Source organism: Cyprinodon tularosa, unplaced genomic scaffold, assembly GCF_016077235.1.
Source record: "Cyprinodon tularosa strain WSP-4 unplaced genomic scaffold, ASM1607723v1 ctg1, whole genome shotgun sequence".
In the NCBI taxonomy this organism is placed as follows: domain Eukaryota; kingdom Metazoa; phylum Chordata; class Actinopteri; order Cyprinodontiformes; family Cyprinodontidae; genus Cyprinodon; species Cyprinodon tularosa.
In genome coordinates this window covers 370,252-514,430 of record NW_024037781.1, presented here as the reverse complement: position 1 = coordinate 514,430, position 144,179 = coordinate 370,252, and the positions used below count along the sequence as shown (strand labels likewise).

Genomic DNA, 144,179 nt, shown 5'->3' with positions numbered 1-144,179 from the left:
CAGCTAACACTAACCTAAAGCTATGTGTAACATTTCCCTTCATATTAACCTTTTAAAGTATCTGAAACCTTTTGAGTCCCGTTTCATGGCCGGGTTGGATTTGGTGCCACATATTTTCAGGCAGAATTGTTTGCACAGCAGAAGAAAGGAAAACTGATTACAACAAGTTTTAATTAGTACATTTTCTTTCCTATTAGCATCAGTTCTCTGCATTGTTTAGTGCTGGAGGACATATCTGTTCCTTATTTTCTTCTGGACAGAGGGTTAGAAGCGACATCCCTTTCATAACTGCAACTCGCCCCATTATCTGAGAGGCACTAGAAGAGAGAAATGAGAACAAAATTAGAGACACTGACAACTTTTGCCTTGCTGCTTTGCCAATATTGTTCTGAACTGTCATGCAAATTAGGAGCAGCAGACTGAAAACACAGAGAGGAATAGGAAAAGATAGTAAGAGAATATTACAGCTATATTTGACATTCATATGGTGGAACTGTTAAAAAAAAAAAGCTATATGGATCTAGAGTACACTTTTTTGACTACTAGGTTAAGACTCCACATCCACACCCCAAGATTAGGGTTTCTCTACACTTCTTGGCTTAAATAACGACTTTTAAATCTGAGGTTTTTATAGCAGTCACCTCATACTTTCCTTAGCAACATCATTTTGAGCTTGAACGATTCAAATATTTGAACCATTGCTCTAAATCTGATACCAGATATAAGCTTTTTAAAATAGTTGTCATGGGTTGAAGCTGAAGTGACAGCATCTACTTTAGATTATCCTCAGGATGCTCAAACTTCCATCCGTCTCTTTAACACGAATTTTAGTTTGGGAAGTCATCCTTCCAAGCGCCTCTGTCCAGCTTGGAAGGATGAGGAATCCTAAAGTACATAAAAAAGAGGAACATTTACTTCCTTATCCTAGCATCCCTTATTAGCATGACACCGAGATATTTTAACAGCTCTACTTCATGCAAAGATGGTTCCTCAACGCACAGGGATCCATCTACCTTTGTCCTGTTCACACAGGAGGTAAACCACAGTGCACAAAGATTGTTGTCTGTATACAAACAAAGCAAAGATGATCCTAGGATTCCCAAACCAGACACTAGGGGTGTAAATCCCCATCTTTATAAAATACAATGACATATCGATTTGTTCAGATGACCATACAAGGTAATTTTAATTCATAGGTGTGCGAATGATATGATGGGATATAATCTGCCAGTAAAACCCAGTTATTCACATTAATATCAGCTCACAAAAAATGGTTTGATCTTTTTATTTCTCAAGCAGAGACATAAATAAAAAACTGCATTCTTTTAATTATAGAAAATAATAAAAATAGGTCTGCTAAGTATAATCTAGTGCAGTGTTTCCTAACCGGGGGTATGAGTACCCTTAGTGGTTCGCAAGTGCATTGCAAGGGGTACTTGAAAACATTTTATATCTTAGGTAGTAAAATAAAATAGGGCTAGGCTCTGTTTTGCTTTGTGAGGAACCAATTAAAAAAATTCTACAAGCTTTTATCGACCAAAAAGTAAGCTATTTTTATATGTTTGAGTTCACCTTTAGCTGTGACACACATCTGAACCAAGCAGAGGAACAGACTGGATGTAGAGAAGAGCCTGGGATCAGTTGTTTTTCACACTGAGCTATAGGAGCTCATCAAAGCAGCTCAGGTGTCTTGATGAAAACAAGGTAAAACTAATTAAGTCAGTCCGACTATTATTTTTTTTACTGTATTTTATTCCCAACTCTTTTATTCCCAACTTGAATGTGTTTATAAGGGAATACAAATTATGAATATAAGCCAATGGTCTAGTGCATTGTAAATTTCAAAATAAAGGCTTTTTCATTGATTTAATAAGACACTTAATAATTCTATCAATGTGGATGGATTTACTGTTACAGCCTTCCAAGAATAAACCATCACCTATTCTTCTAAAAGTTAGATTTTTTACCCAAAATGGTCATAATTCTTTCTCCAGATCCCAAAACACACACGACCAAAATCCCATAAATTTCTCAGGATGATGGAATTTTTTCCACAATCAGGATAAAACTGCAAAAAGAATTTACAAAATGGTCAAAGATAAGTAAACAGATAATTTTTACTTACTTATTCGAGCAAATGAAGAAACACATCAAGAACCTTTTATTTAAAGCTTTGCAGTCTAGCTTTTTTGCTTTGCACATATCTGGTTTACATCTGAACCCATAAGCAATGCTAATCATTATATTTAATTCCAGATTTTGAACAATGTTTTCAAAAATAAGCAACAAATTTCACTTGATAAGTCAAAAAACATGTTCATGCAGGGAAACAACAGCTCCTACATCAAGAAAAGCAATATCGACTCTCTGAAAGTGCATCACTAAATGTGCCAGGGTTTGCATGTCTTTCATTCTTCCATCACTGCCCCTTTCCTGTCTGAAAACTGAATAAAAGGCCCCTAGTATGACAAAATCCCAGGAAACGATTAAGCAAGAAATTGAGAAGCAATCTCCATACTTCTTCTTTCTAGTTCTGGCAAGAAAAAAAAACATGTAAACAGCCCCCGTCTGCAGACCACCATATGAGCAGCACACATTTTTACAGAGATTACTACTGCCAGACGAACTGGAGGAAGAAATCCTACATAAAAGCATTTTTTTTCCTAAGAGAAAAAAAAAGCTGCTGCAGCCTGAGTGGAAGCATTTTTACTGAGTTGAGGTTAGCAACCTCCAGCTGTTGCTTACTTCTCTCCTCTCATTCTGTAATATCTTAAATATCTCGTTTGTCTCCATGTCTGCTTGAGATATGCTATGAATCATTGCACCTTCTGCTGGAAATATGACTCAAATGCAAATCGGCGCTGAAAGGTGTGACACATCTGATGGAGGCATGTTAGGAATTAAGTGTATTATTCATGGCTAATACAGCTGTGTGATGTCGGCGCACATGCCATTAAATCCCAGTAAGGATGTTGCTGAGTGTTTTTGTATTTTTAAGCCGCTCCCTGAAGCATGAGAGAATAAACTAGCTTTGTAATTCTCTCATTGTTTGGATGATAATAATTGGAAGTTGGGGATTGTTATAAGGCCGTAAAGGGCACCTTTGCATGCATGATATCAAAGTTAGAAAGAAGCATTTAATACCAGAAATCATAAATATTCCTTCAAAAGACACAATTTTAAAACAGCATTTATAATTTCATCTATTGTGGAGTTCTTAAATCAGTTTTTACCTCTCAAATAATAAGCTAAACTTTTAGATTTGGAGCTTAAAATCTGAGTTAATAACACCTGCAACACGTAGGTGTTCACTGATAAATTATTGATTTATCCAGCACCTACAGTTGCATTTCATTTCTTGAAGTTTATGTATATTTGAGCATGATACAAAGTCAACACTTATGGAAGGCTGGGGTACAGCAAAGCCATTCCAGGGGTGAGAAACACTATGTGATATCTCAACTGACATCTAAAACAAATTTCATTAAAAAAAAAACATACCCAGCAGTATGTTCCCACTATGGGACAAGATAAGCGCAGTAGTGTGTATTTTTTCCTTTTTTTAGTAACCTTTACTAATCCCCCCCACCATAAGCCTTAGACCTTTGGTGGGTAAATATCACCAGGGTTGCTGGGAGACCTGCAGAGAGGCCAATGCTATTGAAAACATGGCTTTAATTGTTGCAGGATGCAGACAATTCAACCAGCAGGTCAGGTTAAGACCAAGGGTTGTCTGGAATCATTGATAGAGTCAAGGCATCCAAGTGCTCCTGTTTTTGGGTTATTTCTTTATATATTGATGGATTAAGCATATAGACAGATTTCACAACCTGTTTAAGTTCATTTATGTCTAATGCATAATTTTATATTCTTTGCAGAACTGCAAGAAGTTTTGGTTTGTCACTAAAATGATTTTTTTTTTACTTTAGAGAATTAAAAGATTTACACATTTCTCATTTTCAAAAATAACTATAAGAAGCATGTGATAGGAAATTTGTAAACTGGAACTAATTTAGTAGCTATCTTACAGTAAAATTCAGAAACCTGTGGTTGCATTTGTGTAAACTCTCCTTCTATATATACAAGCCTATCACCTTACATGTTAATGCTTAAATATAGTAGATATTGTTTACTATTGATAAATACTATGGGGATTTTCCATCTAAGCTAATCGCAGGAAAGTTGTGATTTCCTCAACAGATCATTTTAGCTACCATGAGCAAATATGAAGCTCTAGCGGAAGTTCAATTGAAGAAACTCTGACTTACCCCCATCCAATCAGAAGCTGATCCGTCTCCGAAGCGAGCCATTCAGCTTCGAACTACTCCACCACGAAGCCCAATCAGCGCCCTGCTCTCACTTTATAAACGCTTCAAATCTTCATCCCAGCCGCTATCCTGCAATCGCAATGTCGGATTTTGATTCAGACGACAATTCACCCAACTCCATCCCCTTCCCCGCCATCGCAGCTGAATCGTCCTCCATGACACGACTTCACCTCAACCTCATCAGAGAGTATTAATCCCAGTTGTCACCATCCCTCGTCTCATCGCATTGGTCCGGCAGAAGACCACCATGTTGAGCCCGGTTCTGCCAGAGGTTTCTTCCCAAGGGGGAGTTTTTCCTCTCCACTGTCGCTTCATGCTTGCTCATCATGGACAGTTCCCGAGTCTCTGAGTGAAGCCTGGCGTCAGCTCCCTCAGTCTTCTAGTCCCACAATTCTGCTTAGCAGATCACCTTGTCAACCAGCTCCGATTAAACCACCACCAGTTTCAGGCCGGGGGGAACATCCCTATTCTCACTCATCTACTCATGCATGTTAAAGCATAATTCAGCATGAATGTTCCTGCCGAGGTCTGAGCGCCAAAGACTATACTTTCTATCAATAAATTCTTCTAATTATCTTTTCTCTCTGTGTGAGTTTTTCAGATTGAAATGCTATAAGTAATTTGCGAACATATTCCAATGTGAGCTTAATAACTAAAATTATGAATATTAAATGTTTCTTGTTGGTTGGTTGGTACATTTTTTATTTTTTTTTTTACAATTAAGGATCAGATTTCTAACAAGGATCTGTTCATAAGTGAGAAGAGAATACGAGAATGGAGGATAGACAGATTGATGCAGACGCTGCACCGTTTGGGTGTGGTGAAGAAACTTTTCCTTTTAACACTTTATTTACCAAATCAAAACAATATAATAAGTTATTTATATAAAACAAGTGTAAGTTAAGAATCTCTATTAATGGAAAAACAGGTATCAGTTAAAAATAACTTAAATGAGGAGCTTGTTATATTGTAGTTCTCCAGCATCTGAACCAGGACATAAAATTTTGTTAAAACCCCACAACTGCATAACATCCTCCATGTTCTGTGTTGTTCTGTGGATATGAAACTCCAGCCTTATTCTGGCTTTAACGGTGCACTTCCACAGAGCCACCACATGAAGGTGAGTTCCTTCCTGCACTCTGTCTCTGCAGGACAAGTAAATGGCCATATTTGCTTCACTGAATAAAAAATTTAAAAGTCGGACCTTTTGTTCTGGCAAACTCCTCTTTTAAATAGAGAATTTGTAAAAAAAAAAAAAAAAGTCCCAAAAAGACTAAAAACACTTACGGTATTAAAAGGCTAAAAATTGTCTTTAGTATTGTGCATTCCATAAAAACGTGGAATGCATTTTCACGTGGTGAAGAGAGACAGCTGAAAAGCGAAGCAAAAAAGGGAAAGATCTTGATACCTGTCTGTCTATGTTCCTACTGTCACCTATGGTCATAAAATCTGGCTCATGAAATCAATAATGATATCTTCAATACAAGCGGCACTAATTAGATTCAAGTGTGTTGGAAAAGAATGCATCTAAAAGTTGGAGGATGGTAGCTCTCAAGAATGGGACTTGGCACCCCTGTTCTGGACAATATGGCAAAGAGGCAGCTTTGATTCATGTATCCTATATATTTCAACTCTATGGAAAAGTGACAAGAAGAAAGCAATATTATGTCCTATTTAGAGTATATCTCACTATGTAGCATTCACAGGGTGACAAATTTGCTACGGTCATAACTAGACCAAACTTGAAAATTTTTGTCTGAACACCAAAACACTGGTATTTAGAACAGACACAAAAGGTTTGCATGTATAATATCAAATGTAAACTTTTTAACCAGGTGTAAATAGAGGTTTGTATCTCTACAATGAGCAGAATAGGAGAAACAAACACATAGCTTGTTTGCATTCATAAATATGCTGATCATCAGATCAGACAAAACTCTGTGAGGAAGATACGCAAATGTTATTACGGATCAACTGCAAGTTCCTTTATTGATACTGTTCTTCAGAAGAAACTATTCCTGTTGGTCAGACCTCATGGGGAGATGGCTGGAACTTACACACAGGTGGATACTGAAAGAAAGACCTTAGATCAGAGCATAAATTCAACTTTAAAAAGATAAGCAATTTAAGGGAGTGTGTTGCTTATGAATACAGTAAGGCAGTGATGATCATCAGCACCTTAAACTGCAGTCAGTAGTTATGACTAAAAGCAGCAAACAGTATAAGATTTTACCATATGTGGAGGGACATCATTGAAATAATGTTAGCTGTAGTCTTGTTATTTAGTAGCCTGACGTAGTCCTACTCAATTCTAGTCAGAATATGAGTCTGATACTGCTCCATAGAGCTGTGATTATGGGGCGTGTTTCGAACGAACCAGGAAAAAAAATGCCTCTGCACTCAATTGGATAGACCTACAACCAATAAGAGCAACGGAGTGCGTGACGTATGTTAAGCGATGCACAGTTGTTGTCAACAAAAATCAAAGCGTGCAGTTGCACGCCTAGAATAAGAAGATGAGACTTGATCGCGTTTCTCTGTTCCTCTTTTTAAATTAATTTGCTGTCAATATCTTCTAGAACAGACCTAATAGCAGAATCTACACACCTAAACTCTCCAGCGGCAGCCATTGTTGTTGTCACCCAAGCGCACTTTGGTCACATGGTTGATTACGTTCCTGTTGATCATCTGTCCATCATCATAAAAAGCCCGCCCTGACAATTTGATTGGCCCGCCAGATATAGTGCAAGCATACTCGCGCTACTGTTGAGCAATGCCAGACTGAACTTCCCGACCTCAAACGTTGTGGACGGGACTAAGTTCGGAATGGCACCCAGGCTTGTTATCGAGGGGGAGAAGAACAGAAAAACAGTTTTAAGTTACTTTCCGTTTCTATCCGTATCTTCAGGTAACACAGAGTACATGTCAGACTTAATAATATTACTTTAGCGATAGTTTCAAGGAGTTGCTTTATTGTATGTCTCATACCATGTCTTTCGGTTGTGCTGTTCTTTTTTCATCTCGTTACAGGTGATGAAGCAGACTGAAAATGTTTTGTCATTGTCTCCTTTCTATCTCTTCTTTCTTTCATCTTTTCTCTTTTCTTTTTTCCTTTTCTTCTTCTGTTTTTCTGCTCTATTTACATTGCAGTGTCCATATAAACTGTAAAACTCCCTGCATAATTATAATAAAGCAATTTGCATGTATGAAACAAGTGGAGCTATATGGCAATTGCCATACTGCTACACTTGTGAAAGTAAAATCTGTTGGGCTCTTTTTGGCATCAAGACAATTATTCTTATTGCCACATTACCCACTGTTAAAAAAAGCTGCTGCAGAGGTCAGGTGATTATTTATGCAGCTTCATGGTTTTAGAGCGAGGGAGGGAGAGAGAGAGAGAGTATTTCCTTTGGAGATGTCTGAGAATAGGGGGCTTTATTTTTGTCTACCTCTATGTGCAGAATGGGGAAAAATGGACTGGAGCAGAGACCGAAGACAGCCAGACAAACAGAGAGATCAATGCCTGACTGCAGCAAAACACAAAGTATAAGAAAGTGTTTTTTTTTTCTGTGGTGAGGTGACCTTGGAATCTACAAATGGACTAAAGCATCTTTTGGGATAAGTATGCTAGGGAGAGGTAAAAAAATATATTTAAATCTTTACTTATATTTTGAGACTGATGACTCAGTTGCAGACAGTAAATCCCAAATTGAAACTTTTTCAGTCTTTAGTCACAGTACTGTAGTCATTCACAGCAGAAAATGTTGCTTGTTTTGTTGCTCATGTTAACATTTTACAGCCTCTCAGATGACTTGTGACCTGTAGTTATAAACACAGACAGCTATTTCATACAACAATAAGCTTTCACACCACTGAAATCGGCCAAGTCATGTGCCAACTGAATAGAAACCCCCTCCTGTTCCTCCACAAGGTATTTAACTGACATCAAAAGAAATAAAATAACAATAAAGGTTGTGAATAATAGTCACTATTCATGATTTTCAATACTGATGCTTGCATAATCAAAACTCCAGGAAATTGCCATACTGTTAGCTACATACTGAAACAATTAAAGCTTTATAAGAGAAGCAATTTTCTGTGTAAACATACAAAATATAGGGCAATACATGCAGGATGGCCATATTTTTTATAACTATAAGAGCAGCATTTTTTTTCCCCTCAAACCGATTGAATTAATGCACAAAGATTAAGGAGCAACACGACAGAAGGAAAACACTGCGACATGGTGTCTCAAGCTGATTACCCTAATTTTAACTCTATCAATCTTCCTGTCAACCCCTAACTACCTGCTAAAAGAAGGCATCTGCACAGAATGATGCTACCAACACCATTTTTCAATGCGATTGTATGTTTGTTGAAACAGATTTGCATCACACATAGTGGCGCCGCCAGAAATGTTTCATAGGGATGACTAGATAGAGCCACTAAAATTTGGGGGGTTGCACATTGAAACTAAAAGCCATAATTTCAGGGTTTGAATCTACTTTTTGGTAAACCTGCCATTAGAAATTATAAAGACTTAAGTAAAAACCTACTCATATCTTGGTTTATTGTATGACTTTTAAAGTAATGACGCTGGCTGTGCATAATGGGATAAATGCTAAACTGATGGTACTAGAATTTACACTGGCAATTGGTGGCACCACTGATCACACAGTATTTGGATGTAGTTGATCAGTTTCATCTGGTTTTACTTATTTGTTGTGTCGCCGACATGGCTTTTGGCAAACTCTTAATCATTTGCCTAAGTACAAATAAATTAAATGACCTAACTAAACTGAATGATTGATTTTTACTCTGAGAACGCCAGGTGGGGATTTTTTATTTCTTAGAACTGTGATAAGATGCGTTGGAGGAGTTGGGGAATAATAATAAAACATGAAGCAGCATTTCCGTCAGAAAATTGCAAGACGGCCAAGCATAAACAAATAAACCCACCTGTTTCCTCCCACAGCCCTCTGCCTGGCGATCTGGCTCTCCGTGAATTTTTGCTGTCTGTCAGTAAAAGAGACGGTGGCATTTCCAGCCTGCAGACAGCTTATCCCGTCAGGCCTCATGACTGATGGGAGAAGTTCTGTGCATGCGAATGAATACGAGGGTGGGAATAAACGATTCTCTGCCCGTCCTTTAACATGTCCATCAATCCGTCTGACCATCCAGCCTGAATAAATATCTTTAAAGCTTGAGTCGCCTAAAGCCATGTCTGCTGTCGAGATTTTGATCTGTTACTTAACTCAGTAAGTATGTCCATTAGTATGTCTGTATTGGGACCCTCAAAAGAATCTAAGTGAATCTTTTTCTTTTGCCAGCGTAGCTTAAACGCTTTTTAAAATCATTAACATTCACTCATACCTTTAAATTTTTTTAGACTATAGATTTTTTATGGCATGCAATGATTATATTGAATAATTTAAAGTAAATAAAGTTTACACTGGATTGTTTTGCTGTATTGTTTTCCGTTCTCAAATTGATGTCCGGCCATAGAATTCAAAATTGGAGTTAAACCGTTTCTTTAAACTCTTAATAGAAACCAAGTAAATTGGATCACTAACGAACATTTACAGTGATATTTAGTTTTCCATATTTTATAGGAAAACATCTCTCTAAGTGTATCATTAGTGAAATTCAAATACATTTCTTATTCTAAATAATCTTGAAAAATATTTTACCTTTGCAATTTTATATATATTTATTTTATCTTTTAATACACAGCCTACATATAGAAATTCAGATCATTTTCTGAACAATAAAAGCACATACCTAATTTAGGCTAAACCTAAAAGGTCTTAAAGGAATAGTACACCCAAAACATGATTAGCCTTCATTTTCTACTCACCTCCATGCTGAACAACACTCTGGAGTACTTTTTTGATATCTCAAATGCATCTGGAGATCTGGGAGGCTTCTTGCTGTCTGCTGACATTCAAATAATGGAGGTCCATGGCGCCCGAGACAGAAAGGTCCATAAAAGTCCACAAAAACGTGTCAATATTCCTCCATACTGCTCGTCCAATGTAATCCAAGTGTCCTGAGTGGGTAGCATCCAGAATTTACTCGAAACGAAGTCATTTAGAATGTTTTTAGAGCATAAACAGTAGTGTATAGGATTTCCTAATAGCGCCCCCATGCGCGCTCACGATTCTACGGAAGCCGGCAGACCAAACCGGAAGGAAGTGCGCATTCAGCGTCTGGTCTGCCGATAATGCAAGCGTAGAAGAAGAAATGTGCTGTTTACCTGTGCAAAGAAAGAAACAACGAAAGAAAAATGTCTGAGGACTTCAGTGTTGAGGAAGAGCATGAGTTCTTTGCCGAGCTGAATGCGCTGGTTTGGTCTGCCGGCTTCCGTAGAATCGTGAGCGCGCATGGGGGCGCTATTAGGAAATCCTATACACTACTGTTTAGGCTCTAAAACGTTCTAAATGACTTCGTTTCGAGTAAATTCTGGATGCTACCCACTCAGGACACTTGGATTACATTGGACGAGCAGTATGGAGGAATATTGACAAGTTTTTGTGGACTTTTGTGGACCTTTCTGTCTCGGGCGCCATAGACCTCCATTATTTGAATGTCAGCAGACAGCAAGAAGTCTCCCAGATCTCCAGATGCATTTGAGATATCAAAAAAGTACTCCAGAGTGTTGTTCAGCATGGAGGTGAGTAGAAAATGAAGGCTAATCATGTTTTGGGTGTACTATTCCTTTAATAGTGAAATTTTTAGCGACATTTAGATCAACTTCACCCTCAACAATGCATATGACATAAAACATAACCTTTAAACAGAGTCAGACAGATGCATACTTTTTTTCTCAGCTTGCTTATGTGGGAGATTTAAGATGCAAGCAAGGCATGCAATATGTTACTATATTCATGTCTTGGCTGATATTGGATTGATTTCCAATGTCATTTGCAGATTGGGTCATAACTAGTGACCAGTACAGCCTATAAGAATGACAAAAAAACACTTTGATGTACAAACAGAACCATAAAACCATGTTACTCAGATACACGGTGAGTCAGGGGTAACAATTGTGAACATAGGAAGCACGGATCAATAAAGATTTTTTCAAAATTATTCTTATCTCCGGATTTATACTTATTTATTATAAACGCTACTCAAAAAATTAAAGGAACACTTTGTAATCAGAGTATAGCATCAAGTTAATTAAACCTCTGGGTTTTTGATTTGGTCAGGTAAGTAGCAGAGGGGGTTGTTAATCAGTTTCAGCTGGTTTGGTGTTAATGAAATTAGGTGCACTAGAGGGGCAAAAACGAGACGACCATCAAAACAGTAATGGTTTTACAGGTTAAGGCCAGTGACATTTTTCCCCCTCCTCATCTTTTCTGACTCTTTTTTACCAGTTTTGCATTTGGCTAGGGTCACTGTCACCACTGTTAGCATGAGGCGCTACCTGGACCCTACAGAGGTTGCACAGGCAGTCCAACTCCTTCAGGATGGGACATCAATACATACCATTGCCAGAACAATCCTAAGAGCATGGAGGATATTCCAGGAGACAGGCAGTTACTCCAGTAGAGCTGGACAGGACCGTAGAAGGTCTACAACCCATCAGCAGGACCGGTATCTGCTCCTTTGTGAAACAGAGGAGCACTGCCAGAGCCCTACGAAATGACCTCCAGCAGGCCACTGGTGTAAATGTCTCTGACCAAACAATCAGAAACAGACTTCACGAGGGTGACCTGAGGGCCCGACGTCCTCTAGTGAGCCCTGTGCTCACTGCCCGGCACCGAGGAGCTCGATTGGCATTTGCCACAGAACACCAGAATTGGCAAGTCTGCCACTGGCACCCTGTGCTTTTCACAGATGAGAGCAGGTGCACCTGGAGCTAGAGTCCTGCAACGGGTCGGGTACCCACAGGTCCCCGACGGGTCACCCGCTAAAATGCTCTTTTGCGGGTGAAAAATACATAAATAAAAATAAACAGGTCGGGGGTCGGGCGGATATTTTTTAGTGCGGGCGGGTAGTTGGTGATTTTTTTTTATGCGTGTGTGTTGTTATGGACATCAGAAATTTTATATTAATCAGGCACTGGGGTCACCCTTGTTGTAGCTTAAAGTCCTGCCGGCAGTGTGGGCTTCCCTCCAAAAAGGCCACAGTCAGTGCATACACGTCTGCTGCAGTGTTAATGGCGCTGTTCTGCAGCGCAGCGTACTATAGCCTATTACTTGATGTGTTAACGGGTCGGGTTGCGGGTTAAATATCAACGGGTCGGGTCGGGTTTGGATTTGAATTGAAGATATCCGCGGGTGACGGGTCAGGTTCGGTAGTCATCCTAACGGGTTCGGGCGGGTGCGGGTTGGTAAAACTCGACCCGTGCAGGACTCTACCTGGAGCACATGTGATATACGTGACTCAATGAATTTTCACCAAAATGGACTAGCATCATTTTTTCACTGTAATTTTTGGGGTGTCTTTGAATTCAGCCCTCTGTAGGCTGATAATTTTCATTTCCATCAAATGATGTGTTTTTTTAGCAGTGTATATATATATATATATATAAATATTTTATAAAATGAAGACAGAGCAGAATACAAAGCTCATGTAAGCTCCTTAATCGTCCCGGCTTTTAGAAGCACTTGTGGGCCTCTGAGAGAAATCTGTCAAAGCTGTGAAAAGTGGGACAAAGGAGTGTCAGTCACAAAGGAAACTGTTTACACCCCACATTTGTCAGGCCTGACTTAAACTAACGATGGGTGAGATTCTTGAGCAGATCCTCCCTGTGGCAGAAGTGTAGACTGTAAGTCTCTGTAGCCTTGAACAGAGAGTCTTGTGGGTGTGAGCCCAGTCTGGCAGCTTCCAGCCAAGCCTGCATAGTCATGTCTCTCTGCAGAGTGTTGACGAGCAGCCCTGCTGTCATGCCAACTCTTTTTACAACTGAAAGTACTTTGATCAGAGGGCGATGGCAGCTCAGCTGGAACTGTCTGAAAGACCCCCTGCTCCACTCGTCTATCTGCTTGGTTGACCACCCTGAGATGTGTCCTGAAACACAATTCATTCCAAAATAACATTCTGTAAAGGATACTCAACTTTTCTTTCTCTTGCTTCCTCCCAATACTGCAGGTGAACACAACACAGTGATGGTACGTATAAACACTGCTTTATCTGACTGACAGAGGCTGAGGCAGATGATAGATGACACACACAAGCCAAGGCTGAATTGTATGGGAACGAGGCTTGCTTAAAATTTAAAATGTGAAACATCAGAGCAAAGCTGTCAAACAATGTGGAGGAGTCAGATAATACAGAGGCGAGGTAGAAAAGATAGAAACACAAAGGAATCCTGGTGACTTGAAGTAAGCCCACCTGCCTGAGCTTTTGAGAACATAAAGCGACTGAGATGAGAAAGAGAGGAAAGATGAAGATGCAAGCTTAGTTTCTAATGTTCTTGGTTTTTTCCTTCTGTTTTCACATCATGTATTTTTACTTGGTGGCTTCTTTTTGCTATTTTACATTTACATCATCCAAATTACTTCTATGTTCTAACCAGTGATTAATTTACTCCAAATATAGACAGCTGTTGTTGCTTGCGTACTTGAATTGGCTACCTAGACTTGTCTGTAAAATAAATCAAACTCTTTTGATATAGTTCCTAAGGATAGACATCAACAAGCACACGTCTCGGTTGGCATCACATAAAAGGGCAGAACTACAAACTTTGGACCCAGAATTTCAGGCAGACAGACTGACTAAATTTAGAAAGGTATTTATTGACAACACAGTGAATCCACTCAGCAGCTAGGACGAAAAAGGTGAGAACCTCTGTACAGGGGAAAACTCTGGTTAGTGACAATGTAAATCTGACTGAGGATGATTACAAGGGTGTGAGTCACTAACCTGGATTTAAAGTTCAGTCTGTGCCCAGAAGAAGGAGTGGAATCTAGCCAGATAACTTCCTGCAACACACAGCGAACACCGCCCTGAGAGTTCCAGGACCCGAAGCTAAGAAGGCTGCGGAACTTGCTGACGAGCGAGCAGAAGCAAGCAGACAAGGTAAAAAAGGAGTTTCCAGAAGGCGAAGCAAAAGTCAGTGTCAATGAGGTGAACAGGAGTACAGGCCAGAAGATCAGAGTTTAGAAGAGGTACCGAAGGGAAATTCAATTCAGGGTCAGGAGACATATCCAGGGTCGTAAGCAGGAAGAATCCAGCAAGAGAACAAGGACAGGTCAGGCAAACAGATCAGAACGGGAACAAGCAGGCTCTGAGGTCCAAAGGCAGAAACTAGTCAGGATCGGAAATTTAGTGCCAATGGATAAATTGGCACTAAAGTGACTTAGCAACAACACTGTCAAGGAATGCTATGGACAGCGGAAACATGCAAGAGGAGGAGAGTTTTGTGTCGGAAGTCGTGGATGAGTCTCCTTCGTCATACATTTTTTTATTCAGAGGAGGAAAGTGGGATGAAGTTGTTGTGGAAGAGGACGCCAGGGTGGCAGAAGCTTGATTTGGTGTAGAAGGCTTACAGCCATAAATGTTTGAGCCCTTGCCTCGCAACACTGCCAGTTCTGTTAGCTCTACGCCTGCCGAAGACACAGACGTCCATCCCCGTGAACACTGGGACGGAACTCAATGGGAAAGTAATTTTTTCTTATTTCTTATTTCAACCGTTGCATATATTAGCTGCAACATATGATCCCAATGCTATGACATAAAAAACTGGATTGACAGATGACCGTTGATATATATATATATATATATATATATATAGCAAACTGGCATACATGACATAAAGAAAAAAACCCACAGATTTTAAGACATGATTTTTTTTTTTTTTGGAAATATTCTAAATTTTGGGTCAATATGGTCTGATAAAGATTACATTTATATACATGTTTAAGCCAGAATGAGTTGACATTTAAATATGACTTCCCTGACTTTAAAGATCTTCAGCAGCTAATAGGTAGAAATGCCACATGAGTGTCAGTTAAATAAATAACAATTTCAAATCCACCAATATAAAGCCGAGGATTCCAGAATATCTTTTAGTTTATTGGGTATTTATGACAATGTGCATATGAACTAACACTTACATTTAAAATATGTAAAAAAAAAAACTTTAAGGTTGAAACCTCTAATTCCGATGACAGATCATCTTATTTCCCTGTTCAGATTAGGGAGAAATACACACATTTTTACAAATTTTCAGGTCATTTTTTTGCAGTCCAAGATAAACACAGAAATTGAAAATGCAACTTAATCAATACGCCCCACTTTAACTTAATAGAACTTTATTAAAGTTAATTTTAAGAATTGTGATCATTTGGCCTTTAGTTTGCTTTTACATTAAATGTTTCACAGACAAAAGGTAACTTTTGTGCTGTAGTTGTCATAAAAAAAACAAAAGTAGATGTCACCAGGGAGTCACTGACAGGGACCATTTACAGCAAATCAATATTACATCTATGAGATGCTTTAGGGTACATTTATATCCTGAGGCTATTAAAGATGTTATGCTTTGAACTAACCGGTTGAGAAGGAGGTAAATATACTTTTTTATACTTTTTTAGGTACCTAGAAAGTTAGCTGGCCCTTCACCAGGGCAAGGCTCTGTTAAGGTGGTGCTTTAAGTCCTGTGGAGTAAAATTACAAAAATAGAGCTTTTAAATTCATAAATAGTATTTTTGTCCAAAGAGTAAAAAAAGACTAAAAACCATTTCAGGAGGGCCCTTTTTTGTGCGGAGGGGAAAAGGGCAGGTGCTCTATCACCACCCAGTGTATATCTGTGAATGTCCCTGTTGTGGGGGATTATCTGCTAGAAAGGAACATTGATGGCATTTGAAGGTTCTAAAGAAGTAGAGCAGCCTCAGACTGAAACCCCATTACAATTTCTGATATTTCTTTTGGTTGCTTTCCAAATGCTGTGGAAGTGATTGTCCTCCTTTATTCAGACATCTAAATCTCATCTCCAATCAACCCCTCTCAGACACACACAAACAATCACGTAAACATCCCTGCTGACAATCAAATATGGCACACGCTTCATTTCCATGTAGGCCTACACATTTTTCTTTCAATTCTCCCAAGAATATATATATATATATATATTCCTTTTTTTTTTACAATATAAAGGGTGTTCAATATTTAGATCTACCTCTAAGATTAAAAAAAAATATATATATATATTGAGGTTATTTTCTTGTCCTTCTATAAAGCATATGTACTTATACTGCACTTTCTACAGTCAAAGGACTCCAAAGGGTTTTATTCAGTCAATCACCTGCTGATAAGCTACACTGTAGCCATATAGGACTACAAATAGCAGGAAAGGTGCTTTCTTACCCAAGGTCACAATGACTTTGGCAGAAGGAGCTGGGGTTCGAACCCTCAACCTAACATTACAGAATGAACCTCAGCCGCCTGAGATACCACCCCCCCACTGTCATATTTTTATAATTTCTGTCTGTTTCCTACAATCTCTTAAGTAAAGAATACTCTTGGTTCTTGATTCTGACTCCGTTTAAAGATGTTTACACACATTTGTGTAACAATTACGGTGTTTTCCATAATATCGAAAGTCATATGTTTTTCATCTGTTTTCATATTAGTACAAAGATTGACAGCATATGTCATATTTGATGTATTTTGTAGTCTAATTCATGTTGCTATTTTCACTCTGTTAAAGTTTGTCTGATGACCAAATTTAATTTAGGATAGGCATAAAAAGCCAGAACTAACAAAATCTGTAAGCAAATAGTGTATCTTTAACAGTATAAAGCTGGACTTTAACATCCATGCCCTGCTATTTATCCTGCAAAGGTATCAGACTTAATTACAGTCTTCTGCTCCAATTAGCCTCATTAAAATTCAACAAATGTAAAAGCTTTTTTATCCTGCAGGTTTATCCTCCAGACTCCTTTTAAAGCAAACTGCAAACAAGGGAGGTGAAGGTCTTGAACAATGTGAGACATTTTCCAAACAGCGTCCTTCGCTGAGCTGAAATTAAATGTTTAATACGGCACGTTATGTTGTGTGGATGTGTGTTGTAGTAATAATGTTTTACATCAAACCGAGGGTCCAGCTGGCAGCGATCAGAAACAATAGCAATGACAAGCAGCGACAAGAATTCATCCTTTTGATAAGATTCTCTCAAACACACCTTCTGCCGGAAATGCCAGTAAATGTCATCTGTCTGTCTTATGCTTGACGCACACAGTGAGACATTCTTTGCTTTTCTTTTTTCGTGTTTCACCTTAAAACCCAGCTGGAAGGTCGAAAAACAGAAAATAAGTTTGGACGAGTCACAGAAAACTGAACCAGCTGCGTCTTTCAAAGTGAATAAAATTGGAAACAGTAAAAGGCTGTTGTGCTATTCTTAATCCTTCAGTCATGCACCTTTGCAGCAACACCAGAGGAAAAGTCAATGTCACATTGTCACTTTCTCTCTTCATGTCAATCATTGTTATTTTTGCTGTAGAAACATTTTGAGCCTATTAATACGGTGGCTAAGGGGTACAAATGTGCTGCAAATACATAACTGTGAAGCAAATTTTATAAAATGGACCAACATACTAAAAACGTGCAAAAGTTAACAAAATAGATCCGCAAAAGGAAGTGCTCTAGACTACCAGGGGAAGATAATCATAAACAAATATAGAACCATACCCTTAGTAACAACATAAATGGCAGGCTCCACCCAGAGGAATTTTAGGGGAACCCTTTTTTCATATTCTCTCTTTGCATCCTGATTATTTCTTTTACTTAGGATCTGGTCCCATATAACTTCGCCATTGCCTCGCCTCATTGGTTTACCATTATGTGGTGTTGGTTTGCAGCTTTTTAACATTCAGTTGCTTTTGCTACATGTGTGCATGTGTTTTGTATGGTAGCATAATTTATGAGTTTGCAGCCGGTTTTGTATTTACCGTTCATAGGTGCTGTGCTGCTTCCTGTTTTATGTTGTTGCAACATTAATCATTTGCTTTTTCCCTTTGTGTGTGTTAGTGTCATTTTTGTGTTTGTTGGCCTAATGTTCTGCTTGCTTGTTTCATTTTTGTGTTTAAAAGCTTGATTGTTGCATTAGAAGAACTTCTTGAATTTGCTTCACATTTATGTATTAGCATTAGGGTGTTTGCATCCCTCGACCACCATATATTATTGATAAAAAATTTACTAAAAAGAACACTAAATCATATTGTTTACTCAGAAATAAACAGGATTGATCTTTACTGAAAAATATTCTAACATTTAGTTTTGTATTTTTTTTAACTTAATTTAAAAAATAGGTTACATCTGATTTCTGCTTAATTCATTTACTAACAGGGCAGAACTGGTCAAATTATTGAGGGATTTGTAAACGTTGGCTTAGCAGGAATTAGCATAGTAAGCTTAGGGTGACCAGACATACTCTTTTTCCAGGACATGTCCTAATTTTTGAAACCAAGAAAAAAAATGTCCAGGGGAATTTCAAAATCATCCCAGACTTTGGTTGACTGCTTCAAACAGATTACATAGCCTACAGCAGGGCTGCTAAAGTCCAGTACTCAAGAGCTACATGTATCATCCTGTAACTTTCTATAAGAAACCTGAATCAAAAGGCTCAATCCCCTCATTTAGCCCAGCAAAGGCATGGTAACGAGCCACTCATCTGATTCAGGTGTGTTAAAAATGGGGTGCATCAAAAGGTTGCAGCATAGTAGCTCATGAGGAGTGGACTTTAGCACCCCTGGCCTACAGCGCATTGTGATTAGATTGGCACTCCGGTCCACCACTCCATTCCAGGTTTCTCTGTGTTGCAAATTAGTCACGCCCTTCTCCCCAAATCCAATCACTTTACATTATGTGTGTGGGAAAAATAAAAAGAGTTAGCTTGTTTCTAACCTACCCCTGAGTTTGACAGGCAATAGCACATGTGTGTCCGCCGGTTTTACGGCAATGCCTAAACGAAAGTGTACATTTACACAGGTGTTTAAGAAAAAATTCCTGTGCTTTCGTCAGGGTCGTGATCCATATGAGGTGTTTGACATGTAAGGCAGGTAAGTAACAAGACACAACATTTGTCGTTCATTGCAAAAGTCTGTGGAAGTATCAAGTGTTTTACAGCAAAAAGGCCCTGAGCTTTTTGCTGTCCTTTAGAGTGCAATGTCACACTATGAGTCTGATAGCTGAAATTTGATCCAAACTGGATTCTCTATAAAATAACTTGATAAAAAACAGCAGAACAAATCTATAAAAGCATATCTGAGGAGATACAAGGTTTTGCAATAAAAAAACACTTAACATCCTGTGGTGAGACATCAGCAGAGATTATCTGAACCTAATGGCTAATCTAATAGATAATAGCCATGTGGAAACTGTTGGCTTGTACCCAAGTTGGATTTAGTGTGTTGCAATGTGTAAAATTAAAGTGTGCTCCATTACTCTATCTTCTTACAAAAAGGGGGCCTAGTATAAAATAATGTCTATTTTAACATATGTCACTTCACACAAGACCAATTATAAGATAAGTACAGTTAGTGATGGTATGGTCAAGAGTGTTGCTGTACAATATGCAACACGATACTTGGGTCAGGATTATGGCGATTTTGCGTTATTGTGTTATACTATAGCGGCGGTGTGTAAGTACCACAATTTCCCCCTCCATTGTTCTGGGGGGAAAATCTTTCTTTTAAAAAAATCAATATTAGGAGCAGAAAGATCAATATATTATGTCGGGCAGCCAAAAAGTTTTTCTACCACAGCCCTAATTACAATCCGAATGATAATTAATCACTACCTGAATAATTCTAATGCTTTAAATAGACATAACCACAAATGTTACAAATTTTTTTAGTTCTGATTTTTACAGGAAATCAGAGTTCAGTCCTTTTTCTCCTCTCATACTCCTAATTAAAATCCAGTGCAACTCGTTACCTTCATGGACACTGAATTTTAGTTCCCTTTGTGTACAACTTAATCTGATCTGTAAATGCTCAGATTACCTCAGGGTAGAGAATATTACAGAAAAAGCAGCTTTTTGAAGATCAAGCAGACAGATCAGAGAGGAAGCAATATCCCAAGATTTATATATCTCCCAGCACTGTTTAACAACACTCTTTGTACAAAATGGAAAGAGCATCGCAAAACTACATAGAGATGCCCATGTGCAGGTTGGGAAAAAAGACATAACTCTACACACAGAGCCAGGATTAAATAGGAATAATCTGGACTAGAAAATTTAAATTAGACTAACTGTACACTTAGAGAAATTTAGTGCAACATGTAACAGAAATCCTGCACTCTTTTGTTATTTTCCATTTTAAAATGCCAGCTAAAGAAGACTCCCCTCTGAGGAAAGCAACACATACATCTTTTCCAATTCTGTGAACTGTTGCAAGAGCACCCATCCTAGGAAGTAAAAATCTCTGAGGACCACTAACATGATGGAAATAGACTAATACCAGGTCGTTCTTCCACGCAGGTCTCGGTTGATATAAAGGTCAGCAGTGCAAAGCTACTTTTATAAGGAGAAAAAAAAACCTCACACCCAGGGCTTTGGGAATACTAGGATAAAATGTCTGGAGAGATCAGAAACCATTTCGTTGTCACTGACCGATGCACTCACACCTCTATACTCTCAGATATATCACATCAGACACAAAGAGATGGAGGAGAGTGCAGAAGGAAGAAAAATGCTGTTCCAGTTCAGCAGTCAAGCCTCATAGCGCCTCGCTGCTCCAGCTTCCTAAATTGACACTTTTTTCAAACTGTTATCTAGAAAGATGAGGGATTCTTCTTTATATTCACCTAAAGAATCAGCTCCTTGGACAAATAAACAGGCTTTTTGTAACACATAAAATACACACCCTCTCACTAGTACAAGATAAGCCAAAGTCTATATGTTTTTTAAGACATATTTCATAAAATAAATGTATAGAAGAAATGTATATGAAGATCAGTTTTATTTTTTATCTTTATCACTGCTAATAGCCACTAGATAATTTGTAATGTGCAAAACTAGCTACAGAAAACCAGGAATCAAAAAGCACAGGCAGAAGGAAGTTGATCAAGGGAGAGATGAATCAAAAGAAAGAGTATTGCTCCCTCTAGTGCTTCTTTGTTCAATGTTCACTACAAAAAAGTCAAATGCATTTGTTAATTCTCATTGTATACAGGGAAAAACAAGCATTTAATATGCAATAAAATTCTTTCTATTGGAATTATTGACTTGGAATTGACACAGTAATCCAAAGGTGGAAAGTACAAAAAAAATTCCCAAGGCTAATTTCAATTGTTACTAAAGAGCCAAAGAGAATGTGGAATAACTGGTGTCTGGTATAGGACTATTGTATGCAGTGCCTATGACCAGTGGCAGTTGTGGTTGAAAAATTTAGATTTCTCTTGTCTCATATATTTAGTTATGCTATTTATCCAGTGAAAAATGTATTTACTCAGTTTTTTTAACGACAAGCCAAATTGTTTCTCAACGTTTGTTAAAGTGTGTGTAATTTATTTTTTCATCAACATAAGTAAGGGAGACAAACTCTGTCTAGTCAGAACAGGGCTGATTACTGTGCCATAAGGCCTGTATGATGAACTGTTCTCTCGTTGCAAAGATAAGAAAATAAAATGCGGACTGAGTGAAATTCATCTATATCTGTTTATTTAACTAGGATGAATAGTTGAGTACTATTATCCCACCACACGGTTCTAGACCAAATTTACCAAGGGCCGAAAGATGGGACCAGGGTTTTTCATGCGGGCCCAGACAAAAGAATAAAACAAAAAGAAGGTTAATTGGTTCATCGTTTGAGATATTAAGTGAATCAAAAGGCAATTTGCAACTCTGATCATATCTCAATATAACTTGAGCTAAAAGTGTAACAACTTAGAGGTATAGTGGAGGATTTTTTGCACATTTTTGAAAAGACCCACCCTCTCCACGTTAAAAATGCACATGCACAACAAAAGAAGATTTGCAATATTATTTGGAAAATTTCAACTATGTCAGTAAAAATGGGGATGAGCACGTAGGACGGCCTTACGCAAACATATCACCAAAATGATTGACAGTTAGGTGGACCACTTATTTAGATGATCCAGGCTGCGCCTTCCATCTACTCACACTCGTCTGGATGTGTTGCACAAAAAGAACATCCTCCACGATACCTTTGATTTTTCCCTCATTATTAAAACAGAATCATAAAAAAATAAACTGGTCAAATAGACCTATCATTGTCAGTTTGTGTGCCAGCACATATCATTATTTTTTCATCATATATAATTTTTTATTATTATTTTGCTATATGTCTGCACTACTTTATTGTTATGTAATAGATAGATAGATAGATAGATAGATAGATAGATAGATAGATAGATAGATAGATAGATAGATAGATAGATAGAAAGAATGCTCAAATACATTTAATAAATTTTTTCAACTTGCAGTCTTACTTTGTTTTGCTTAGACATTTGATGGGAGCTGTAAAGGCAGTCAAAATAAAAGGGTGGAGTTACTTATTGCCACCAGGTGTTTAATTAAGGTCTGGTTGCGCTATATTTCCTGAACGCTAGGTGGCGCATGCGTCAGTACCGCAGTCAAGCCGTGGCGCGCCACAGGTGCGCTTTTTCCAGTGTAGAGGTATGTCCTCTTTCTTTAATATAAAAACTGTGCTTTTTAACTGCTTTTTTTTTTTTTTTTTTTACTTGGTAGGGTTTACCTAAATTGAAATTAAGAAAAAGTGTCTAGCATATGGAGCACGTTTTATTTTGAAAATCTTTCCATATCCAATCTTTTTCAGCTGCGTAGGCTATTTAAAGTCAGCTCGCTCCTGAGGAAGTTGTCGGTATGGTTATTTTTTATTAAAACTATAGTAGAATTTCACTCTTCCCATTCCCATCTTATTAAATGACAGAGAATAATGTTGTTTATTATCTGTCAGGAGAAAAAAAAAACTAGTTGTTATGCAACTACTTTATATATTCTGTAGATATATCTTATATTAAACCAGGGGAGTCCTGTAATTAAACATTGCCAGGGGCGGAGCTAGATGGGGGGGGCAATATTACTGCTGCCACCATCTGTATAAGAGGGTAAAAAATGGTAGGGGTGGCCATGGACACCCTTAGCTAATCATTGGCCACCCTACAATTTTTTACCCTCTAATACAGATGGTGGCAGCAGTAATACTCTCAAGTGGAATATGCAAAACATTTTAATTTTTCACATACTAACAATTACTTGACAACAGAAACACTGTGGTTAATTATACACATCAATATACTAACATTAAGATGATAATTCATGCTCTTTTCAGAACTAGGTTTTGTGTTATAAGGGATAAAGAGAAAATGATGTGTCTCTGAAAGTCATCTAGTCTTCAGTGAAATCATAGATAAATAACTATTTAATAAAAACTTAATAATGAATTTATGTATATATTACTACTTGTAAATATCAATTTTATGCAGAATTGTTGATAAAAGTAGGTAAGTAATGACAAATTAAGAGACGTTTGCCCCAGAACTCAAACCTGAAAGAATTGTATCCATTATACCTTATCTAGAAAGCATGGATGTTTAAATACATGTCTATTTTTTAGCAAAGGCTTTAGGAAAGTATATTTAGAAAATATGGATGTTGTGCTTGTTAATTTTCCTCTTGCAATAGTATAGATTGACCCAGAGGTTCTGGTTCTGGTGCCTATCCACTTTGCCTGGCCACCCTTAAAAAAAATTTTTCTGGCTACGCCTCTGAACGTTGCAGCAGCTGGCATGTCTCTTAGGTCTGTGTGGCAGATTTAAATGCATTTTGGTTCTATTACAATCAAATATCTTCCTCTAGTTTTCTGTAAATTATATCCATAAATAGAAGCTATGAGAATTACCTTTACATTAAACTGACATGGCAGCAAGAGAAGTGAATTTGGGCTCATCGACAGATCTATTTGTAGTAGATGTCATGTATTTAGATAGTTTTTAAGGATTCTGTTTTAGAATGCCAGCAAATATGTTATTAATCTCACCTCCCAGAGGGTAATATTTTCAAGCTATATTCAACCAACTCTGATTGAATGTTTTATGTGATGATGAAACTTTGCTGCTGAACCTTTTTTTTCTTCTACTGTTCAGTTAGAGCATTAGAGAGTGTAAAACCTTGAATGCGGTTGTTGGTTCATAGGTTGTTATATCTTAACTGGTGCACAAATGAAACCTATTTTGTTTTCAGGGTAGATCATGTGTTTGAGGGCCTCTAACACTGTGTAGTGACAAATTTTATACACAAAAACACACAATTTAATTTTATCACCCATTCCTGAGTCTGCAATCTTACCTGTAATTATGTAAACCATAAGTTCTCTAAACTAAAAATACTTTTCAACCCATCTATAATTTTTTGTTTTTGAAAAGTTAAATGTTAGCTTTTTTTTTTTTTAGCTTTAAGCCCTAATTTACATGGTTTTATAAATGAAGGGGTAGAAAACCCTCTGATTCTTCTCCCTTATTGTCTGATTCTTCTCCCTTATTGCCAGTAGGTGGCAATATACTCAAATCTAATCCCAAAATACTGCTACAAAAAACGGGCATAAAAAAAGTATGCATAGACATCTTTTATGTTAAGAAAAAATACATTTTATTAAAGAACATTTACATTATGAGATAACCAAGGAAGAGGCTACACAGGATCAGATGGCGCACAAGTCCTGACCCAGGTTCAGTCCTGAATCAATGTCTGCACCTGAACAAGGCCCTCCTGCTCTGATGGAAGGAAAAAAAAAATAAGTTTAATCAAAACCTCAAAGTTTTTTCCAGCAGCAGAAGTAAAAGATTTGCCACTGAACAGCAGCGTTCCAAAAAAAAAAAAAAAACAGAACAAAAAACACACTTTGTACGTTTTTGCACCAGTTGAACTACTTTTCAAACAGATGCTGAAGGGAAACCGGAGCCTTTAAACCATCCCTGATGTTGGATCGCAGCTCTGTCTCTTTGCGATCTACATTCAAGAATGATATGAGTTAGTCTACATTTAGGAAACCTCACTTTAATACACTTTTTATATATTTATATATCAGCTGATTTACTTATGAGAAAATAAACTTTCCAAGTAAACATTTCTGACAGGTGATTATTCAGATATGGATATTTATGTTGAAATATGTACACTTTTAAAATGAAACAGTTCCTGTAGTTCGTTTTGAAAAAAAGTGAGGTTTTTGTTGTTTTGATGGTCATATTTTATTTTAACCCATAAATAAAGGAAATATACTGTTATAAGTTAAAAGCAAAATCAAGTAAACGTCAACAATAAGCCTTATTTCATCAAAGAATATTAACTATTGTTATTAAAATGAAGTGGGATATTTGGATGGAGTAATTGTACCCTAAGTAAAACTGAGGGTGATTCAAGTGGCTGTATGATTATTAATAATGGCATTAAAATAAACTCTAATTATGGTTTAGCTCATACACCCATAATAGCTTATTTCAAGGGCCAAATTTAAGGGTGACAGCCAAGAATTTTGCTCAGTATTACAAACTTGGAGATTAATGCGATAAATAATGTCAGACAGCGGTAGTGATGGCTAAATCTGCAGCATATTTTTGACCAATTGTTAAGAATTTAAAAGCACTCTGTGCAGAGAGTGCTTTTATCTATAAAGGTGACAAACTAAACCTATTCTTAACCCTCATAGTGCTGGTTTTTCAGCTCATCAATTTCTCCACAACTGTATTGGTAATGGAGCAGCACATGGCTGTCAAACATTATCTGAGAACACCATCCGTCATGCCATTAGATTATCTGTCTGTCCTCAGGTAGTTCAACTCACAATATGTGTGATACATAACCAAGGACCTTAATTTGCTTCAAGACAACGCTAGAAATGGCTCATTCTATCGATTTGGTTCAGATAAAATATTTTTTAGCACAAAAAAAAACTCACAAAACACTACAATCAGGAGGATCGGAGGGAGTTATAACCCATTTAACACAATCTGCAACCATTAGCAGATGTTTGAGCTCAAAGGCAACAGCTTTAATGTCTCATGGTCTGGCTGTTGACTTCGTGGCTTAAGCTTTCTTTCCTAGCTGAAGCCTATACAGCTGTGTCCTCCTTCCCCAGCTTTCGGTTCCTTTAACTTGTCATGAAATCAAGATTTAAACATTTGCATAACCCTTGGTGGGTTGGGGGGATATTTGTCCTTTGTGGTGTTAAAAATGCCACATACAGAATTCCTGTTTTTGTCTATGACTAAAAAGGCGTTTTGGGTCAGAAAAGTGCATTCTTAAAGGATTAAAAAATACAACAGAACGTTTAATTGGGACTTCTGTGTCAAATGTTTTTTGTTTTGTTATTAGACTAAAAATAAAAATTTCCCTTTAAAAACGCTGTTCGACAAAGTTGTGGATCCTGAATGCAAATATTAAATATTTTCACTTTGTTCCTTTAGCGTCTGCCTAACGGACAGATATTATCAAAAAAAAAAAAAGACCTAGCTACTGAACAACAGAACTAACAGATAATAGAACGTATTATTTTATCAACTTCTATTAAAAACAAAATGGAAAAGAAATGCATCTCTGATTCATACTGATCGCCCTCTAGTGGGAAGACAGAAAGCCACATGTTGATGTGCAGAGAAGTTTCAACACATACATTTTTGCATACACTATGTACAAATGAATTGGGACGGAACTCTGCGACCACGCTGAGAGATCTTCCCCTCCTTAATAAGGCATGCCGTGTAAGATGACCTGGAGAGCTCAGTCTGATGGCTGCACCATCCATCTCCTCACACTCTTCTGGATATGTCGCAGTTCTCGATTCTGTTTGTTTTTTTTCTCCTCATGTCACACAAAGATCCTTTTATTCCTGGACGCTATTATTTCATGGAATACAAGCGGAGCAGGCTTCTCCGAGGCGTGTCGGCTCGACGCTGTAAGGTGGCACTTAGTGCGTCGTCTGCCTGGGCTGCCTCAGTCATGTCAGATGTTTGACACACGTCGCCCTCTGGTGGTTCCCAGCGAAGCTCGCAGCCTTGGCTCTCTGGCCCTGTTAGAAATGTAATACCATTTTTAAAAGCAGATTAGGAGCCAAAAAACATTGAAATAAAAACACACAACTCTTTAACATAATTTATAACCTTATCAACCAATTTACTATTTTTATTTGGTCTGTTTAGGGGGTTGTATTTTCTCCAAAGGAAACAAAATCTACCTAAAGTGTCCTGCTTTTGCTCTATGAGCCCTTCACGCTCACCTGACTCCTGGTTCCTCTGTTGGTTGGTAAAAAAAAAAGAAAAAAAACAAACAGTTGAAATTAAAAAAATATGGTGTTAAACAAATTTCCCATACTCCTTGCTCCCTAGGGTGTTGTGCAACTTTATCTCAAATAACTGCTTTCCAAAAACGATGAGAAGTTTAAAAGAAAAATGTTTTATCCGCAAACAGAATGCAAAAAAAGATGAATAGTTTTGGGAGAGAAACCTGTAGTGCTCGTTGAAGTCCAGTCTGAAACTGAGGAAGCGGAGACTCTCATCCGGACTTGTCATCAGCAACACGAGGAACTGCTGGACGATGCTCTGAGAGAAGGAGCGGTGAAGGTGGAAGCAGGAGAAACGTGTCAGCCTCCGATTGAACCGAGCGAGTGATCAAATCTGCGAAGGGAATAACAGGAGGCTACCTGGTAGAAGTGGGTAAGGATTCGAAGCTCGGATTGCATCTTTGGTATGGTTTCCTGGAATTCCTGAATCCTCCTTTTTTCGGCTGCCTCCTGCTCTGCGGTTACTCCCCACTCACCCTGAATCAGGAGACAAATGGACACTGGTTCTGACAGGATACTGTCATGCAACAAAAAAGTTTTTTTATACCCTTGAAACAAAAATCTGTGTTTGCAGTGTAGCTTTTTTTGGGGAAAAAATGCCTAGACTGACTAGGCCATTCTAAGGCTGCATATTGAGGATGCTTTTGTGACCTTTATGATGCCTATGTGAATAAATTGACGCTTATATGTATTATTCAGTATTTATTTTATGAGTTTTTCTAAGTAAAACAACAACCTGTCCAGGGATTGCAGGTGGAAATTAGCATTTTTGCTATAACATGGCATCTTCACATGGCACATCTTGGCACATCTTTCTTAGACTAATGTGATTTTGTGCATTGTCCCTAATCAAATAAAGAAATAAAAAACTGCACATCAGTGTTTCTTTATTTTATATTTACCTCCTCTTCCCTCTGCTGCTTCTTTTCCTCAAACTGTAGCCGCAGGGCGAGCTCCTCCAGAGCTGAACGGTAAAGAGAGTCCTGGGCATTTTGAAACTCGATAATTTGGTCAAATATGGCCCTCAGTTGGTTCAAAAGGGACTAGACGGAGAGATAAAAGCAGAACTGAGTCAAGAGAGTCAAAGGGAAGGCGGGACTATATCAAACAAGAATAGAAGATGCTGTGTCACCCTGCTGTTATTGTCCAGCAGGCATCTGGAGATGATGGTGTCCAGGAAGACGTCGTGGGCGGCGATGATGTGGTCGAGGTCCTGGGCCTGCTGCAGTTTGTTCCACAGCTCGTCCCACAGGCACTCCAGCACCTACGCACACAGACAAAGATCAGTAGTTGCTTCTGGGAGTAGTATTGGACAATCAAACATTTTAGTGGTGCTTGTATGAGACACAATGGATGCTTCTATTAATCCTTCTACATGCAGACTCGGTATTAAGTTATGAACTTATAAGGAATACAAACTTAATAGAATGTTGGAACTAAAAAAAATCACAAGTAATTTTAAAACATAATCCCGGCTATTATTAATCATACTAAGCTATTACTGGTAAAAAAAAAAAAAAAAGAGAACACTATATTTAGTCTGTAATTGCTGTTTTGCTGTCTTCCAGCCCTGATAATGGTCTAACCTCGAAGGTGATGTAGTACTGCATTTGGTGGATGAAGTGAACCATTTCAGAGGCCAGGATGTGACATTGGTGCAGCACACCAGATAGCTCTGCAAGGCAAGGAGAATGGGGTACGTAAATATTACAAAACTAAAAACAACATTACAAGAAGTTGAAACAAGGGTAATATGTGTACAGGTTTAGAAAAGTTACATAAAAACCACCTCTAAACAAAAAGCTGTATCAAACTGTATGCAGATGACTTCGTTTTCTTTATTCGTTTACTCAATTATCATAGGATGACATTTTTTTAATTAATTTTCAGATTAGCTTTAAACTTACCAGCCTCTATTGGGTAAAACTTTTCTTTTTTTTTTAACAAAATAGTGAATCAGAACTATTTTGTTTTACTTAAAGAAAAACATGTCATTTTGTAGGTCCATCATGTCTTATTTAAACACTTTTACCTCCACCAAGGTGGTTATGTTTTTCCGTTTGTCTCTCCATCTACATATAGGATAATAAAATTAAATTAATTTAATTTTTTACCAAAGGTGCACCCCAGTCTAATGAACAATCCATTTAATTTTGAGTGATGATCCACATCATAATCATTATCAAGGATTTTTTTCAAAGGATTCCTCAACATTATTTGGCAGAACAAGCAATTCCCCCTGAAACCAGAGAGTGGCAGCAGTGACTGACAGCTTCAGCATCGGACTCAAAAACGCTCAGAAGTTTTATACTGAAGACAAAACACAGGGAAGGTGAGCCATGCCTCGCTTGAAGTAACGAGATCTGATCAAATAAGAAAGCAGTGAATGAAGGAGGTGGGAGCATGCAGACTCACGCTGTGCCGTATTTATAAACTTATGAAAGCATTTTAAGGAAATTGTTACCAAAGGTGCACCTCATGCCATGAAAGAATTCATTAAAATTTGATAAGGGTCCAGATCATGTGTGGGTTTTATCTATAAGTCAGAATATGAGGCAACATTTGCTGCTTGGACTGAGGTCTGTGCTGTCTGAGGGCTTTTCTACTTCTTCATGGTTTCATGGTGTGTGACCCTTTTTTATTAGCTGTATCATCAATACCAGTGGATGTGAACCTAAATAAACTAAAACAGTATATCCCCAGATGCCTTAAATTAATTAAAAACACCTAGGAAAATAAAATCTAAATGGATATATTTCTCTAATAAATGAAACCCCCATCTGAGCTTTTTCTAATAATGTAAAAGAATTAACTTCATATTCAAAAGGTTTAAGAGCCATTTTCATTTCTCCTTTTATTTCTTATCGTAATGTCTGCATTTTGTAAGGTGTGTCCCTTTGCAATTCTTTTATATATATACAGGTGCTGGTCATAAAATTAGAATATCATGAAAAAGTAGATTGATTTCAGTAATTCCATTTAAAAAGTGAAACTTGTATATTATATTCATACATTACATACAAACTCATATATTTCAGATGTTTATTTTGTTTAATTTTGATGATTACAAATGACAACAAATGAAAATCTCAAATTCATCATATCAGAATATTAGAATATTACTGAAGACCAATAAAAACAAAGGATTTATAGAAATGTTGGCCAACTGAAAAGTATGAACATGAAAAGTATGAGCATGTACAGCACTCAGTATTTAGTTGGGCCTCCTTTGGCCTGTATTACTGCAGCAATGCGGCGTGGCATGGAGTCGATCAGTCTGTGGCACTGCTCAGGTGTTATGATAGCCCAGGTTGCTCTAATAGTGGCTTTTAGCTCTTCTGAATTGTTGGGTCTGGTGTATTGCATCTTCTTCTTCACAATACCCCATAGATTTTCTATGGGGTTAAGGTCAGGAGAGTTTGCTGGCCAATTAAGAACAGGGATACCATGGTCCTTCAACCAGGTACTGGTAGCTTTGGCACTGTGTGCAGGTGCCAAGTCCTGTTGGAAAATGAAATCTGCATCTCCAAAAAGTTGGTCAGCTGCAGGAAGCATGAAGTGCTCTAAAACTTCCTGGTATGTGGCTGCGTTGACCCTGGACCTCAGAAAACACAATGGACCAACACCAGCAGATGACATGGCACCCCAAACCATCACTGACTGTGGAAACTTTACACTGGACTTCAAGCAACGTGGATGAAGTGCCTCTCTTCTTTTCCTCCAGACTCTGGGACCTTGATTTCCAAAGGAAATGCAAAATTTACTTTCATCAGAGAACATGACTTTGGACCACTCACCAGCAGTCCAGTCCTGTTTCTCTTTAGCCCAGGCAAGACGCTTCTGACGCTGTCTGTGGTTCAAGAGTGGCTTGACACAAGGAATGCGACAGCAGAAACCCATGTCTTTCATACGTCTGTGTGTGGTGGTTCTTGAAGCACTCACTCCAGCTGCAGTCCACTCTTTGTGAATCTCCCCCACATTTTTGAAGGGGTTTTGTTTCACAATCCTCTCCAGGGTGCGGTTATCTCTCTTGCTTGTACACTTTTTTCGACCACATCTTTTCCTTCCCTTCGCCTCTCTATTAATGTGCTTGGACACTGAGCTCTGTGAACAGCCAGCCTCTTTAGCGATGACCTTTTGTGTCTTGCCCTCCTTGTGCAAGGTGTCGATGGTCGTCTTTTGGACAACTGTCAAGTCAGCAGTCTTCCCCATGATTGTGTAGCCTATAGAACTAGACTGAAAGACCATTTAAAGGCTTTTGCAGGTGGTTTGAGTTAATTAGCTGATTAGAGTGTGGCACCAGGGGCCATCAATTTTGAACCTTTTCACAATATTCTAATTTTCTGATATGATGAATTTGAGATTTTCATTTGTTGTCATTTGTAATCATCAAAATTAAACAAAATAAACATCTGAAATATATGAGTTTGTATGTAATGTATGAATATAATATACAAGTTTCACTTTTTAAATGGAATTACTGAAATCAATCTACTTTTTCATGATATTCTAATTTTATGACCAGCACCTGTGTATATATATATATATATATATATATATATATATATATACATATATATATATATATATATATATATATATATATATATATATATATATATATATATATATATATTTTTTTTTTTTTTTTTATTAACCTCAATGAGATCTATCTGAATTGAACTGAGCCACTAATACCCAATTTATACTACCCTTGAAAAACCTATCCATGCTGAGACCGGTCCGAGCTCGGATCAGTTAACCAGGCCGAGCTCGGTTTTGACGACCGTTTACACATCACGCTATTTCGGTTCCTCGACTCCTCGTGACGATCTGCGGTATTACTGCCAGTATTGAAGGATGAAATCAAGCAGTTGGTGGCGGTAATGCACCAAAAGTTGTTTGCCAACCGCCATAAAACAGAAGAAGAAGAAGACGAAGAAGGAGGGAATCAAGCAAATCAAAATGGCGGCGCCCGTCACATTCAGAAATTTATGCTTGATTATTATTGCTGTACTTCGGTGTTTGCGGAAGGTCAGGCGAAGACGGCAACCGTTCGTGGATGTTTATAGTTGTTTATAGTTCTTCTTCGGAGGGGCATTACCGCCAACTACTGGAATGGAGTGTGAATCGGGATGTGCAGCCAGATGGAGATGACGCGTTCTGCTCATGCGCTCTTGTTATCAGAGAACCGAGCCAGGGAAAAGCCGAGCCGAACCCACCTCTTGAACTGGTCTGCAGTTAGCGCTGTCCGGTTGTGTCTAGCTCAGTTCAGTTCAGTTTGCTTTCCATTTACACACGATAAGTTATCTCAGTTACTGAGCTCGGACCAGTCTCGGCACGGTTTTTCAAGGATAGTGTAAATGGGGTATAAAGCACCTTTCATCTATTCTTTAAACTGCTGAAACATTTTTACATTTGGTCACGTTACAAACACAAACTACACCTTACTTTTTTTGTGAAGAGGAAGGAAAATATATTTAACAAATAAATATAAATTAACTATTTGGTGCTTTTTTTCTATAGAATTCATACTGTATTTTTCATTGTATTTGAGGTAATGTGTCACTTTCCTAATGTTAGCTTTGTTTAGATCATTTAAGCAGGATGGTACCCTGATCTCCACGCACCTGGCATTGTTTTGAGCAGCTTGGCGTTACACATCTGTCCCTTCCAGATGTCTGTCAGTGTGTACTCCATTCTCTTGGCCCTCCACAGGAAGTTAAACACACGGAGGTAGTGACCCATACACTCTCTGGTAAACACCTGGGGGAGATATTTATTTTTTATAAAGGTGTTGACATGTTATCAAAAATAATTTTTTTAAGAACATCTGATGGGTGTTACTGTTGCAATGGGTCCATCAACATGGTAATCGAGACTGAAGACATCCCAGCCTGTGTCCCCAGGAGAAACCTGAAGGCAAACATCAGGAATTTAAAGACTGTTCTGTCTTCTGATGGGAAAACTCATGTCTATATGTCTGTAGTACCTCCAGGAGGCGAACATCAAGCCTCTTTAGGATCTCTGCATTGTCAAACTGAGCGTTGGTGGCCCTGACAGCCGTCTCTAAGATACCAGTTAGGTTATGTTGGTATAACGTAGTAGCAGGACGGGCAAGCTCGGGTCTGAGAACAGCAACGATTACATTTAACATCCAAGCTTCACATTAAAACTGTTCGACCATTACAGAATGCTAAAAAAGTCTAACTTTAGCAGATCCATGAGGTGTCTGATGAAGTCTCCCTGGCCCAGCAGCAGGTATCTCCTCATGGCCTGCAGGTGCTCCAACAGCAGGTAGTTACGGTTGAGGACGTCCAGCAGGTACTTGCTGGTGTCGAAGTAGGCCGCATCGATTTTCTCCTGAAAAGCTCCTTCCAGGTCAGACAGCAGTTCTGCAGCTACAGGAGGGCAGAGACAATCAGTCAATTCTTTGACTATTAAATCAAAAACAACAGTATCATGCTTATTTATGTATAAAAGCTATATTATAGGAGGTTTTAAAGTGCTAAAGTATTGACAAACTAGTGAGATAATGCTGGCCAACAAACAATCAAGCCTTAAAAGCATCGTGGATCCAATTATTTATTCTTAAAGGGTCTAAACTCCTTTTTAAATTGTCTGTATGTGGAGCCCATGGGTCTTTGTGAAGCAGAGAAATCAGATATTGATACTTTAATCAGGAATCTGTGATAATGGAGGGAGGGAGGGAGAACTAAGCATGGAAAAACTAAGGAAGAACAACCTAAGGATGAAAGAAGGAATAAGAAAGGGAGAAAAAAGTAAAAAGAACAGGGTAGAGAAAGGAAAAAAACATTATGAGGGAAAAGGCAGTGACATAAGGAAGGAAATACAAATGTTAGGAATTTTCTCTGCCCAGAGAAACCATTGCTGGTGATAAAATTTCAAGTTCAGTCAAAGTTTTTAAACTAGAACCATCCTTTATTTTCATGGTAATTTGTTTGTTTATAAGTGAAGAGATGACAAAGCAAAGAAGGTACACCATGAATTAAAGTGATCCAACATGTAATCCCTGAGGAACTCTGTGGCGGGCTGTGAGGATGGAAAGGACTTGAGACAGAAAAAGATTCATTTAAAATCAATTATGTAAATTCACTTTTTTTTTTTTTTTTTTAAACAGGTTTTGGTAATCAATGCTTTTTAATACTGAGAAGGGAAGGTGAACCTTTATCCGCCATTAGCAGGTCAAAGATAAAACCACGTTGTGTTAAAGTTTATCCTTTAGCCAGACAGCCAGTAGATTATTAAATGCTTTGGAGTGGAATGGAACATTGGGATGGACTTCTAAAGGAAGTCCAAAACAAAGGGTAATACTTTCGACTGGGGTTCTAGTTGAAGATGACAATTTTCCCGATCTAAAGCTTAATGTCTAATGCCCTTCATTTTACACAGTACGAGCTACAGATCAGACTAAATCCTACCGTCTGAATCAATGAATTATGCTCTAAGTATAACTTTCTGGTCTCTGCAGTCAGAAGGACGAGGCCGGTGAGCGGTAAGAGCATCGATCCCTGCCAGTCCGCTAACGTTTGTCAATAAAGCCGTCAATACAGAGTGGACACTGATATCATTAGCACGCCTCAATCAACAATAACACAGAGGGCTGAGTTCAATATTTACAGCGCTGTGGAAAACTATTTATTCCCTTACCTTACTTACCCTTTTTTCCTATAGTTGCACTTAAATATTTTATAGCAAGTTTAATGTTAAACAATTATATTTTTAAATTACATTTAAAAAGTGATAAAAAAGGCTATCCATCCTAACCTGTAGCTATGTTATCAAAACATTTCTCACCAAACCTGATAACTGGATGTTTTCCTTGCCAGTGCAATCCACCATCCAGCTAAGTCTGGATCAAGATTTTACATCACGATGAAGAATCAGACTCTAAACTCAATAACTAAAATATTAAGAGCCTTAAAAAAGACTAGGAAACTCCAAAATCTTTACTTTTTTTTTTTAGCCAAGTAAACTTTTCTGTAATCTCCAGATTATAGCCAGCAGCAATACCCAACCGAGCTCAAAGGGACTGGTGGGTAGATGTCGAAGTGATTTCCAATTTGTTCATTTAACATCAGATGTACAATTTACAAAACGTTTAACTTAACTACCGTAATTTTCGGACTATAAGCCGCGACATTTCCCCCATTTTCGACCATTTTTCGACCTTGCGCTTATATAGCAATGCGGCTTATCTATGGACTTTTACAGCTAACGGCCACTAGGGTAATACGGTACCTAAATCTATGGATTTTACCATCCACCATGTTGACGTCACATTTGCTTCAACACACAGGTAGCCACGCACACGGGAATGCGGACGCCCTTCGGAAGCGGACTCCAAGAAAGACGGAAATTGCGAGCGCAAGACAGTCTGTGTCACACCCTCATTATGGTAAACAAACGTTGAAATGCATATGATGCAGCTTTTAAGTTAAAGGCAGTCAATTTGGCAGTAAACGAAGGAAATAGAACCGCTGCACGTAACCTTGGAATCAACAAGTCAATGGTGAGACATTGGAGACGCCAGCAGGAAGAATTGTCTCAATTCAATTGTGTTGAAATGTTTATAAATAGGAGCTTCCCCAAACAGTTGCCTCTTTCCCCGACATTCCTCTCTGTGCACGAACCATATGGTAATAAAACATAAAAAACCTGCGGCTTATAGTCCGTCTTGTAGTGCGGCGTGTATAAAATCATGCAATTTAGCTTCTGCGGCTTATATTCAGGTGCGGCTTATAGTCCAAAAATTACGGTAGTCACTCGTGGGAAGGTTTGCCAGTCTTATAGGTTTTCTCCATTTGTGATTATGGTTATCAATGTGGTTCAGTGGAGTCCCCAACCATTAAGTGTCAATGACTGTTTCCTCGTCTGTTCTGAAACGTCTCTAGGTCGGGGAATGTGTTGTTTTGGGAATCTTTTAGCCTACTTCGTGTTGTCAGAGGGGTTCTGTTTAGGTGATTTCGTGATTATAAAGTCCAGGCAGCAATCAGACCTGATTCAACCAGAGGGGCGTAATCATTTTTTTTGCATCAGACCAGCTTTTTTCCGTTAATACACCAATTGATCTTTTTAAATCTTTTGATACTAAGGTTATCTTAATTTTTTTATTTATTTAAAAACTACATAAAAGAAAAACAGTAGAAGGGAGAACCTACCATCTTTCGGCGTGTCGGCAGGTTTGGACGCTGGTGTGATTTTGCCCGGAGGCGTTCTGTCGTGACAAACCTGATGCAGAAAGTTGATGGATTTGCCAATCAGCAGAACCTAAAGAGACAAATGAAGAAAATGATCAGCTGTGAAGCACCTCCGCTGTTTCTATAGTCCCATGTCCTCGTCATAGAGACCAGTCAGTCCCATCTGTAATGCGTGTTTACCTTACGAGCCTGGTCCATGGTGATGAACGAGGGGATCATTGACTTCCTGAGGGAGTACTTGTCATGCCATAGGCGATCAGTTTTGACATTGGGGTCTGATGCTACAAAGAACTGAAAAAACAAAAACAAAAGCCTTAAAAAGACAGAAACAAATGTTTTTTTAAAAATGGTTTAACATGTCCAGCAAAAGAAGACAGATATAATTTACATTAGCACACATTAAAACATTATCTACCCACCAGAGAGCCCCTTTAAACTATATCCTGCAAAAGTCCCTTTTTTTTTTTTTTTTTTTTTTTTTTACATAATTTTGTTATTTAGTTTTTGATATAGCAAAACAATATCCTGCACATTGCTAATAGACTGAAAGGAAAACAAAATCTCATTCTGAGCGGGGTTTTTTAATCGCTAAACAAAAGTGCAAAGGTGTGGCTTTAATTTTCATTTATCCCAAAACCTCTACTACTTTTTTTTTTAAACCTTTTATTTGTACTCTTTCACCATAAATGGAGTTGCCATTGATGTCCCAGTCGAGCTGGATGCCGGCCGCTTTTCAGTATCCACAAAATCCATCTTGAATATAACGCTTTGTTAGCTTTAACATGGACGTGCTTAACGTCACATCCACAGTTCAGCGTAGGAACTTCTGACCCAAAAGTAAAATTCAGGGTAAAAAGGGTACAAGCTTATAGATTCATTGAATCACTGAGGTGTCAGTCTGCTAAAAACCATGTTTTAGTCATAAAGCATAAAAGAAAAAAAGACAATAGGGCTGCAGGTATCGATTATTTTTTTGATTGAATTAATAATCTGATAGCCAAAGCTTCCTTAAAGACTTTTTACTTAATTAAACAAGGTGAAACTAAAACTTTTCCACTTGAGGAGTTCTGGATAGCGCATATTGACCGAGGAAGAATATTTTTCTAAAATACACAATGTTCATATATTTTATCATAATTCTGGTATAATTACTGCTCTAAGTGGGTTTCTCTGTCAGCTAAAGGCATGTTTTACAGTCTCTATACTCCATTTAACGATTAACTGATTTCTAAATTAGTTGACGATTATTTCAGTAATCAATTAATCACGATTAAACCGATTCATTGTTTTAGCCTTAGCCTATTATAACAGGGTTTATACAGGCATGAGTAACTCTTATTTAATGTTTTTTAATGATCTTAGAAATAATGTTAATGCCATCAACAATCACCCATGACTCTCATATAAATACGGCAAAATCTTTTGTCGTCTTTACGATGGACAGGCTGCAGCCATGTCCCGAATTCGTCGTTTTGCAGTCACTTTTGTAGAAATTTGCATTTTCCAATGCTCTAGCTTTTTCTCCTCGAGCTTTTATTCCTGAACGTACGGCTTTACGATCAACCAGAGACAGTTCTGCGCAAATATAATAATTTTATTAACTTTTTTTTTTTTTTATAAAGCATTTTAAATGCCACAATAATCAAATTGAATGAATTTTAATGCCAATTAAGGCCTTAATTTCAAAAATTATAATTTAATGACTTTTAATGATTTTTAATGACCCGCAGAAACCCTGTAAAAAGACATTTTTTAGTAAAAACTTATAATATATCTTTAAATAACACATTTAATGTGATTAACATAATCTTACTGGTGCCCCAAATAAGCGCAGACTAAAATCAATCTTATAAGTTTTATGTATACAACTGGAGAAACATTTTGTTTAATTATAGTCCACTGTGATCTGATAATTTTTCTTGTTTTTTTGGGCTTTAGTGCTTTCAAAATGGGATACTTACCTTAAAAAGTCATGAAATGTCTAGTGAGCTAATCTACAGGGCATCAAAATATAAAACCTAGGCTGAAATTTGATTCTCTTAGCACAAGCAAAAGGTTTTTATTTAAATGTATTCATTTTATTGGACTGAAACTGGTGTAGATGCTTGCAAAATAAACCTGAATGTTTTTTTTTTTTACTATGCATTGTTCGGTTTTGAATATCTTCCAAGCCATCCCTGAAGCTCTTTCCATGTGGTGTCTGTGTGAGGCCTCATGGGTGATTTTACGCCTTGAAAGGTTTAATAATTTAATTTGGGTAGTCTTAAACACAGCACTTAAATCCAGTCCAGTCTAACAGATCATGCTGAACTCATAAATACAGTGTGAGATGGGAGGAGTGGGGGTGAAAAGGCAATGGAAAGTAGAGGAGAGGGATCCATCATGGTGGTCTCCATTAAGCTGCTCTCATCAGTTCTCATTTAAGAGGCAGGTCTATTGCTCTCTTCTTTCTTCCCCCCCATTTCACTAATGGTTTCCTTCATTGGGGTCAAACGTCAGAACATCAGAAGAGAACAATGTCCCAGATATAACGAATCAACTCTTAATGAGTTTTTCTTCCTAAAGAACTCAGTAAGGCCAGCCTTTAGCTGCTTCGTAAAGCATGGCGTTTAGGCAAGTGTTTCATATACTGATCAGATTAGCACTAAACAGGAAATGAATGCACCTCGTGGTAAGTGTCCTCTAACTCGCCATCATATATCCATCTGTAGAGGAAGTTGAGGATGGGGTGAGACACCAGGCTGAGGATGTGCTGGACCAGCGCTCTCATCTGCGGGTCTCCTGTCTTTCCGTAGGCATGAACCGCAGAGGCCAGTTCGCCTCCTTTACGACCTACAGAGATGCAAAGATCAGGTCAGACTCTGTGCAACAGATGTGTTAAAGCTACAGTGTGTAATTTTCAGCGACATCTAGCGGTCAGACTGCAGACCGCAGCAACATGAACATCTCCCCCCCACCGCTTCTCCCCCCCAACAGTACGGCGAGCGTTACGGGACAAAATTTCTTCCACGACGTCCGTATCACCTACCCTCTCAAGTGATGAGGTTTGTTTACATAGATAATTTTACAGATAGTATTTCATTAGTCTGAGTAGGGTATAGATTTCATGTAGATTTAAGATAATAAATATACCCGTTATTTTTTCTACATCGTTGTGACGTTTTGGTGAGCTGCTTTGCATGGTGATATAAACAGACTACTAATTGTAGTCATTAGTTTAACAGCGAGATTGTGTTCGCTGGAAGAATATATATTCCCCGTTTACAGAGTCCAAGTCATTTTGGTGGCACGGGGGTTACAACGCGAGGAAGAGGGAGAGGACGAGGGCGAAGGCAGGGAGGCCGTGCAGCTAGGGCCAGGCGAGAGAGGGGTGCCAGCGGGGTGAGAGCAGAGGAGGAAACGCTTGAAGATCTCCAAAGGAGCCGGAGAGAAGTAACCGAGGTATATATCCAGAAAATTATTTTACAGAAAATTACTGAATCATTACCTATGAAACGTCAGGGACGTTGCTGAATAAGTATACTGGAGAGGAACAGCATCATCACGCCGCAGCATGTTATTGTTTTAGACAGGTCTGAGCATCCTGTACTCCAAAAACTGCAGTGATATTAGACAATTGTGTGTGTAGGATTAATTACCTGTCCAAGAGAAAACTGGCAACTTGAGCGTCACTTTGAAAACCTTTTTCCTCCATCAGTGACTTCCATCGTGTAAATGCCGTGCCAATGTTGATCCGTGTTTTTTGCCGTTTCTTGTCACGCTTGCGTTTATTCTCGTCGTGTTTCCGCTTCTTAGATGACGGGGGTTCGGTGTCCGCCGCTTTTCGTTGTGATACAGAGTAGGCATGATCCTCCATTCGTCTGATGTTTGGCCACACAGTGCCAAACAGTTTGCAAAGTCACTCACGCCTGCCGCCTTTGTTCACCTTTCTTGTTACTGATGCGCAGTATACCTGCTTCTTCTTCTTCTTTGGTTTCAGGCAGACTAAACGCTTCTCAGGCATAATACTGCCATCTACTGTTCAGTACCGTCTCAGTTCATCTCTCTCAACTTGCCGTAGTTATTTTTGAGCGTCATGGGAGATCTCGCAATCGCTAGTTTGTTGCCTCTGCGCTTGCCGTAGCGCAAAGATGTCAGCCTCCATGGCTGCGAGACCCGCTCCTATGTAATTATAAATAACGAATTCTAAGGCAGCGCAAATATTATGGTTAAAAGGCTGAGCTCATAGGTGATGATAAATAACATAGTTATGTATAATATATTAAATTTCTGACTTTATATGCCTGTAATTATTACACACTGTAGCTTTAACATAAAATGACATGCCCATATAAAGTGAAGTAGGAATCTGACCCACCTTGGCAGAAGTCGACGAGGGCAGCCAGCGTTTTCAGTCGCACCTTTGGGTCGTACATCCAGACCAGAAGCCTTCTCAGGGTTAAGCTGCTCTCTGTGCACATGTTCACACCCTGCTCATCCTCTACCTGCAACTAAAGGACGCACAAAATGTAACTAACTGATTTTTCTCAGATTATACCCTTTGAATCTAGAATTATGTTATTCTAATATTCTTTTTTTTTTTATTGTGTGCCTGTTTGTGGATCAAAAGGTTTCCTTTTTTTTTTTTTTACCCATGGTAATAATTTTTGACAATATCTTTTCATTTTGGGACATTTGTTATCCATAGCAACCATATCAAGTTGTCGTTTTCTAACAGAGCAGATTATTTACATCTCAAAAGCTGAACTACTTCTTAAGAAAAAAAAAAAAAAAAGGTGGAGAGAATGCAGGGTGGGAGCAAGGAGAAGAGAGAGGAGGAGGAAATTCAAGCCATATCTTTTATCAGTCATTATGGGTAATGTCAGATTTTTAGGAAACAAGTTAGAAGAACTACAAACCCAGCCAGAATACTACAAATGGAGTATTGTGTGTTACTGAAACATGGCTGCAGGATCCTATCCCTGACTTATGTCCTTCCGGCAGGACAGGACTTCTTAACCCGACTCCGCCAGATGGATTTGCTCCGCATATCCATCTGGAAACCTTCGGCTGAAGTAATTTTGGGAAGGGGCAAAAATACTGGTTAGCTGATTGGCCTATGTTGGTGATAGACGGGCCAAATAAACCAATCAGATCAACGAAGCAAATGACGTACTAACAGCCAGGCTACTCTTGTCGAAACCAGTCGGGAGAAGAGCAAAAACATCTTTTCCTCTGAGAAAAGCCTCCAGAGCAGTGTTTTGCTCTTCTTTCAGTGAAGAAATACTCTGTAATTCCAATAAAACTTGCTCGATAGCCACGCTAACGCTAGTTTCATCGGCTGAAGCCGCCATGTTCTTTAGACTGAACTGTCGTGCTTCTCGTTGCGTCACACCTCAACCCGCCTCAAAGCCAAAGCTGATTGGACGTTCGTTTGGAGAACGGCACCAAATTTTCTTCAACGGAGAGTCTCCAGACTGACTAGCGAGCGAAATCTCGAAAGCTCGCGAAATCAGGATGGTCTCACGAAGCTAAGAAGTTCTGGCCATAGGAGCAGACAGAGATTTAAAGACGGCTGGAAAACTTAATGGAAGACAGTTTCACAAAGAACAATTCTTTCCAAAAATGAGAACATTATAGACCACCGTGAGCATCTTCATGGCGTCTTCAGTCAAAGGCTTTAGCTTACTACAACTTTTAATTTGAATTTATGTGAAATAAAAGAAAAAGTCTCCCTATCTTATCAGCCTGTGTTTACATGTATATGTTTACCTGCGAGTGGAGGACAGAGAGGAGCCTGTAGTATTCCTTCAGCTCCTGATGAAGCGATGCACAGAAGCTCTGGAAGGTTTAAAAATAAGGAGGGGTTAAAAAAAAAGAACAGACTGAGCATAAAAACGGTAGATATGACAAACACACCTGTCCCACCAATCCAAAGGCTCGGTCGAGGGTTCTGGCGTCGGTGTACTTCCTGACTTTGTTGTGGAGCCAGCCAAGTTCAGCCAGTCTGCTGCTGATGTCTCTGAGGGACTTGCATACCACCACCTTGTGAAGGAAAGCATTTATTACATATATAATACAAACTGGGTAAATTTTTTTTTTTTATTGTATCCAATTTGTATCACGAAGAAAATACTGGAAAATAGTTTGAATAGTATCCAAGAAGATATTATGCTCTTACAGAAGTGCATCCAAAAATCTAGATATGAAACATAAAAAATCTGTACTGTATTTTTTTTTAAGCCTCAAAGAAATTAGAAAAAAAAAAAAAAAATCAATTAGCATTTGTAGCTAAAAGAAACTATTGTTTAGAATTTCGGTGAGTTTCAGGGAAAATAAATAACTGATGATGGGTATATTTCCCTCTCCCCTTGTTGAAACATTGTGTCAAATGCCTATGAAATAGCTGAACTATTGACTTTAAAGGAAGGGGAACTCTGGGCCAGTGGATGAGCAAAGTTCCTGTTATCATCTTGCAGATTGCAGGTGTCGTTTTTTAGCATAAGGCTTCTGAATCATAACACATGGCATCTGCTGCCATCACACCCTCACAACGTTTCATCTCCATGCTTCTATGAGAAGCAGCTGTATCAGTGGCCTATCTAAGCAAAATCAACAGCAGATTTGTCAGTATTTGAACTTGCCTCCCATTTGCATTCATTTGATTGGACTTCTTAGTTCCAAACAATGTGAAAAACAACAACATACCTCTAGAAAGAAATGTCTTCAGAATGGAATTTTTAGAGGTGCATTACTGTTGTGTTGTCAAAAAGAAATCAGAGTAAAACTCAAATCTGATTATTTGTAGAAAAACTCAACAGTTACAGTTTCCCAATTTACCAGGAGAACTGGATTGCTTGCTAATATAAGGTAGTTTATTACTTATAATGGTGAAATCTATTTTGGGAGAATTTGGGGAGGGTGCGTCCAAATTACAATGCTGGTGTTCTTGATGGACAACAGCAGTAGCAAATATTTCTAGACATTTAACAGGTTTTTATTTATTTGTGTTTTGTTGACATCAACCTTTGCTAATGTGGAGAATTTCCAGGCAGACTAGGTTTACCCAAGTGTGCTTTTAATTCTCCAGGTAGGCTGTCTGCCTATTAGGTCTCCAATCTACTAACAACATATTTTCCCCAACTACCTAGGAAACTGCTATACAAGTCTTTCCCTTAACAATTCAAAAATAGAACTAGAAACTTTGTTTTACTATTTTTTTTTCCTTTGGAGACTTAAAAGTTTCTAAAACAAAAACCCCACAAACACTTTTCTTTCTACAGCACTTAAAGTGATGGCATTCAAAAGTTTATGAAACATCTACACTGAAAAACATGCTTCAGGACAGAGACATGTTCTGGCACATCCCTTAAGGTCGGTATCCTTGGAAACTAGAGTGTCCTACCCTGCTTATGTGGTTTTAACCTGCTGTAATGTTAAAGCTATGAAAATAAACAATCAGGAATATAATACAATTTAAGATACAATAAAATTACAAATTGAGACCTAAAATCCTTTAAAATATGTGATTGTTAAATATGAGCAGCTGTCTTTAACACAGAGTTGAAATTACTGCTGTGTCCATCATTCAGCCAATGTACCCAGAATGCCCACTAAGCAGCATCAGCGTGGTTTCCCGGCAAGATAATGGTTTACATTTAATGAGGCATTAAATTTTCAGCAGCTTAACAAATCCTTTTATCTGGGAAGCTTTACAGAGAGGTCATGCAGGAAAAAAAACACTCCAAAATATCTCTGACCTCGACTAACTTATTTGAAGCTCCTTTGGGAGTGTGTCCTGATGGAGCTTATCGACCAGAAACCTATGTTTAGTCCAGGTGAGAGAAAACGGAGCAACTCCCACCTGAAGCCTTTGCATCAAACAGAATAGAATTCAACTTTGTCATTACAATGTCACAAGTACAGAGCAATAAAATTAACTCTCTGCATTTAACTCATCCCCTTGGGGAGCAGTGGGCTGCCATTGTGCGGTACCCAGGGAGCAGTGTGGGGTTAAGGGTCTTGCTCAGGGTCCCAGACTGTGGGCTGTGGGAGTCATGTTTGAACTAAGAACATCTGAATTTCAAGCGCAAAGCCCTAACCACTAGGCCTCCACTCCCCCAAGGTACATTGATCAGCTATAGTGCTATAAATGGCGATGATCTTATCCCAACGTCTTTTCACACATTAGTTATCATGACGCTCGACGATTAGTTCAGGAAATTCCCCTTCAGTGGTTTCTTGAAAAGTTTTCGTACTTTGTTGTCTATTTTGTAGCAGTTATCCTGGGCGTTCATCTTGACGAACTTGCCATCGATTCCCTGGAAGACGAAGAGGATGTCCCGAACCAACGCTGCTTCGCTTACCTCACCTGCAGCGGAAGAAGATGGTTGGTCAAAGGTGGAGTTTAACAAACATTTGGAGGTTATGCCACTTTCTCACATAAATTGATTTTAATTCGACTATAAAGAAGTAAAGACAGGTCTAAACAACTAAAGATGATTCAAATGTCTGAGTAAGGCATGTTTAAATTGATAAAATCATGTTTTTTTATTTATCATAGTCTAAAGTCATTTAGAATCCATAAACTATTTTACTTTTCTTATCCTGCAATAACAAGTGGGCCACGCAGAGACCTTCTGAGCACATGCATGCAAAACTATGCACTACTACTTTTCACTTTCACTATTTTCACAAGAGTGAAAGTGGTGGATTCAACGACTAAGTGAGTGACATTAATAACTGTACATGTTAATTAGCAGCCCAATAACTGTTTTCACTTCTTTTTTTTGTCCTTTCACATTACTCACTGGCTTGATCTCCGTCTCTGTGAGGACGGACCGCTCTGGTGGTTGGCACTTGTGGACAAAGGGATGGTCTGGTCGTGGGCGGAGCCATGATGGTAGAAGGGGAGGAGCTAATGGGTAGAGTCCAGGCTAACCGTGAGCCCAGAGACTGAGTGCCTGCAGCTGCAGACTGGGGGGGTTGACTGCAGAAGACAGAACATGGCACTGGTTTGTACTCGCACTGATCTGGTTGGATTACTTTGTGATCTGGTTCTATATGGTGATGAATTTGTCTCAATATTATTCAATCAAATAACAAAAACGTGTCTTAATCAAAATAATTATGGATGAAATTTTGGAGTTTTAAATGGAATATATATTTTAATGGAATATCTTGGAAAAACCAGGACAAAAACTCACAAAGAAAGTTTTTTCAAAACATAAATTGAAAAAAGTGTTACTGTTCCAAAAGTTTTGACAAAATTAAAGCAAAATGAAAAAATGGATAAAAGCTGTTTTTACGTTAGTGAAAAAAAAGGAAGAACTTTTGATTTTATCTTTGAATTTATAGCTTATCCATCCACTGATGCACCTCTCCAAAATAAAGCTTACTGCAGACAGGGGGCCTCTGATTGGTCAGCTCTACCTCCGCTCTACAATATGCTTATTTCCTGTTTGGCATCTTACCAACTTGTTTTGTTTGTATGACCGCAATTGCAGAAAACGACTCGTGAAGACGGACCATCATGTCCCTCTGTTGTTGGACAAACTTGCCCCTTCCTCAACCCTGAGGCCGTATCTAGACCCACAGCTAGTTTGTAATTGTCCCTCTTACGTCGTGGCGTGGAATAACATAGCGCAGACCACGCTTCAATATTAAGCATAAATCCAAAATGTCTACATCATACCTGCGACAAGCTCAATGTGACACACTGCTGCGGGATTATAACCAGCCCATAAGAGTGTGATTCCTCTGTAGTTGGAACACACCCTCTGGTCCCCTTTTTTAAATAGGTGGACCATCAGGGGAACTGCCCCAGTTCCCTTTATTTATTCAAACTCACTCTTATATTCTTGCAAATGATACAAAATGTGTTTACTAGATGTGAATGTTTAGTAAAACCAAATTTTAGAAAACCCCTCTGAATTTTAAAGCAGCTCATGGCCACTTTGTTTATGGCTTTTTTTGGTTCCTTCATGCAATCATAAACACACTACATCTACACAAATGTAACCAAAAAATGTAGTTGACCAACATTACCCCTCCTACATTTTATTACTTTTGTTTTTTTTGCAGAAGCAGACTTTATTTTTTCAAGCTTTCTGATTTTATTTAAAACAGTTTTTTTTTCAATGTTTAGTTTGAAACATGCCATCCATCTGATTGATTAAACCCATATAACTTAATTTTCTGATTTTTTTTTAATCTTCATACAAAACAAAATTTGGATATAAGGTTTCCTGGCACTAAAAAGGAAATACATTTTATACAGTTTTGGACTTTATATGGGGCGGAGTGAATTCCACGTTTAGGCTACATGTGAAAAATATAATAATCGAAAGTGAGCCATCAAGCTCTCATTTTTTTTTTTTTTCAGTTATGTTTACTGAAAAAGGCAAAAAAAAAAAATCATAAATCAGATTTATAAGATTTATTTATGATAATTTATTTTGGTTTTGGGTCAATAAACAAAAAAACAATAATACTAGAGTGTTTTTTATCTTTTGGTTTCAAACGAGCTGCCTGAATAAACACTGACCCTGATGAACTGATAAATAAGAGGCAGATGGATGGAAGAGGATGGTCCACTTTGCATCATTAAGCTGTAGCTATACGTTTTGCAATTGAACGCCTTAATGTCGCCATTCCCCAGTTTGAAGGTGAACTCAGAGTTTTTACTGGTCACATTTTAGCTGAAGGACTCCTGCATCATTAATGAGAGCAAATGGAGGTGAAATGGCCTTCTGACGCCTCATAAACCTTTGTTTATAGCAGCTAAGGCTAAAGGGTGAGATTGTGTCCTGGAGCTAATTGGTGCTTGTCGCATCTTGCACAGGGGACTTTTATAGAAACATCAGATTAACAGCCTTGTCCTACTGAAAGCCTCTAAAGTGGGACTACTAAATCCCAGCTGATTGTGATACAGGTATACTGATAACAGCCAAGATAGTTTAAACATTTAACTTCCTCCCTTTTTTTTGTGTACTCATAAAAATGATGTGTGAAAACTCACCCAGCCAGCAGTGACTGCGGCGTCGGAGTGGGACCATTTAAGGTGTAGACTCCTAGGCTGGAAATTCCACTGGTCCCAACGCTTCCAGTCAAAGCAGCGCTCCGTTCCCCATAGCCCAGGGCCAAGCTCTGGGGTCGGGTGCAGTAGAATGGGGTAGAGTGGGCGTCCCTGGGGAGGGCCTGGGCAAAAAGTGCCCCATAGTTCCCAACCTGAGGAGGACAGTTGAAGCTATAAAAATTCACTTCCATCAGATGAGCAAAAAATCACATCTTAAAGCTGTGTTTCTCCCACCCTGCCGGAAGGTTTGCGGGGGTCTTCAGAGAGGCTGAGCAGCAGATACAGAACTGACCAGCGGTGCTTAAGGATACCCTGAAAACCAGAGAAAAAAATGTTTACACAAAAGTTTGCAAAAGCTTGAAAAAGTTTTTAATATTCACACATTAGAACCACAACCTTTGATTTAAGCCCCATTAACATTGAAACCACTTCATAAAACTGACCAAAGGCTCCAACTGCCATTAGAAATCTCCTCAGTATGATTGGATTTGCATCTTAAAAAAACAGATCTGGTTCTTTTCAGGATTTTTTTACGATTAGTAGGGGGAGGGTGTGTTTTTTTATTATTATTAAATGCTTCACCAATATCTTTCTTTCACTAACTTATGTTTACATGAGTTACATGAGATGTTGCTCTGATCCACCCTTGCCAAAATGCACAGGTCCAGCAATGCTGCATTTTGTTTGGTGAAACAAAGTGTTTTTCTTAGAAATATGTGCGAAAAAGGAGATAAATGTGTTTAAAAACACATTTTCAGTATCCGTTATGCTCAATAATAGTCTGATTATTTGACTAATTTCAGGGTATTTTTTAACATTTCAGCCTAACCAGCGTTTGTTGTGAAATGCCCTGGACAGAGAAGAAAATTTTGCATAAGGTAGGGTTGTCAAAAGTATTGATACTTAAAAAAGTATCGATACTGAAACGTTGTATCCGGATACAATACTCATTTTCAAAAGTATCGATACAGTGCTACCACGAGTGGCACCTAAGCAGTCATTCATCTAAAGTGCAGAATAGAGGAAAATGCACTTTCTGAACACTGTGTGATTGAATAATTGTGTGCACTTTTCAGTTTCACTTTTTTTTTAAGGTGCAGCTGCTGAGAATTATTTTTGTTCTTAACTGGTTTGGCTAGTGTCACTGTTATGTGTGGAAAGCATAGCCAAGGAAGGAATACTTAATTTTAATTTTGTAAGGTTATCAAGCTTGCTTAATACTATGCACAGCAAACAACATCAAAATGTTGTTCTTATTGTTTATTGTACTTATTTATTTATTGTATTTTAATTATTAATCAAAATATTTCTGTTGAAATGTGGAGTTTTTATCCTTGTGGTATTGAAAATGGTATCGAGTATCGAATATTTTCCTTAGTATTGGTATCGAGTTGAAAAGTTTAGTATCGTGACAACCCTAGCATAAGGGGAAAATAAAGCAACTCGCTAATGATTATTTTTCAAATCGATTAATGTGTGGATACATTTTTTGATTAATTTATTAATAATCAGATAGCCAAAGGTTCCCTGAAAGAAGACATTTTATGAAATAAAAAAAATCTAAACAGGTGAAACTCAAACTTTTCCATTTAAAGAGTTCTGGATAGAGTATATTGACATTTTTTTAAATCTTACATTGCAAAATATATATATATCTTTTTTTGACAGATGAAAAATATTTTTCTATCTCAAATACACAATGGTCATATATTTTTTTCCTAATTTTGGTGTTACTACTGCTCTAAGTGGGTTTCTCTGTCAGCTAAAGGAATGTTTTACAGTCTCTATACTCCGCTAACGATTAATCGATTACTAAATTAGTTAGGAGATTATTTAAATAATTGATTGATCCAATGAATTGTTTCAGCTGTTTAATATAGTCCAAAATACACCTTTTTAGTGGTTTCTAAAAAACAAAAAACAAAATAAAAATTCCAATTGAACAAAGGTTTGCAAACTTGTCAGCTTCTGACCTACAAAATAGTACCGGAGTTGAGTCATGACCAAAACTAGTAGTGGAATTTACAAACATTTCTACAAAATCAATAATCTACAGGTTTATTAAAACAACAAAACAGCATCAACAACCAAAGTACTCAATTGTTTCTATGTTTAAGTGATGCTTTCATATCTTTCATTTCTTCAACATAAATATTTATCGTTTAGTTTAATTTCTGTAGCGGATCCTGTCAACCTTGCTGATCAAAGATTCCAACTTCTACTAATTTAATAAACAAACATCATCTAATGTGTATGAGATATTTTCCAGCCATAAATTCCAGTAATTATGAGCAACCTTTGGGGGTTTAATGTGACTAAATGAGAATAAGTTAAATGGGGATTATTGCGTTTACAAGGGATTGTAAATGAATCCACCACTTTGAGATGTAGGATCATAGCTTTCTGCAAAAAAAGAAAACATTTAATAGAAAATACAAACCTGCGTCTGAAGCTTTCTGTGCAGCTCTGAGAAAAGAGCGGCATCTGCTTCTCTCCTCTGCCGCAACACTGCAAAGGCAACACAAAGCTACAGTTAGCTGGGGAGGGGTCCTCAGATAAACCTATCACAACCACTCATAATGTTTCCCTTACATTTTTGTTTTCAACTGAAATTTCGTAGATTTAAAGCAACTTTATTTAAAGGTATAATTTAACATCCATTAGAAATCAGTAACGTCCATTTATTGCAGTCTTTGAAGTGTGGAGCTATTTCTGTTTTATTATCAGAGCAGAACCTCGGATCAATGCGTTCCCGTTCACTGTGCCTCATCAGCTACTCTACAAGTCCACTGGGATTAGAGGCTATGGTGCAATTATTTGTTTTCCTATAGCTGTTTCAGCACAATCTTAAGGATATAGCATGGATTTATTGTGTGCTATGCTGTCACATCTGATGCCAAGTACCATATGGATGCTATGATTCAGGGGAGTGATGGCCTAGTGGTTAGAGCAGTGCGCTTGTGCTTTGAGAAGGGTGCAAGTACCCGGTAATATCCCCACAGCCTCCACTCTGGGTCCCTGAGCAAGACCCTTAACCCCACACTGCTCCCCAGGTGCTGCACAATGGCACCCTGCTGCTCCTCAAGGGCATGGGTAAAATGCAGAGGTGAATTTCTCCAATGTGAGATCAATGAAGTTCAATTATTGTTATGATTTGACGAATGCTAGCACTTGGCATGCAGTCCACATCATAAATGCATTTTCAATGATGTTCCAAGTGATGAACTTACTTTCCTTCTTGATCTTCTCTGACACCAGGAACTCGTCTCGCTCAATGGTGGGGGCATAGTTGCTGCCAATGACTCGCACGGCATACTGAAACTGATGCGCCACTTCCGCTGTAGAAACACACAACCAGTCACTGAACAGCAGCATTTCACCCCTTCAGAAAAGTTCATTTCTTAAAGATAGATACTTTAAAATCCTTATTTTGCTTTTTGAGTAAAACAACCGTGGTCATTCTGGTGTGCTTTGTATCAAATTACTGCATAACCCAAATGTGCTTGAGATGAAGCTCACAAAGGAGGCTGTAAATGTTCCTTCAAGATTTTCTAGAAAAGAGCTGAATATATGCTTCCTTAAACTACACTTCACCGACCAGATCTTAACTCAACCATGATTTAACTGGAGACACAACCTCTAAAAAGTTTAGTATTTGTCTTGTTAATCTTCTATAGGACATTATTAATTCTAAAAACAAAGACCTTTCAGCCTAAGTTATGTTTTCATTTAGATTTGTTTAATTATTTAATATTTTTAAGGATTTAGAGTACGTAATCGGAACAGAGTTGACTTGAATCCAGAGCTGAGCTTAATTCAATCAAATCATTATTAAAACATAAAAAATATGAAAACAATACAACAAATTAAGAACAGAGTAAATGTTTGGGCAGGAATATTTTTTTCCCCTCATTCGTTAAATTCAAACAAACGTCACAAAGAGGCTCAAGCAAACTATGGAGGAGCTGCAGAAACCCAATGTCCCAGTCCGACCTTTATGTATTATTCAATGCTGAATAATAGTTGGGCAAAGAAAACCGCTCAAAGTTATGTAGAGACACATGAGAAATTGGGAAGAATGTATTCAACTCAGAAAAAATCAGAATGTAAGTTTCTTGTTTAATACAAAAATCACTATGGACGCAAACCAGACCACACCTTCCTTACAGTGAAACAAGGTGTTGGCAGCATCATGATGTGGGGATGCATTTATTCACCAGGGTCAGGGAGGCTCATCAGAGTAGATGAAAAGAAGGGTGCAACCAACTTTAGAAAAGAGAAAAGTTTCACCTTCCAACTGCATGACAATCAGTTGGAAGTACACAGCCCGAGCTAAGAGGGAAATCCTAACATTAGAGCTTTTGCATGCTTTGCAATGGCTCCAAAACTCAGGATTTAAATATCGATCTTCTCTACACCACTTATAATTGTTCCACCGCTTCACAAATATGCACTACTCAAATAAAACTGATGAAAGTTTTCAGTTGCAACTTTATTAAATGTAAATATTTCTATGGGTTCTATGCCATGATGACATCTGATGTGGGATATCTGCCTCCCTGCAGGGGCCTGCAGATAGCAGCATGCAAATACATCCAGACTAGGTGCACGTTTTCCTTTAATCTGCCTGATTGCTCTAAATTATTAATAATTGTACTGGTTAATGGATTAACCTTCAAACCATCCCATCAGCATTCAGGGCATTAAATTACACCAACATCTGGGAAGCGGGATTGGGAACGAGACCTCTACGTGTCCCTACTAACCAAAATATTATATATTAAAAACATAACTATTAAATTAACGTTTTTATTAATTTTATTTAGGAATAGCTAAGTATTAAAAGAGTTCCTCTTGGCTGATCTCCGGGAGCTTAAAACGATTTTATGCCGCTACAACTGAAAGAGTTCAGCGTCGAAAACCGTAAATTATTCATGGTCAGTGACAGGTCGGGCAAAGAAAATCATGCCGAAACTTCCGGTTTATATTGACGAATTGTTTGATGTATTTGTTGTGTGCTTAGGATGCATAAAGACAAATATATTGTTTGTTAAAACAAAATTACAATTTTTACAATGGGAGTTTCCTTCTAAAAGCTCCGGTATGATAAGAAGGCGGTCAAGCTAGCGGTAACTGACGTACCTTCGCTTTTCCCTGTGATCCTACAGCACAGGCTCTGCAACAGAACATTGGGAGATTTCTGGTCCAGACTCGCCATAGTGTCCGTGGATACCGTGTTTATTGCTCCCTAAATAATATAAACGTTAAATGGATGTGAACTAACTGCAGCCTCCCAATTCTAGCAACGCCATTTTGACTAAGAGGGTCATGCTAGCATGGCGCAGAAAGACTGAGACCGGATCCTTTCAAAATAAGAGCACAGACGTAAGATCATAGTACCATAGGTATGGAAAAGGATTAGGGCCACTGGAAAAAAAAAAAAAAAAAAAGTTAACTGATTTTCAAATATTATTTCAGTTTAAAATGGGACAAAAGTCAGAATTCTGATTTTAATCTCAGAATTCTGACCTTTTTTCTTAGAAATCTGACTTTAATCTCAGAATTCTAACTTTTTTTTTCTCCGAATTCTAACTTTAATCTCAGGATTCTGACGTTTTTTTTCCTCAGAATTCTGACCTTTTTTCTTAGAAATTCTGATTTTAATCTCAGAATTCTGACTTTTTTCTCAGAATTCTGACTTTAATCTCAGAATTCTAACTTTTTTTTCCTCCGAATTCTAACTTTAATCTCAGGATTCTGACGTTTTTTTCTCAGAATTCTGACTTTTTTCTAAAGTTTCTGACTTTAATCTCAGAATTTTTACTTTTTTGTCAGGTTTCTGACTTTAATCTCAAAATGTTTTTATTTTAATTGTAGATGGGCACGATAAAGGAAGAGATGTGGGAGCACTCAGCTTCACTAACAAAGATGTAAATTGTTTGAGAGGGCCAGTAACACATTGGTGGAAATTGACCGCGACTTTTTAATTGCCTAGGGGGTCCCCGGTGATGCTATTTCATTAATAGAAGAGCAGAAGGTGATTAAAACAAGAGAGCTAGTTTAGTCTCCATAACAGACATGGCTACGGCTTGACGCTAACATGTTTGTTAGCTGTCAGAATTCAGTTAGAATGAGACTAAAGTCAGAATTCTGAGGAAAAAGTCAGAATTCTGACTTTTTTCTCATATTAAACTGAAATAAAATTTAAAAATCAGTTAACTTTTATTTATTTTTTCAGTGGCCCTATTCGTCTTGTGTACATAGGGCCCAACACTAACAGGCATAATTGAAAAATTCAGTCCAATAAAATTACAAGAAAACAAAATAAACACCTCATAAAATGCTTCAAGATTTTTTTTTTATGACAGAATAAATCAATTGAAATTGATTCCAAACAAATGCTCAGCATTTAAATAAACTAGCTCTATTGCAAGACCTGTTGAATCAATTAATGATACCCTAAAAATTGCACTCAAAATGATACGTTACAACAATCTTTAAAGAATTTTCCTCAAACAAATAAAATTGAAACTTAGCAAATGTCTTGTGTCTTGTATTATTTATAGAACCTTTTTTTTCCAAACATGATAGAAATGATTAAAATGAAATCTGCACAAACCGTCCCTGATATTGTTATGAGGGAAGGTTTATGTTTCATTGATTTTATTGTCTGTTTTGTTCAATAACCTTGGCAGGTTTTATTTTGAAGTTAATAACAAGAAGTAGTTGGTGCTCTATTACTAAACTTTACAAGTGATTCATCTGAACCCGCCGAAAGCGTATCGAAGGAACAGAGGACGGACTTTTTAACGAAAATACTTCCCCCTTGAAACAAGGTAGAATTGTCTTTAGTTCCACTATGATCTTGAGCCACAAGAAGGTTGTTTACAATTTCTAGCTAGTAACAGAATATTGCATGTAAAATATCAAACCACTAATATAATAAATTAGTATAAAAAATTAAAGCAACATTAGTTTAATGGGTTTCGAATTAGCAAAAGTAATACTTATTCTCATACTTATTCTCATAAATATTCTCATACTAAAGTGTATGAGAATATTTTAAACTAATCTTAATTAGTAGCATTTCACATTCCTTATAAACTATTTGTGTATGATTGCTTCAATTTTGTGTTGTTAGCATTAACAGTTTGGTTAATTATTAAACTCCAAATTAAGGGAAGTTGAATGGCTATGGATTGAGTTTGAAGGTTATATAAAATGTATGACAAATGCATTAGTACTGCCATTATTGATATAAAGCATATATGGTCTAATATTTCATTAAAAAAAAGGGAATTGTTTCTTTAAATCATGTTTTATTTCATTGTTTTTTCTTTTAACCAAACATGGAAAATCAATCAATCAATCAATCAGTCACTTTATTTTGGTAAATTGTCCCATTAAAAAGAGGAAACAACAAAACAAAACAAACAAAAAAACAACAACAACAATAAACAAACCCACATTTGCCAAAAAATGAATGTTTTTTAATTGTACAGAATGTTTCAGGAGTAGGGCAACATATTTCCCTGATAAATGCACTTAATGATCAGATTTTTAGTAGTATTAAAGATGGGACCTACGGAGATAAGATGCAGCTTTTATGTGAAATAATCAGAAACCAAATTATCAACCCAGCTGTGCACTGAAATAATTGTCCTTGTTTTTGTAACACACAAAATTTCACATCATTAGCAAAATAGTTTATATAATAGTTTAATTAGTGTTATTTAATAGTTTACCAGTGCACATCACCCTGAATTCCCCATCCTCATTATTAAGCATAGCAGGGGCAGTATAATGCTACGGAGAAGTTTCCAGTTAACAGGGTCAGGAAGGAAAATGATTATCCTCTAAAATCTGGTTTGTATTCATTAATGATAAGCAAAAATTTCATAAGATATCATTCAGTAAATAAAGGAATAAAAAAACACTTGGTACACATTGAGTTAATCTTACCTTGATTTTTATGGCAAATGGATTTATAATTTTATTTGAGACTCAGTTTATATAATCTATCTAGATAAAGACAGCTACATATGCATATTGTACATCTATTAAAAACTGAGCAATCTGTTCTAAGCATCTATTTGTATGCTGATCATTCATGTTTACAGCCAATGAAATCTCAGATATTTGGTTTGTCATAAAATTAGGCTATTACTCAATACCATTTAAAATGAAGATACCATGAAAAGTGTAGAGCAAGCAATCATTTTATAGTTTGTATAAAATGCAGGAAGATTTGTGTGATGTCGCTCTTACTAGTTTTTTCGCAGCCATAAAAGTCAGGGCAGCCTAGATAATAATAGATCATTTAATGCCTTGATTTCTATGGCCATACAAGCATTATGAGGATGGTGATTTTATTACCAGTAGGACATTTAATGTGCCCACACAGCCAAAAATAATAGCTCTTCATTGATATTGAAATTAAAGTAATCCGGGGATTCCCTGAGGGGCTTTTATTTTCAAATACTGTCTTCAGTCTGTACAACGTTGTAAAAATAGGAGTAAAAATTATTTTGCCAGTAGCTTAAGCAGTATATTAGGAGGTATTTGCTTAAAAAAAATAATTCAATTATATATAATATATATAAATATAATTTGTGTAATTCACCTATATAAATGACTTTTTCTCTTATATTCTGATTTATAGAGATGCACCTGTAGGTGGACATCCCAACAAATCGATAGGCTGTAACTGAAACAACTAGTCAATGACCCGCCGAAAACGATGGAGCGCGCATGCGCCCCAGCCCCGGCCAGACGCACCACCTGGCTCCGCGTGACGTACATGACAGAAAATCTGCTTTGGCCGCTGCGCGAGACTAGAGGATTATCAGTGCACGCGCTCAGGTAGAGGGGAGCGGAGGACAGCTGACTTTCTCTGGGTACAGCTCACTAACAGACGCTCCCCTTTCAGCTTCCTCCCACTACTTCACAATCTTCTTCCAGTCTCCAAAGGTGAGAACAGGTCTACTGTGTCGGAAGCGGGATTTTTGGGACCAAGCCCTATTTCTACTTAAAAGAAAACAAGCCTGAGAGAAGAAGTCATGGACAGAGAAAGACATATGAAGAGAAAAGCGGCTACAGAGAGGAAATAAGCTTCACACGATCACAAGGCGAAGAGTCTGCAGAGGGAATAGGAGCAGGATGGGGATGGATTTCAGCACCCTTCGGACTCTCATCAACCGATATGTAAGTTTTTACGCATTTAATGCAGATTATAAACCCAACCAATGGAAAAACATAAAACTCGGATGGTGTCGGCTTCTGTGGACACACTTTACTCGAGGATTAAGTTTCACTCGTGGGTGAAAACACGCACCGTTTAAGCCTGATTATTCTAAACGAGATAACAACTCTTTGTATCCATCCACAGTTGAAATAAACTTTAAAAAAAACAACAACAACAACTATGCATTAAATCTAAAGTATAATGCAACAATTTTCAAACCGGCTTTGATGTCCTCTGTTTATTCAATCCATAATACCAATTTTCTTAGTCTAGAAACCATTTAAAGAGCTGCAGCTTTGATGCACCTTTTGGAGTTTCATTAAAAATCAAATAATACTTTATGCACCCTGCTTTGGTACATGAATGTATGGTAGATGATTAGGTTTACTGGGGGAAAAAAAGTTAACTTATTTTTAAATATTATTTTTGTTTATCATGGGGGGGGAAAAAGAATTCAGAATTCTGCCTTTTTTTCTCTCAGAATTCTGACTTTAATCTCAGACTTCTGACTTTAATCTCAGATTTATAACTTTAATCTCAGAATTTTGACTTTTTCCTGACTTTTTTCCTCAGATTTCTGACTTTTTTTCTCTGATTTCTGACTTTAATCTCAGAATTTTAATGCAGATGGGCACCATGAAGGAAGAGATGTGGGAGCACACAGCTTCACTGACAAAGATTTGAGTTGTTTGGGAGGGCCAGCAACACATTGGTGGAAAATGACGGAATTGGACGACTTTCTACGTGCCTGATGGGTCCTCTGTGATGCTATTTCATAAATAGAAGAGTAGAAGGAGATTAAAACAAGAGAGCTAGTTTAGTCCCTAAAGCAGACATGGCTACGGCTTGATGGTAACCTGTCAGAATTCAGTCAGAATTCTGAGATTAAAGTCAGAATTCTGAGATTAAAGTCAGAATTCTGAGATTAAAGTCCAAATTCTGACTTTTTTCTTACAATATACAGAAATAAAATAAAAAAATCAGTTAACTTTTTAAAAAATTTTTCTGTGGCCCTAATCCTCTTCTGTATGAATGACAGTATAATCATGTAGTTTGCTTTTTTTTTGTTTGATTTTAAAGTACTTCATAAAGGGCAGTTTACTAAAGAGTTGCAAAAAAGAAACCCCCAAAGAACTTGAATACATCACCCCCACTGTCAAGCACGGTATTGGAAAAATAATGCTGTGGGGATGCTTCAACTTTAAATACATAAAGAGCTATGGCTAATGAGGTATAAAAAAAATAGTCAGTAGTTATGAGAACTTAGACTGAGCAAATCAACACATAATATTAGAATTGTTGATTTATTTTAGGAATTTAATTCAACTTCTGTTAAAGAAAAATAATGGGACAATTTTCTATTTATGTCCCAGAGTTATCAGTGCAAACATTTTTTCAGTGCCCTGGTTCTGTTATTTTCCTCTTGCGTGCCGTACTAGACATGCTTTAGGACAAACTGTTACATTTGCAAGCAAAGGAGGTACTGTGAACGCTATTTTGGTATTTTAATAACTAAAGGGTGGAGTCATCTAACCAGTTACAGTCTATCATGACAGGACATGCTTGTGCTCCATTATCACTCGGTTGTTTTGGCCCTTTCAGAGTCAAGCAAGTCTACAAATGGGAGCAGTCACATTAATTATGTAATCCAGTTGTTTTCTTCCTGCCAGTCAAATCAATGGACAGAGGTGGAGCAGCCAGCCTTCATGGATGCGGGTTACATTAGACTCCAGTGTAATGCGTCTGACAGTAATCCAAAAAGAGCAAGCTCTTCTGAAACGAAGAGCCGTAGAGGTCTCTTACCCCGGCTTCATGCTCACCCGAGGCTTAGACACAGCCTTCCAACTGTTGCAACTAGCTGATTAAATAAAATCCCTGCTGCGTGCAGGCTGAAATGGAGCCAGACGCATGCAAAGTGGGGGTAGTGAGTGATAGGATGTGGGATGCTGATTAGCTCTGCCTGTAATTGGTTCTGCCGTGGAGGTTAGGATAAAACAAAACAGATTGCATTGCAGCAAATTTTCAGAATACCTTTCCATTAGTCAGTGTTGGGGGTTTTATGAGTCATCCAGTCAATACTGGGAACTGTGGGTAATATGGAGGGCTCTGAGCACTTCTGGAAAATTATACTTTATTTAAAAAGCAATAAGATGTCAATTTACTGAAGAGATCGAAGGGATTTCTAGGGGCTTCCAGGTACTTTAAAATAATTTCTTCCCTGGTTATCCTTTACAAACAAGCAGTTTAAGCTAGCCATGGGGGAATATGAGATTCTTATTGTATGATAAAGTAAACGTAGCGTTACTCTCAGCTTTTTGTTGAGAGGTTTAGTTATTATATTATTACTTTATTACCAATCTCAAAAAAAAAATGTAGCAGATAATCAAATTTCTTTAATTTTACACTTAACAATAAGATTTATTCCCATTGCCTCTAGAACAATACAACACAGTGATTACTATAATCTTATAGTAATATTGCCTTAGAATAGAGGTTATCATGATGCTATAACTCCAAACTTGTTTTGATACCCTCGATTTTTAGTACTATATAATAAAAAAAAAAAAGCCAAATAATTAAGGGCATAAAAATATATATTAACATGCAATTTTAAAATGAAACATTCTTTCTCAACTGAATCACAGATTCTATTATTTAAGTAATTGTGCAAATATATGCAAGATAAATAACCCAAATATAAAACAAATCAACAGTATTTTTAGGTAGAAATAATTTACATTTAATGTGAAAATAATCTGAAATCTATAAATAGAAAAAATATGAAAGCATCATTTCTTTTTTTGCAATAATACCATGCCAAATTGGTATGGACACCTTTTGCAGTATTGATATTTTTGACAACCCACCTTACAGTCAAATTGTCGTCGCTCCAGCGGAATGATTACTCTAGTATTTCCTAGACCGGCTTTAAAACAAAGTTATGTTCTAATGGGACATTTTTCAGCAAGTTTTAAATCCTTGTTTAACCTTGGCATTGTTATTAGCTGATTTTAATTGCGTTTTTTCTTTTCAAAGCAGTCTGCATCCCTACATTTTTATGCAGTGAAGTTGAAACTTGTCTGGTGTAGCCAGAGATATCAGGCGTGACTGATCTTCTCCAGCAGTAAAACCAGGATTTCACAAGAGTGGAGCAATAAAACGAACTAAATTAGATGTAATAAGAAAATACCTTGTTGAACTTTTGGAGTTAAAACGTAACCTGAGATGCATCTGGTGATCACCAAGCCTGTAATATTGGCACTAAAGAGAAAAAAATCCATGTTTAGAAGCGAGTGAGAGGTTAGTGCTGTCAATCCATATAAGAGTGGAATGGATATTAAATGGGTTGAATACAGAAGAGAATAAGAGAGAATTCAGGCTGTGATGATGTGGAAGATCCAAACACACCTGGTTAGTCATTTCTCAGTTAAACAGAGCCATCTTCATGTGGTCCTAAAAGCCTCCTCTGATGCTGCCACTTCCGATTAGTTTGATAGCAGAGGACGTTATGTAAGCCAGTAGCTCACTTTAAAATTGCGACTCTCAGAGCTGCAAAGTTTCGTGGTTGTCTCCTGTGTTCAGGCTGGAGGAGACCAGAATGTGTTCACTGTAGCATGTCGAGCCGCTGCACTTCTTCACAAATCACGAAGCTGCGCTTGTTCCTTCTTCGTGTTAGTTTCTATTTTTTATAAATTAGTCAGAGAGTTTTCAAAGAGCTACATAAGTGCTGGAATTTGCTTTTGTTTTTTTCACTCCAGTTGCAAACGTTGTGAAAATAGTTATCAATAAACTATAACAGTTTTAATAATCTTGAAGATCAGGATAATTGCATCTATCTAGGTTTTCTATTATGTTAATTGTGTTATTAAATTCGTTTTGAATTTTATACATGTGCATCCCTATCAATTTGATATGCATCAAGTGTTTATACTACCATTAAATCAGTTATCGGGGCTTTTGATAGGTGTCACGTCCAAATGGAAACAAAAGATTAACAAATCGACAATAGCATGTCTGCAATGTCTGCAAAGGGAAGCTTGAATTGCTTTAAGATTTCCTGTTAAAGGGCCGCTCTTACTTTGAACTTGATCAAACATAAGAGATCAGAACAAGCAGAGGACATGGCTCCCTAGATAATCACCCACTGGTCACTCAAACAGCGTGGGTCTGTTTACTCCAGGGTCTTAAATGAATTTTAAATGTTACTTTGGTCTGAGAGGAGAACTTTGAAAAATCTGGTCCATTTTCTTCTGCCACATTGTAGCTGCCATACAAGAAAAACATACATTTTTTAAATGAAAAAAAAAAAATTATCAGGATTAATTTGCGTATCGATTAATCATTTTTTAGATTAATAATCGGATAGCCAAAGATTCTTTAAAGAACACTTTTTATGAAATTAAACCAGGTGAAACTCAAACTTTTCCACTTGGGGGGTTCTAGATAGAGAATACTGACAGCCTTTTTTTAATGCAAAAATGTTTATATAGTTTCTACAGTCTTGAACTGCTCTAAGTGGGTTGCCCTGTCAGCTAAAGACACTCTTTACAGTCTCGATACTCCAGTAAACAATCAGTTACTAAATTAGTTGCCAATTATTTCAATAATTGATTAATCACAATTAATTAGATTAATTGTTTAAGTCCTAGTTTGCACATAGTTTTCTACCACACTTCTTCCTTCCACTTAACCTTCCATTGATATGCTTGGATCCAGCACTAAAGTTCTTTTTTTTTATGGATTACTCCTCTTCATTGAAGCACTGAAATAAATCATTTCTCATAGCTAAGTGAGACCGATCTGGTTCTCCTTATACCTGTAGCTGTTTCTACTTTTGCATAAATATACAAAAAATATTCTGTTGTGAAATAAACCCTAACATATTGATTGATTAATTGACTTTATTGATCTCACAGTGAAGAAATTTACATCAGCTCAAATAGTTAAGAGAAGAATAACGTGTCAACGGAAGAAAAAGATGCATGGGATATATACAGTATAAACAGTACATCCACATTTGACAGCTTTTTTTTTTTTAATAGCATGATTAATACCCAGAGTTAGTGCACATTGTGTTTACATTGTTATTTATATAGATGCATATATATATATATATATATATATATATATATATATATATATATATATATATATGCATCTATATAAATACTACATATATTCCATGCACCTTTCCCCCTTTTTGCTCACCTTCTTCTTCTTCTTTCTTCCTTTCTTATAGTTATTTCACAGGGTTTCAAATAGTTATTGCACATTAAACATTGCACAAGTTATTGCTGTTGTAGTGTTGCATTGTAGAGTAGTTGCAGCAGGGATGAATGACCTGCAGTAGTGTTCTTTTATATAAACAAGGTGTAAAAGTCTTTCACTAAAGGAGCTGATCAGCTCCAGTTCAGTCTGTTGCAGAAGGTGGAAGGTGTTGTCCATGATGGATGTAAGTTTGGACAGCACCCTCCTCTCAGCTGCTTCCACCACTGAGTCCGGAGTCCTTAGGACAGAAATAGTCTTTCTCTCCAGTTTGTACAGTCTCTTTCTGTCCCGCTCTGTGCTGCCAGGGGCCCAGTAGACAACAGAGTAAAGGAGGGCTGATTCCACCACAGAGTCATAGAAGGTTTTAAGCAGGGGCCTGCTCACTCCAAAGGACCTCAGCCCCCTCAGGAGGTGGATGCAGCTCTGGCCCTTCTTATACAGGACAACTGCGTTATAAGTCCAGTCCAGTTTGTTATTGACATGAATATCCAGGTATTCGAAACTCCCTACAGCCTTTGGTATTTTGGGTCTTTTGTTTCACGTTATTTTACATTTACTCTGCTTAGTATCAGTTCCTCTAAAAAAATCATAAACTGCTATTTTTAAAAATGCTAGATGTCAAATCATATGAAGCATAACAGGGAAAGGGTGGGCCTGTTAACAAGATGGAGATACAATACACTGTAAAAAAAATTCATTCTGAGAACAAAGCTGGAGCAAATCCTGATATATATATATATATATGGCTAAAAAGATTTTCAGCAGTTTAGTATCCTGGTGAAAATACCAACATTTACGATAAAAATATTTTCTTTTAAATAACTAACAGGTGGAATATCTGTAGACCTGGGAGGTTGAAAAATGTTGACTTTTCTTTTGGTTTATGACAGAAATATTATGCCTTTTAACATTTTTTTAAAAGAGAGACCTAATCTCTTAGTAACTTCTGCAATGTTTCAACAAAGTATGGAATTAATCACAGCCTCAAACTTTCTATATAGATTACATGACTTGTTTTTTTTTAATGTGGAAAAAAAAAAAACAAAGTTAATTAAAACATGGGAAAAAAAAACTACATTGATGCCTATTTAATTATCGGCTGTTCCAATAAAATAAATGTCAGCGGTTTTACTAAACTGTTTAAAATAAATTGGATTAGCTGATTAAGTGTTTTAATGTTACAGTTCTTTTCCCTTAATCTGATCCCATTTTGCTGGACTTGTTGGTCAGAATTTTTGCTTTCTTTTTTATGTTCTGTTTTGTGTGATGTGATTATAAAAACTTCAAAACATTAATCAGAAGGCAGACTAACTTAGAAATGTTATTAACAGTTCTTAAAAAAAGCTAAGTTATGATATGTTAATGTTTTAATAAAACTTTATTTGTTTGGATAAGAAATTAAATTCCAGTTTTTTCAGTTTGGAGTGTTTATACACTCTTATGTACAGTAGCCTAATTTTTGCTTTTCTCTAACCTCCCTGCTGTCATTTCTTATCTGCCTTTTGTATGGCTGTGTGTTTATGTATGACGATTCTGGATCCAACAAAAATGAGTAACAGAAATATCTCTGTTAATGCATCAAAATAATTTTCCCTCTGTTATCAGACTTGTACATCAATGCCTCCAAAGTGCTTGCTGCTACTTGTCGTTGATGGACCAAAGGTAGTCGGAGCCACTAGTTTTAATGTATTTGAGGAATTGAACTTTCCTTCTAGCATTTGATCTATTAATCATGACAAGCCCCAAACAAGGAACAATCAGCTAATTTTCCAGATCTATTGACTGCTACTTTCTCCCTTTATTTTGCCTTGATGCTGAAGTGTTATAAAATGCAACATTTGACTATAGGGGGAAAGAAATGAAAGGGCTTTGAAGGAGAATTAGTCATCATATTGTTAAATTAACAAAGAATGAGATTTATCGTTAAAAACAAAACTTAGTCGTCATTAGCTGCCTTAGAATTAATCAGACACAACGCCATCTGTCAGGCTGATAAATTGAATGTCTGTTGCACAGCAAAGCAAAAGAAAGGCACAATGCACTTGAGTTCAATAGATATGCCTATTTAGTCTACACACAATTTCAAAGGGCTAATGTGAAACAAGGCGCAATGATGGTGATTTATTTACATCAAAGCTGCAATGATTTTCTGATTAAATCTGGTAAACTGTAGTCGGACATTTATTTCCATCACCGCTCTCAGCTGCAAGTTCAGCATTAGCTAAATAAGCAGAGTGATGGCCTTGGTTGTTGCATAAAGAGATCATTGGCAGTGACTCTGCAGGTTGGGTTTGCTGCATGTAGAAGGACAGAAGTTGTCCACCTTTAATATGTTTGTTTAGTTCCTTTACAGTTGAACTGAAATCTCAGAATTAAGAGGTACTACAGTTAAGTACACACTTGCCTCTTGTTATTTTTATTTCTTTTTCATTAAAAAGAAATAAGCTTTAAGGTATAGTGGAGGATGTTTTTTTTCTGGGTGGATCATCAAAATAAGTGGTCCTCCTAATTGTCAATCATTCTGGTGATATGTTTGCATAAGGCCGTCCTTCGTGCTTGTTCCCATTTTCACTTACCGGTGGTGAGTCTGACAAATCTTCTTTTGGAAAGTAAGCTCTTATGAGCGATGCAAACAGCAACTTTTAAACAGAGCGTGCACGAGGAGAAATGGGCTCATGTTTAATAGGTGTTCCCTCTCGGGAACGGGTACAGGGTTGTGCATGAGCATTTTTTTTTAAGTGCAAAATTTCGCAAAAATCCTCCACTGCACCTTTAAGTTTGAGCATGTGAGCCATCCCATTGTCAAAAGCTCACACTCAGGATTAATTAGATCACCATGAAGATATAGAGAATGCAATGGAGAAAATATGATTTAACAATACCAGGACAACCCAGAGTTTAAACATTGATAGAAAATCAGACACAGGGACATCCAGGACGCAAGCAGCAAACAAGAAAACAACAAACAAATAAGAGCTGCAGCAATTAGAGCAAGAAAAAAAAAACAGCTGGAAATTTGTATATGAATTAATGTCTTTGTTTTGATATGCCTGCACCTGAGACAAGCTCTTAACATCTCATTGATTTAGCTTAATTTCCCAGAGAGTGTCAGTCCTTTATGTTTAGGTTAGGAGGTTATAGGTTACATGAAATGTGGAAAAAACTACTGAAAGAATTGATCTCAGTCTAACTTCTTTACATACAAGCAGGAATGTGTTTATGTAAACCTTCCAGATGAGTTAATGAACTCAAACAGGAACAGGAAGTATTTTCCCAACTTGCTTACTGCCTTCCACCAGTGGATTAAAGGGATACTGGTGTGCAGTATGTCTTCATCCAATTAATCCAGCTTCTAGCTCTTCTTTCAAGCCCACTGCTGCTGTTCTTTCTCTTTTATAAATGTTTCTCATATACAGTAATTAAACGGATAAGGAAAGGTGAGGCACTGCCTACTGGTTCATGCAGAAGAAATAATAGCTAGTTGTTAAATTGTTGACCAAAAAGTAGTTGTTACTGGATGCTAGAAAGCAGGGAGGTGGAAAAGGATGGTATTTAGGTGACGCAAAGTGCAGAGGATCGCATGAGTTCCTTGGCACTGTCTCGTTGTCAATAATTTATGGGCAGCCTGGTGCGCAGTGCACATGGATGTTTGAGCAGCCTCTCATTGAGTCGTATACAATGGCACAGCTCAGTGTAGGATTCAGGAAACACCAGGGTTTGCTTTAGGGGATTCCACAGATGTACAAGTTTATTGTTCATGTGCCTCTGTTGTCGTAAACCCGGGGACTTTATTTGTGTTTAATTAGCCACTAAGGAGAGTCATAAACATCACAAAAATGGTTGAAAATCTGTTAAAATGACACTTTACTCTATGGTAAAGTTGCTGCACATCAAAACAAAACAGCCAAACATGCGCCAAAGCCGCTGCAACTCTTTAGAAGAGGATTACGAAACAAGATAGACTTAAGATCCTGATAGCTTTGCCACCGCAGGACGTCTGTTATTCTGAAGGACAGCCATGTATCTGAGACCTTTTTAAAGTGGCTTTTAAAGCGTGCTCATGTATGCCAGCATCAGCATGTTTCCTCTCAGCCTCATGCTAATCATTAAACACCTGCTTATCCATTCTGTCTGCAATCCACAAAGTGCAGCAGCGTTTAGCCTCTTTGCCTAAAGGATTTATAGACTCTCCCTAAGCCATTTGGTCCTGGATTGTTTCACTGCTTGACTGGTTGCTGCTTGCTTCTTACATAAATAAGTCCATGGAAAAAAAAAAAAAAAAAAAAAAAAAAGGACTTGTTCAGTCTCTAGGATTAAATGTATTAATATCACTAATTTATATACAGTATCTCAATAAAGAGAGATTCCACGAATTGCTGCTGACTCTAGAGACAATATCAATTACTTTTCAGCTACTTTAAAATGATATGTATGATTTATTTTGTACAAGCTTTAAAAAGATGTTGCTTTTAAGGTGGATTCCTTTCCAGTTTAGATGTGTAATTAAGTTGCACACCCATTCTGAACTTACTATGAAGGGTTTTCTTGTATAAAGTTGACATTTTGGGTAATTTTTTCACAGCATTCGCAATTTTTATTCTGATTCATACCACTAAACACATCCAGTTTACTAACAGTAAATGAGACTGTTACGTTTTCTTAAATTTGTGCATTTTTATAGAATAACTTAATGTGGATGATAGATAGAAGTCCTATATGTCATTATAATGTTTCTTAGTTTACGTTTCCATGTTTAAAATGTTAAGAGCCTTTTAATTCTGCAGGATTTTCATGCAGTTCAAGCCGAATAAATCCTAATACAGAGTTGCAACAGTTAAACAGTTTAGCTCCTCATTGTACCTGATGAACAGTGTAATCCCTGTTAATGGCTTGTATCAGAGTCTGTAACAGTAACAGTATGTTACAGCCCACTGGACAAAAAGACAGATGATGGATCACCCTGAGTTAATGGCGCATAGAGGCCTCTATCTAAAGAGGGAGAGACCGATGGAATAGAATAGATGGAGAGAGAGTGGGGTGTTTTTGAACTTGGTTCATCATTATAACATTGCTGTGTTTCCAGTGAAAGTGCTGATGGGTGCAGGTATACCTTAATGTTCTCTGTCTGAGGGAATGATGGTCGCTAGACTCTGCTTGAACAGAGTATCCCCAAAGGAGGAGGATACAGCAGACATTAACCTCTTCTGTCTATTTCTCGAATGTGGCATTAGCAAATAAACATTAGAGAAATATTAACCCTAATATTTTGGTGTTTTCTCGCCAAAGCCCTGCCTGGAAACTCCAAACGAACTGGCAATGTTTGTAATGTGAAACATACAGGACATGAATAGGCAGCACTTAAATGGATTCCCCTAAACATTGATTATTCCGTAATATTATCGATGCACTTTGGCAGCCGCCGGGATATACAGATGGCTGGGATTCTCTCTAACTCCTCTGTTTGGCTTTCAGTCTGGCAGAAAAACTGCAGCAAACAAGGAGAAATTGCAATAAATTAGATATCAAATTACCTAGTTCTGTCTATCTGAACCAGTTGCTGGTACTTAGCCTCATAATCTTTCAAATAAATTTTATTAGTCTGGAACTTTTCAAGACATGGATCACAAAGCAGAATAGAATAGAATAGAAAATCCCTTTATTGTCGCACAATGGGGAAATGTTGGTGTTAAAGCAGCAAAAAAATCATAGTAGAAGTGGTCAGACAATGTTAAAAAAAAGTATTGTACTGTATAATACTTTGTATCAAGAGAATAAAAATCATTAACAGCAAATTCATAAAATAAAAAAAATACATATAAATGGTTAAGCAAGCTTGATTATGAAAAAATAATCTGAAGATTTCATCATTTATTTCATGCAGCAAATTTTATTACACATTTAGCGAGGAAAGGAAATGCTGTATATTTATGAGACATAAGTTATTTTATTTATTATTAAATACACTTATGTATGCTTACTAATGATGTAATTAATTGTTAAAAAAGCACAATAAAGCTAAACAAACTACTAAATCTAAAGAGAAAAGTAAGATGTTTCTGATTTTAAAATGGATGGTTTTAATATTACATTACTGTAAAAATGTCCACAGGTGTATATTATTTATTCTCCAGATACACTGTACTTGTATTGTAAAAACGCTGTACAGTAAAGTATTTTATTTGTTTATTTTCCTAACTCTTGTTACTTATTTTGTTTTTATATACTTTTTTAAGTGTGACCACTTTGGTTATAATCTTTTGGCCGCTGCTGTAACACCAAAATATCCCCGTTGTGGGACAATAAATGGATTTTCTATTCTATTCTATTCTATTCTATTATATTTCGTTTTATTCTGTTATAATATAAGTTAGGCAGATTAAATGCGATTGGAAAGCTCAAAAGGCTTAGTTCTGACCCAGGTTGGCTTCTTGGTGACTCAGTATCTAAATTTTAAACTCATTAGAAGCTAATCACCCAATCAGAAGTGGACTCTGTATAGAGTTACCTTATCCTGGATTAGGAATTAATGTAAGAGACATATTTTAGGATGGATCTACATGACTTTAATGACCTTTAAATGTTATCCAGGAAGGATTAGAGCTGTCATTGATAAAACAAGAATCCAGCAGGGTTTCATACAATCTTTTCTTCACTAAAACATAAAATGGGAAGAGTTGCATGAAGCTCTTTAAAATATCCACAGAAAAGGCTTTGAAGGAAGAGGTAAACAATAACAGCTGTCTGCTCTCAAACAGCGAAAAGTATGACGTAAGTAATGGAACCAAATTCACATAAATATTCATCTCTTAGTCCTGCATTACTCGAAGGCCCGGATGACAGGATAAATCGTTTATAGTTGCCATGTGTAGCATTTTAGCATTAATAAATTATCACCACATGAATATTTGAGCGTGACTTCCACAAACGGAAGAGACCATCACTAAATTTTATAACCCAATGATTGTTTCTTTGCTGTGTTTGCCATTCAAGTGCCTAAACTCATTTTCAGGACAAAAGGGAGGCAGAATCGACAAACAAGTGCATGTTATACATTTAAATGGCACAATTGTAGCTCATTTTCAAATAGTCCACTTTCATAATTGAGTTGTTTTATATGATACTTATTTTTGCAAATTAAACTCCTTTTACCTCATGCTTTAAGTTGACATATTGATTAGTTGAGGGTAAATGGCAACAGCTTCTTAAAAGAGCTGACCGCTGCTTGTGAGGCATGTGATGCACTCCGATGACTGGACCTCTTCCATATTTTAGCATCGTTTAGCATGTACTTCCTCAGTTTGGTTAGTTTTTTGTTGTTCTGTAGAAAACCTCATAAGTTAGCTTTGCAACTTTACACTTTTATTTTGAAGAGTATTTTGAGTATGACGTTTTATTGAAACTGTATTTTTAAATATGCTGTCCAATACGGAACAGTTTACCAATTTGTTTACTGCATTGACATATCTTAAGGTCATTCAGGCTGCAAAAAGGGAGAGAGAGCAACACTTTTAGCTGATAACAGGAAGGCTTAATGTAGTACGTTAAGAGGTGTAACAGCTCTTTTGTTTAATTCTCTTGAGCTATAAAAACCAGTCTGGTATATAAAATGGACAGATGCTAAATGTGGAAATGCTAGCTGACACTTTGAAATACAGTGTTTGGGCACAGTTGAAAATAAATATTTTTTTGGTTATGTGAGTCGATCTTTAGAAATGAATCTGCAACACAGCTATAAAGTACTTGCCCTCCCCAATTTAAGCTGTAACTTTCTGGAATCAACCCCCACAAGGATCCCTCCTCCACATCAGCTGACCAATCCCATGAGAGCCACATTAGGCTATTAAGTCCTCCCTCAACCTTTTATCCTGTGGTTTTCTCTTTCCCACAGAGATCAGATTTTCACATCAACTTGTATTTATTAATTTATTTAAGAATAGCACTGTCTTTTCTGTCTGCGTTTAAAGGGCCACATAAAAAAATCAAAATCTAAAAAAGGTTTAAGCCTGACAGTAAGAGAGAAAAAGAAAGTGAGAATAAAATATATGGCAATAAGACCCCTAGACAGGCTTCCCTTTAGAGAGTAAACAGACTGTTAATCTGATGTCCTCTGAACAAACTTACTGCTTTAATTTTCTCTTCCCCCTCATCTCTCTCCGTCTAACGCAGAGGGATGTTCATGGATCTTTCTCTGTGACATAAAAGGACAATAGGATTCATGGGGACATCTGGCGATGTTGCAAAAGGAACTGTGAATAAACTAGACCAGAGCAGAAGAAAATGCCATGCCTTGAACTTCATGCATCTTGCCTCTTAGGTCTCCTTTATCAGTCCGGCTCCAAGATGTGACCATATCCTGTGTATTTTTAAAGACACGATGGCTGTCCTGATTAGATGACCTCCGTACACACAGTGACATCCACCATGTGAAGGAAGGCCTTCTGCTCTGTCTAATCTGGCTAACAAACTTAACAATGTACATGATATATAAAGAATAAACCTAACAAGTCCCAACAGTATTTTTGGTAATTTCAGGTGAGCAAATTGAAAAGGTAGAAAATATGATAGTAGTGCCAATCAGACAGATAACCCATGGATTTGACCCTTGTAATTAATTGCACTAATTTATACAGCTTAATATTTACCTACTTAAATTGTATAACGGGTTTGCTTTTATTATAGCAAATTTAAGAACACAAAATGAAAATCAGTGACTCATAGCTATGAGTTGATATATTTAACTAAATACTTTGATGCATCTTTGATCTTTCACCTACTTTGACTACTTATCGCCGGATTATTTTAAAACATACTTTGCACATCCTAGATCTGGTCAAATTTGGGTTAAATTAATTATTAATGCTGTATTTTATTTAGATATAGACCGTAACAGTTTTGTTAAGCTGATAACTTTTTCCCTCAAAAAGTCAATGACTTATAACAAACCTGGAAAAAAGAGACAGGCATGCAAAATTTGGGAAATCATGACGTGAATTGTCTAATATTTACCCCCCCCCCCCCCCAAAAAAAAAAAAACAAAACAAAAAAACAGTTGAACTATAATATATATACACTATATTGCCAAAAGTATTTGCTCACCTGCCTTGACTCACATATGAGCTTAAGTGACATCCCGTTCCTAATCCATAGGGTTCAATATGACGTCGGTCCACCCTTTGCAGCTAGAACAGCTTCAACTCTTCTGGGAAGGCTGTCCACAAGGTTTAGGAGTGTGTTTATGGGAATTTTTGACCATTCTTCCAGAAGCGCATTTGTGAGGTCGCACACTGATGTTGGACGAGAAGGCCTGGCTCTCAGTCTCCGCTCTAATTCATCCCAAAGGTGTTCTATCGGGTTGAGGTCAGGACTCTGTGCAGGCCAGTCAAGTTCATCCACACCAGACTCTGTCATCCATGTCTTTATGGACCTTGCTTTGTGCACTGGTGCACAGTCATGTTGGAAGAGGAAGGGGCCAGCTCCAAACTGTTCCCACAAAGTTGGGAGCATGGAATTGTCCAAAATGTCTTGGTATGCTGAAGCATTCAGAGTTCCTTTCACTGGAACTAAGGGGCCAAGCCCAGCTCCTGAAAAACAACCCCACACCATAATCCCCCCTCCACCAAACTTTACACTTGGCACAATGCAGTCAGACAAGTACCGTTCTCCTGGCAACCGCCAAACCCAGACCCGTCCATCAGATTGCCAGATGGAGAAGCGCGATTCGTCACTCCAGAGAACGCGTCTCCACTGCTCTAGAGTCCAGTGGCGGCGTGCTTTACACCACCGCATCCGACGCTTTGCATTGCACTTGGTGATGTATGGCTTGGATGCAGCTGCTCGACCATGGAAACCCATTCCATGAAGCTCTCTGCGCACTGTTCTTGAGCTAATCTGAAGGCCACATGAAGTTTGGAGGTCTGTAGTGATTGACTCTGCAGAAAGTTGGCGACCTCTTCGCACTATGCGCTTCAGCATCCGCTGACCCCGCTCCGCCAGTTTACGTGGCCTACCACTTCGTGGCTGAGTTGCTGTCGTTCCCAAACACTTCCATTTTCTTATAATACAGCTGACAGTTGACTGTGGAATATTTAGGAGCGAGGAAATTTCACGACTGGATTTGTTGCACAGGTGGCATCCTATCACAGTTCCACGCTGGAATTCACTGAGCTCCTGAGAGCGACCCATTCTTTCACAAATGTTTGTAAAAACAGTCTGCATGCCTAGGTGCTTGAATTTATACACCTGTGGCCATGGAAGTGATTGGAACACCTGATTCCAATAATTTGGATGGGTGAGCAAATACTTTTGGCAATATAGTGTATATATATATATATATATATACATACACACACACTACCGTTCAAAAGTTTGGGGTCACATTGAAATGTTCTTAGTTTTGAAGGAAAAGCACTGTACTTTTCAATGAAGATAACTTGACAGGCTACCTGTGAGGCGTCTGTTTCTCAAACTAGAGACTCTAATGTACTTCTCTTCTTGCTCAGTTGTGCAACGCGGCCTCCCACTTCTTTTTCTACTCTGGTTAGAGCCTGTTTGTGCTGTCCTCTGAAGGGAGTAGTACAATTTCTGGCATGGAATAGCCTTCATATCTAAGAACAAGAATAGAAGGTTGAGTTTCAGACGAAAGTTCTCTTTTTACGGCCATTTTGAGCATTTAATTGACCCCACAAATGTGATGCTCCAGAAACTCTGGAGCATCACATTTGCAGGAGCTGTTGTTCTGGTCCAATCCTCTATCAGATCTCTACAGCAGTGATGTTTAGGGGCCTGTTGCATGGCTGACTTTAATACAGTTTACGAAGCTCTTCCATTACAATAAAAAGGCATTAAACATCAAAATTGCCTGTGCAGCAGTTTTAAAGACTTGCAAAATGTCTGGTGGTACTTTTTGTATCCACTTAGGATAACTTACTGTAGTTTGAGATTAACTGTTGTTGGGGTTCGACAGCATTTAAGGCCAACAGAAAAATAAGTAATCAGTTAGTGGCTCAATGCTTTATGATGCCACTCTATAATCATCTTGAACTGTTTATTTCTGCTCAAGGTAGGTTTTGGTTACAGGCACATGTTTTGGTGAATTAGTCAGTAGCAGTTTAGAGGTTTAATTATTTGAAAAGCTATCTCTCATAGCTCATTGTTATTTGTTTGAACAGTAGGTTAGGAATCTAGGTAGCTGTATCTAAAACCAGTTTAACTGAAAGATAGTTTAAAAACAGATAAGGGAATTTTCAGAAAGTTTATATCTATTTGTTTTATCTGTTTAATCTGCGATGATGTCTTTTTAGGACATCCTGCCTCACCAAGAAAAACAGGGAGAAGTTGGTTTGTAATGGTTAGGACAGAGGGAGCGATATTGAAAGGTCAGAAAGATAGGAGTAATGAGGCAGAATATGGTCTGTGCAGCAGGGCCATCATAGCTGCGTTCCAGTTTGACAGAGACTAAAAGGATTGGGAAGAGCAGCAGAATGAGGAGACTGGTGAGCCTTATCTCTGACATTTCTCTGTTTTATTGCTTTCTGACCCCCATCTCATTCTTTTTTATTTATTTGGCCCCCGCTGTACTAGGGAATAGTTTAGTAAGGGTAGCAGTAACTCTGGCAGCGGATTAAGCCACTCTGTGGGGTAAGAAGTCTTTTAAGGTTGTGCTTGACTCCTGACTGCTTGCACATGATGAAGAAATACAAGTCAGCTGCTCTTTAGATCGTCTCAAGTTTTAAATTATGGTTTTTGGATGTCTTAGAAAAGTACATGAATTGATATTTGAGTGCGGATTTTTCAAAAACACAGATACATTTCTTCCTGCTGATTCAGTTTCATTTTGACTTTATTGAACTCACAGTGGAGAAATTTACTCGTTACATCAGCTCAGTTAGTCAGAAAGAAAAGAAGGTGCCTAAGGAAGAAAAATGGGCATGGGATATACACAGTATATACAGTGCGTCCACATATGACAATTTTTTTTAATTAAATTTTTTTTTATAGCAGGATTACTATACAGGGTAATTGCACAGGCTATTTGCATGAGTATTTATATAGATGGATATTTATATATAGTTTTATATATAGGTTTTTTAAAAACCGGAAATATAAATGCAATGTTATTTTGATGTCTTTTTTTTTTTTGTCTGCAACAACGTACATGTTTGTCTCCTGGGTTTTAATTGTTTTCATGTTTTTGAAATGCTCTCCCGTCCAAAGTTAATTGAAGCGGGACGCAACTGTTGAAAAAGTGTTTACTTTTATTCACATCCACAGATGTGCGCTCTAGCTTTTACTCTGAGTGTCAGAGGGTTAATACAGTGTGATTTAGAAAATCCCATGCCTCTTCGGTTTTGAAAATTGCAGTTTTTAAATTGTGATTATATTCCAAATGTAATTAATTGTCTAGCCTCATTTGTAATTGCTTACAAGCGATTTAGTGTGAGAAGATAAAGAGAAGATAATTATCTACCTAAGATTTAGCAGCCTAATTTATTTTTTCAGACTCCTTTCCAAAACAGCTCTGTCATGATGCCACAAAGACCAATTTCTGTCTAATTTTCTCTTTGCTGTGTTTAACTTACCAATTATGGCCTTTCCTGGCATAGCTGAGCTGTTAAAACTAGAAGAAAAACTGCCTAGCAAAATCAAGTGTGGCTTAAAGTGTAATGCACTGGGTCGATATGATCTTAAGACCAAAACAAGTTCCTGATACTTCCCATGATTGAAGGCATTGATGTTGCTTAATCCCTTCTTGGTTTAGTCAGGCATCACAGCTAAATGATCGAGCATTGAATGAATTCCAGTAATCTGTTCAAGCACTTCAGCACAACCTGTCCAGTATGGGTTAATGGGTAGAAATGGATTATAGTAAATCCTGCACATGATGTGCTGTTGATCCATGTCTGTGTCTTAGATTCACGAGAGTTCACGCAAAACTGTGGTGGACACTCAAATGCAGTTACATTTCATCCCACGGTACATTTACGTTTTTAGTCATACCTTTATGCATTTAATCTTTTATTAAATACATTTGTAAGTCAGAATTTTATTAATTTTCATTCAAAAAAATTGCAAATGCAACAGACTATTTTCAGTTGTTATATTGTGTTTCTTCCAATGACATGGGCAGTGTATTTTAACCTTTGTGTAGATATAGTACTTTCATAGTGCTCCACTTTCATACATGGAGAGCCAGCAACAAATTAATTGCGTCTGTTTTTTTTTGCGTATTTGCTGCACACTGAGCAGCTCATTAGCAGCTCATCTTTTCCATTGTCATTACTTATCTGTTTGTATCAATCAACATTCTCCATAAAATTAATATTTACAAGCACTCATTTCTACACAAATTAACTATTTGATAAGTTTTTATTAAAATTGTTATTTATCTTTGATTTAATTGAACAATCCTAGATGATTTGCAGAGATCATTTTCTCTTTTCCCCATATAACACAAAAACTAGTTCTAAAAAGAGCATGAATTCTGTACTTATCATGTTTGATGTTAGTATATTGATGTGTATAATTAACCACAAAAAAAAAGAAATGTTTTGAATATTCCACTTGAGAGTATCACTGCTGCCACCATCTGTATGTTAGGGGTGGGATTGGTTAAGGGTGGCCATGGCCACCCCTGGCCCCCCATTTAGATACACTATATTGCCAAAAGTATTTGCTCACCCATCCAAATTATTGGAATCAGGTGTTCCAATCACTTCCATGGCCACAGGTGTATAAATTCAAGCACCTAGGCATGCAGACTGTTTTTACAAACATTTGTGAAAGAATGGGTCGCTCTCAGGAGCTCAGTGAATTCCAGCGTGGAACTGTGATAGGATGCCACCTGTGCAACAAATCCAGTCGTGAAATTTCCTCGCTCCTAAATATTCCACAGTCAACTGTCAGCTGTATTATAAGAAAATGGAAGTGTTTGGGAACGACAGCAACTCAGCCACGAAGTGGTAGGCCACGTAAACTGACGGAGCGGGGTCAGCGGATGCTGACGCGCATAGTGCGAAGAGGTCGCCAACTTTCTGCAGAGTCAATCACTACAGACCTCCAAACTTCATGTGGCCTTCAGATTAGCTCAAGAACAGTGCGCAGAGAGCTTCATGGAATGGGTTTCCATGGTCGAGCAGCTGCATCCAAGCCATACATCACCAAGTGCAATGCAAAGCGTCGGATGCGGTGGTGTAAAGCACGCCGCCACTGGACTCTAGAGCAGTGGAGACGCGTTCTCTGGAGTGACGAATCGCGCTTCTCCATCTGGCAATCTGATGGACGGGTCTGGGTTTGGCGGTTGCCAGGAGAACGGTACTTGTCTGACTGCATTGTGCCAAGTGTAAAGTTTGGTGGAGGGGGGATTATGGTGTGGGGTTGTTTTTCAGGAGCTGGGCTTGGCCCCTTAGTTCCAGTGAAAGGAACTCTGAATGCTTCAGCATACCAAGACATTTTGGACAATTCCATGCTCCCAACTTTGTGGGAACAGTTTGGAGCTGGCCCCTTCCTCTTCCAACATGACTGTGCACCAGTGCACAAAGCAAGGTCCATAAAGACATGGATGACAGAGTCTGGTGTGGATGAACTTGACTGGCCTGCACAGAGTCCTGACCTCAACCCGATAGAACACCTTTGGGATGAATTAGAGCGGAGACTGAGAGCCAGGCCTTCTCGTCCAACATCAGTGTGCGACCTCACAAATGCGCTTCTGGAAGAATGGTCAAAAATTCCCATAAACACACTCCTAAACCTTGTGGACAGCCTTCCCAGAAGAGTTGAAGCTGTTCTAGCTGCAAAGGGTGGACCGACGTCATATTGAACCCTATGGATTAGGAACGGGATGTCACTTAAGCTCATATGTGAGTCAAGGCAGGTGAGCAAATACTTTTGGCAATATAGTGTATATCTGCTCATCTAGAGACCAAGTCCACTGCTTTTTCATCCACTGGACAAAATAGTGTACCAAAACATGGAATACATTACCTGGAGAACTGAAGGGAGAGTCAAACTGGGTCATTTTTAAACATAAACTTAAAGACTTTTTTTATTGAGAGGTCAGACATGTGAACATTAATAATCTAATAATAATCTAACTGACCTGATCTTGTATCTGTGATGTTTTAGTGTAATTTGTTCTGTTGTGCTTTGTGTACAGTCACTGTGTTTTGTGTAAAAGCCTAAGTGGGGACAGGCATTGAGAATTCGCTTTAGCTAAAATGTTGTAGTGTGTGACATGATTCATGAAACATACTTGTCCCTTAAAATAAACTAATAAATAAAATAAATAGTGATTAGGGCAGAAGTTCAGACACAGAAATTGTCTTCCAGAATTTGCCCTTTTCAATATGACGGGGGTGTTGGGGGTGAGCTCTCTGTACACACATCTGTCTATCAGTGTGTGAGGAGCAGACAGCAGAGGAACAAAGGTACAGAGGGGAGACTTGCCAAAATATAAAATGAAAGCATGCGACTTAAATGCATGTGGTCCAAACAATTACTCCCATTGTGACGAATGCTACTCTGGCATTAACTACACTAGTGGTGAGTGATAAGTTTGGACCCTGGGTGAGACACTGGAGAGCAGCCTCGTGCACTCACACTTAAGGACACCCCAGAGTGAATAGGTAGCCCAACATCTATGTTTTTAGATAAATGACAGGAATTCGGAGTACCTGGAGAGAATCCATGCATGGATGGGGAAACCCGGGCCCTTATTTATGAAATGCAACAACTGCAGCCCTTCAGATTGAAGTGTTTAATGAAAAGTCATCATATTTGAATTAATCTTTGGGATCTTTCCCTAGCTCTATTATTTTTTCACCTTCACACCTGTGCTGCTGTGGCTTGTTTCTTCACCCACACAAGCCCATGGGACTCAGTGACCTCCTGAGGTCATTTCATTTGTTACCTGCTATGTAACGGTTAGATGTTCAGGAAGCGTAAAGACTTTGGAATAAAAATATGACGTAAAAGAGGCTATGAAGTTGTTGAGATCCAACTACAGGCAGTATTATGTATAATGTTTGTCTTAGAAAGGTCATTGTGCCCAAATGTTTACAGCATCTATAAAGTTTAATTGCTGGATCTTTACATGACATGAATGCAAACTTTGCCCTCCCACTTTTTCCCAGAAGATAGACAGACCCAATTGTTGAAACTCCTCTCCCTGGGACCTTCTATTAACTAACAGGTTTTTTCATCACATCATAAGATTTTACTTCATGTGATCCTTGAGTGACTGTTTTCTTGTGGCAAATTCCTTCATGGTGACGTAATCCAATCTAAATGCTTGTTTGCTTCTGCTCTGGTCTGATGTTATTGGTTAAGTGAGGTTTTCATCTACAGAGACGAATAAAAAAAGACCTGTATCACTGGGACTGTTGGCTTATGACCAAATCTTTTCCTTTGTAATTACTATTCTTATAGGATTTACTGCATTTATAATTGGTTAGAGTTTATCTTGATAATTTTTTTCTATAATTGACTTGTAACCAACACCCTTAAGTGTACATGTAAATGATTGTTTGCAACTTATTTTCCACGATAAGGGTTAGCACAGAGAGCATTGCCCTCATTTATTGAAGAAAATGTGCATAAACTACAAGAAGTTGACAAATGGATGCTACAGAAGAAACTTATGGGTGAGGTTTCCCGAGATCTGATCAGAGACTTGCAGATAAAACTACATTATTGTTGTGGAAACTGAAAGAACAGCCAGATGGAGATAAAACTTATGCACCCAAGATGAGAAAACAAACGTCCAACAAACAGAAGCACAACAGGATTGTAGTTTACTGCTCGTCCTAAAAGTGCCTTAGAAGATCTGTACTATAGTTTCATTTTAGATTTATGGGTTAGCTGTAAATACAGGTGCATCTTAATAAATGCTAGTTTATTTATGTGAGTGAATTAACTTAATAGAGGGATCTCATTTATTACAGATCACTGTTTATTTCAGTTGAAATGATTCTTGCTTATATCAAATAGAACAGAAAATTCTGCTTCTTATACATGATTTCAATATATTACTTGGGTCAAATGGTTCAGTGTTCTTCCACAGGCTTCTCCTAACATTTTGCTGGAGTCTTAGTCCATTCCTCCTGACAAAACCGGTGTAACTGGGTCAGGTTTGCTTGCTGACACGCACCTTTTCAGCTCTGCACACAACTTCTCTACCTCACTGCAATCAGGCCTCATTCATCACCAATCCAATTTTCTCGCCCTTAAGACTCTGTTTCTAATTTTGCTGCATGCCGAAGGTCTATATCCATTTGGAAGACATGTAGGTTTTTCTTTTTTAATTGTACTTTCCTGGTTGATGTCATGAAGTCCTAGTTTGGTATTTTTCACATAATATTTTTCCCATAAATGCCAACGGTTTTGTGAAGTGCACCGGTCGTTCATAAGAACTACTTTATATAATGTAGATGCTTTACTTAATGGTCGGTGTTCTCAGGCTTTCAAGATTTACTTTTTCCTTCCTAATTAACAATGATCATATTATCCAAACGCTTTACTTTTTTGTTCGTCAAATTACAGGAAATATCAGTAAAAAGACAGGGTCTCTGAGTGCCAGCTAATGAACATGGAAACATCTGGGATTTGGGATTTATCCAAGGATGAACCAGACTTGTTGTGGTCCTTTTATCTCTTCCCAATTGCCTTAAATGCTGTTACCTATAATTAATAGAATTGATTTGCTAAATTCATGAGTAAGGCCTGCATATATTGCATAAATGAACCAATCCTGCTTTAAAGGGCTGCCTAGAGAAAGGCTGCAATAGCGTCAAGATGTTCTCACCAGTGCTTAATGGTTAGATCACAGCAGGTGATCTAACAATAAACTCCTCTCAGAGTGATTCCTACTATTTGAGCATTAGGTTGAGCCGTTTTGGGTCCCACATGAGCAGTAGTGGCACTCCCTTCGGGGAAAGCAAGTATGACCCAGAGGTTCATTCCTGTGATACACAAAGAATGGCTCTACTTGTCGAAAGGAAACCCACAACAATTGCTCTTCTGTTCAGTTCTAAGAGGCAAAGCCATGCGTCTGTTTGCTGTCTGGCTCTCGTCTTGCATTATTTAGTGCAATATTAGAGCTTAATCAATCTCCATTGAGTTTTTCATTTCTTTTTTTGGTGAATGTTTGTGCTTCTCTTCTTCTCTACTACTGATGATAGATTTTTGTAGTAGATTTGTCTGTGCAGCTCAGAGATACATATTTCTTAAGCAACACTTCAAGCCATATTTTGAATTGTACACACACTGGGAAGGCTTTAGTAGCATGCTCTGATATTTTATGTTGTGAAAAAACCTACTGGGTGTTCTGATCTATTAGATTTGATAGAAAAATCAAAACAAAGCTGCACCAAATGGGTCAGAATCACAGCAGAAGGGAAAAAATAAAACTGTTCTGACCCACATTGATAACGGAAGCAGGTGAATGTCTATTTCAGTTCAAGTCATCTCGTGATGGAAATTCTCCAGAGAATTTTCTGTCTACCAGTTTACTCTTAGATGATCCTGCATTTTTATCCTTTATTTTTTATAGCGTGATTCTGTAAAACCTCCTATGTCAAAACAAAGCTACGTTTTAGTACCTTGATTTGTTTTTGTGAAAACATTCAAATTAGACCAACAACTAGAGCTTAAATGAAAACATCATATTAGTCCTTTGCCTTCAATATTTATTAATTGCTTAGAGTTATTTATATAAAAAAACAACCTTGGTTGTGATGTAGTGTGCTTAAAAGGCATTGGACATTACATTTGATAAACTGCTCCAATAGTCTTAAAACCATTGTAAAGAATTAGTGCTTTAACTTTCCTTTAAGCCATTTTCATCTCCTTAAAAAATAACCACAAGAAGATTTGTGAGTAATTCTCATTGTTAGGATTTTATGTAGAATTACCACAAAACCCACACTTCAGTTAAAGATTACTACATTTATTAACAAAAGTTAGTAATCAGAAGATTAATAATGCAGCCTTATTATGAATCTACTTAACTTTGTTTTCCCAAAGATAGAATACAGTGACTTCATGGTATTATTAGCTTCTACTACTACAGATGAAGGGTACGCGTTAGTTGATAAATGTTAAGATAATTACGAATCCAACTCAAATCAAGTGTAACTTTTATATGTAATGTATTAATCTTGGGGGGAAGAACGAGGGTTAATGTGTTTAAAGTCTCAAAACCATCTGAAACTGTCAGCTTTCAGCACCCAAACACCCGCAAATGTAAAGACAATTGAGTGTTTTATTGTGGTCTAAAACAGGCTATTCTCTTGGCAATGGAACTGATTCTTCTATAAGGTCTCTCAAAAGGAAGTTGTTGTTGTTTTTAGATGGAAAGTCCCTATGAGATTGGAATACTGTTTGTCCTGGAACAAGTCATTGGATGTGTAGTTGGTTCCACTCTGGATTAAAAAGAAGAATGGGCAAGAAAAAGCTCTTAGATTAAGTTATAGATGGATGTGTTCTAAGGGGAATCTGTTCTGACTTATTAGAGCTATTAAGGCTTCAAGTGGATTCTCTAAACATCTGCTTCAGAGTTGAAGCCTCAGGGGAAAGGAGTTAATTACAGCAGTTATTAGTTATCCAATCAGATATTAGTTTGCTTTCTTTAGCCTGAAAAAACCAAGACAATTTATCAATGTAAACATCATAAACTGAGGCTGTTTAATTGATGTTTCTAAAGCGTATATTGTTTAATAAAAAAGTTAAACCAGATAAAAAAAAAATAAAGAACAAATCCTTAAGATTATAACCAGTTTATTTTAAAACTTAAAGGTATAGTGGAGGATTTTGGCCAATTTTTGAAAAGACCCATCCTCTCCACAAAAAACAAAGCAAAAACAAATGTACATGCATAACTATGTACCCACTCCTGACAGGGAATGTAAGCCCATTTCCCCTAGGGCACGCTCTGTTTAAAAGTTGCTTTTTGCATCACTCATACAAGCTTACTTTTCAAAAGACGATTTGCAATTTTTGCACTATGTCAGACTATATATATATATATATTAGTGCTGTCAATCGATTACATTTTTTTAATCGCGATTAATCGCATCAATGCCTGAGTTAACTCGCGATTGAGTTAATCGCAAATTTTTTTTCTGATTGAAAATCATTTAAATACTCTCGATGACATACAAAAAATACATACAGGCTAGGTTTGTGCCAATGTTCTTTTTTTTAAATGAAAACAGGTCACAGATACTGATTTACGCCATAGAAACATATGGCAAGAAGATGGGGAGGCATGTAGCAAAAAATAACAAATATGTAGCCAAAAAAAAAAAGGCCCTGAAAACAGGCTGATGTAAAAGACAGTCTTTACAGTTAATACAGTCTTTTGAACAAAGACAAGCATTTTACCCTACTGCTATAAAATGTAGTACAGTTAACATTAGATGTTAATTAACCAAGGTAATAATGAACAATTTTCAATCAATACATCAAAATCAATAGACCGACATCACTAGATGGAGCTAGTCTATGCTCTAGAAAGTTACTTTTCAGCCTCTTAACAAAAATGAGAACACACACAAGCACCCACCCACCCACACACACACACACACACACACACACACACACACACACACACACACACACACACACACACACACACACACACACACACACGATACCGACCTGTGGCGTACACAGACAGCAAGAGTGCCGTAGCAGATTCCATTTCACCTCAGTAATCTGTTTTCTCAGCGTATTTCAGGTTGCTACTAGTTACCAGACACTCAACTTGTTTGTTGGTAGTGGGGCTTAAAGAAAAGGCACTAGCGTCACCCAGTGTATGAGCGTCTTTTTTCCTTGAGGTGCTCCGCTCTGGAAGCCTATGAGAAATGCATACACTGGGGGAAAATAGCCCCGCCTTCCCGCAGGCTGCAGCGGGATGTACTTGGAAAATTGTACCATAATTCCACATAGCGTTAATCTCACGTTAAAAAAATTATCGCCGTTAAAATGGCCTCACGTTAACGCGATAATAACGCGATAATTTTGACAGCACTAATATATATATATATATATGCAAAAAATGGTAGTTGGACATTTGTCCTTTTTTAAAAAGCAATTGTCTTGGAAATTCTGGTGAAAATAGAAAATGTACTACTTTCCCTACTTTATTAGTTGCTTGTAAGGGCTTGCAGGTGCAGATTTTTGACAGATGTTGTGTTTCTCACTCACAGACAACTATGCACAAGCAGCAAAAATCCTGAACTCTACAGAGTGATTAATGCCTCTCCTCATGTGTTTTTGGCATTTGAGTGTGTGATCTTTTGTCTTTCTGCTCTTGCCAGTGATTGGATTTTTCTCACAGATGCCACACAACATGTTTTGCACCGCAGCCAGGAATTAGTTTCACTTAAGCTGTTGGATGCAATGAGGTCACCTGCTTACTTGGAACCCTTTGCAGGAACACTTAACTAAGTTAGATGTACTTTTGCAGCAGATACAAGTCTTAGTTTGTCCTTTATCAGCCAGCTTTGGATATAAGAATGTAGGTGTAATTAAAACTTTCAGCTTTGAAGTGCTCTGGTTTTGATTTCTTGGTATATTTGCTGCAAAAAAACAAACAAACAAAAAAAAAAACAATGCCTGTACTTGTACAGTACTTTATCAAGAACTCCAAAGGCCTTCACACTAACACCAAATTGCGTTTTGCCATAAATGCTAATATAATGTCAAATATCAGTAAACTGGGTATAAAAGTAAGTATTCATATTGACAGATGAAAATGATTTTTTTTTCTTTTTTCTTAAATGTATATATATATATATATATATATACATACATACATTCTTTTACAGTCTTTATACTCCAGTTAACAATTAATCGAACTAAATTAGTTGATTATTTTAATCATGATTAATCTGGGTAATTGTTTTAGCCCTACATAATAGTCAATTTTATTTTTTTAAATGTCTAAAATACCTATAGAAAAGGTCATGAATTAAGTCTTGAAATCTTGATTTTCCTCCCAGCCCATAGCTTTTTTTATTCTGTTTAAAGGTTTAATTTTGGCTATTCTAAGGTGGACGATGCAGATTTATTAATATGGTGTTTGGCCTGTCCTGTTGGCCGGGCTGAGGCTGAGCGAGACAGATGGGGAGCACAGCTGCTTTCTAATCTGTGACTGAAGCAACACAAAAACACACTCAAACCGGCTGCCACACACAAGCCGATGTCGCAGTTTCTCAGGTAAAAGCAATGATACAATCAACTATTTGTTTTCCTAAATCATCGTCATTTGCTGTTAGATTAGACATCTTGTTGTGTTTTCTCCCATCACTGTTGCAAAGTTTTCACACATAGCAAACTATGGCATGCAAGTGTTTTGTTCAAAAATCCAAATTAGAACCTCTGTGTATAAATTAGATGGGTGTTTGTGGGCTGTAGAATCCAAAGCTGACAGCCATCTTTTAGTTTTTGTTGAGACTCATTTCCAGCCCTGTCTGTTTCAGTGGGAGATAAAACTCTTTAATCATCAGTAAAACACAACAATGCAGCCGTGTGAAACCACAAACATGGTTTGTGTGCTTTCCCCTTGTTTTATTTTTTTTGTTTTTTTTTGTTGCTCTTCATGGTGTCCTTCAAATGTTATCTGGACTTGGCAGGCGTCACGCAGATTTAGCTCTAACACTGACCCAGTGTCAGTTTTACAAATGGATTTCTGGGGCTATTGCTTGTAAAGCTCAGTGGTCAAAACGATAAGATCTTCCAATATATTTAAATAATATAATGAGATAGAAAACTAATAGGAGCCAATTTAGATACAATTTCTTGTTCGTGTCTTTTATTTTGGAATAATTAAATATAAAATATAACTACTTAGGCTACAGTTATTTTTATTCCCACTGGATCTGTAACATGATGTAATTCTCACACTATGCCAAGTGTTTCGCTGATTAGCTAATCAATCCCTCGTGATTTCTCTTCCCCCATAAAAAAAAAATAAAAATCCTACAAATAAAACCTTCCTTTTAAGTGTAATTAGGGTTATAAAGTATCTTTGTTCTCCTCTTAGTTGAACTGTGTATATCTTTATTTGCTTAATGAATACATAGACAGCAGTTATAAATTAATAGACTGCTAATAGATTTACTCTTAAATTAATTTCTAACTTGTTTCATTTTAAGTTATCCTCAACCTTGAGATGTACATAGGAATCTCTTTTACTTTTTTCTATATGGAGATCAAACATTTTTTATATTTATGATTTTTATACATTTCAGTTCAATTTCCACCTCATAAAGTCAATCTATTTTGATCTTTTTTTATTTTACACCTTCATATTTTTGAGTCAGTTTCATTTTGATCTTAATGAGACGAAATGAAACAGCTTTTCATATTGTAAATTTAATTATGTAATGGAAAAAGGTTTCCAAATCAATCTGGGCCCATGTATAATTTTGTACATTGCTCAATCATAAAGGACCTAATCAGCCATATTTTACTAGTTTTGGACTTAGACTTAGACTTGGACTCAACTTCATTTAAGTTTTGGTAGCCAAACATATGTTAAATACTGTCTGACCTGGGGAATTAGGAAAGCCTTGATATGGAACCTGTCTGACATCATGAAGTAGGGATAATGATGATCTTAAGTAACAACAAATTAATAACAGGTAACAAGTAGTTAACAACAAATGAGATGCTAAGGCTCCGACATCCATCAGTCCTGAAAACAACCTTGAGCCATTTGAAGTTACCGAAAGCCACACTTGCCTCAGTTATAGTCAGAATTTATTGTCAGCAGTAAGAAAGAAACGGTTTAAAGGAATAGTACACCCAAAACATGATTAGCCTTCATTTTCTACTCACCCCCATGCTGAACAACACTCTGGAGTACTTTTTTGATATCTCAAATGCATCTGGAGATCTGGGAGGCTTCTTGCTGTCTGCTGACATTCAAATAATGGAGGTCCATGGCGCCCGAGACAGAAAGGTCCATAAAAGTCCACAAAAACGTGTCAATATTCCTCCATACTGCTCGTCCAATGTAATCCAAGTGTCCTGAGTGGGTAGCATCCAGAATTTACTCGAAACGAAGTCATTTAGAATGTTTTTAGAGCATAAACAGTAGTGTATAGGATTTCCTAATAGCGCCCCCATGCGCGCTCACGATTCTACGGAAGCCGGCAGACCAAACCGGAAGAAAGTGCGCATTCAGCGTCTGCTCTGCCAATAATGCAAGCGTAGAAGAAGAAATGTGCTGTTTACCTGTGCAAAGAAAGAAACAACGAAAGAAAAATGTCTGAGGACTTCAGTGTTGAGGAAGAGCATGAGTTCTTTGCCGAGCTGAATGCGCTGGTTTGGTCTGCCGGCTTCCGTAGAATCGTGAGCGCGCATGGGGGCGCTATTAGGAAATCCTATACACTACTGTTTAGGCTCTAAAACGTTCTAAATGACTTCGTTTCGAGTAAATTCTGGATGCTACCCACTCAGGACACTTGGATTACATTGGACGAGCAGTATGGAGGAATATTTACACGTTTTTGTGGACTTTTGTGGACCTTTTTCTCTCGGGCGCCATAGACCTCAATTATTAGAATTTTAGCAGACAGCAAGAAGCCTCCCAGATCTCCAGATGCATTTGAGATATCAAAAAAGTACTCCAGAGTTTTGTTCAGCATGGGGGTGAGTAGAAAATGAAGGCTAATCATGTTTTGGGTGTACTATTCCTTTAAGGCCAAAACCAGAAAAAAATAAAAAAATCTTCCAAGCCTTTTGTTAAATATTCCATCCACTGCAAAACTGGAAAATTTTTGTAGTTTGTCTTGTTCTTTGTGTTGTTCTGCTGGAGGTTTCTTCCTGTTAAAAGGGAGTTTTTCCTCTCCACTGTCGCTACAAGCATGCTTAGGGATTGTATTTGAGTTGATGCAATCAACTGGTTTTCCTTAGATAGAAAACTTTGTATCCATTTGACTGTATGATCTGGTTGAACTGTAAAGTGCCTTGAGATGACATGTGTTGTGAATTTGGCGCTGTATAAATAAACTGAATTGAATTGAATTGTTACATGTAAAGTAAAGAAAGAGAGAACATCAACAGTCAAACAAAGTGGTGGTAATGTGATGGTCTGTTGCAACTTTAGGACCTGGCCGGCTTACAGTCGTACAACACCCTGACCAGAAAAGCTTTCTTTGTGGGTTAATTAACTCAAAAAAATCTGTAAATTTCATTAACATTTGACGGTAAAGAGTAATTTCCACTTTTAGTAAAGGTTTAATCGGCTGTTGTTGCCTCTGAAGGTGACACCAGTTATTGGAGAACAGAGTGATTATTTAAAAGCTGCCTTTATTTTGCTTTACATATAAAATCAGCTTTATCTAAAATGTGTACTTGTCAAAAAAAATAAAAAATTCAAGAGGTCAAATACATTTTAATTTAATTTCATTTTCCATATACTAATCTGTAAAAATATCAAAGGGTCATCGGTGTAAATCCTTCTCTCTGTGTTGAGAAAATGATCTGCAGCTTTTCTTGTTGTGTTAATTTCTTATTCTTGTACATGACTTGGTTTCACTCATTTGGAGTTCCTGTTAATGAGTGGGTGGGTGGATTTGGGGTGGGGGGTTGGTAAAGTGGCCTTTTTTCAGGAAACTGTGTGTGCAGTGTGAGTGAGTGGGTGGGTCCAGCTGTTCCTGTTTACTATGTGTTCCTAATCAGTGCAGGGCTTCATTTTTCAGCCTGTTTTCAGGTCTACAGGGAAAGGCTTTCAGAACTTGCTTATTCACACATTGAAAATGGGGTAGTGAAAATCTCAGTCTTGCAATGGATAATTCAGCTATGATGCCTTTTGTTATGTTTTTATATTTCTAGCTATTTACATGAATTACATAACAGGTCTTGCACATAATGCTTGAAAAATCAAATTTGATTAGCAACCTAATACGAATGTTATGGGTTATTTAATACATGAATATTTTTTATTTTTTCTGCAGTCAGTATTTAAGGGACACTTTTTGTGTTTCAGAGTGAAATTAAAACTTTCTAAACTGTTAGCCATTAGCTCGATTTAGCATTTAATCTCAGATGAACGGACTGATTATACACAAAAATGTGTGGATCTTGACTTGTTCATGTGTTGATCACATGTGAATTTGCTAATACTGATATTCTTTTGGCGCCATAACTCTGATGATCCTTTTTAAGGATTTCATGAGGGCAATGGAGTGAAGCTAAAATGTGAGAAATATGACTCCTTTGAATGTAATAAGTGGCAATTTCTCTAGCTAATGTTCCCTTTGATTAGACATCCCACCCAGAAAAGTGCAGTTCTAGGAACAGCAAACATGCTGCGCAGAACCCTCAACCTCCCAGGCCTCTGGTAGAGGACCCTAACCCTAGATAGATAGATAGATAGATAGATAGATAGATAGATAGATAGATAGATAGATAGATAGATAGATAGATAGATAGATAGATAGACAGATACACAAATCACTTGCAGGTGTAACTACAGAGGAAACTTTTCTGTTCCTGTATGACTCATCTCATACATGTTTGATGCAGTAGGGATTAGCCTCTGAGAGCTGCTCCCTGAAAGGTTGCTTCGCTCTCCTTTAGTGACTGTAAAAGAAAAAGAAAGAAGATGTAGATGTAGAGTGAGACAGACAGAATCAAAGCCCCAGTGCTCTCCCCATCTTTCTCTTCCTACCGCAGATGTTTCCCTTCCAACTATATATACACTCCTGGAACCTGCCACGTCCTGAAATACAAAACGCAGCTAAAAGTTATTATCGGGCTCCAGAATTGCTTAAAGTCTCAGGTTACACCTGAAGACTTAAGAGCCAAGCCGGAATGATTTTATGAGCCCTGCTCTTATTTTGTAACGATGCTATTTTATTTGATTAAATGCAGACAGGCTTTCATGTAAAAAGCTTAAATCCGGATAAAAGTGGAACGTAATCGATGGAGAGATTGGCAGGCTTAGAGGCTGCCCAGGTTGTGGACTGGAGAGAAAAGAGCGAGGTGAGAAAACCAATAAAGCTGCATAACTGGCAGTAGCAACATTGCTGAAGCAATAAATGGTAAATAAAAAAGTTAAGTTTTTTACCAATTTGAACTGCAAGTAATGTCCCAATTCAATAAATCAATGAAAACTAAACACAGCCACCAGTTTTGATTTGTAGCAAACTGTATGTTTAATAAAACAATGGAGCCACACATATATTGGTTCCCTTTCTCTTTTGAAATTTATTTTAAAATACTTACCTGAAACTAAGCAGATGGAGCAGAGGCAGGTGGAAGAGAAGAAGGAACTGCAGCTCTGTGGGGGCGACTTAATTTGGCAAGCTGTATGGTTTCATGTCGTCTTTGGCTGAAAGGAAGATATCTGTCTAAGACTGGACAGGATATTGTTTTTAAATCTGTTTATTGTACAGCTGAGGATTTACAGGAATAAAATGTAATGAGTTTTGCCGGTATAGTTTATAAAATTACTTCATGTTGGGACAGTATGCAGCTTTTTGTTTTGCTTGTCGACATATTCTAGCCTACTTCATGTTGTAAAATTATTGCTTTGATTACGAATCTAGTGGTAAACAGAACCAGGTGTGGCTAATAAACTAAAAATTGGTTATCAAAATTTATTTCCTCTGTTAATGTTTCCTCCTTCTGTAATAAGGTCACTTTTTCTATTTTTCTTATCAAATGTTTTTCAGAATTTCTAGTCTCTCATGTAAGGCTGCAAAAAAAAAATATATAAGAACAAATATATTAAAATAATTAGCTCTTAATTTGAACAAGTAGATGAAATTGTGGTATGAGTACTTTTGCCCTTAAAATATTTATACCACAAATTGGTAAACTGTTTTTAACTGTTAAATCTAGACAATTTACTTATTTCAATAAAAAAAAGACTTGGATTTAGGTTTTTTTGGGTTTTTTTTTTTTTTTGCAATGTGCTGTTGTCTAATATTAGTAAGGTGATCTGAAACAGGAAGTGCTAAAATGAAATCCTACTGCATCCTCTAGTGTGAAATAGTCAGTCACAGGACCTGCTTCCTGTTTAGGAATAGAGAGTGCAGATTGTTAGCGGGATGCGCGTTCACTGGTGTGTGCGTTTCAGAGATGAACTGACAGCAAGCGAGAGTGTAAAGTGGGCCATGCAGCCTCTTGACACTCAATCTCATTCAGTGGTCACAGATTACTGTCACCTCTTATTATCTCATGTGATTGTCTTTCCATGTGTTTGTCGTCAGGCTGTTTAGCGAGGAATTAGAAATCTCAGAGTTTACTGGTGGTGATAGCTGAAGGTGAGGACTTAAATAAAAGTATAATTAGAAAAAAGACAGGAAGGATCAGAGTCCTTTATCAACAACTTATATTAAGATCATCCTGGAGAGAAATATCAGCTGTGTACAGCTGTGTATCAGCTGCTGACATCGACACCTTTATTTGTAGATGTTGGAGATCGGCCTGTTTTTCCAGTGTAATCCTGTTTCTCTGACTGCAACAGGCTGGATGTGCTCTCTTCATCCTCTGAAATGGGAGCTGGCTTGGAGCTCGTCTGCCTGACTGTGTGTTTCCTAGATGCGTTTCCTTTTACAGTTGCTTTTTTTATCTCTGCTTCTGTCTCCTTGAGCCCCAGTCGGCCTCGGCAGATAGCCGCTCACAATGAGCCTGGTTCTGCTGGAGGTTTCTTCCTGTTAAAAGGGAGTTTTTCCTCTCCACTGTCGCTACAAGCATGCTTAGTGTGAGGGATTGCATCAGAGTCAAGAGTCGATGCAATCAACTGGTTTTCCTTAGATAGAAAACTTTGAATCAATTTGACTTTATGATCTGGTGAACTATAAAGTGCCTTGATATGACATGTTGTGAATTGGCGCTATATAAATAAATTAAATTGAAACAAATTAAATTGAAGATAAACATGAGTCTTTGTGGAGCCTTTTTTGTTTGGGAAGAGCAACCAGTCCACATCATCACATATCCACACTTTACAGCAGAGAGGAATTTCTTTTCTACACGTTGATTTTAATGATATAAACATAATTACCTGGAAATAACAATGGTCATCATTAAACATCACCACATTGCACCTGGAATCTCATTGGTTATGGTTTCATTTATGTTGATTGGTCTGTTCTGTTTTAGACCGGATAGTACTAGCAGTACCATAATGACTTACGTTCCCTTTAAGCCAATCTAGCTGGCATTGCTAAGGGCTCCTGTACAGCCTGTACACTTTGTTAATGCATTTTAACCCCTTTTCTAGCTGTAGAGTAGGGCTAAAGAAATAATTGGATTAGATCTGATTAATCAACAATTGAAATAATAACCAGACTCTGATCATGCCATTAGCTAGAAGAGCAACCCACTCAGAGCACTAATTATGTCATTATAGTAGAAAATACACAAACATTTTGCATTTAGGATGAAAAACCTTTTAGTCCAATAATCTGTCTAGAACTCCTCTAAGCGCATAGTTTAATCTTCACTAGGTTGAAATTATGTATTTAATGGGGGCAGCTGTTGCTATTGAATATTTGTTTATCAATAAAAGATAAATGGCATATAATAAATATAGATATAGGTTTGGAAAATTTCTATTTTTTTCATTAACACTTCCTGATTTGCAAAGTTTAACACAAATATGAACTAGAGAACTCCACCAGACAGCAAAGTTTGCCCCATATTGTGATTTACACCTATAGCTTAAACTCACATATGATCTGAATCATGACCAAATGTTCTGCTCTCACCTTCTTCATTCACTCTACGTTGTTGTTTTAAAAATGTAATCAAAATCTGTACAATACTTTTCCTGTTATCTTTTACACAGACAGACAGACAGACACACAAACTCTCCTAAAAATATAACCTCCTTGGTGAAGGTAATAACCTAATTCACAAGAAAGCTGATGTAACATTGTAACAACCTCCTGGTTCCCAAAGGGAATTGGTGACCTATTTTATCTATTGCATTTGCAACAGGGACATCTTTAATGATATATTTGTATTTCTACTTGATCAAATCTTTATTCAACGGAAATTATGCAACTTAAAATTAGAAAATGAAAGCTTTTTGTGGGATATTTGAAGATGGAGGTCAAGAAGTCACAATGGAATAGGAAATTCCAGAGAATAAAGTCACTTTTTTTTGTTGTGAAATTATTTTTAGATGGTATCTAAAGGTACGAGAAATGAAAGAAGTAGAAATTTCCCATAATCTACTTGTGTTTGTTTCATTCATTCCTTAACATCAAATCAATGCGAGTCATTTTCATGCAAAAAGAAAAAATTCAATCTAACTGAATTCCAATCCTCATGTCTTGCCTCTCTGTGGATATGTCTGCATGAGGGAAGTGTGTGATCACATTTCCTGCCGCATACCAGTCTGAGTCACATGCACATCCTTGTAACCGTGGCAACAAAAACTCGCATTCATTGAGAAACAACTCTCTAACTCATAGGAGCCCTCTGTGTCTATGAATCACAATGACAGTGATTTAAACTGGAGAGATAACAACACGGCTGACAGCCGTATTTTATGTTAAAGTTTAACTTTGGGGTTCGTCTTTGTTCTTATTGCAGTGTGCTGGTGAGGAGAACTGTGTAGACACCAGGACAGTTTACATTGGACATAAGCAGCCTCCTCCAGGAACCGAGGCCTTCATACAGCAAAGGTTTCCAGACAACAGAATAGTCTCTTCCAAGGTGGGTGTGGGGGAGTGATTCTGGGCAACAGCACCATTAGACAGAACACAGCTTTCTGACTAAGCTGAAACATCTGTTTCTTTAGTCGTTTATTCCCCCCCTTTGTCTATGCAAAGAGACGCTGTCATCTGTGACTCATGAAAATATGAAGCCATGCTTCCTATACGGCCTTGACCTTAATACCATTCAATCATGTTTCTTTATAGCTGTATTTCTTTCTTTTGTTTTTTGCAACCTGCAAAACAGTTCTCCAGCTGCGTCCCATGTTACAGTAGACATGCAAGGCTAATATTGTGTCTCTTCTGTTTCCAGTACACTTTTTGGAACTTCATCCCCAAGAACATGTTTGAGCAATTCAGAAGAGTGGCCAACTTCTACTTTCTCATCATTTTTCTGGTTCAGGTAACATGAATTTAACCTTAATGTGAACTAAAGTTTCCAGCAATGCTGCAAAAAAAGAAGTGGCAAAACAAATGACTAAATATTATAGTTGATAGCTACAGTTTCAACTTCTCCCGGCCAGTAACTTTGAAAGTTTGTTTGAAAGCTAGTTGCCAAATCTACTAATTTAACTGTTTAAGGTGTTTTTGTCAAGGGGATCTTCATGGCTAAAGTCAATGAATCCATGAATACATAAAGACAAACTGCAGGTTTATTTTCCAACCTAAAGCCAACCATGTTTAGCAGTGACTAGATGTTAGGGGTTTAAACTAGAGACTGACATTTTTTCGGGAATCCCACGGGTCACGGGATTCCCGTGGGATGGGAGTCAGTATTAGTAACGATCACGTGATTGGGACGGTACAGGATTAGACATTAACGGGAGCGGGAGCAAACCGATAGTAACTAAAAAAAAACTAGGATCGATGCCAAAAAATAAAATAAAATAGAAAGAAAAAAAAAAATCCAGTACTGGCGCCGCCATTTCGTAGTTTTTTCCTTGAAGCCTACACTATAATGTGAGTCAAATAAACTACAGGACCCAAAAACCAACAGTGCTTTCGCTCTGAGTTTTTCACCAGCGCTCAAAAACAACAATAGAGGGACCAACAGTTACTACAGTTAGAAACAGGAACTTAACTGACCCTTCAAAGAAATTCAGATTCAAAGTAATTGAAGAAATCTTATTGAAGACAACAAGAATGGGAGGGTGCAGGAGCGGGAGTCATTCTGTATGGGAGCGGGATGGGAGTGGGAGTAATTTCACCAGGAGTGGGACGGGACAGGATTTAGATTTCTACTCTGGCCCGGGATCGGGACGGGACACAATTTTTTTCTGTGGGAGTGGGACGGGACACAATTTTTTTCTGTGGGAGTGGGACGGGACAGGAGTGAAAATCCACTCCCGTCTCAGTCTCTAGTTTAAACTAGACTACAGTACAGTAGATTGTTGAACATTTCTTGCATAGAGTACTGGACCAAATTAAATTTTTTCCTCAAGATTCTACACTGCAAAAACAATCCAGAAATAAGTAAAAAATGGCTTAAATTAAGTATATTTAGCCTTAATTTGAGCAGGTAAATAAGATGATTTGCCAATGGAATGAGTATTTTCACTCTTAAAATAAGATAGTTAGATAATATTTACTTGAAATAAGACGATAAAATAGTTTTTTCTTATTTTAAAAGGAAATTGTCTTGTTCCATTGGCAAAGTGTCTTACTTACCTCCTCAAATCAAGAAAAAACACACTTATTTTAAGAAAAAATAACTTATTGAGATTTATATTTTTTGCAGTGTAGTGTGTGATCCTTGACACTAAAGCTTAACATGGTGCTTGAGGTGCCAAAATCTCATGTTTAAGGGAAAACTGCTGCTTCTGTACTGATGCCGAATAAAATCGCATGGAAGAACCTACCTTTTAAGTATCGCACATTAAAATTAGGTTATTTACATTTGTTATGATACGAGCCACATGGTTTTAATCAACACAGAGATTAAATTGGTTCTAATCTGCTGTGAACATGTCTGGCCTTTCCCATTTACCTTCACTGCAAGAATGTAGTTATAGGGCATTTTTTATAGTAAATTTAGTGAGTTTTTTAATCTAAACTGTGTCGTTCTGCCATTTTATAGGTCACCTTATTTTAATTTAAATTAGTATTTTCTAAGCATATGATTGGATCCATTATGAAACTGTGCTTTATTTAAGCCCTCAGCATCTTGATCATCATTTTTTGATTTATTACAACAGATTGAAATTCTCCCAAAATAAATACTGGATATAAACAACAGTTGGATTATGCTATAGGAGAGGTGAAAGAAGCATTTATGTTTAATTCTAAGTAACACAAGTAAATGTCTATTTTTTAATAATGTTCATTGCTGTGTTTTTTGTAATTGGTTTTGATTTTGCAATCTTTGTGGGTGGGTCAACAGTTGATCATCGACACGCCCACAAGTCCAATCACCAGTGGTCTGCCGCTCTTCTTCGTCATCATAGTGACGGCCATTAAACAGGTGAGACCTAACTCATGTGCTTCACATGTCTGCATCCGGGATGCCGCCACACTTCCAACAGCTCTGCCTTTTTGGTTCCCATGCAGGGCTATGAGGACTGGTTGAGACATAAAGCAGACAACTCTGTCAACAAGTGTCCTGTCCACGTGGTGGAGCATGGGAAAGTGGTCCGCAAACAGAGTCGCAAGCTAAGGGTGTGTGACCGTACATCAATCTGGTCGCATTTAGCAGTAAAACAGGGCGAGAAATGCTAGATGTCCATGAGCAAAGAGTTTCATCTCCTCTGTCCACTTCAGGTTGGAGACGTGGTGTTCGTGGAAGAAGACGAGGTCTTCCCGTGCGATCTCATACTGCTTTCCTCGTCTCGGGACGATGGGACGTGTTATGTTACAACAGCTAGCCTGGATGGAGAGAGCAGCCACAAAGTGTGTTTTTAAGAGTCATTTCGTGTATTTTATATTTTCTGTTTCTGACTGCATACAGTACCTTGCAGATGAATTTATAGCCCGTAAAACCTTTCCTGATTTTCTTATGTTACAATCACAGTCATGGAGGGATTTTATTTGGATTTGATTTGATGGACCAACACAAAGTGCTGTTTAATTGTTTAATCAAAGGAAAGTGATATAAACTTTTTATATTTTTAAAATTAAAACACTTGAATAACGTGGTGTGTTTTTATATTGAACTCCTTTGATGAATTCTAAAATTGTAAAACATGGTGATGGCAGCGTTAAAGGATGGAGCTAGACACACAGAAGGACCATAGGAAAATCTGTTAGAGGCTGGAAGGACTTAAGAATGAGTTTAATGAGTGGCCTAGTCAAAGTCCAGAGGCAAAGCCTCCTGAAAATCATGAAAAAACTTAACTTGATACTCATAGATGCTCTCCATTTAATCTAAATTAGCTGTTTGTAATAAAAAGAAAAAGATTAATAATTTTCTTTTGGTTAGAAATATGATTATTTTTATTTAAAATGGTTATGCGGTGAGTTTTCAAAAGCAAGAAAATCTTTTCTCTGAACATGGGTAGTCGTTAAATGTTCTTTAAGAATAATAAATTTAATGATATTTTGTAAAGAAATATAAATTACATTAGTAGTGAAACATATTTGAACAATTGACATAAATAAAAATAGAAAATATTTGAATTATTATTAAGATTATTAAGCAGAAAAAAGGAAATTAAATAATTAAAACTAATATGAACACATTTTAATGCAGCTACTGAAAATTCCTGTACTTTGTTTAGTTTAGACTTTAGGCTCCAGTTGGTTTTGGATTTGATGGTTGTTTGAAAATAGTTATTATTGTAATCTACCTTTTTTGTTTAAAGTATATTCCTACTATGAAAAAATACCTAATATCCCTTAATAGTTCTCAATAATGAGCCACTTTGTGCTGCTCTGACTCATAATATGCTAAATATGCGCATTGCTAATATGTGACAAAATGAGGAACCCTGTAACTCCTGAAAGACACCCCAAAGCATAGAAACAGTTTTTTTTTGTTTACTTTGTGTCTCCCTAATCTTAGTCTGTTATTTCCTGCAGACATACCATGCAGTGCAAGACACCAAAGCCTACAAAACGGAGGAGGAGGTCAATTGCATCCATGCCACTATAGACTGTGAACAGCCGCAGCCAGACCTGTACAAGTTAGTAGAACAGCTCCACAGCTTTGACTGAAGCTTAACATCAGAAACATTTCTGATCTCTCTTCTTTCTGTGCTCTTCTTCATCCAAAACAGATTTAGGGGCAACATCAACATTTACATGGGAAGTGAGCCTGTGTCCAGGTATTCTGAACATAACCATTATGAATGTCTCTGGGAAAGATCCGTGGGATTAATTTAGACTTAAATATCAGCATCACATTCTGAAAAAAACCTTTCAAGTTTAATCTTCAGTGTGATTTTATTTGATGTTCAGTTTAAGGAGCTCAACACCCCTGAATTAATACTTTGTTGAAACACCTTTTGATACAGCTGATGTCTGTCAGTGTTTTCTCATTCTGCCTGGCAAATGGTTTCCAAATAATCAGAGGTTTCAAAAGTATTAATGTGTATTACTGAAGTAGAAGTATAAATCCTACTGTTTAAAAATACTTTTTAGAAGTTAGAGTATCAAATTAAGCTTTATGCTCAAGTTAAAGTGTTAAAAATACAATTTTTAAAACTACTTAAAGTATAAAAGTGATAATCATTTCAGAAAAAATGTTAAGCACAGCTGCTTTACTGCATTACCCTAGTATAGGAACTTTTTTTTGTTCAGTTCTGGATGATAACTTCCTTATACTGTAATTAATTTTCTTAGTTATATAACTAATGGCAACAGTGTTAGATTTAACTTTGCATCATCTTGAAAAAACATTTATTTTGGTATGTGGGGAAGAACAAGTTGGTGCAGCACCGAGTCCAACCACAAAGAAATTAATTGTCTGGATAAAACATATTATTTTGATGGTTTTTTATTTTTTTTAAATACCAACAGGCCATAACGAAAATGAGCTGAATCAAGCAAAACTAACGAGTCTATTTTTAAAATGTAAGGAGTAAAAAGTAGTGATAATTGTAAAAAAAAAAAAATGTAAGGTAGAAATAAAAAGTTGTCTAAAAATAATTACTCCAGGAAAGTATAGATAGCCAAAACTTCTACTTGAGTAAGGTTACAAAGTATTTGTAATTTGTAACTTGACACCTCTGCAGCTAATGCATTATAAAATTGTACTGTTCCTTTCCTGAAGTTATTCTTGTGTTGATTTGGAGGATATGCTTTCACTTATTTGGATGCTAGAAAGAAAAATCATAATTTTCATCTTTCTACCAGATACATTTAGTTTATTTTAAGGACTGACAATTATTTAGACTGACTGTAAATCCTCCAACTGAGTTCTGTCACAATCAGAGCTTGCTTTTTAAAAAAAGTTGTTGAAAAGTTGTTAAAATCGAATCAAAAGGTGCCTCAATCAATATTCATCAAAGGGTGTTATTACTTGTGCAACCAGTTTGGAAAGTTTTTTTTTTTTTCTAACACTTGATTATAGCTGGTTATTAAAATTGAAAGTGAAACATATTTGTTTAAACTGTCTATTTACTATTATTGTAGCCTGTTTTTGTAGCAGGGCTTTGTGAACAACTGCAGTTACTGCAACATAAATAATGTGTATATTAATGCATTTCCTTTTTTAATAGAGTTGTTGTTTGGAAAAACATCACTGTTTTTGCATGCATCTGTACTTTTTGCTCCATCTTGAGTATAATTGTCTGGTTTTGTAATAAAACCTTATTATTATGTGCATTCTGAAGAAGTGAATTTCTCTAATTACAGTAAGTGTTTGCCCTCTGTAGGTCTTTAGCTTCTCAGAACTTGCTGCTTCGTGGAGCAACACTGAAAAACACTCAATATATTTATGGTAATAAACACAAAGTACATGAATTCTTTTAAAGGCTGATAATTAGGGTGTTTTAAACTACTTTCTTGTTACATCAAGGTGTTGCTATCTACACTGGCATGGAAACCAAGATGGCTCTCAACTACCAGTCCAAGTCCCAGAAGCGATCTGCGGTGGAAAAGTAAGCTCCCTGATCTCACATTTTTAATCTAAGAAGCAATGACTTTTAAATGCAAGCCTTCTCTGTTAGGGAATCTTTTGCTTACGCTGGATTAGATAATTGTCACTTTTTTAATGCCTGTCATTCCATCCATCTAATCACATCTCAAACTGTCATTTATTCACTGTCTGCTGGTTTGTGCGTCTCTTTGGCTCGCTGCAGTGATTCAATCTATTTTCTTCCATCTGGCGCTGATGGACTCTTCTGTCCAGATGGCTTGTGCAAATGACTGACTGTAGGTGGATTTCATTAAGAGTTTGTTACTGTGCGATGGATTACTTTAATAGCATTTGTCTTCCTTTCATCAAAATGAACTATTTTTTTGTGCCAGTGCTATAAAGATGCTGCTTTTTTCAAGCTTAGGACCTCAGAAAACATAGCAAGACTAGAGTATTAGGTATATGAAACTGCAGATCAAAGAGTTATCCTATTTTATAGTGTGAAGAAATGTAGAGCTAATATATCCAGAATGTGGCTGCTTAACAGAGCTATAAAAATAGATTTTTTTTTGCACAATTTGTCCTAAAATAAAACATGTAGCTGGGAATTATTACCGGTAATGAATGCACATAACTTTACAAAACAGTGCAGATGGGAAAGTGCATTTATTATTTTAACGATTTAATTAAGCTGCTTTATTTTCAGGGTGAAATAGATTTAATATGATCATTAAAGGATAATAAAAAAAGGAAGAAGATAATTATTCCAAGTAAAACTTCAGTTGTGAAAAATAATTGTCCCTTAAATCTAATAACTGGTTGGGCTACCTTTGCAGTAACAACTGGCAATGATTGCATGTGTTATGAGGCAATGGTTCTTTTATATCTCTGGGGGAACTACGAACAAACTTTTGGTATATTTATCAATCACAATTATTCACTACATTTGTGGACCTAACATCAATGTGACTTTTATCCTACTTTGCTGTGAATGAAGGCTTTCTAGACATAAACGCTGTTACCTAAGAGGAAGACCAGATTGAATTGGTAAAAAACTGTAAACCGTTTTTCTGATTCAATCTGAAGGGGAAAAAAATCATGATTTCTGGATCAAACGACTCAAAACAAATTGGTTGTTCGAGTTTTTGATTTTTTTTAATGATACAATTTTTAGTTTATGCTAATAGCTGATCTTTTGCTTGTAGTTTTTACTATCAGTTCCATAATTAGTCTTTTTATTCCACCTGTGTTATGCAATTTGGGTTTTTCTGTTTGACCTCCACTCTGAGCTCTTTAGCTCCTCTTACTCTTTGCTGCTGCATCCTTTCTGTCTTGCTATGCCATGTTCTACTGGTTATTTTTTCTATGCCAACATGGTAAAAATACTTTCATTAGCAAGAGAAGATGGATGGATGGAAAAGGAGTTTACAATCTAGACAAATTTAGTTTCTTATCTTTTATTTGCTTTCTTTGGTTTTCAGCATAATTTGTTTGGTTTTTTTCAAGCCTACTTCATGTTTTTGTTGTACTTTTATGCAGGAAGAAGTTAAGTGATCTCTTCATTCTGTTACTTAGGGGGGTAATCAGGCCATGGAAACTTTCCCCAGAGCAGTGAATGTCTCACCAGCTGCTCCTTGTCTCCACCTGCAGGTCAATGAATGCCTACCTGGTGGTTTACCTGTGCATCCTCATCAGCAAAGCCATCATCAACACGGCGATGAAGTACGTGTGGCAGGCCGACCCCAACAGAGACGAGCCGTTTTACAACGGGAAAACTGAGACAGAGAGGCAAAGACATGTTGTGAGTTTTTAACAAACTTCCTTTAAATCTGTTTTTCAAAGGTTCCTCATCCTCTGGTACTTTCCTTCATACTCCTCTTAATCCCCCCCTCTCTCTCTGTAGCTGATCAGGGCGTTCACAGACTTCTTAGCCTTCATGGTGCTTTTCAACTACATCATCCCTGTATCCATGTACGTCACGGTGGAGATGCAGAAGTTCCTGGGCTCCTATTTTATCATGTGGGACGACGAGATGTTTGACGAGGAGCTGAGAGAGAGGGCTGTAGTCAACACGTCTGACCTCAATGAGGAGCTGGGACAGGTATCACTAGAAGAGCCACTTGGCTTGGTTCAGACCACTGGATGATAAGTTATTTATGAATGTAGTTAATCAGTGCCAAACTTAAAATGATAATATATTACACATGTGTGTCTGTTTTTCCAGGTGGAGTATGTATTCACAGACAAGACGGGGACTCTGACAGAGAACAATATGGAGTTTATAGAGTGCTGTGTGGACGGAAACGTTTACGTACCTCATGTCATCTGTAACGGACAGGTAATGTAAACATGGAGTGAGGCAGTCAATGGTTTCTGAAATATCATTCACAGAAAGTGAAAGTAGGCATTGGCATTTATTGGAAGTAATTTAAGATGTAAAAAAAATATATGTAGATATTTTCTTTCGTTTTATTTCCTTAAATTAATGTTGATTATTATATCTCACTATCTAATCATTTTGAGTCCATCAACTACTTATGGGTAAATAGCTGGGGGGAAAAAAAAAAACAATCAGAAATAAATGTTAATTTGAGCTATTTCCTCTATTTCCTCCACTATCAGAGTTTTCCCATGAACTGCAAAGCCTCTGGACTCAGTCTGGGCTCGATTTGCATGAATCACTGTTTTGTGGTGTGGCATGAATCCTGTGGTGTTACTGAGGCTTCTGTGGTTGCATTAGTTGTGTTCTACTTCACAATCCTTAGTGCAGTTATGGCAAATAACTTACACTACATTTATGCATACATTAATACGCTGTCAGTAGTTTGTCATATTGCAGCCGACAAACAAAAAGACAGATTCAATATTAAGGGCAGTCCATGCCGTCCGTGAGCAACAGTCGTTTTCTCCTGGCATTTTTCCACAATCTGTTGATAGTGGTGGTATTTGTATTTGTTTTTCAGCGCGGATTTGTCGCCGGAATGAACGCCGTTTACTGAATGCGTTGATATTTTTAGTGAACAATATAATGAACTTTACATGTAGGTATTTCAAACGTTTAGGTGAAAGTAGAGATTAAATATTAGTCATAAAATCTGGAAAAGCAGACTTTACCAGCTCCTCCCTCTGAGGTACAATCCGGAAAACAGGCAGTCACATATGAAGTTGAATGGAGCTCTAAACAGCTGGATTTACCTTCACCAACTCATCTGCTTCACCCAATATACTAAAACCTAAGCAGGTCTAGAGTCATTTAATACAACATAATTGAAGGATAATCATACAATTTGTTTCCTTATACATTTTTTGATGGGATTGATTACAAATTAAAAATTTACACAGTCATAGCATGAATATTGTTTTTTGCCAGGTGATGCCCGGTGCTTCTGGTATCGATATGATCGACACATCGCCGGGGCCTGACGCCAGGGTGAGCGTATTTAACTTTCTGGCAGTCTGAAGTTGTGTGTGAGGATATAGGAGTGTAACACCGCCATTCTTACCTCGCAGGAGCGTGAGGAGCTGTTTTTCCGTGCGTTGTGTTTGTGCCACACGGTGCAGGTGAAAGAGGAGGAGACGGTAGATGGGATCAAGCATGGCATCCACCAGGGGAAGTCCTCCTCCTTCTACATATCATCCTCTCCTGATGAGGTGGCGCTGGTGGAGGGCATGAAGAGGTGGAGCAGAAAAAAAAAAACACATTAAAGAAATTAGATTTTAACTCTTTTGGCCACCTCACCTTTTAAATGCTGTGTGCTTCAGGCTCGGTTTCACCTATCTGCGCCTCAAGGACGGTCATATGGAGATCTTAAACAGGGAGGATGAGATAGAGAGGTGAGTGTTAACATAAATACACCAATAATAGCCACTCAGATGTTAAGCACTTTTCTACTCTTATGTAGTTCATTAAGGAATTTAGTTAGCAAAATGGAGTCTATGATGTCTATGATTCTACACTGATTAAATTATTTTACATGGAAGAAAGTGAGGAGCATAAATAGATTAATTTATTCATTTGTTTGCAGTTAAATCTTACCTTATTCTCTGTCTGGTCTTGGCTAACGTTCATCTTAACGGCCTTTGTTCCAGTTGTTTGAGGGCGATTTCTTCCTGTTAAGATTTTTCTCACAGAAGCGTCCATGTTTGTTGAAATCTTTTGATTCTTAGAAGTTAACTTTAGTATTATTTCTCTTTTTTTTTAAATCAGGTTTGAGCTCTTAGAAGTTTTGACTTTTGACTCGGTGAGACGGAGGATGAGCGTTATCGTCAGATCCAGCAAGGGTAACATCTAAAATACATCGTTCACTTTTACCCTGTGCTGTTGTTTGTCCTTCTGTCGCTCAGGTGGTATTTTTGCTGTTTCTATGAGCAGGTGAGCTGTTTCTGTTCTGCAAAGGAGCAGATTCCTCCATCTTCCCCAGAGTTATCTCAGGAAAGGTGGAGCAGGTGAAAGCAAGGGTGGAGCGCAATGCAGTGGTAAGAGCACAAGCAGCCACCCTTCAACATTATGTCAGAGAGCTGAAGTAAAAACATTAAATTCTTTTCATTCGGGAGGTTTTTCTGGCTTGAAAGATTGTGCAGTCTTTGTGGTTTCCACAGTTACAGTCATGACCACAGTTTCCAAGGCTACCACAGGAGGTGTATCACTGAAGCATGACCTACTTCGATTCAAATTTCCCTACAGATGTTTTGAAATGGTTTTCTATGAGATTGACTGAATGTAAAATATCCAAGAGGTTTGAAGACTTTTGTAATTTCCTCTTTGTTGTAAACATCTTTACTTGAAATAATCTGGAAAAGTAATTTAAATCCTGTGAGAGCTGAATCCATTTTAAGAGGTAGGTCTGCAGAAGGATCCACTGCAGACAACAGAGGGAAGGTGAGCCCTTATGTGTTCTGGAGCTCAGTCTGAGCCGATGTCTCACCTTCCCTCTGAAATGGATCCTTCTGCCAACGTTTTATGAATTTAGTTTATTTCTTCCACACCTGCAGAGTGATAGCAGCCCCTTGACTTTTTTAAAGGCACACCATGCAACCTTTGGCCACTAGGGGCGCTTGACCTGTAACTGCCCGTGAGTTTTCTACTACTAAACATCCAAAATAATAAATATAAATGACTGTATACTATGAGCAAATTGTTAACTTGCCACTCTAATAATAAAGTTGAGAGAAGAGAATTAGTTTTACATATAAACTCCTTTCCAAGAATGACTTGTTTTTTTTCTCTCGCATGATCCCTTTTACGTTTTCTCTTTTCAGCCTCCTCCGAAGGTTTTAAACTTCTAGCCTGTGTCCGTAAAATGATACGTTTTCTTTCAGGTCACATGACCCCGCCAATGATGGTGTGTCTTCTCCCAACTTACATAGGCAGTATTTCAAGAGGAGAGCCCCGTTCGTAGCATTAAGTGTCAAGTGCTGTATATTAGCCTGAGGAATCATTTAAAATAACAAATATACATCAACTGTTTAGGTCACAAAGTGTGACGTGTGCCTTTAAATTGCCGAAATAGTCCAACATAGCATAGTTTTTGTAATTTCAAAATCCCTCTACCATACCTGAACTGCTTTTTCTCTGGTACGTTACTGGCCGTATCGTACAAAAACCTCAACTATCCCTTTAAGATCCAATTCGTTTTGGTTGTAATGGGACTTAGGAGACACAATAACAATGTTAAGTTCTTCTATAACAGTCTTATTGTAGTTTTTGTTTTTTGTCTTTGCTTTCAGGAAGGTTGAATTGTCTTAAATCTTGTTTCTAAATATTTCAAAAATCTTTAAAATCAGCTTTGGTTGAGGTTTAATGTATGTGTGCTTGTTGAGCTGCCATAGATCAGGTGAATTAAAGTAGCAGTAAAAAACCAGGTCAATAAGACCTTCCTCTCTCTCTCTGTGGTTGCAGCAGCAGATAACTCACAGCTTTCAGTGGAAATGAAAATGTAGGTTGTGGGTGTTGAGCTGATGAGCGTGGAACAGTGAGAACTGCTGGTGCCCACACAGTGCACTGGCCTGCTGCCGCTCAACGTCTTTGTTTGCAAAAAAGGAATGTTCAAACTCCTGTGTACACCGTGTTCCTTCCCTTCAGGAGGGGCTGAGGACGCTTTGTGTCGCTTATCGGCCTCTGAGTACTGAGCAGTACGAGCAGGTTTGCCACCTGCTGACGAGGGCGAAGTTGGAGTTCCAGGATCAGGACAAGCTGGTGGCCGAGGCTTACGACCTCATTGAGAGAGACCTCATCCTGCTGGGAGCCACTGCTGTGGAGGACAGGTGTGAAACCCATGCTGTTAAATAAAAACCCCAGATTGTGTAATATAGAAAAAACAGCAGCCTTTCTGCAACCCCCATTATCTCAAAGCAGTGTGATGAGGAAGAGCTGCCCTAGTTTTGAGGAGAGTAGCAGCTCCCTCCAATTACAAAAGCAGCAGAAGCAATCAAAGCCAAACTGTAAAGGAAGTGTTATTCCACAGGGCACAATGAGTTGACTCCAAATAAAGAGAAAATGACTTGGATGATGTTTCTCTGCACTTTTTTTTTGCTGTAATTCCATCATTTTAAAATAGCTGAACAGTCCTCTTTGCTTTCTTTATTTATCTGCTTCCTCCACAGACTGCAGGAAAAAGCTGCAGATACAATAGAGTCTCTCCATAAGGCAGGTATGAAGGTGTGGGTTCTGACCGGGGACAAGATGGAGACAGCGGTTGCAACCTGCTACGCCAGCAAGCTGTTTCGCCGCAGCACCCAGATCCTGGAGCTCACCACTAAGCGGACAGAGGAGCAGAGCCTCCATGACGTCCTGTTTGAGCTGAGCAGGACGGTCCTCCGGCATTATGGAGCAATGCCCCGCGACACCTCTTCTGGGTGTGTGTTTTCTGCAGAACATTACTTATTTAAAATATATTGGTGTATTATTGTGTTGGAATGCTACATTCAAATTGGCAAACATTTGAGAGTCTAAAACTTGGTGTGTTCCAGTTTGTCTGGTGAATATACCGACTACGGCCTGATAATCGATGGAGCCACCCTCTCTGCTGTAATGAGGCCCAGCCAGGAGGACTCAAACTCAGGGAATTACAAAGAGATCTTCCTGGAAATCTGTCGTAACTGCAGCGCAGTGCTCTGCTGCCGAATGGCTCCTCTTCAGAAAGCACAGGTAGAAACTGTTGAATCACCCACCATTTAAATAAACATAGAGATCTTGTGCAAAAGCAATAATTGCTGGAATGCAATTTTTTTTCTTTTACTTACTCAGATCGTAAAAATGATCAAAGCTTCCAAAGAGCATCCGATCACCCTCGCCATTGGAGACGGTGCAAATGATGTCAGCATGATCCTGGAGGCTCACGTTGGCATCGGTTTGTGTTTTTCCAATATAACCAAACCATTAATATTCAACTGAATCACTTTTTTACTTCTTTCTTTTTTACTGCCCTCCTTTCCTTTGTTCCCTTTATTGATTGGAATGTTATATTTTTACACCATTCTTGTTGTTTTTGAGCATTTTCACATTTTGTCACATCACAACCACATAATTGAATGTATTTTACCAGGCTTTATGTGGAATAAAAGAAATCAATGCTTTTAAAAAAAGGAATTTAATAAGTTAAATCTTAGGAGTGCAGTTATCCTCTCTGAATCAATAATTGCTGGAATTATAGCTGCTAGAGTTTTCTGTTATGTCATCAAAACATCTACTGACTGAAATCTTTACCTAATCCTCCCTGCAAAAACATGTCCTGCTTAGTCAGACTGGATGGAGAGCATCTGTAAACATGTTATGTTGAAGTTCTACCACAGATTAATATTACTGGACTTTGACTAGACCATTCTAAGACCTACATTTATTGTGGTCTAAATGGTTATATAGACATTTCTTGAGTGCACACTGATGCTAAAAACATTGTTTAGATTTTTATTTGTGAAGAATGTCTGAAATGTATGCATGACTACATAGTTAGATCTATATAGTATTGTGAAATGGTAAAAGAGAAATAAGTATTGTCCATCATGCTGAATGCAGGGAATTAATTATGTCTTCATGTAATTGAGTTCTTATTGGATAAGTTTATTTTCCTTCTAAATCACCATCATTATAAATCAGCTTTTCAAATAAAAGCCACAGATTCTCACTTCACTTATAAAATTATCCTCTGCAGAGAAACATGACTAATACCTTCAGCTAATGTGTTTTCTTTGATGCGTTTCCCTCTAGGTATTATGGGTAAGGAGGGTCGGCAGGCAGTAAGAAACAGTGACTACGCTATCCCAAAGTTTAAACACCTCAAAAAGATGCTGCTTGTCCATGGACACTATTACTATATACGCATCTCTGAACTTGTGCAATACTTCTTTTACAAGGTAATCCACCCGCCTCTATCTGATACGCAATGTTTGTACTATTCAAGAAAGTTTTGCTTAAGTCACAAAAATAACGTTTGGATTACTTTAGTGTTGATTCATTCATTAAAAGTCTATTTCTTGCACATTTAACCCAGTTATTGTTTTGAAACACCTTTATATGTTACTTATAATGAAAGTATACTGTCTAGCAGAAATAAAACTCATATGTTTTTTCATATTTATCTTTCCCCCAGAATGTATGTTTCATCTTTCCTCAGTTCCTCTACCAGTTCTTCTGTGGATTCTCTCAGCAGGTTGGCAATGACTACATTTTAGAGGCCTTTTAAGAAATTCATAACAAAAGCACAAAAAAAACTCCCATAACTCCAATGCTGCTCTGTTTTTCTCTAAAGCCACTGTATGACACAGCTTACTTGACACTCTACAACATCAGCTTCACATCGCTGCCCATCCTGCTCTACAGCCTCATGGAGCAGCACATTAACATGGAAATCCTGAAAAAGGAGCCGTCGCTATATAGGTGGGTTGTTTTTTACTTCCATATACAAAATATCTTTCTTCTTTTTTCAATCAGTTGGATAATTTGAATAACTAGATAGATTTGATTTTTTTATTCCATTGTCTAAAAATGAACAAATACTTAATTTTTTTAATAAATGAAGGGCTTTTTACATTTATTAATTTTAAAGCAGAGTAAGCTAGGGCCAGGAAACATTAAATTTTCACATTTTCACCTCTGAATTAGCATAATAGAATAATAAGAGAAGATGATCAGGTTGTCCTCCAGCATCCTAAACCTATGACAGCAAAACTAAAGGGAAAGCTCAAACTAAACAACTTTATCATAATAAAGGTATTTTTAAACATATGATAAACTGAATCTAGTTAAATGCTTTGAACTTAAATGTCCTGTATGATAATTATAAATCTGCTAGAGATTCAAATTTATACGTGTAGATTATTTATATCAAATGAAGATATCTTTATTTGGTGATTAAGGAGCCTCTCCCAGGCAGCGTGGAAACTTATTTTGTTTTTCATCCTCAGAGATATCGCCAAAAACTCGTTGCTAACGTGGCCCATCTTTATTTACTGGACTGTCCTGGGTGTGTATGATGCCATTGTGATGTTCTTTGGTGCTTACTTCCTGTTTGACAACACCACCTTCACCAGCAATGGACAGGTAATGCTGATGCCTCTATGACCCTCTTTTTCCAAATCAAAGAAAGCTTTGCTATATTCTTGGAGTTGATTTATTTCAGTAATTCATTTGGTAAAAAGTGAAACTCATCTAGCGTATGGAGACAGTACCTAAAGGATTATATGTTTAAGAGTTCTGCTCATGTAAATACACAAGTTATTTAGCATTTACAATATGGGGAAGATTGACGATTCATCAGTAGGCCAGCAGTCATTGTAGTCCTCCACAAGGAGGCTGAACCACAAAAAATAATGACAAAGAATGTGGTACTTTTGATAGGAAAGTTAAGTGGAAGGAAAAAGTCTGGTAGAAAATTATGCACAAACAATGGCTAAAAGAGAGGTTTATCTCCCCACAGTTATGCCATATAGATTAAGCAATTCATGCTGTATTGAAATCCTTCACTTCAGTTTAGTGAATGGTGAAACCATGCTGTAGGGCAATGTTTTAGTTTTAGTCATTTATCTTTGAAATTTAAAAATTTTCATCAAATATTTTTTTTTTTTTTAATCCGATTCCTAATGAACTGAAAAAAAAAAACATGAAATTTATCATGCTATTACATTTTCACTTGCTCAGTAAATCACTGAAATAAACAGACCTGCCTGCCAGTCTATATTATTCACCTGTTGCTGCTAATAGGCCATTCCGTCTAACTAAAATGATGGATTTGTGTTTTTTAACTTTTCTCCTGCTTATTTTCTGTAAACTATCTTAGAAGGTATAGCGAGGAACACCTGACGGTTGTTTAGCTAACTTTGTTCTTGTGTTCGCATCCTATGGACTACAGCTTTTTCTTAATCTCCTTTTGGTTATTTTTAGCTGTCTTTTGGTTTTCTTAAAGCTTTAACCTTCTTTGAGATGCCTCATGGTCTCTAGTTATTTTCTCAACTAAATAAATTATAATTTTCTTCCTACCTTATTATTTTTCTTCTTCTGCTCTTACCTTTGTGTTGCTTGTTTCTTTTTGCTTCTTTCTTCCTTTTAGCTAATGACAACCAACACACAGATGGTAAGCCTGTCCCTGTCCCTCTGCCACCTAGTTTCACCCTCCAGTTTCCTGTTTCTTCCCCATCAAACATGTCCATAGAGGGCACCACTCACCTTCATCTCATATCATTTGCTTTAAGCTTGTAGACTTACCAGTTCAGGGCTTGTGTGTTTTCCACCCTTCCGTGTTTATTTTTGTGTTACTTCATGTTGTATCATTGGATTCATTCCAAATCAGTAAAGACGTGTTCAATTTATCACCGGATGTCAGATAACGGGTTATTCCCTTTAACAGTACTGCATTCTAAAGGTTATTGGCTTTAAGGAAGGATGTTGTAATGATGGCCAAAAAATTAAGTCTTGGGCTTTTGGAAATGCTGGATTTTTGTATTTGCATACCTTTAGAGGGGCAGCTTTTCATTAAAGGTATAGTGGAGGATTAGTGCAAATTTTTGAAAAGACTCACCCTCTCCACTTAAAAAAAAAATGCACATGCACAACCCTGTTCCCGCCCCCGAGATGGACCGCCTATTAAACACATGCGAGAGCATGCACGAGCCCATTTCTCCTCGTGCACGCTCTGTTTAAAAGTTGCTGTTTGCATCGCTTATACAAGCTTACTTTCCCAAAGAAGATTTGCAATTTTTCCTCTATGTCAGACTGTCCACCGGTAAGTTAAAATGGGGATGAGTACGTAGGACGGATCACCTGAATGATTGACAATTAGGAGGACCACTTATTTTGATGATTTACCCAAAAAAAACATCCTCCACTATACCTTTAATATGACAACTGATTATAAGTAGATTATATGTGTACGTGCAGAAGATGATAATCTTGGGCCTCTGCTCCAGATTAGTTAACCCAAGGTTCTAAGGCTAACAGCAAAATAACAAAATGACTTCTAACCTGTTGAAGATGTCAACTTCTAAAATCTCATAAAGGTTTAAGTAAATGCTTTTTTTTTAACCTTCAAATTGCTATGTTTGAATTAGACAGTTGATATACTGCAAAAAATGATCTAAAAACTTGACTTGTCCTTGATTTAAGAGGATAAATAAGATCAGCTGACTGAAAGACCACTTTTGCTCTTTAAATATGATACTGGAGGTTATTTTTTCTTATTTTAAATGTACATTTTTTTATTCCACTTGCAAGTTGTTTTACTTACCTCCTCACCTAAAGGTAAATCATACTTATTACAAGAAAATGTGACATTTCTTAGATTTCAGTTTTGCAAAGCGATGCAAGCATGCTAAGTTATGCTCTGATAAAACATTTTTACTTAAGTTTTGTAATTAACTTTTGTTAATTTACTTAAACAATCTTCAGTGTAATCTTCTAGAAATATTTCCTTTAAAGATGAAAATGTATGAGAACATTGTTCCCTTAGATTTCTTAAGTCTGTTTGATTGATTCTTTATAACAAAAGCGCTCCTAAACACACGTGCTTCTTCCTAAAGTAGAACATGTGTAAAACAACAACCTTTATTACTTTATTAAAGTCAAAGGACCTCTTATTAAAAAATGTATGCATTTATTGCAACACATGTAAATTGCATACGCAATGCTGATCTATGTTTTAATGAAATAATGTGTCGAAAATAATTGTTTTCATGAAAATACAGGACATATGTTGATGACCTAAACATGCAAAATAGCAGGAGGAGGAATTTGATGTGTCCAACCTGAAACTAATTTTGGGCCCAGTTTTTACATCTATAAATAGCATTTTAAAAGTTAGATGCAAACTCCAAACTAAAACGTCCGCAATCATTGTGGCCACAAAGGAGGCTTTGGCAGAATGACAAAAGATGGAGAGTCTGCACGCATTTGCACGTATTTGGAACCACCAGGAATAAGAAAAAGGAGAAACTTAGCACGGGAAAAAAGAAATCTACCAAGGACATCAAAATGCTGCAGGATGCAAGCAATCTATATGCAAATAACCCAAACAAAAAAAAAAAACACGTCCAAATTTAAGTAATGTAGCATGTGTAATTGTGTAGTATGTTGCTTAAAATTATAAATGAAATTCATAATTTAGTTGCTGATCCGCCATACTTGAAAAAGTGGCAGGTATGACGTAGGCTTTCACGCATATTTCATGGCATCATACTAACCCTTCATGTTATGATCTCTGATGTTACTAAATGCAGCAAACACATAATAGCAACAGCAACAGCCATTTCTGCTGTTTTGTTTTATTTGCAGATGTTTGGAAACTGGACGTTTGGGACGCTGGTCTTTACCGTTCTCGTTTTCACCGTTACATTCAAGGTAAACTGCCCTAAAAACAGCTTCCTAGACATTACTTGCACCTTCAGTCACCTTGTCTAAAGCCATCATTATAAGTGAGCATTTGCCATGTGTCCCGTTTGTCTTTCAGTTGGCTCTCGATACTCATTACTGGACGTGGATCAACCATTTTGTCATCTGGGGTTCACTTGTCTTCTTTGTTGTCTTCTCTCTGCTGTGGGGAGGAATTATTTGGTGAATTGATAAAAATCGCTTATCATAATAATTCGTTTTGTAAAGAGTCGTGTTCCTGTGGCTTATATTTTTCTTTTTTATCTCCAGGCCTTTCCTCAATTACCAGCGAATGTACTACGTGTTCATGCAGATGCTGTCCAGCGGTCCAGCCTGGCTCAGTATTATCCTGCTGATCACGGCCAGCCTGCTGCCAGATGTGGTGAAGAAAGTGTTCCTGAGGTCGCTATGGCCCACAACTACTGAACAAATACAGGTAGATGCATTCAAAGAAAACAAAATTGAAGTGTTAATGTCCATGGTTACACTGGATAAAAAAGGAGGGAAGCCAGAAGGCTTGATTACACCTGCTATACGATGATAGGATGTTGGCTGAAGTATAATTTTGTGCTGCAGGAGGAACTGCTGCACAGAAAATTAACCTAAATTTACATTTTAAATAAACCTGAGCATAATAGAAAGTGGCTAAAGGAAAAATAAAGTCAGGAGTAGAGATCAGAAAGCTTATTAAAGAAAAAGTATATGATAAAAGAATCTGGAGCCGGTAGTCTATTCCAGACAGAAGGCTCCTGAAAACAATTTAGTAAATGAATACATCAACATATTATTTTTTAATCATACTTTAAAGGAAGTTTCCAGTTTATTTTTCCCACCTGTTTTCCAGTTCAACATCAGTCTTAACATAATTTTACGTCTTTATCTTTTAGTATTTACGAATTACTAACATGCTCAGTAATGTACCTTTTACTTATAAACCATGGATTTCATAACTATCATAATTTAGGAAAAGTATTTCCTTATATTCCTTTTTGAACAGTTTCTTCATAATTTTACCTCTACAGACATTTGCATAATATAATTCATTTTACTCAATTAAATTAGTAAATAACCTGCAGACATTAAATTCTTGCAGGTTATTTATTCCATCCCTTTCAACAAAAGGTTTTTTGGATTTTCTTACGTAATAATTTCATTTTAGCTTTGAATACTAAGTGCAATGTTTGAAAAGCTGTAAGATGTGTAAATTTATGACAATTTAGACTTTAGGAATAGTTGATTGTCTTAGTGTAAATACCCGAGTTTGTGGATGAATCTTAGCACTCTTTTTCTGCAGTATAACTTAACCGCAAACTGTATAGTTGTTCCACAGAACCTCAAACGCAATATGAGATATAGTAAAAAAGAGAACAGTATAATTTATAGTAAGCTTCTTTCTAGTGGAGGAGAACATGACTATATCCTAAGGTCATGTGTAAGACTAATAAATGGTTTAGAGAAGCTCAAATGTTTAGTTCAAGTTCATAACTTTAAGGTTTATTTCTTCCAATGACTCCTAAAGGAAAATAGCTTTTAACTTTAAAGAAATCAACATAAATTTTCTAAAGAGAATCTTTTACTTTTAGCTGATGAGATTATATATTGTGAACCCTGAATTGGGCAAAAAACATTAATTTGGTGGGGTTGATGATTTAACAGACACTGAGCTTAAAACAACCAACAAGGTTCTGAAGGATTTCCTGTTTTGACGCCAATGGCCAAATCAACAGACCTGCAAGGCCATGTGGAGTTATTAATGTGTCTCTACAGGATCGGCCTTTAAAAGTGAGGATAAATAGATGTTGACCATGTAGTTTTGTTGATTTTCTCCAAAATGCCAGCCCTTACATCCATCTCTTAAACTTCCTGTTATAAAGTAGCTTCTCTTTGGACAGTAAACTGATGTCTACTTTCACTCTCTTACCTCTGATCACCTGACTTTCTGAAAACACTGACCTACAGAGTTGTAATTATTTGCTTTCCTTTATCCCTCTTTCCTTGAACCCGCTGTTTCCTGTTCCTCCTTTTAACCCTTTCCCCCCCACCACCACCGTGGAAGACAAAGCGTCGGTGTCTTGCCTCCGAGCCTTCCACCATCTTCATGCTGTCTCAGACCTCCAGCAGAATCAGTTTCTAACCCAGTCCTCCACGAGGTGATCCTCTGCCTTTCCTCTCCCCCCTCGCCGTTAAATAATCCTGCTTCCTGTTTTCCCGCATCTCGTTACCCTCTCTTTCCTGCCTCCTTTGTTTGCCGCCATGCCTGCCCTTTTCAGCAATGTCACTTTAAGCGTTTCCTCTCACTCAGAGGATGAGCATGTTTATGCTTATTTGTTTGTTTTATTCATTTAAAAGCTCCCATTTGTGTCTAGATGTCTGTATGTGTTAACTTGTGTATCCACAGCATGGGAGAAATATGACAAGGTTTGAGAGAACCCTGGCCTCCCCCAGTTCAGACTCATTACTAGATGGAATAGCTCTCACAGAAGCCTAAAAGGTCACAGCACGGTAAAACTTTGAGTTGGTGGATTGATTTTTTTATTTTTTTCCTCTCGGGGTGTTTGGTGTCACTCATAAAAGTGTGTGATCTTAATTTGTAATCCTACACGGGTCATCCATGTGGTGGATGACAGGAAAAATACAGCGGCTTGCGAAATACTCACACCTCTTGAACTTTTTCTTGTTTTTCTCACACCAAAAGAAACAGACTTTGATATGTTTTGGATTTAATACTTTTCTCATGTAAAATCTCTATAAAATGAAGTCAAGTTTTTTTTGTAATATGTTGAAAACTGAAAAAGTTTAAGGTGGATGAATGCTGTGAGGTAAATACTGTATAATTCAAGCAGGGGATTTCTTATGTGAAGCTTTGGTGCCCTCTGGTGGTGGATGCAGAAACAGACGGGAAACATTCTCAACTGCATGTTCAGTGATCGTGTTTGCATTTGCATGATTTATTTTTGTTTTTATCAACGTAATATTGTTTCTATTGCTTTGTTTTACTAATTCATGTAAAGGTGAGAACATTTTTACAGTTTTTTTTCCATTTGATTTAGTTATTTTACATATTTTCTGGTTCAAAAGCTGATGAGTTAATAAAAACCACGTGCAGCACTTATCCTTCCTCTTTCATTCCTCAAACAGAATGCTGATAAGCTCTACAAGGGCCACCTGTCGGAGTTCACCCCCTTGGCGGTTCTCCACCCTCCACCCAAGGTCGACAGCCACCAGCGAGGCTCTGAAAACCAAAGGAAGGCCCTGAACCCACGAAGGTCTGAAACCCCAAACAGCAAAGTCATGTTCACACGCTGGCAAAGAAAGCCAGACTACTGCACCTTCTCTCCTCTGCAGTGGAGTCCGTACAATGGGGCAGGAACGGAGACATCTGTCTAATTTATTATTATTTTTTTTTTATAAAAAAAAAAAAAGAACTATATGGAGTTAAAGTGAGAAAAGAAGTTTGGATAAGCCGGAGTTGGACATCGGGTGGTATTCCTGACGTCAAGTCGCCGCTCGCTGTAAACGGGACGGGTTCCTAGCCACAAAGCCTCATTTGCCGCCATGACTTGCAAAGGGCTCAGTGTATTTATGTCACAAAAAATTCAAGCAAAGACTCAAGAACTGTGATTTGACACTAACATACATGCGCTAGCCCTTTACTAGTGTCTGCCTTCAGTGGCAGCTGAAGTGTACTTTAACTGTTATTCCTTTTAATTGTTTTATGTAGTGACACTGGGATTAGAATGATGATGAATCATCTCATTTTCTTGTCTTCAGCTCCTTCATCTCCTTCTCTCTCCTCTCTACCCCAATCTGCCTGTCTTCAGGAATAACTACTGTTGGCACGGTGCGAACATGTTGTCCAGAAACTCTCCCTAGGCTCTGCGCTCAGATCCTATGGCATTGTAAGGAGGCGTGTAGCAGAGGAGGAAAGCCTGAATGATGGAAGATCAGTTGGTTCTAGTTTAGCTTTCTGATGTGCAAATGATAAAAAAAAAAGACCAGCTTTGACTCCTCTTTCAAGCTTTCCTTCCACCTGTAGGTATTGTTGTCTGTTCTATGAGATAGATGATTGTGTCTTTATAAAATGCTCTATATTTGGCTGTTTTGGGCTTTAGGAATTAGAGATGCACCATTCAGGCTTTATCTGGCAGACTGATTTCTGACAGGAAGTACTGTAACAAATCAAAGAGAAAATCACTTTGCCAAATTATTAACCAAAAAAACTGACCAAAAAAAATGGAAAAATTACAACATTATGCTCATTTATGGATACACATACATTATGTCAATAATCCTTTATTATGTATGTTAAACTCAAGAAAAAGTGAATAGAAGTTCAAAATTTCAGTTAATGTTTTTATAGAATGGAAATAATTAAGAGAGTTTATTTTGTTTTGATGCTTTTTTAAGTACGGCTGATAATGAGATTACCTGTTCTTTGCTCAGAGGAGATGGAGAAAAAATGAGCAAATTCTCCCGGCTGATTGGTGCACCTCTAGTAGAGATAGTTTAGTGCTTCCTTATTTATTTATCAAAGCACTTTAATAGATACTCAAATATTTCCTTAATGAAATTAATGTCACAAAGAGATTCCAAGTGCCCCAAAGTCCTAATGCCTTCATTAAAGTTTACCTCCTCAGATGATCTCCATAAAATCTTGATTATAACCTAAATTCTATTCAAATAGAATTATAATAGAAAAATGTATGTAAAAATTTATTTTGCCTTCATGCAACATAAGATACTTTAAATTAGGATTTAAAATCCATAACAAATGTTAACTTTGAGAAGAAAAGTTCATAGTTTTCAAGTATTTACCTCAAAAATTCAAAACCAATGTATGTTATGAGCTAAATGATTTCATTTATAATTAAAGTTTAAAAAAATGTTCCTACTGCTGCTAAAAATACATCAAATGTAGATAATTAATATTTTTTAAATATAGTATAGCCTTATAAAAACCTGTTCACCCACCTAATCATTTTCATAGTACTCTAGTGGTCAGATTATATATATTTTGCCATTTCAGAGTCACTGCAGTAATGCTAGGTGTAAAAAATATTGATTTTAGCTAAAAATTTGAGCTTTACTCTTAGGCAGCTAGGCTGAACAGATATGTCGCTTGCAGCTTTTCTGTAGATTTAGACGACAACTGCCTAAAGGTGATTATTTGCTATTTCTGGATCCTTGCAGATGAACAACCTGTCATTTGAGAGCTGCTGTTATTTAAAGGAGAATTCCGGTTTTTAACACTTTAAGCCCATTTTCTGTAGTGTCCAGGATGAAATCGAATGATCGACACCAAAATTTTGACAATTGGTCCTGTCTCTGCTTTTTGGCTCATTTAGAATCCACCTCTGGCTGCTTTAGAACGGCTTCCATAGTGCATGCCCGATAATGTCCTTAAAACAACCTTAAACGTTCTTTTTTTTAAATATGCTACTCACCGGGTCGTCAGCGCTGTTCAATGACGTTCCAAAAAAAGTTTCGTGAAGAAAAAACGTTCCTGTAGTGTTTTATTTAGTATTTTGTAAATCCCATTGAGTTCTGTTGGAATAGTCAATATTCCCCTGCCACCGGAAACGGAAATGGGGCCTGTTTACGCTTAGTTGTAGTCTTTTCGCTTCACTCTGTGTACTCCGACGTCGAGGTGCTAACGTCTCTGTTAAACACTTTAAAAAACTCTGAAAATGGAATACGAAAGGTGGATTCTTGATTCTCGACGTCGGAGTACACAGAGTGAAGCGAAAAGACTAAAACTGTGTAAACAGGCCCCATTTCCGTTTCCGGTGGCAGGGGAATATTGACTATTCCAACAGAACTCAATGGGATTTACAAAATGCTAAATAAAACACTACAGGAACGTTTTTTCTTTACGAAACTTTTTTTGGAACGTCATTGAACAGCGCTGACGACCCGGTGAGTAGCATATTTTAAAAAAAGAACGTTTAAGGTTGTTTTAAGGACATTATCGGACATGCACTATGGAAGCCATTCTAAAGCAGCCAGGGGTGGATTCTAAATGAGCCAAAAAGCAGAGACAGGACCAATTGTCAAAATTTTGGTGTCGATCATTCGATTTCATCCTGGACACTACAGAAAATGGGCTAAAAGTGTTAAAAACCAGAATTCTCCTTTAATACATGGAGCAGCTCCATAGCTCACTGAGGAAATGCACAGCGTAAAGTTTTAAATCATTGTTACCCTATTAGCATTAATGGCTGATGCTCCTTTATTTCTGCATTGACAGTTCTGCTTCAGCGCAATTTGATTTATTCCCAAAAATGTGTGTTTCTCGTTACTGTCTTTCCACCAGTTGATCAGCAGCCTATATATATCTTCACACTTTCTTCTATTATTATAAAACTTTTAAATGTAAACTATCAAAAAAGTTAATATACCTCAAATTTGTTAAAGATCTGACATTAAAAAATTACAAACTGCTTGGAGGTAATAGATTTGCACTCATCAACTGTCCTGCAGTCCTTTGGTTTCATTAGTTTGTGGTTTTTTTCAATCCTTTTATCTCCATTCTTCTTCCATCAATCGGATAATTCAGTGAATAAAAATACCACAATTAGATGTTAAACATTTTATTACGCAAGCTTCCTGTATTGGTTCGTAGTCGTTGCCATCACACAATATTTGTATGTATTATTACTCAAAGAACTTGGTCCCCTTCTAAAATGTGTAAGATAAAAGTATAACATAACAACAAACTTAAAAAATGCTATCAATGTTATTTATTTCCATGAGCAATAGTTTTTGGGGTTTTCTTTAAGGAGTCATTTTCCCCTGATGAATCCCCTTAAAAATAACTGATTGCATGTCAGAAGGAAGCCATTTTAACGGCATATATCATCTGTTCTATTTCATATTCAACTTTGCACTGTTCTGCATTTTTAAAAGATGAAAAGACAAGACTAACAATAGAAAGAGTGACAGAGATTACTAACCATTTAAAAGGAAGACAATGACCTGTTGCTATAAAAATAGTGATAACATTTTAAAGTCTGAATCTGAGTTACTTGAAGATTTATGTGGTGATTAATAGGAAACCATGAACTTCTGTAAACTCATCACTATATTTGTTTTCTAATGTGTCAAAAAAAAAACCTATCAAGCTCAGACAAGGCAAAAAGAAAATGTAAAAACTCTGATATGAATGGAGTATAAACTATCATAAAAGAAAAGGTTACTGAAAAGCTTTATGCTCACAAACAGCATCTGTATCTCTGATTGCGGTCTGGCTGGTAACTCCCTGCTTAAGCCAAGTAAAGGAGTAGTTGCATATCCTGCGTTTTGACCTCTTCCCTAAAATTTTTAAGCTTTGCATCCTTAAATCCAGTTTTCCAATTATTTCCTTTACTGGGGAGAACTTGACCTATTTACTTCCATGGAGATCACCAATGCTTAGATTAGCTTTACAGCTAAAGCGCTCGCTAAATCCATTTTTGATGTCACCAATAAGTCGCCGCACATTTGTTTGACATAATATAGTTAGAAAGCTCAGATTTTGTTAACTTAACCCCTTTTTCTGTTGACAGCAGAAGAGATTCACAGGCTTTAAGTTGCCGTTACAGTCAGCCTCCATATATGGAACTGCTTCCTGTTCTAATGGGGATCATCCAAAAAACTCCTTTTGTGTCAATATAGTAGAAATTTTATAAAAGTGTAAATGTTACATTATTTAACTGCTTTTAAAATGAATAAGATTATGGATAACTATTATTTTTTGGTGTTTTAATTGCTTATACTCTCTATTGATTTCCTAAATCGAGCAGTAAGTGTCCATATAAACCTTAATATTTACAGAAAGAAAGAAGGGGTCTTTAAATAATAAAATAAAATGCAGAATTCCTTTAAAAGTGAAAAAATTCCCAAAATCTTCAATACACTTTAGACTTTTATTGTTCATTTCTCATTTTTAAAGCCATACACTATTGTTTTCTGTCTTTATAGCTGTGTTACTCTTTTTCTCTTCTTCTCCCTCTGGAGAAAGGATGTGGAAAGTATCCCACCTCTGCTAGCGCCTCCTCCACCTATCTCACCGTCACCATCCACTGTCCCCTTCTGCTCGTCCTTTGCCATTCCTCCACTGATTCATCTCTCCACCCATCGTGAGGCAGAGCAGAGATGCTGTTTTGATCTCTTGATTTGGACCTCGATAAACCAAAGCCTTGTTGCTGCTACAGTAGAGATACTTTTAGCTGCTTTACATTAGGTGCCTTGTGCTAGTGTGTGAAATAAATGATTGTTCATGTGCTTTACGGTGCATTAAGTGTTTGTAAGCACTTGGATGGCATAAAGGCTCTGCAAAGCATGGATGTACAGTATGGAAGCAAACATGAATAGTGAATGGGAGAATGGAGAAATAATAAAAAGTGAATTTAAGAATCTTTTTGCAGTCTGCTGTTTTAAGTTTGAACAAATAGAACTGAAAAAGACTTAAAAAAGATTTGCACATGAAACATGACATTACTATTTAGTTTTTCTTCAGTTTTTTCCTATTTATATACATGTCACCAAAAAATTGAATAATAAATAAAATAAATATTGTGAGTATAAATTATTAAAAAACTTTTATTAACCCAATTTGTTGTTGACACATACTCTATTCATGCTTTTCTGACATTTTTTTCCAAGCTCTCCTCTAAAAAGGCATGCAGTAACCATCGCCTTATATATGTTGGTACTCCGTTAAATATTTTATTGCAGCACCAGTCTCCCACGTTAAAAATGTTCCCACTCCCACAAAACTCCAAAAGCCTTTGTACGAGAAAGCGGCCCACAGCATCATTCCTCCTCCATCTTCCTTAACAGTGGATTTTTTTCAGTCTAGGCCAAACTGGTGTATCATCATCCCAAAGCGCATGATTTAAGTTTAGGACCCAAGTCGATGTGTTTATGTTTGTGATGGTAGGACAGGAAAAGCTTTTACAACACAGCCTTGTTTGCAGATATAAGTTAGTTTAGGTAAGTATCTATTATTCTTCAGAGCTGTTTACTGATTGTTGAAGAGCATTACTACTTACATTCAATATTTTTTCCAGCAAAATAGGAAGTCAGGAATTACTAATAAACATTTTAACATGAATTCATTTAGGAATATAGGATGTAAAAAAATAAATAATACTTAAATTATTTTGTTTGCAGAACTTAAATTATTCCCCCTCCCTACATTTTATCATGGGATTATGTTGCTGCAATAATACATTATTGTATTCTAAGGCTTCCTTAATAGTCACACCTGTACTTAATTCAAATCCTAACCTTCAAAGTTTTTAGAGCTTTATTGGAAAGAATTGGAGACCTAACTGAACATAAATACGCCATCTACACTTAAAATAGGACCTCAGTTTTCCAGCTCAGACATTTTAACTTAGCTATTTATTCAGTTTACATCAAAATCAAACAAATCATTAAAAACAGTAAACCTAAATATTACCCTTGATTGTTCTCTACCATGCAATACTAGATTTTTTTCCAATGTGGAGACAGTATTTTATGTGTCTTATTAAAGCAGTTGTGTAATTAAGCCACCAAAACCTGTTTTTACCAAACGCCAGTGCACATGAGTGTTAAACTATATGCTTAGCTTTCAATGTATAAAACCTGTTTTGTTGTTAGTTGACGGTTTGCATCAGCATTGTTTGAAGACTGACACATTGTTATAAAGGCTTTTAAAGCCACCAGTCTTACTGTATTTGTCACTGTCGTCCTGTTTGTGCAAGACGGCCTTTGTACGTAAAGCTTTTGGGGTTTTTTTGTGACGCATCGTTGTAAGAAATCTGTACATCTCATAGCTAATGGTGTGGACAGACCGCTGTACCCTCAGATACAATACAGGAAAATGTAAACATCGTTATTTGCTAATTGTTGTACAGCATTTGGGTGTTTTTGTATACGGTTTTTAAGAGTTATAATCAACATTTCGTTGTGGATATTTGCCAATTTTTGTTTTTCTTTTAGCGTTTAATGGCAGACGATTGTACATTTGCTCCAAATAAAAGCCACGAGTGGATGTATGGGTAAAAAGTATTTGTTTTTTTTATGACTAGAAATGGTAATTTCTGCTTCAATAAATCAGAACATTATGAAAGAGTAATCAGTTAAAATGATTTTTGATTCAAAACAATTTGGCCATACTGTAGATGTTTTCCCTTATGAAGACAGTGATTGGGGATAAGGCACAAATGTTTACTTTAACAGCTTGCTTTTCTTGCTTTAAGGGGAAAGTTTAGCGGAAGGAAAAAGTGGAATAAAATAACATGCAAAATTTCAATCTGAGACCATGATTTCCTAATAAAATACAAAATGTAATCCAGTCTAAGAAGGGGACTTAGGGTAACAATCATTGTAGTCCATGTGAAATGCTTCTGATATTCTAGTGCAGGAGTTACTTTATGCAAGGACTGTGACCTTTGTAGCTTATTTCCTGGATTTATTCCGATGCAGACTTTTGGAGAAATTACTTAAATTAGAGTCGACTTCTTTTAGTTTAAGTTTTCTTCAAAATTCTCATAAAGACTGTAGTATAACCCATAAATATATTTATATACAGAACAAAGTGACAGCTTCTTTAGACCCTGTGTTGCTTACCTTCAAAAGGTCCATCGCACACAGTTCTTTTCCCCAAAACATTTTTATATTATAAGTTATGTTTTTGTTCCACTTCAGGATTCTTTGAAAATTGCCGAGGGTCTTGAGAGAAAAAGTGCCTACGAAGTGTATGAGAAGAAAAAAGCCTCGGAAGAGGCAGATATATCCCATAATGCTTTTCGAGGCTTCCACTATGCAACCCCATTAACACACAAATGTTTAAAATACCATACCTCTTTATTGCTAAAGCACTTTTAAATAACAAAGGTCATCAACTTGCTTTTCATACAACCTAAAGCAACAGTAAAATGAAAAAAGACAAGCAAGATACACACAAGCTAAAATAGAAAATAAGAGTTAAAAAACAACTTAGTTCAAATTAAAAGTAATCAATGTTAATAATAATAAATAATTAAATCATAAGTTAAAGAGATAAAAAATTTAAATGGGATTAAGCAGGTAGGATGTACAAAACGCCTCAGCAAACCTGTTTAAAAAGTGTTTTTTCTGTATTTATACATAAAAAATAAACTACTATATATGAATAAATACCTAATTTGTCCCAGAATGGCCGTTAAATGGTTTCTTTCACTCTTCAACATAATTTTTTCAATGATGTACAGTTGTTTGATATCAAAGTATGCATAAATGCAGGTTTTGCAAAAGCCACAAGGGTGCAGTAGAGTATTTTAGATTTTTGAATAAAGTTCCAAGAAAACCTGAGAAGTTTTTAAAAAGTACAGGAAAAAGTCTAAAGCTGCAGAAAACCTGTGTACCTGAAGTGTATGTACGTCTTGCTGCAATTCTAAAGCCCTTTTTTTCTTTAAATTATAAACAAGTTTGTTTATATATATATTTATATATATATATATATATATATAATTTATGAAAATTTAGTTTTTCAGATTTCCTTTCAAGTTGCTTCAGGGCTGCTGTCTGCACCATCCGAGGACGTCAACAAGATTAGGCTGAAGGATTTGGATCGATTGGTTTCCCGTCATCCTTTTCACATCCCATCCGCACTGATCTCCGCGTCCTCTCCTCCACAGCTGGCAGCAGATGAGACCTGCAAGTGCGTCTGACAAGGATGGAGAAATATCTAGGGCAAGACTGTCAGAGGTGAAATCTGGAGAACAGTTATAAAGGATTGCCACATAAGGAAAGCAGATAGAGGAGAAAAACTGGCACAGCATTATCCTCTTTTTTTGCATTTAAGCTTTTTTTTTTAAGTATTTTTCTTCACCAGGGGTTTCATCAAAACTTGAAGCGCAATGACTCACTCAGTCATTTGCAAAAAAAAAATGAGAGCAGAACGACCAAAGTCTTTTACAGCCTGTTTTGTCAAATCTAAAACCACTTTAAACTTCAAAAATAAATAATGCAGTGTAACTACCTTGCAATTTGTTTTAAGGCTGCATTACTTTGAACACACTCTAGAATATATAGATGTGTGGGCGTTGTAATTGAAGGTGTAACCAAGTTCTTTCCAAGCTCTTTAGACTCACCTTGAACTGCTTGCAGACGGGTTGCTGGGAGCACATTGGTGTGTGCTCCTCATGAATTTATCACCTCTAGCATATGATGCATGTTTAGAAGGTTCACGCAATTACCTTTTGACTGGCAGGAACATGTAGATGCAAGGCTGCAGTTATCTTTCTGCTATAAGCATCTTTAGCAACAGGTGATTGTTAAAAATACAAGATTTCAATAGTTTGTAATCCCATTAAACTGCCAGGCACTTAGAGAAAGTCCTATTTGACTGTGAAATAGGGGTTAAAGAAAAAGTTTAGCTTTTCTAGGATTATAATTACATGCTCTGTTGCTGAAAGTTAGACTAAGCAGCTGACTTAAATTAGCACAAAAGGCGGCAACAGGCGGAAAAAGAAAGCTGTCTAAAAGTAACAAAATCCTTGTAGTTCTGCAGGAAAACCTAAGAAATTAATAAGCATTATATTACATTTAAAACTGACAAAAATCCATTAGAGATACACATGAAATAAAGACCCCAAGAGGTTAGTTAAGGAAACATTTAAGTCCTTCCAAAAAAAGGATTCCAACAAACATTTTTGCTTTAAAATGTGCCATATTTAAGGATTTTTGTTTAGTCTTAAGAAATTAATAAAATGTATTTTATGTATATTTCTAACCAGGGGTGGTCATCTGTATTTTTATTTTACTTTTACATCTTTGAGAGAAACCTAACTTTTAACCTTTGACCCAAAGAATCATCCTCTTTGAGAACAAAAGCAGTGCAACATCTAATTAGCCACAAAGCCGCTGATTTATAGTGAAAACTATTTCTGATACCAAAATAATAAAATAAAAGTCATAAAACATTTACAAAATTCTAGAAAAAAAGTGTTTCTCCCACTCCAGATTTCATTTCAGTTTGTTTTTTCGCTGCAGACTGAAATGTTTCAGATTACAGAATAAATGTAACACCATACAAAGATAAGATGTTCAAACTCACCTTGATCGATTTCTTCCCACAATTCTTTGCAAAGTGGTTGAAATTTAGTCTCATTAGAAGGTTTTCCACCTTTTTAAAGACATACCAAAGCATCACAATCAGATTCTTGTCTTTCAAAGGCCTTTTTTTTTATTTATTCCCAGCTGGGCTTGATGCTGGTCTTACTATCATTCTCCTGCTCGTAAACTCAAATAAGTTTGAACTGAAGGACACACGCTGATGGTAGAACATTCTCCTTAAGCATTTTCCACACAGATCAGCATCCATCACCTATGATGTTTCCTTCAGTACCCGATGACGTAACACCATATGCTGCCCTGCCTTTGAAATACTTTTAGTTTTCTGCCAGATCTAACAGAAAACTTCTACTTTTGTCTCATTAGACATAAACTTCTTTCCTTATGATATTTAAATAATAATTTCTAACCTTAAATAAACTCCCTGAGGTCTACAGAGCTTATGATGTTGTTCCGGTTTCTTCTGACCTCCTGTATAAAATGTTAATGCACACCTGGAGTCATTTTGGCTGCTGGTCACTCCTTTGAAGGTTCTCCTTTGTTCCACCTTATCCATTTTTGCAACTTATGGTTTCCACAGGTAGCACTGCTGCCTTGCAGCAAGAAGGGTTTGATTCCAGCCCAGTGTCTTTTCGCATGGAGTTTGAATGTTCTCCCTGTGCATGCATGGGTTCTCTCCGGGTACTCCGGCTTCCTCCCACAGTCCAAAAACATGACTGTTACATTAATTGGCTTCTCTAAATTCTCCTTAGATGTGAGTGTGGTGAATGTTTTTTTTGTCCTGTTTGTCTCTGAGTTGCCCTGCGATGGACTGGCACCCTATCCAGGGTGTACCCCGCCTCTCCCCCACGAACAGCTGGAGATAGGCACCAGCACCCCTTTCGACCGCAAAAAGGATAAGTGTGACGGGAAATGGATGGAATGGTTTTCACAGGAAACCCTTTCCACAGACTTTACCTCTCCGATCTTTAAATACTTTTGATCAGAGCTGCTTTTTGGTCTACTTCATGTTGTCAAGAAGGTTCTGTTTCTGTGATCTCAAATCGGGTGTTAACGTGGCATAATTAGCAACCAATGTCTGAAAATGTAACTACTTTGGATTAGCAAATACTAAATGTACAGCAAGGATGCTCCCCCTGTGTGCAGAGTGCCACAATCACCTTCTGTAGATGCCTCGCAGGTCTAACACTCAAACCAGACTTAAATCATTAGACCTCGACCTCCACCCAACACCCACAGTTTGATCCTGTGGTTATAATGTCACACTTGTCTCTTTTCACAGCATTAAATGGAGGGTGGCGATGGGGGCATCCACACGTGAAATCTATGAATTAGCTGTGAAATTGCTGTTATTTGCCGCTGATTGTTTAGATCTCGGGTTTTTAGGACCACTCCTGTGCCCGCACAAAGGGATGGTCTAATTAGCGTGGCCTCGCTTTTAAAGAGAAACGGTCTCAGGATGGATGTCCACGCACTTATCAGCTATAAAGGTTTAAATATTGAATCTGTGTTGGATGTTGCGTGACTAAATAAAGCGTAATCAGCTCTTTATTTTTATATTTTTTAATCTCATCTTCCTTTCTTATATTTCCCCTTACCCTCTGCCTCTGTATTTTCTATAAATGAGGGAAATTGTGCAGAAACTTAATTCCATCTGTCCTCTTGTCTCGTCATGTTTTTGTCGCACTTGTCAGTGTCCTGACACACAATGGAATCAAACACAATACAACACAGAGCAATCTCAGTCCTCTGGTTAGCAGAAGAGTGAGGCTGCTGTAGGCGTCTTGGTGAGTACTTATAACAATGGTGTCTACAATGCATTATATTCTCTAGGTCACTGCTGGATTTTCTTAAGCGATGTCACAAGGGGTTAACTTAAAAGTAAGACAGGAGCAGAAACAGTAGAACATGTTTTATTTTTACACCAGGATAATTCCTTATCCCTTCGCATAGTTTTGTGCCAATTACTAAAGCATGACAATTAAATTGGTTTGTACAGTATATCCATTTGGTTTTACTTAAGGAAATTTTTTAACTTTGTTAGAAGCTGATAATTTTATAATTTTCTGCTTTGTCGTTTATAACAGTTATACCACAGAGCAGCGGGGGATGGACTTTGATTTAATGACTGGACTTGAGTCCAATTCAAGTCACAATTCTGACTCAAATACAAATGAGTTTTGATTTGACCTTCTTTACAAGGAATAACTTGATTCTATCATTAAAGAATGAAATATATTCACAAAAAGCTTTCGTCTTTATCCCTCTTTTGCTCATGGCATTAAAGGTATCTGTCTATAAAGTCCACTATATAGTCCCTGTTTTATAAAGTTAAAGTGGACATTTGGACGCAGTAAGCTTGTATTAGCTATGAGAACAACAACTTTTAAACAGAGCGTGCACGAGGAGAAATGGGCTTGTGCATGCTTTTGCACGTGTTTAATAGGTGTTCTCACTCAGGAGAGGGTACAGGGTTGTGCATGTGCATTATTTTTTTATTTGGAGGGGGCGGCTCTTTTAGAAGATCTGCGAAAAACCTCCACAATACCTTTAATTTTTCAAGCTTATTATGACTTTTTAATAACTTGAAATTTAGACCAAAAAACTTTTACTTATCTTGACTATAAAGACTTGAGATTTACTTGTGATGGACATGAGTTAAGAAAACTTATTAAACTTATTATTTACCATCTACAAAATGGCTAAAATGTTAAAAGAACTCTATTTTTTTCATATTATCCAACATTTGAAAAAATTAAAATAAATTCTCTCTTTTTTTTTTTATATCCATCCCTAATGCATTTACATTTACTTTCTCCTATGCACAATCAACTGCTCTGAAACCTTATATACACTATAGGAATTTTTTTTTTCTTTGCAGAAAACCTGTTAGCGGCTTCATCACTCTTAAGACTTTGAAGGATTTTAATCTTCGAGCAGGACAACAATCCAACATAAACACCCAGTCTGACAGTGAAAGGTTTTAAATAAAGGATATTTTTTCATAAAAATATTACAGTAAGTGTTTTAGTATATTGGAATATCATATAAAACCCAGGATTATAGAGGAAAAAACACATTTACATACCCTACATGCTTTACAATCATGTTATCTTAATACACTGAAGGCAAATTAATATGAACTCTAGTTTGTTTCAGATTAATATGAATCACTTATCAATCACTTATCAGAATTAAGTCAAATTAAATGCAAGTAAATGCAATTCAATCAAAAAAATTGGTCTTCTAAATAATGTAATTGGTTTTTATAAAGTTAATTTATTTTACCATGTTTCAGATTTTAGACTGATGTTGAAACAGCGCCCCTCTAGCATCTAACGGGTGATAACTCCTATCCTATGGGTGTGGCCGAAATGAGAATTGCAGCCTGAAGCAAAAGACGCCAGGTGAAACTAATTAGAAACTGAAGCTCCAGAAATAAACTAACATTAAAGAGGCGCTTTAAAGACACTAAGAATAAATATACGGTTTGTATACGAGATAACTTCTACATATTAAGCATTTTTAGGAAAACATATTAGTTGGGTAAACTTATTTTTCTTTCTTTCTGCCAACAGTTGCAGATTTAAATTAGAAGCAGCTCACAAAGACTGGAGTTTTTGAGGCAATGACTTCATCAGCTGTAAGTAATATTAGAAATGTTTTCCTGTTTGCTGATGTTTCCTTAGAGCCTTGCTTTAGTTCTGTGGGTGTTTTAACCCACTGGCTGCTCTGGTTTCCCACTGTTTGTTGTTCTGTTAACATTTTCAATATTTCTATCCTACAGGATTACTCATTATTGTAAACTGATATTTTGGCTTCCTGAATTTGTAGAAACAGATTTAAAATTCAGTACTCTGTTTCACATAATCAGTGGCATGTTTGGGATTTTTATGTTCTCTTGATGAAACTTTTTTATAGACTTCCAACAGAAATGTTCTCAATGAAATGCTTAGACTTGATCTGTAGGAACAATTTAAAAGGAAAACTCCTTTTTTGGATGGCAAAACCAAATTAGTAAATAGCTCTTAGGAATGTTGTAAGATGATTTTCACCAGGCATGCTCAAAGTTGGTCCTCGAGGGCTTCTGTCCTGCAGGTTTTAGTGGTTTATCTGCTCCAGCACTGCTGATTTACATTGACAATTGAATTTGCTGAACTGCAATCATCAGACTCAGCTGTGCTAAAGCAGAGAAACCTCTAAAAGCTACAGGACAGTGGCCCTCGAGGACCGACTTTGGGGATGTTTGGTTTTCGAAATGATTTTGATGTGAACCCTAGGGTATATTAATTCCGAAAATTGATCAAAATATGTATAAAATGCATAAATATGAATGTGTTGACAAATTGATAAATGTACCATGTCTTAGTATACGACATTTAAACATTAAATGCACAATAAAATGAAAAATCTAATGTGATTGGGAAAAAAATAAAAGACTTATTTTAAAATGAATATAATTACTTTATATTTGCACTTAAACATAGTGTGAAGTAGTTGCATGTATTTTTAGGGGTTCACCAGTGTGTTGCGTTATTTTTGGGGTCACAGGCAAAAATGTTTGGGAACCCCTGCGCTAGGCATTATGGGAACAGATTTGAATGTTTCAACCTCTGTGTTTCAAAATTTCACCTGCAAAGTGTAGCTAAAATACTTTTTTCTTCCCTTTTACGCAGTAGCCATACCCACAGAAAAATGTGACTCTCACAATATTTGATTGGCTAGTTTACACTAGTTGCTTTAGCCAGTTTGCATGCAATGGATGCAAGAATGTAACCTTTGGGAGCATCTCTGCATGTAAATGTGGTTTAAGAGATGTTGAAAGCATTGTAGTTTATGCCATCTGTGCAGGAGTGCAGCTTATAGTGCCAATCTGAACATAGTTTTTTATTCAGTTTTTGTGGTGATCTTCACTTTGAACTGCTGGTTTATGTGGGCTTGTTTAGTTTTGGATTGTTTGTTTCTCTTTTGTGAAGTTTTTCATCCCCTTTTTTCTTTTTTTACCCAAGTAGATAACAGTTAGGTCCATTATTTAGCTGTATGAACCTCAAAATATAAAAGATGGGAAGTTTTGGAAAGTGTCTTTCCAGTCGCTCTCAACAAATTATTTAAAAAGAGGAGTGAAACCAATTTAAAACAAATTGATTTAAATGTTTACAATTCAGTTATGAGAATCTCCTACCTGGCCATGTGCGTTTGCATTTTAAAGGGCCCACAATTGTTCTCAGAGGAGAGGTTAAAGCTTGTTTCACATCGGCGGGGGCTAAATATGGGACACTGCTGACTGTCTTCAGTGCAGAACCAACCTAATCTGATTATCACGCATCCCCCTCTTCAATGCTGAGTGCAATCCAAGCGCCCGAGGCAAGAAACTAAACATTTTCTGCCGCTTATTGCGACCAGCTCATCACGTTTTCTTTAAATCTCTCAGATGCTTCGAAACATTTTGTTCCAGAGTTCTGTTATTTTTATATTCTTCCGTTATTCTACTCAGTTTCTCTCCTTTATTCTGATCGAAATTCCCTGTCTTCATCCCTGACCCCATCTACTTTGCTGGGTGTTCTCATTTATTGTATTTATTTTCTTGCATTCAGTCCCTTTTTATGCGCTCCACCTTTTTTCTGGAGACCTTTATGCTGATTGATTTTTATGCCTCTCCTTATCGAGCGCAGCAGCCATTGTCAATAAATATTGCCTGTGCTCTGTCCCTGCTCAGACACACACACACGGCAGGAGAGCGTGGAAATTCAGTTTTCCTCCTTTTCAAACTTCAGTCTAAGTCCACATGGTCTCCACAGATTATTGATGTCTGTCCTTAGTTCTTATTAGGAAAAACATGCAGTTGTGATATTATTGTTCATGACTGCAATGATAGATTTTGGGATAAGCCTCTCTCTTTCTTTTTCCATCAAGATGCTCCCAACATGCGAGTATCTTTACGTCCAATGCTTAAATTGGGGATTGGCGGCAGTGACGATGCATAGTTTTTATATTCTGAATACTATCACCAATATGTTTTCAGGATGAATATTCCTTTAGGATGCTAATATTGTACATTTGGATTGATATGAGAAATGGGTTTTATAAAATGAAATAAACAGTGCAATTCTGATAACACAGCTCATAATTGAATACATTTAGAATAATCCCAAAACATCTCAGATTTGCATCCTCAACTGACCACAATTCAAAATGTAACAACATATGTGTGAATACTCTTAAACAGCTTTGAGTTTTCTTAGGCAGAAGATCCATATGGGTGTGGAATGGCTAGGATTGGCTGTGATTCAGGTGGGCACTTCGACAGGAATGCTACTAACTCTGGCATCCATGGGAGCAGATTTATGGCTTACAGTAGGTTATAATGGGGGAGCTTTGGCTGGCGCCGTGGGGGAGGTTGTCACACCTGGGGGTGGATCTTGCACACGATCCCCGCCCCTGGGCTCTCATCCGTATCTACCTTAGTCATGACTGGCTGAAGGGGAAGCCCGTGGGCTCGCTGCCTTAGCCCTGTGGGGCCTCAGTACTATGGACTCTGGGGTTCGGGACGCTCAGGGACTGGACTCCTTTCGGGTTTGGCCCCTCTGGGTTTGGAAGCCCCCTAAGTACACATATCTGCCCTTTTTGGCGAGTGCGGCCTTCCCTATGTCTACCCTCCCTGTGTCCCTATTGTGCCTCAGGATATTTGGTGCTCTGGTTACCTTATTATTGGTCCTGACCTACGCAGGGTGCGTTTAGGTCAACCCACACCTGCTATTGAGCATGCTGACATTCTGAAGAAGCCTTTGAAAACCCTTTATAAACGAGCATTCTCATATATTAATATCACAGCCGTTTGGTTCTATGTGACGCGTGGGTGCAATGATGAGTTATAGAAGTTACTGTATATCTCCTCCATTGTTTATTTTGCTGTTTTTTTCTGTTTGTTTTGCTTTCTATTCGTTCCTACCTATCTCTTTCTCTCCCCCTTAATTCTTACCCCCTCAGCCTTTCTCACCTCACTTTCTGTCTCCAATGCCAGTTGCATAAGATTCTATTTCCTAAACTATTTTCACTAAAGTATATATAATTAATAAGAATAACAACAGTATGGGCCTGCTTAAGACAGCAAATCTGTTGGGCCAATATCAAAACAGGGTATGGGGGGATAGAAAAGAACCCCTGTAGCTCCTACAGTGGTTCAGTTCTTTTTTTTTGGTATGAAGGTCTAGTGAGTTTACCTGGATATGGCTTAAAGCAGTGGTTACTAAAGGAGGCAATCAGTGGCGGCTGGTGAAAAATATTTTTGGTGGGGCTGATATAGCCTAGTGTATGTCTCCAACTAATCCGGAATAAGAATTCAAATAAACAATTGGACAATACATACAATTTAACAGTAATGATTTAATTTACTATATAATAACAGTAACAGTGATGATTTGGGTCACTGTGACGGGGTTCTTTGGCCTCCAAGAATCCAGTCTCAGTCGGGTTACCGGTGTTGGTGATTTATTGTGCTCAAAAACTCAAAACAGGGTGCAAAAGAAACTAAACATATACAAGATACTCTGGGCCTCAGCCTCCCTCCAGTTACCAGCAATGTAACAAAGAAACAGAAAACAAAAGCTGCCGCTTTTCTTCCCACAGCCCTCATTAAATAGTTTAAGCCCCTCACCTCAGGCTCTCTTATTTCTGATTTCTTCTCATTGATCAGTTTTGTCCATATATTACCTCCACAAACAATTGATGTACAAAAACAAATAATTTTTACAACTTAATTCTTTTACACAGATTCATTGACTTATTCAATTACACCAAACTGGGTTTGAACCCAGCAAAGACGCAGCCAGACTGAAGATGACAAGTCCCCGTAGCATAAACACGTACACACCCACCCCCCCCCCCCCCACATACCCACACACACACACACACACACACACGGCTAACCCCACTGAAATATTAAGTGTGCACCCTCAATACGCAGCAGGTAACCAGGAACAGCTTGTGTGTTTTAAGTTCATGGAGCTACTGGGCTCAGCGCGAGTGTATTGGTCCTCACAAACACAGTATAACAGGAATGTGTGTGTGGCGCGCAAAGTTAGAGAGGTTGTTTTAAGCGACGAGGTGGATTCGTCACAGTCACAATAACCATGACATGAAATGTTCATATCCTACAACAGGGATATTCTTCTGGCAAACGGGTAGATAAATAAGGATCTCACCGAATTTGGTGGAAGCTGCATCTCGGTCGTTACATTCGCCATCTTCCCTCTAACTGTCTGCACCTGCGCTTGGGTTCAGAAGCCTGTTAAAGCGCAGTATTTTCAGCGCCCCAATACCATAAAGTTCCGAGACACTGATTGGCCATTAAATTCACCTAGCAATAGTACATGATTGACAGATTCTCTGCAAATGTGGGTCAGTCTGATCAGCGCCCCCAGAACAGAGACGGTAGGAGTCTGTCTGTGGAAATCCACAAATTAATGACAGTAGATAGGGAAATGTAGTTTATATAATTTGTTTTGCTTATAGGTACACAGTCTAGAGAGTAAAACTGACATTTATGAGTTAATTTCTAAAAATATATTTTACGTTTCTCTCTTCTTATCAGGGAGGGCGGTGCCCCACCGCCCCCTATGGGCCGGCCGCCACTGGAGGCAATACTACAGTGACACTGAGCATCTTTAACTTGTGGCAAGAGGGACTTTTTGCATGGTGCACATTTAGGTCTTATTAAACTTGGTTTGCAGTATTTGGGGTCAAGTAGATGTGAGAAGTTGTTGAAGATAAATCTAGTGGTTTAAATTTAATCTAAGTCTTATTCTGACCATAGCCCCTTCCTGTGAACGGGGGTTCATGGGGATCTGCATACAAAGTCTGCTTTTCCGGGGGGGCAGATGTCATTATAATTAACACTTTAATCAATATAACAAATTTAATTATTAAAAGTTTAAATTAAGTGAATTTATCTTCCAGGAATAAGAAATGCTGAAAGCTGTTTCCAACTAATTTATTGATGGGAATATAAATATGGGAACTGAAAGAACATTTAAATAACAAAAACTTGGTATACTATAGTATTGAAAAAGATTTTTGTGTTATAATTTAACTTGAAGCCACAATTATACTTCTATTTTTTCTCTATTTTTTTTTTTTTACAAGTCTTCTGGCAGCTTAGGCCAACTGAATGGTGCGTCTGGTGTCCTTGTAGTGTCAGAGGCACCTACTGTATGACAATGGAAACAAAAAAAAAAAGAAATTATCTGTTGCAAGTTCACTTTTTATTGAAGCTAGAAACAACAAATTGGTTGAAACAGCAGCTTGGAGAGACCAATAAAAATATAAAGAGTCTGGCAGGAAAGAACAAAAGAGTTTTTGGAAACCAGAGACACCTGCATGTGCAAATGTGGACAGAATTGTTGGTACTGTACCCTCGTTTAGTGAATAAAAATCCACAGGGGTTACAGAAATAACCTAAATCTGACTAAAGTAATAATAGAAATGTTTAGAAAATGTTTGAATAATGTATGCAACTGTAGTCATAGCAACACCAAGCTGCTTGGAGATGGTCTTACTCTGAAATCCCACATCCTCCATCACTGCCCTACTCATTTACCTCCTCTGGTCCGTGTTGAGTGTGGTACACACCATGATACCGAACAGTGACCACCTATAGCCATATATACAGGCCAGGCCCACTGACTGTATACAAGATTGTAGACACCTGTGATGCTAATTAGTGAACACACCTTGATTTAACATGTTCTTTAAAGTCACATTATTTTCCATCTTTTCTAGGCGTGCCATCATTTTTTCCAGGTTTCATTAGTTGATTTTAGAATTCATTCTGTTGAAGCCATTTTAAAAAGCAATGTCTTACCTTCATTTGTTAATTTTCATAGAATTTATATTAGATATTTTGTCAGATTCAAGCTATTGTGGGTTTTTGCGTTTATAATGAACACAACATAATCTAAATAAACAGTCTATTGCCTCCAAAGTTATACAAGTAGCAGATATCTTGCTCATAGCTGCTGTATAGTCTGTTGTTATGCTTCAGGTGAATTTGGCTCAATAGAGAGAACAGACTCTTAGCAATCAGAACATTTATGGTTCAATCAAAGCTTAGATTACCAATTTGACTGTGTTCCCCCCAACTTGACAGTAATATATAAAGTTTTTTTGTCTTCTTCCGCATGAAATCCCAATAAAAAACATTGAAAATATTCCTATAATGAGGCTGAATGGAGAAAGAAGTTTAAACATTTAAGGTAGAGGGAGATCTTAATGGCCGCTCAGAGTTGTTTGACAAATAGAAAAGCAGAAGCTTGCGTAGAGCGAGAAATTAGAATAAATGGCTTCTTTCGATGAGGAAAAACTACATTCTACTAAAACCCCAGTATATTTTAATTGTAACAATAAAAAAAATTACATTTTCCTAAAAGGAATGCATTATTTTGTTACAGAAGACCCGTATGAGCTGGACCTAGCCTTCAATTTAAATCTAACTCTGAAAAACAAAAGACCAGACTTTAATTATTTTTGAACTTTAATGCTCCTAGGTAAGCTTTATAGAGCTGTGATTTTTAAATATGTTGGACAGAAAATTAAACTAACAGACATGCAAGAAGACAATGTCTTCAGGAGACATCCATTCTGCAGATGGTTCAGAAGAAGACTGAAAGATCTGTATATCTTCAATGATAAAAAACATAGAATTGGAAATGGAAAAAAGTTAATTTAAAGGAGAACAGAAGATCTTGGTATCATTGTTTGATTGTCTATTTCTCTATTTCCAGTGGTCATATTTCATTCTCTAACCTTGAACGTAATCAATTAGATTGAACAGAGGACCCATAGTTCTGCTTGTCCTTCTGCTGAACTGGATTTACTGAAAGACAAAAGACTTCATCTAGTGAATTCACACTCTAACATTCACACACCGTGCTGAAGCCCATCCACACGCACACACACATTATCCAGCCAGTTTACCACTCATCAGAGTCCTCAGTCACAGCTGAATTGATCCAATCTGAGCAGCCTTGGACAACTGTATTCAGCTATGCTGGCATTCATTCGCCTCTTTCTTCCTCACCTCGCTTTCTATCTGCTCTCTGCCTCTCAAATTCTGTTTTTCTTTCTCCAACCTTGTAAAACTCTGAGAGCAGCTCTTCTCAAGGTAGAGCTGCTGTCAGAGGGGCATGTCTTGGAAGATGTGCCTATTGGTGAAGTTTTCTAACCTTCATGGAGTTCTCAAGGCTCCACAAACTGGATGAACTTTCTTCCTATTGGGCTTAACTCTGGAGTGAATGGTTGTCATCCACTCTGTTCTGCAAAAAACTCTAAGCTCCATTTAGTATGAGTGTAAAGGGGCAGTATTCAACAAAGTTGGACTTTTATTTGCAAACATCTAATATTGCTTTTATAAATACATGTTCTGTCTACATCTAATAACATTCCCATCAAACATGAAAGTCTTACCATAGCTTAAAATGAGCTTATTCTTTGTTTTGAAATGAAACACCATCCATCCTCAGGGAAGAGAAAGCAACCAAGAAATAAAAAAATGTAATAACCAGGAGAAAGTGAGGGTACACTAGTGAAGATTTTACACCAGGCTAGCACTGAAAACTACGTTTGTGTGGTGTGGGTGCGCTGCAAAAAAGTCAATCACACTGCATGCTGCGGCAAAACTCGAGAAGAAAGGGGTTCACATGGATTTGTGCTTTTTCCTGGAGTTCTGGGGCAAAACTGGTGTTCCATATGCGTAAAAATCTTTTTTTTTTTATCATGTTTCCTCATGTCTGTTATGCCTTTTTTTTTTTTTTTGCTGGTCAAGTTGGATCAGGTTGGTGGGTTGATTTTGAAAAAATTAAAACAAAGGACATAGCAGATTCTGTGGTTGTTAAAAGATGATAAAACCAGTTGAAGCCTGATTGAAACCAGCCTACAGGTTTCAATCAGTTTGTGAAAGTCTGGACCAAGGAGGATACAATGCGTGCATCCTTTAAACCTTGGGAAATATGCTTTAATTAGGACGCTCTGTTTTTCCAGAGTGACCTTGCATCTCATAACAATTGTAATTGTGTTTTCTATTTTTAATACTACCAAAGACAATTGTGCTCCTGTGACATGTGTCAAACGGAAATGCAATATTGAACTTAAAGCACTGATTAAAGAATGTTTACCTTATATTTATCAGTATTATTTATTATTTTTCCAAGGATGCTTATAAGGTTGGAGGGAAGTTTAGCTCTTTTCTTAATGAATATCCTGGAGTTAGAGGGTTGAATATCTCTCTGAAGAACAATCGCTACACTGACATTACAGTTTGGGGTTAATCTGCCTGAACCACAGCTGCCCAAACTAAGAAATGTCCCTGATCCATTACCTTTCCCTCTCCCTCTTCTTACTGAGAAGATATTTGATAGTAGTTGAAAGTCTCCTCTTTGATTCGGTTTTCAGTCAGCTTCCCACAAGCCCACGGACAGGCTCTGATGGATGATGCATTATGAGAACAATAAAGCAGAGTAATTACTGTGTTTAGCTCAAGACATTAATACGGCCCCACGCCCTACGAGCGTGCTCAGGTTGTAAGGTGAGGTCAGGACTCATCCTTTAACCTGTCCTCAGGTACATAATGGCTCCATTTTCAGCCACTTGTTGAGGAAATCCGAAGGAAACATTGGAAAGGTTGCCAAAAAGAAGATATACACAAAGTGTTTTGGCATTAGATTGTAAGAAAAAAAACTGCTTTGAGAACATTTTTGGCATTATGTCATTAGGATAGAGGAAAACCCAATATATTCTGTCAAATTGAGTATATGTGTGACATATATAAAGTGTAACCAGGAGTATAAAAATGTTCTCATTGTTCAGTAGGTATTTATACAGCCCAGAAAAAAATAGTCACTTTTTGTAAATATTTTGAGCCATAAATGATCATCAGTTTCAATTGAACTACTGTCTAAATTGGGATTCCTGTTACTTCATAACGATTGGTTATGTTCAAGGATATATTCACAGTCAAAATCATTGTCTTGCAAGTAGCTTTAAAATGTAGCAGAATAACAGTGCATTTCAGCTTAATTACATGGTCTACAGTACTGTATAGTAGAGGTTTATATGCTGCAATAATTATTTTTCCTTACAGTAAAGGTAGAAGCATTTGGCTAATCACAAGGTTGTTTCTTTATTGGGAACATTTTCTATAAGGCTGTTCATGGAATGTTAACTCAGTCCTCTCATAACCTATTGATAATCCTCTTTGTTGAATGTTTCAATACAGTTCAAGTTGTTTATTACTGGATAAACTTACTGTTTTCCTTTGATGTTACTTATTTTAATAGGTGGTGTTCAGAGAGTCTGGTAGCAGCAGTTGCCAAAACAGTCTGTTTTTCACTCTAAAAGTTATTGTGTGATAGGAAACACCTTTCAAAGAATAAAACAAGAAAAACAGAGACTTGTAATACAGAGTTGCAAGCTTTGCGTATGCATGCAGAATTAAAACAGGTGACCTACATGAAGGAATTAAGGATTTCCATGGCATACATTTCTAAGTTCTTTGACTGGGAACCCAATTTTTTCCAAGGTCTGACATACGTAAAGTTAGGCATAAAAAATATATTGTGGTTAACCTGTTATGCATTATTTTTGCAGTATTTTCCCAATAGCTTTCAGATATCATCTTCTATTTTTTTTATTGTGGGCTTGACACTTTAGTGCAGAGAGGTATCACAAGGAAAATATCTGAGCAGGTAGGAAGGAAAATATTTCTTTCATAGATTAAGGGAGTATTCACACCTGTCAGGTTCAGTCCACTTTAAAGCAGCCAGCATTCATTTCCCCCCTTGGCCTGGACTTTATGTGAAGGTATGAATTCACTTGAGGGAATCTTGGCCTGACCTAAACAACCACAACAAGACTGAATATTTAAGCTGGTCTCATTTGTCTTCTCTGATGTGAATAGAAACCAGCCTCAACTATAGGAAACATTTTCCTTTTTAAACTAAAGAGAAACCACCATAGAGAGTCCTTTAGCAATGGTGAGTGGAAGGTGGATATGGTTAAGGGGATAGAGACCATATTGTCTAATTTGGCTTGCTGCAGCCATTTACTGATGTTTCAAAATGGATCATAAGATAACCTGGAGTTGATGCATTGATTTTTGCATAAAACAGAGCAAATATGCAGAGCCGGGATATTGCCTGCGAGAATAATAGTTTTCCTTCGTCACTGGGTTTGTGTACTTTATTTTCATGTGATTTCTGATCAAATTAAACATTTTATTGGTAAAATAGCACTAGAGAGTCCCTTTATAACGAGTTCCCCTATTGTCAATCCATCCATTCAATTTCCGTCACGCCTATCCCTGCTGGGGTTGTGAGGGGTGCTGGTGCCTATCTCGCCTATCTCGCCGCAGTGCATTACAGGGCAACACAGAGACAAACAGAACAAACAACCATTCACACCCACACTCACACCTAAGGAGAATTTAGAGAAGCCAATTAACTTAACAGTCAGTCATGTTTTTGAACTGTGGGAGGAAGTCGGTGTACCCGGAGAAAACCCATGCATGCAAAGGGAGAACATTCAAACTCCATCCTGAAAGACCCCGAGACATGAAATAAAATACCGTAAATAGCCACAGTGCCGTAGGCTACAGTGTGTTCAGCTAAAACAATCTGTTAAAACTAGTCAGATTTTTGTTATTTTAGCTGTCTAATTATTTAAATAATCTATAATTGTATATATGTATATAATTATATGTATATATTTTAATTTCAAGTGTAGCAATATGTTGGATGCAATAATTTCAGCAGTGTCAAAACTTGTATGCTTCATTGTTTTAGGATTCATTTCTTAAGAATTATTAATGTATAAATATTATTAAACCAGTTTGTTGTTTGGTTTGTTTGTTTTTGCTGTGTTTCATCAAAGATTATGCATTATATAACCAAAACACAGCTGGATGGCCTCATACTCTGTCTTTAGACCACAAGGTCTTGACCACAAAGACAATTTGTGTTTTTTCAGCCCATCAACTTCCAGTTAACCTGAGCTGCTTGAAGTCAGAGCTTAGTTGTGCCACAGGTTGACTCCACACACACACACACACACACACACACACACACACACACACACACACACACACACACACACACACACACACACACACACACACACACACACACACACACACACATGCAGATCCCTGAGAGACTGAACTTGATCCCTGGCTCCACTGGCTTGTCAGTCACTTGTGGGATTTGTTTACGGATAATTGACAGTTGTTGGAGCCGGTCCCAACGGCAGGTAAAGAACTCTGGAGCAGCTCAACAGGTGAGGGCTTGAGATGGGTGTGTCAGCATGACAGCTGAGGTCTGAGTGCAAAGAAGGAGGATCTTATCTGATAACAATTGATCTTGGTTAAGAGTGTGTTTAATGAGTGTTTCTTTGACCGAATAGAAAGCGCTTTTGTCGTTTTGTCCTAAGAGCTTCAACATAGTGTTTGAGTGGGACTGAGGTACAAAACATGACAACATTGGACAAAATCCAGACACACAGACAAGGTGAAGGGACAGGGTGAGCATATGACCATTGTACAAAGTTCTCAGTCGTCAGTGCAGCCATCCTGGGCTCAAGTCCCGACCGGGAGAGTTGCCTGTTGTTATTTCAAACTAATTGAATTCCTTCAAGAGAGGAAAAAATTAATAGGAGAATTGAGGTAAAAATTGGAACACATTTTTCCTTTTTAAACATTTTTTTTTTCAAGCAAAAAATAAAATGCGAGATTTTAACGCAAATAGGGAGATATTAAAATGATGCAAAGTTTAACAAAACACAGCAAGGTTCACCAATCATCCTTTTTGTTTAATGATTATTCTTCGATCCTGAGTGCTGCATAATGTTAGTGTTTCCTTTATGCCCTGTCTAGATTTCCAAGTTGCTTACAGAATGTTTTAGTCCAAAACCATTAAGATAATCAGCAGAAACATAAATTTTATAAAGACATTATTATTACAGATTATTACTACTTTTCACTCCCTGTTGGTCACGTAACTTCGCCTCCCCTCACAGTGCCTGCACCATCTTTATTTGTCGCTGCCCCACAAATCCCATGATGCTTTGTGAAGAGAGCTTGCAAAGCATTCTGGGATACATGCTCGTGTAGTGACCATGGATGATCATTACTTTTCAAGGTGCATTGTGGGAAATTTCGTGTCCTCTACCTTTTCATCCATGAGACGTTTGTACACTCATTTAAAATGGCATAACCACTATATAGTGATTCGGGTGGACGTTTGGACACAGTTGTGGGGGTCAAAGGTCCTAGCACAGTTACACAGTGCTGCTTTAGATTGGATGATTTTTTTTTTTTCCTAATGCTTTGCTCATTAAGAAAAATTACCAAAATTAAAAATACTGTACACATTTTTTTCATTTCAACTTTTGCTTAATTGGAAAGAAAATCAAGAATTGTATGAAATCCCCTTTTTAATTAGGCTGATATCTAGTGTTGAAGAGAATGCCTTATACTGCTATTAATTTATATAAAAATCTGAAGTAGAACTGGAGTCCCACTGGAACCAAGGCTACATAATTGTATTCTCTCATGTTTACCTCATCTCCTAATTTCAGCACTTTGTGTGGTGCTTTCTCCACTAAAGGGTGGAAAACACAATCATTTATTTACATATTTGGGAATGCACTATTCTAAAGATGTTTTCTCCCTTATAGATTTCTTCCATGTTTTTTCTTGTTCTAAGCTGATAAAGTAGATTATAATATAAAGGATAACTCAAAATATGAACAGCAGTTTTCAAATCATATTTATGAAGGATGAGAAGGCTATCTGGACCAACCTGATGCAGAATGGATGCAGCAGCTAGTGAGCCTTCCCAGGAAATTCAAGCCTACTTCTATTCCCCTGCATGTTCTCACAGCAACCTGTAGATGTTTGTTTCAACCTATATGCAAAGCTGCAATGTATTCCTGTGCTAAACCACCAATAGATGTCACTTGAGTAACAAAGAGAGGAAGAGATGGCCTTAGGCTGCTTTGCTGCTGCAGGATCGGGACGCATGTTGAAACAGATGGCACCACAAGTTCCTGTTCTCTTGCATACAGTAGTATTCTAAAGAAAAATGCAAAGCCATTATTGTGTACCCTAAGTTCAAGCACATCTGGGAAGTGCATCAGCACAATGATCCAGAGCACCAAATTAATGGTAGGGGGAGAAAACAGGGGAAACTTTTGAGTGGTCTAGTCAAAGTTTGCACTTAGTTGCCATCGAGTGCTTGAGTTATCATTTTGAAATTACATCTTTCATTCACCCTGGTTATCAGATTTAACATTTAATTTGATCTGAATTATTAAAGCTGGACAAAATGAAAAAATATAAGAAATCTGTAAAAAGAAAAATATTTTTTCACAGTACTGCAATATTACAGCATATAATATGAGGCAAAGTGTATTTAATATTTCTGTAATGCACACATAATGTCCAAAATGTTAAAGATATGCCCAGTTTTTATTCATTATTCCAGTGTCGATGTAAAAAAGGACAGTTGGTGGATTCAGCTGTAAGTCAAGAAAGCTTTTGTTGTTCTTTTTTTTTCACTGAACATCTCCCTTCATCTATTCTTCCTTCTGCATCTTCTTTCCCTCATTGTCCACCTCCCTCCATCTACCCCCCCATCTCTCTTTTCTCCTACTTCAGTGACAGTAAACAGCCCTCCTGCTGGGTGTCTCATATTACAGCCTCCGTCCTGATTCTCCCGCTTCCTCTGTCCTCCTCCTCCGTTTTTATCACCCCCCTTTCTTCTTAAGCATCAGCTGCTCTGCCTAAAAGCTTGAGCCCTTCTCTAGACCCCAAATCAAAAGATACAAGAGGTCCAGAACAATCAGAGAGGCAAAAGGAGAAGGTGACCACTGTAGCAAGCTGTGGTGATGATGAGGTTTCGAGTAAAGGTGCTGGTGATCATGTTGATGACAGCTGAAAGGAACCTCTGATGATCTTTAACATGACAAATACAGCAATGATATCAAGATCAGGGCTGTTGATGAAAGGGGTTTATGCTGTAATGTTACTATTATTTAAAAAAAGAACCTATCTAAGGCTAAAAGGGATTTTTAACAATAGGGCTAGAAATAAAAAAAAAACCTTTATCAAATTTGTTTACTTTAACTTGCAGCATCGGAATCTAGTTTAGTTTCATATGGCAGCTGTTTAGTGATGATTGACTGAGGACTGTTTAGTGGAGTTTCAGTTAACCTCAATTAGATCATGAATAAATCAGGGATATACAGTACGTACAGCAGATCCTGGGGAATTACTCGCTCCAGGTTATTAACCCCTGGGTTTAGGCTGACCAACTAATTTAAAAATACCTTGTGTTTTTTTTTTTTTCGTTTTTTTTTTTTTTTTTTTTTTTTTTAAGAGATTATTTAAGGGTTTTTGGCTTTGTGAATAAAGTCAGAAGTCCAGTTCGGAAACTCAGAATTAAGCCCAAGATAATTTATCTGATGATTTTAAATGGGCAAGGTCTTGTACAATAACCAGAAAGGTGCACACATAAAAAAAATTAAAAAAAGTTAATCTTCAAATAACACACTCATATTCATCCTAATGGTGCTTACTTATTACTTTTTTAACCAAAAAGATAATATTGATATTGGAATTTTCCTCTTTCCTATCACATATCCACTCCATATTGCTAACTCAGTTTTATTGCTTCTCCCATCGACAAAATGCATGAAACTGGCTCGTTGTTTACCCATTAAGGACACGCACAATATTGTACCTTTGGTCACAGAGTCCTATTTTGTTAAATATGCAGTTCCAAAGCAGTTTGTTTACTAACAATTAGAGTGAAAGCAAAATGTAAAACAGAACATTTTATAAAATAAAGCAACAGGGTATGATAATTTGACTAAAAGACTTTTGTGTGCAACCGGATTGGTGCAGAAATTGGTAAGATCTTGGTATGGCAACCAGCTTCCTGTATTAATAAAGTGGAAAATGTATTTACACTGCCTTTAATTTTTTTTTTTTTATCAAAAGCTTCACTGTATTTTATAGAATAAATCAACATTTAGTTTATGTTTGTTGGGCTGTTCTGGTTGATGAGCAGAATTCTGTTGACTGTGCAAAAATTGTAGCATGGCATAGA

General features: G+C 37.3%; 2 protein-coding genes across 14 annotated transcripts; one reads left to right on the top strand and one right to left on the bottom strand.

Annotated features, from left to right (window-relative positions):
• Nucleotides 1–27,200: 27,200 nt before the first annotated feature.
• tubgcp3 (tubulin, gamma complex associated protein 3) lies at nucleotides 27,201–53,208 on the bottom strand. Of its 2 annotated transcripts, XM_038275858.1 has the most exons (24): nucleotides 53,021–53,208; nucleotides 51,109–51,216; nucleotides 50,319–50,386; nucleotides 48,113–48,190; nucleotides 47,822–48,030; nucleotides 45,612–45,790; nucleotides 45,060–45,172; nucleotides 42,721–42,846; nucleotides 42,574–42,642; nucleotides 41,180–41,312; nucleotides 39,488–39,654; nucleotides 37,003–37,113; nucleotides 36,784–36,892; nucleotides 33,813–34,002; nucleotides 33,594–33,729; nucleotides 33,449–33,517; nucleotides 33,232–33,367; nucleotides 29,188–29,276; nucleotides 28,734–28,865; nucleotides 28,504–28,644; nucleotides 27,962–28,078; nucleotides 27,766–27,860; nucleotides 27,539–27,554; nucleotides 27,211–27,331 (listed from the first exon to the last, which is right to left on the bottom strand). In XM_038275858.1, the coding sequence occupies exons 1-24, from the start codon at nucleotides 53,094–53,096 to the stop codon at nucleotides 27,260–27,262; spliced, it is 2,739 nt and encodes a 912-aa protein (XP_038131786.1). In that variant the 5' UTR covers nucleotides 53,097–53,208; the 3' UTR covers nucleotides 27,211–27,259. The 2 variants fall into 2 exon arrangements, with proteins under 2 accessions (XP_038132102.1, XP_038131786.1); XM_038276174.1 differs by lacking the exon at nucleotides 27,539–27,554 and having other exon boundaries at nucleotides 27,201–27,331.
• A 3,491-nt stretch (nucleotides 53,209–56,699) lies between these two features.
• Nucleotides 56,700–121,974, top strand: atp11a (ATPase phospholipid transporting 11A). Of its 12 annotated transcripts, none has more exons than XR_005279735.1 (33): nucleotides 56,700–57,082; nucleotides 92,949–93,071; nucleotides 93,384–93,473; nucleotides 95,451–95,531; nucleotides 95,618–95,725; nucleotides 95,828–95,956; nucleotides 97,085–97,188; nucleotides 97,282–97,329; nucleotides 98,881–98,945; nucleotides 99,024–99,105; nucleotides 100,734–100,884; nucleotides 100,987–101,184; nucleotides 101,308–101,421; nucleotides 102,454–102,513; nucleotides 102,594–102,760; nucleotides 102,846–102,917; nucleotides 103,291–103,364; nucleotides 103,456–103,559; nucleotides 105,166–105,347; nucleotides 105,687–105,938; nucleotides 106,053–106,230; nucleotides 106,330–106,432; nucleotides 107,290–107,435; nucleotides 107,672–107,731; nucleotides 107,831–107,958; nucleotides 108,486–108,621; nucleotides 109,628–109,651; nucleotides 111,844–111,909; nucleotides 112,019–112,122; nucleotides 112,210–112,375; nucleotides 113,996–114,089; nucleotides 114,338–114,441; nucleotides 115,078–115,216. XR_005279735.1 is itself a non-coding variant. In XM_038270542.1 (33 exons), the coding sequence occupies exons 1-32, from the start codon at nucleotides 57,038–57,040 to the stop codon at nucleotides 115,810–115,812; spliced, it is 3,540 nt and encodes a 1,179-aa protein (XP_038126470.1). In that variant the 5' UTR covers nucleotides 56,700–57,037; the 3' UTR covers nucleotides 115,813–115,838; nucleotides 119,939–120,076. The 12 variants fall into 12 exon arrangements, 11 of the variants coding, with proteins under 11 accessions (XP_038126470.1, XP_038125755.1, XP_038165022.1 ...); XM_038270542.1 differs by lacking the exons at nucleotides 113,996–114,089; nucleotides 114,338–114,441 and adding exons at nucleotides 115,761–115,838; nucleotides 119,939–120,076 and having other exon boundaries at nucleotides 115,078–115,205; XM_038269827.1 differs by lacking the exons at nucleotides 113,996–114,089; nucleotides 114,338–114,441 and adding exons at nucleotides 115,761–115,838; nucleotides 119,899–120,038 and having other exon boundaries at nucleotides 115,078–115,205.
• Nucleotides 121,975–144,179: the final 22,205 nt, after the last annotated feature.

Coding starts and splice junctions, on each gene's coding strand:
- atp11a (XM_038309094.1), top strand. CDS start 57,038: ATGGGGATGGATTTCAGCACCCTTCGGACTCTCATCAACCGATAT. Junction 93,474..95,450: donor TCATCATTTTTCTGGTTCAG/GTAACATGAATT, acceptor GTGGGTCAACAG/TTGATCATCGACACGCCCAC. Junction 106,231..106,329: donor CTCCTCTTCAGAAAGCACAG/GTAGAAACTGTT, acceptor TTACTTACTCAG/ATCGTAAAAATGATCAAAGC.
- tubgcp3 (XM_038275858.1), bottom strand. CDS start 53,096: ATGGCGAGTCTGGACCAGAAATCTCCCAATGTTCTGTTGCAGAGCCTG. Junction 28,866..29,187: donor AGTACTACATCACCTTCGAG/GTTAGACCATTA, acceptor CTGTGTGCGTAG/GTGCTGGAGTGCCTGTGGGA. Junction 28,079..28,503: donor AGCAGCAGAGGGAAGAGGAG/GTAAATATAAAA, acceptor CTCCTGATTCAG/GGTGAGTGGGGAGTAACCGC.